Source organism: Somniosus microcephalus, chromosome 14 (genome assembly GCF_052327205.1).
Source record: "Somniosus microcephalus isolate GS21.2 chromosome 14, FLI_Smic_1.0, whole genome shotgun sequence".
NCBI lineage: Eukaryota > Metazoa > Chordata > Chondrichthyes > Squaliformes > Somniosidae > Somniosus > Somniosus microcephalus.
The window spans coordinates 133,957,870-134,070,970 of NC_141000.1; the positions used below are offsets into that span (position 1 = coordinate 133,957,870).

The 113,101-nt window shown below is 50.6% G+C and overlaps 1 protein-coding gene across 2 annotated transcripts; it reads left to right on the forward strand.

The window, feature by feature from the left end:
* Window positions 1-4,438: 4,438 nt before the first annotated feature.
* Window positions 4,439-100,747, forward strand: pde9aa (phosphodiesterase 9aa). 2 transcript variants are annotated; one of them, XM_086007339.1, is made up of 18 exons: window positions 4,439-4,633; window positions 15,239-15,309; window positions 28,781-28,858; window positions 31,545-31,588; window positions 31,947-32,001; window positions 32,091-32,161; window positions 54,997-55,081; window positions 57,171-57,225; window positions 59,321-59,395; window positions 60,211-60,297; window positions 62,998-63,102; window positions 63,866-63,948; window positions 74,047-74,203; window positions 80,259-80,372; window positions 95,776-95,880; window positions 96,286-96,414; window positions 98,333-98,428; window positions 98,803-100,747. In XM_086007339.1, the coding sequence occupies exons 1-18, from the start codon at window positions 4,565-4,567 to the stop codon at window positions 98,848-98,850; spliced, it is 1,527 nt and encodes a 508-aa protein (XP_085863465.1). In that variant the 5' UTR covers window positions 4,439-4,564; the 3' UTR covers window positions 98,851-100,747. The 2 variants fall into 2 exon arrangements, with proteins under 2 accessions (XP_085863465.1, XP_085863466.1); XM_086007340.1 differs by lacking the exon at window positions 4,439-4,633 and adding an exon at window positions 10,738-10,752.
* The last annotated feature ends 12,354 nt before the right edge of the window (window positions 100,748-113,101 follow it).

Sequence of the window (113,101 nt, forward strand, 5' to 3'; positions counted from 1 at the left end):
CCATTTTTGGAGCACAACTTCCTCGAGAGCTACAAAGAGTTCTGAGCTGCACACTGAGAGCCATTTGACCACTGAGCCAGCGCAGGCAGACGATCTTCAGCCTTCTGACCATCACCTTGCTGTTGGTGAGCCTTGACAACGGGGAACCTTCCTGTGGGCACTTATTATGGGGGCTGCATTGGAGGGGAACGTCCTGCTGCTGAATCATCTGGAAAGGGCACCGAAACGCTGGGAGAGGGGGGTGGGCATGGCCAGATGGAGGAAGGCTAACAGACGTCGCCACAGCAGACCTTACGCTGGCAGGGTTTTCCGACAGCAGTTTTCCTACATGAACATGCCGGAGGAGCAGTGTGTCAGAAGGCTGCGATTTAGAAAGGAGGTGGTGACTGAGCTGTGCCAGCTGCTTCAGCCAGATCTGCAGCCTCAGATAAGGTGCAGGACATCTCTGTCGGTGGCTGAGAAGATGCCTGCTGGCCTGAACTTCTACGCGAGCGGCTCTTCTCAGGCTGCGCGTCAGAGGCTGATCAGAAGTAGCTCTAGGCCCCTCACGGAATGCTTGCTGCCATTCCAAGAACAGGAATGGAACCGGTCTGATACCCCCAAGCCTGTGAAGGGCAAGATGCATGTAAATAGCAGGCATAGCCATTGTAAATGAAGAAAGTGTTTCATTACACAAAATGTGGTTACTTCAAACATGAGAAAGCTATGGCAACAGAAAGCAAAACTAATACACTGACACATACCTGCCTCTCACACCTGGGAGACTGTCCAAAACATAAATCACATTCCGACCATCTTCCTTGGCCTTGATTCCACTGCGCCAACCAAAGCATCCAATGCCCCATCAGTGAGGCATTCCACCCTCTGCCTCACCCTTTACATGTCTTGCTAGGCTGGTGCGCCACAGGTAGGCTCCCACCGCTTTGAAGGCCTACAAGGCAGTGAGTGTGTCTGGTGATGCCAATTGACCTGCCCCTTTAAGAGCTGGCCGGCGCCAGTGTGTCTCAGGGAAAGTGATTATTGACAACACCTTCGCTGCGCCCCGCCGCCGCGAAATTGGGTTGCGCCGACGGGTTAGCGCCTTAAGAGTAGCGTGCAGTGCCTGACTTAGCGCCGCAATCACCTTTAGGGGCACGGCAACCCAATATCGCGCTAGGTGGCGCTAAATTGCACCTGGCGCTAAACTTTGCACATCGCCAGGACTAGCGCCCCAAACGTGGCTATACCGAATTTCTAGGCCTTTGTTTCTTTGAGATCAGGGAGCAGGAGCGCTTGGACAGGAACCATCAGCTTCTTATTGTTTGACCACTTCAGTGAGTAAAGGAGATCCACGGTGACACAGGTATTGCTGGATGTAAAAAGACCGAGGTCCCTCTAGTTCGCCTTCCACCATCCTGGTAGTTGCACCATACTACGATAATGGAGTGTTGACCAATCACAGTGATCAGTCTCTATCAATGAGTCTACAACAGACCCAGACACGAGGCGAGGAAAACCCCCAGTAGTGGAGAGCTTTGGGCACCATAGGTCAAAGTCACCTGTTCCTCCCGAGCCCGTTACGCTCACCACACGTCCTGTTAACAATTACTCAGATACTGGATCCCAAAATGTTATATACTGAAAGAAATCTATCTAATTTGCGTTTGAATGAATCAATACTAACTGCTCCCATGGTCTCCCTCGGGAGCCTGTTCCATGGATTGACCACTCGCTCACTGAAATATTGTTTCCACAGATTCGTTTTGAATTCCCCTCCTTCAGGCCGTGTGCTCTGGTTCTACTGGTCTGGACACGGTGAAACAGCTCGTCATGGTCGACATTATCCAGAACCTTTAGAATCCTAAAAACAGCAATCATCACCTCGCAACCTTCTCTTCCAGTGAGAACACGCCTAATTTACATAATCGCTCATAATTCAATCCCTCCATCCCCTCAATCATGCTGGTTTCTCTCTTCTGTATCCTTTCAAAAGCTGCAATATCCTTTCCATACTGTGGTGACCACTGTACACAGTATTCTCAGTGTGGTCACCAATGATTTATAAAGTTTCCCTCACTATTTCGGCTCAATATTGACCTTTTAATACTCAACGCCATCCAGGACAGAGCAGATCATTTGATTGGTGCCCTTACCACCAAACCCACGTCTACCCCTCCACCCCTGACGCACTGTGGCTGCCGTATGTACGATCGACAGGATGCCCTGCAGAACCTCACCAGGGAGCCATGGTCACATTCCCATGGCCTTATGCCGTGAGGCAAAGTCAGTGATCCTGCTGGGAAGGGTAATGGAAACTCCCAGTTATGCAATGATTGTTGAGAGTGCGAGTCTCCTGCAGCCGGCAGAACTGTATATAATTCTGGTACTTGTTCCATATTTCGATAAGCCCCCTCCAGAGATTGTTGGACATTGTGTGGAGCTGACAGCTGGTGTGAAGGACAGCATGTGCTGGTGACATCCCCTTGAAATGCAAATAGAAACATAAAGAACAAAATTAAATGAATATGAAACTGGGCATGACTTTGACTGGGCATACTGGTTTTGACTCTTAGGGGATGGGGAAACAATTACAGGGCTATGGGGAAAGAGCAGGGGAGTGGGACTAATTGGAGAACTCTTTCAAAGAGCCGGCACAGACACGATGGGCCAAATGGCCTCCTGTGATGTATCATTCTATGATTCTGTAACTTTTACCTCGGGGACCTCTGTGACTGGTAGGTCAAAAGCCTCCTCTCACTCCTGGCCCAAGGACTGTTTTTGCAGGAGAGGTTAGCACATAAGCCCAGGGGTGCAACAGTATCGGGGCCCTTGGAAAATGAGGCAACTTCAAGTAAGTGTACGCATTGTGATATTAATGTACCATGTAAGTATTTGACGGGCCTATTTCTTCAAGCATTTTACTACACATTTGTGTCTTAATGGACTGGGAGGAGCTGCTACTACTACTTCTTTCGTAGCAAAGCAAATCAAATATCAATATCTAACTCGAATATCCAGGCCGAAGCTTCCGGTGTAACAGCGAGGATATCTTGTAGGCTGCCTGCGAATTTCCTCTGAGGGGCAGTGCTCAATGATGTGCTCCAGGGTCTGAGAGGAGAGCTGAGGGGGGGCAGTGGAACGGTGTGGAGGGAAAAGGGAGTGCAGGGGGGTGCGGAGAGAAGGGGTGGGGGGGGAGGAGCCACGAATGTTCTTGCTGCCCTGGGAGTGTTTGATGGGGACAGTATAGAGGGAGCTTTACTCTGTATCTAACCCGTGCTGTACCTGCCCTGGGAGTGTTTGATGGGACAGTGTAGAGGGACCTTTACTCTGTATCTAACCCGTGCTGTACCTGCCCTGGGAGTGTTTGATGGGGCAGTGTTGAGGGGGCTTTACTCTGTATCTAACCTGTGCTGTACCTGCCCTGGGAGTGTTTGATGGGGACAGTATAGAGGGTGCTTTACTCTGTATCTAACCTGTGCTGTACCTGCCCTGGGAGTGTTTGATGGGACAGTGTAGAGGGAGCTTTACTCTGTATCTAATCTGTGCTGTACCTGCCCTGGGAGTGTTTGATGGGGCAGTGTAGAAGGAGCTTTACTCTGTATCTAACCCCGTGCTGTACCTGCCCTGGGAGTGTTTGATGGGGACAGTATAGAGGGTGCTTTACTCTGTATCTAACCTGTGCTGTACCTGCCCTGGGAGTGTTTGATGGGACAGTGTAGAGGGAGCTTTACTCTGTATCTAATCTGTGCTGTACCTGCCCTGGGAGTGTTTGATGGGACAGTGTAGAGGGAGCTTTACTCTATCTAACCCGTGCTGTACCTGCCCTGGGAGTGTTTGATGGGACAGTGTAGAAGGAGCTTTACTCTGTATCTAACCCGTGCTGTACCTGCCCTGGGAGTGTTTGATGGGACAGTGTAGAGGGAGCTTTACTCTGTATCTAACCCCGTGCTGTACCTGCCCTGGGAGTGTTTGATGGGACAGTGTAGAGGGAGCTTTACCTTGTTTCAAACCCGTGCTGTAAAGGTTTGACTAGTTTCCTGTTTTATTTGTTAATCGCTTTTTCGTAATTTGTCTTTTGACAGCAGTGTTTTGTTGCTGCCGAACTTTATAATAAAAATTAATTGTGTTGCTGTGACTCCACTGTTTAATTCAGGGGCTGTTACAAGTGCCGGGTCTTGGGGTAACTCCACTGTCTCCAACTGCCCGACAGGTTCTGTTGAAAATGCCTCTCCAGTTGTGGTAATTGGAGAATTTAATTGCAGAGGCTTCCGCCTCGCCTGTGTGTTGCTATAGAGATCCTGAGTGCTTGGAGACTCGAGGAGAGCGGAATACTGAGCAAAACAATTGGGCAGACTGGGAGCTGTGAGTGAGGGGGAAGAGGGAAGCGGAATGGGAGGGTGAGACAGTGAGTGGAGCTTGCAGCCAGCCAGTGGGTGGCTGGGTGGGTGGGAGTGGTGTGTTAAGGTAGACAGGGTGTGTGCAGCTCGGGGTAAGTGGTGGTCTGTGGAGGAGCTCGAGATTCTCCATCGCCTGTGATTATCGCCCTTCAGCTCTGTGTTTCTTTCATCAGCTCAGCTGCAGTGCAATGGGATCCGCTTCGTCCAGTTACCAACCCAAAGCCATCTACCTGGACATCGAGGGCCGCACACAGAAGGTACGCTCACTGGTCACACAGTTACTGCCCACTTAACGTAGAAACGGTTAATCCTTGGGGTTCAAATCACTTTTAACAAGAAGGGCATTAGTTCCTCGTTTATAGAAAATGGGAGATGCAAACCCAGTCCGATTATTCCAAATTAATGGATGGCTGGGACGTTAAATGTTATGTTTTGTTGCATAGGGTTTCAGGGCTCTGTACTGGATCAGCGCAATGTGATACTGCGCCCCACGGTAACCTGGAGGGGCCAAGTTTCCAACCCCAGTCTGTGTTGAGTTTGTAGATCTGAGCCAGGTCAGCAGTCGGGGTCTACAAGTGGCCTCAGTGACCCCGGGGTTAGAGAGAGAGGGGAAATCAGCCAGGGTTCCTGCTCCTGATCACTGTCCAGTTACCCCGGGGTTAGAGAGCGAGGGGAAATCAGCCAGGGTTCCTGCTCCTGATCACTGTCTAGTAACCCCGGGGTTAGAGAGAGGGGAAATCAGCCAGGGTTCCTGCTCCTGATCACTGCCCAGTGACCCCTGGGTTAGAGAGAGGGGAAATCGGCCAGGGTCTCTGCTCCTGATCACTGTCCAGTGACCCCTGGGTTAGAGAGCGAGGGGAAATCAGCCAGGGTTCCTGCTCCTGATCACTGTCCAGTTACCCCGGGTTAGAAAGAGGGGGAATCAGCCAGGGTTCCTGCTCCTGATCACTGTCCAGTGACCCCTGGGTTAGAGAGAGGGGCAATCAGCCAGGGTTCCTGCTCCTGATCACTGCCCAGTGACCCCTGGGTTAGAGAGAGGGGGAATCAGCCAGGGTTCCTGCTCCTGATCACTGCCCAGTGACCCCTGGGTTAGAGAGAGGGGCAATCAGCCAGGGTTCCTGCTCCTGATCACTGTCCAGTTACCCCGGGTTAGAGAGATGGGAAATCAGCCAGGGTTCCTGCTCCTGATCACTGTCCAGTTACCCCGGGTTAGAGAGAGGGGAAATCAGCCAGGGTTCCTGCTCCTGATCACTGCCCAGTGACCCTGGGGTTAGAGAGAGGGGGAATCAGCCAGGGTTCCTGCTCCTGATCACTGCCCAGTGACCCTGGGGTTAGAGAGAGGGGGAATCAGCCAGGGTTCCTGCTCCTGATCACTGTCCAGTGACCCTGGGGTTAGAGAGAGGGGGAATCAGCCAGGGTTCCTGCTCCTGATCACTGTCCAGTGACCCCTGGGTTAGAGAGAGGGGGAATCAGCCAGGGTTCCTGCTCCTGATCACTGTCCAGTGACCCCGGGGTTAGAGAGAGGGGGAATCAGCCAGGGTTCCTGCTCCTGATCACTGTCCAGTGACCCCTGGGTTAGAGAGAGGGGGAATCAGCCAGGGTTCCTGCTCCTGATCACTGCCCAGTGACCCCTGGGTTAGAGAGAGGGGCAATCAGCCAGGGTTCCTGCTCCTGATCACTGTCCAGTTACCCCGGGTTAGAGAGATGGGAAATCAGCCAGGGTTCCTGCTCCTGATCACTGTCCAGTTACCCCGGGTTAGAGAGAGGGGAAATCAGCCAGGGTTCCTGCTCCTGATCACTGTCCAGTGACCCTGGGGTTAGAGAGAGGGGGAATCAGCCAGGGTTCCTGCTCCTGATCACTGCCCAGTGACCCCTGGGTTAGAGAGAGGGGGAATCAGCCAGGGTTCCTGCTCCTGATCACTGTCCAGTGACCCCTGGGTTAGAGAGAGGGGGAATCAGCCAGGGTTCCTGCTCCTGATCACTGCCCAGTGACCCCTGGGTTAGAGAGAGGGGAAATCAGCCAGGGTTCCTGCTCCTGATCACTGTCCAGTGACCCCTGGGTTAGAGAGAGGGGGAATCAGCCAGGGTTCCTGCTCCTGATCACTGTCCAGTGATCCCTGGGGTTAGAGAGAGGGGGAATCAGCCAGGGTTCCTGCTCCTGATCACTGTCCAGTGACCCCTGGGTTAGAGAGAGGGGGAATCAGCCAGGGTTCCTGCTCCTGATCACTGTCCAGTGACCCCTGGGTTAGAGAGAGGGGGAATCAGCCAGGGTTCCTGCTCCTGATCACTGTCCAGTGACCCCTGGGTTAGAGAGAGGGGGAATCAGCCAGGGTTCCTGCTCCTGATCACTGTCCAGTGACACTGGGGTTAGAGAGAGGGGGAATCAGCCAGGGTTCCTGCTCCTGATCACTGTCCAGTGACTCCGCTGGAACATGTGTGATTGGTGACTTCGGCTGGGAAAGGTACTGGGCTGGGCAGTGATTCCGCCACAGTTGAATACCTTGTTGACACTCACAGAAGGAATGGGTCTTGGGGCAAAATTCTAGAGAATGGCTGGTGCTGATTGATCTCTGCACCCCAGCAACAGTCAGCTCCTTCAGGACAGCAGGAGAGTCATTGGTTAAAGAAAAACTTGAGGCTTCCTTGGAAGGAGTGTGAAGTTTGTGACCCTTACGGGACTGGCTGCTGGAGCTCAGCTGGTGAGAGTCAGTCACAGACCCCTGGGCTGGCCCTTCGTGTCTGCTTCAGTGCAGGAGATGAATTTCTCTAATTGTAAAAACAACAGCTGAATTTATACCGTGCCTGTAATATAGCCAACCTCCCAAGGCTGCCATCAGTACAGGGAGCCATTCTCAAACAGAAGTGGAAGGAGGATTGGTGCAGGTGGCTGCAGATGCTGTTGGAGATTATAAGGAATATATTGAAGTTGGGAAGAAATGTTGTATGGTGGAGGGATTAGTCATAGTCATAACGGCACAGAAGGAGGCCATTCGGCCCATCGTGTCTGTGCCGGCTCTCTGTAGAGCAATCCAGTCAGTCCCATTCCCCCGCTCTATCCCTGCAGCCCTGCAGGTTTATTTCCCTCAAGTGCCTATCCAGTCTCCCCTTGAAAACATTGAGTGTGTCCGCTTCCACCACTTCCATCGGCAGCGAGTTCCAGGCCCTCACCACTTGCGGCATAAAAAAGTTTTTCCTCACGTCCCCCCCTGATTCTCTTGCCCAAAACTTTAAATCTACTAGTGGGAACAGCCTTTCCCCGTCTAGCCTATCCAAACCCGTCATAATCTTGTACACCTCTATCAAATCACCCCTCAACCTCCTTTGCTCTAAAGAAAACAAATCCAGCTTCTCCAACCTGTCCTTGTAGCTAAGATCCCCCAACCCTGGAACCATTCTGGTAAATCTCCTCTGCACCCTCTCAAGGGCCTTCACATCCTTCCTAAAGTGTGGTGACCAGAACCGGACGCAATACTCCAGTTGTGGCCTAACCAGTGCTTTATAAGGGTTCAGCTTTTGTACTCAATACCTTTATTTATGAAGCCCACTCTCTCAGTATGTCCTGCCACCTTCAGGGACCTATGCACATTAACTCCCAGGTCTCTCTGTCCCTGCACACTCTTTGAAACTGTGCCATTAAGTGTGTATTGCCTCTCCCTGTTCCTTCTGCCAAAATGCATCACCTCGGGTAATTAGTACCAGAGGGTTGGGGATAACATGGATAAAAACTCTACCCTACGGTTTGGAAGAAGGAGCGTGAGCCGGGAAGTTGGGGAGAATCGAGGCCGTGGGTAGATTTGAGGACAGTGAGCTGGAGGAAGCAGAGCCAATGGGAGTTGGCAAGGATTAGGCGATAGGGGAGCAGGATCTTGTGTGGAATAGGATGTCGGTGGTGGAGCTCTGAGTGAGCTGCTGTTTTTTATGTGGAGTGGAGTTTGAGTAGTTAGAAAAGTCACCTGGTCCGGTTGGGATGCATCTTAAGTTGCTGAGGGAAGTAAGGGTGGGGATGACTGAAGCTCTGACCACAATCTTCCAATCCTCCTTAGATATGGGAGTGGTGCCAGAGGACTGGAGGATTGCAAATGTTACACCCCTGTTCAAAAAAGGGGAGAGGGATAAACCCGGCAACTACAGGCCGATCAGCCGAATGTCAGTGGTGGGGAAACTTTGAGACAATAATCTGGGAGAAAATTAATTGACACTTGGAAAAATATGGGCTAATAACTGAAATCCAGCACAGATTTGTTAAAGGGAAATCGTGTGTGACTAACTTGCTTGAGTTCTTTGATGAGCGGAGAGGGTTGATGAGGATAGTGCGGTTCATGTTGTGTATCTGGACTTTCAAAAGGTGTTTGATAAAGTACCAGATAATAGACTTGTTAGCAAAACTGAAGCCCATGGGATTAAAGGAGCAGCATGGATATAACATTGGGTAAAGGACAGAAAGCAGAGAGCAGTGGTGAATGGTTGTTTTTCAGACTGGAGCGAGGTGTACAGTGGTGTTCCCCAGGGGTCGGTGTTGGGACCACTGCTCTTTTTGAGATATATATTAATGGCCTGAACTTGGGTATACAGGGCACTGAGGAGGATAGTAACAGACTTTAGGAGAACATAGACAGACTGGTGAAATGGGCAGACACATGGCAGATAAAATTACATAGGATTACATAGGATATACAGCACAGAAACAGGCCATTCAGCCCAACCAGTCCATGCCGGTCTTTATGCTCCACTCGAGCCTCCTCCTGTCTTTCCACATCAAATCGATGGGATCGGTGCTAGGACTCCAGCTATTCACAATATATATTAATGATCTAGATGAGGGAACTAGATGTAATATCTCCAAGTTTGCAGACGACACAAAGCTGGGTGGGCGTGTGTGCTGTGAGGAGGATACAGAGAAACTCCAGGTTTGGACAGGTTGGGTGATTGGGCAGATGCATGGCAGATGCAGTATAATGTGGATAAATGCGAAGTTATCCACTTTGGTGGCAAAAAACAGGAAAGCAGATTATTATCTGAACGGCAATAGATTGGGAGAAGGGGAAGTGTAACGAGACCTGGGTGTCCTTGTGCACCAGTTGCTGAAGGTAAGTGCAGCAGGCGGTTAAGAAGGCAAATGGTATGTTGGCCTTCATAGCGAGAGGGTTCGAGTACAGGAGCAAGGATGTCTTGCTACAGTTGTACAGGGCCTTGGTGAGACCACACCTTGAGTATTGTGTGCAGTTTTGGTTGCCTTATCTGAGGAAGGATGTTCTTGCCATGGAGGGAGTGCAGCGAAGATTCACCAGACTGATACCTGGGATGGCAGGAATGACGTATGAGGAGAGATTGGGTCGATTAGGCTTATATTCGCTAGAGTTTAGAAAAATGAGAGGGGATCTGATTGAAACTTATAAAATTCTAACAGGATTAGACAGACTAGATGCAGGAAGGATGTTCCCGATGGTCGGGGGAGTCCAGAACCAGGGGTCACAGTCTAAGGAGAAGGGGTAAGCCATTTAGGACAGAGATGAGGAGGAATTTCTTCACCCAGAGAGTGGTGAACCTGTGGAATTCTTTACCACAGAAGGCAGTTGAGGCCAATTCATTAAATATATTCAAGAAGGAGTTAGATATATTTCTGAAGGCTAAAGGGATCAAGAGATATGGGGAGAAAGCAGGGACAGGGTACTGAGTTTGGATGATCAGCCATGATCTCATTAAATGGCAGAGCAGGCTCGAGGGGCCGAATGGCCTACTCCTGCTCCTATCTTCTATGTTTCTATGTAATCTATCAGCATAACCCTCTATTCCTTTCTCCCTCATATGCTTGTCCAGCCTCCCCTTAAATACATCTATACTATTCGCCTCAACCACTCCCTGTGGTAGCGAGTTCCACATTCTCACCACTCTCTGGGTAAAGAAGTTTCTTCTGAATTCCCTATTAGATTTCTTGGTGACTATCTTATATTGATGGCCTCTAGTTATGCTCTTCCCCACAAGTGGAAACATTCTCTCTCTATCCACTCTATCAGGTCACCCCGCAGCCTTTTTTTCAAGAGAAAAGAGACCCAACCTGTTCATCCTTTCCTGGTAGGTATACGCTTGCATTTCTGGTATCCTTGTAAATCTTCTCTGCACTCTCTCCAGTGCCTCTATATCCTTTTTATAATATGGCGACTAGAACTGTACGCAGTACTCCAAGTGTGGTCTAACCAAGGTTCGATACAGGTTTAGCATAACTTCCCTACTTTTCAATTCTATACCTCTAGAAATAAACCCTAGTGCTTGGTTTGCATTTTTTATGGCCTTGCTAACCCATGTCGCAACTTTTAGTGATTTGTGTATTTGTACTCAGAAATTCCTCTAGCCCACCCAGACTCGCAGCTTCCAGGTGGTAAGTGACCTCCCTATTCTTCCTACCAAACTGTGTCGACACAGGCAGGATGGGCCGATTGCCTCCTTCTGTGCTGTATCATTCTATGATTCAATCCTAAGCATTAAATGGTCCAATAGTGAACCATATGTATCTGTGTCGAACTTAATTTGCCAATTATTTGCCCATTCTGCAAGTTTATTAATGTCCTCCTGTAATTTGTTGCAGTCCTCCTCAGTATTGACTATCCCCCCAATTGGTGTCATCCGCAAATTTAGAAATTGTGGATTTGATTCCAAAGTCTAAATCGTTAATGTAAATTGTGAACAGCAGAGAAGTGTGAAGTGTTACATTTTGATAGGAAGAATGAGGAGAGGCAATATAAACTAAATGGTACAATTGTAAAGTGGGTGCAGGAACAAAGATTTGCTAGGGATGAGGGACTTCAATTATGTGGAGAGATTGGAGAAGCTGGGATTGTTCTCTTTAGAGCAGAGAAGCATAAGAGGAGATTTCATAGAGGTGTTCAAAATCACGAAGGGTTTTGATAGAGTAACTAGGGAGAAACTGTTTCCAGTGGCAGGAGGGTCAGTAACCAGAGGACACAGATTGAAGGGAATTGGCAAAAGAAGCAGATGGGAGATGAGGAGAAATGTTTTTACGCAGCGAGTTGTTAGGATCTGGAATGCGCTGCCTGAAAGGGTGGAGGAAGCAGATTCAATAGATTCAAAAGCCAACACAGGCACGATGGGCCGATTGCCTCCTTCTGTGCTGTATCATTCTATGATTCAATCCTAAGCATTAAATGGTCCAATAGTGAACCATCTGGTGTAGCAGGCAGTTTAGCTGAAAGATATCTAGACACCTTTAATTGTTTTCTAACACAGTACGTCAGAGATGAGACTCGGGGTGTTGAAATTCTTGATGTAGCTTTTAGCTTTGATGCTAGTGTGGTGTCGGAGCTCTGTGTGGGATCCTGGGGAACAGTAATCACTGCACTCCCCCTCCCCTCAATCCTCCTCCCTCTCCTCCATCCTCCTCCCTTTCCCCTCCCCCTTCCCCCTCCCTCTCCCCTACCCCCTCCCTCCTGTAATGATATCAGCAAATAGTGATGGTATTTGCCTGTTTGATTATGATGCCTTACCAGCATATTTGCCTGTTTGATTATTTATGCCTGACCAGCAGAGAGCATGTGAGAGAGGCAGTTTAGTTTAGTTTTAGTTTAGTTTTAGATGGATCTCTAACATGGTGCCTCCTGTAATGCTGTTAACTGAGTTGAACAAACTTTAGATTAAAAGACATTCTCTTTCATAAATGTCTCGTCATTGAACCCACAAAGAAATCAATACACGGTGTCAGAAGTGATTGAAAGAGATGAAGAGGAAAAATCTGAAGTTAAATCAGCTCTCCACATATTAGCAAGCCAAAAGAGAACATCATTACTTACCATTGGAGAATAGCTAACGAAGTGAAAAAATGGTAGGATTACACCCACCGGCGAAGCTTCAGTTGACAGGTAATGTGGCTGAAAATTGGAGGAGATTCAAACAACGTTTGGAGTTGTATTTAGCGGCAATCGGATCTGACGAGAAAAGTGATAAAATGAAAGCGTCAGTGTTCTTACATGTCGTGGGTGATGAAGCGCTGGAGGTGTATAATAACTTCACATTCGCTGCTGATGGAGACAAAATGAAGCTGGATAAAATAATGGAACAGTTTGAGGCCTACTGCATACCTAAACGTAACGTGACGTTTGAGAGGCACAGATTTTTCACGTGTACAGAAAATGGGAGAGACTATTGATCAGTATGTGACTGAGCTGAGAAACAGAAGCAAAACGTGTGAATTTGGGGGACTGACAGACTCGCTGATAAAAGACAGACTGGTGTGTGGTATTCCAGATAATGGTCTAAGGGAAAGACTGCTAAGAGAGCAAAATCTAGACCTGGGAAAAGCCATAGCACTGTGTAGGGCTACAGAGACTGTGAAGTCACAGGCAAAAGAGCTGTTCAGTGACAGTAGCTGCAACGTGGATGCAGTGAGAAAGAACGGACACAAACCGTTTAACAAAAAGAGCGCCAATGTGAAAAAAGAGGCGTGGCCAGCGAACAAAAATGAAAGGGGCAATCGAAAGTCATGTAGTCGATGCGGTACACAGCATACAGCAAAAAAGTGTCCAGCATATGGTAAAACATGCAATAGTTGCAACAAAAACAACCATTATGCCCGTTGCTGTAAGAACCAAGCGCAACAAAGCAAGGTCCATACAGTAGATGAAAGTAAGATAGAGGAGTTCTATGTGGATGTTGTGTCTGAAAACAAAAAAGAAAAAAGAGACTGGATGTTGACACTAAAAGTGAATGACATACACATTCCATTTAAATTGGATACTGGAGCACAAGTTAATGTGATATCAGAGACTGATTTTAAGAAAATTAGACCCAGACCAAAGATACATGGAGCAAAAGTGAAAGTGACAGGATACTCAGGTACTGATATACCAGTGAAAGGAAAATGCATTGTCAAAGTAACACACAAGGACAGAGAGCACACGCTAGCATTAATCGTGGTGCCAAAGGATGTGCAAGCCATACTAGGTTTAATAGCCTGTGAGAGACTGAACCTGGTAAAGAGAGTCCTCGTTGTGGAAAGCGAAGGAGAGACAGTCTATGATGAACTCATGAAAGAGTACAACGACCTATTTCAGGGTCTAGGCTGCCTTCCAGGAGAACACACGATCAGAGTAGATAAAAGTATGCCAACGGTCATACATTCATGCAGAAAAGTTCCGTTTGCTCTTCAAAAGCAACTGAAGGCAGAGTTGGACAGGATGGAAAGCCTGAACGTGATTCAGAAGATAGATGAGCCAACTGAGTGGGTGAGTTCCCTCGTCGTTGTGGACAAAAAGAATGGAAAGCTCAGAATTTGCCTGGATCCAAGAGATCTAAACAGAGCAATAAAGAGAGAGCACTTTAAGCTTCCTACACGTGAGGAAATCATGTCACAGTTTGCAAATGCAAAGTATTTCAGCAAGTTAGATGCATCATCAGGATTTTGGCAGATGAAACTGGACGAGGCAAGTTCAAGACTGATAAGGTCTGTCTGACCTATTCGTATGTCAAGGGAAGGGCTATCTTGTAGTCACAGACTATTACTCCCTGTATCCAGAGGTGTGTAGACTGTACACCACCACTGCAGATGCTGTGATAAGATGTATGAAAGCCATATTCTCCAGACATGGCGTGGCAAGCGAGGTCTTCACAGACAACGGACCCCAGTTTTACAATGCAAGTTTCCGACACTTTGCCAAAGAGTGGGACTTTGTCCACACAACGTCAAGTCCTCACTTTCCACAGTCCAATGGACTAGTGGAAAAATCGGTCCAGACAGTGAAAAGACTGATGTACAAGGCAAAAGACAGTGGAACTGACTTCTACCAGAGCATGCTTGTATACCGCACAACGCCGCTCGAGTGTGGTATGTCACCAGCCCAACTCCTTATGGGACGTCTGCTAAGGTCAAACCTACCCATCCCGGAGAACCTCCTGAAAACAAGAGAGGGGGAGAAAGTGAGGAAGTTCAAAGAACAACAGAAATAAAAGCAAAAGTACTACTATGACAGAGGAACACAAAACCTACCTGAACTCCACACTGGTGACCAAGTAAGGTTCAAAGACAAAACAAACATATGGACTCAGAAGGGAACTGTCCTGAGTGAAGTTCAACCAAGATCATACACCATTCAGACAGATGAGGGTGCTGTTAAGAAAGGGAGATGTAATGATATCAGCAAATAGTGATGGTATTTGCCTGTTTGATTATGATGCCTTACCAGCATATTTGCCTGTTTGATTATTTATGCCTGACCAGCAGAGGGCATGTGAGAGAGGCAGTTTAGTTTAGTTTTAGTTTCATTTTAGATGGATCTCTAACATGGTGTCTCCTGTAATGCTGTTAACTGAGTTGAACAAACTTTAGATTAAAAGACATTCTCTTTCATAAATGTCTCGTCATTGAACCCACAAAGAAATCAATACACCTCCCTCTCCCCTACCCCCTCCCTCCCTCTCCCCAACCCCCTCCCTCCCTCTCCCCTACCCCCTCCCTCCCTCTCCCCTACCCCCTCCCTCTCCCCTACCCCCTCCCTCCCTCTCCCCTACCCCCTCCCTCTCCCCTTCCATCTCCCTCCCCCTCCCCTTCCATCTCCCTCCCCTTCCATCTCCCTCCCCCTCCCCTTCCATCTCCCTCCCCCTCCCCTTCCATCTCCCTCCCCTCCCTCTCCTCCATCCCCCTCTCTCTCCTCCATTCCCCTCCCTCTCTCCTCGCCCCCCCTCTCCCCTCCCCCCTCCCCTACCCTACCATCTCCCTCCCCCTCCACTCCTCCTCCCGCTCTGCCTCCTCCACTGAGGGAGGAGGATGATGATGATTTAGGACGAATAGTATTGTTCTTCATTGAGCAGTCTGGGATTAATGCTGTCTTTACCATCTCTCGTTCTGTTTTACACAGGTGATTTTCAGCAGGTTCTGCAGCCCAAGTGACATCAGGGAGCTGTTGTGCAGCACTGCCGGTCTGGCTCGGTGAGGCCTCTCTCTCTCCTACTTAATCCAAGAGTAAATATACCCACAGACCTATAGAAACTGAGTACAAAATAACACATCAATTCTTTTCATTAATTCTCTCAAATTCAAGCTCCCTCTACACTGTCCCATCAAACACTCCAAGGGCAGGTACAACACGGGTTAGATACAGAGTAAAGCTCCCTCTACACTGTCCCATCAAACACTCCCAGGGCAGGTACAGCATGGGTTAGATACAGAGTAAAGCTCCCTCTACACTGTCCCATCAAACACTCCCGGGGCAGGTACAGCACGGGTTAGATACAGAGTAAAGCTCCCTCTACACTCTCCCACCAAACACTCCCAGGGCAGGTACAGCATGGGTTAGATACAGAGTAAAGCTCCCTCTACACTGTCCCATCAAACACTCCCAGGGCAGGTACAGCACAGGTTAGAGACAGAGTAAAGCTCCCTCTACACTGTCCCATCAAACACTCCCAGGGCAGGTACAGCATAGGTTAGAGACAGAGTAAAGCTCCCTCTACACTGTCCCATCAAACACTCCCGGGGCAGGTACAGCACAGGTGTTGTGTCTCCTTGTGTTCTTATACTATAAATAATACAGACACTTTTAGCTCATTTTAGTTACTGCTTTTACTAGCTGTATTCTTGCCTTGTTTCTGTGCTGCCGCATGGTGCGGAGTGATACAAGATGTCCGACGCTGCACTGTGCACTGCCCGTGCACAGTGTGCCACATAGCAATATAACTACACCATACCAAAGTAGTTCCATTTAACGATGTGATACTATAACAATGTAACGTCCCTCTTTCTCAAAAAACTAAAACATGAAATTTAACAATTTAAATGAACAAATATTATATCTAAACTATTATTATCAACTACAAAGAATCGTGAGTTGTTTTTTATTCGCGATATCGCTCAGGTGGTTGGATGTTGTCCCTCCATCTTGTGGATTTGGTGGTGACCATTCCTCTCTGCGGTGTTTTGGTGTGTTCCGCTCTCGTTGTTGTTGCTGTCGCCTTTGGAGTTGGAGTGTGCATGCTCATGGTTGTTTGATTTGTAGCGCTTGTTTCTGGTGTACTGCTTGTGGTAGCTGGTGTTGTCAATGTGGCTGATGTTGTCTGCTGCTTATCCAGTTCAGGTGAAGGTCTGATGTGGAGTCTGTTCCGTCTGTATTGGTTACCAGGTTCAGTCTCTACGAAGTAGGATCTTTGCCGTAATTCCTCTCAGTGTTCCCAGTCCCTGTTGGAACACCTCTTTAGCATCGTCCAATATTCTGGACAATCGTTTAGGTTTGACATCTTTTTTACCGGAATCTACCGTTAGTGCTTTTAAGGAATGCCAGTCCATATTTATTCTCCTGATCCACTCCCGTCCCAGTAGTGGTGGACCTCCCTCAGGTAGCACATATAAGTCCATTCCTCGGCTTTCTTTGCCCTTGTGGACCACCTTTACCTTTATCTTTCCGATGGGGTATACTCTTTGCCCCGTGTATGTTTTCAATACAATCTCCGTATCCCGCAGGGGAATATGTGGGAATAACCTTTTGTAATCTTGCTTATTCATGACCGTCAATGCCGATCCAGTGTCCAATTCCATCTTCACTTGGACTCCTGCTATCTGAAGTGTGACCCAGATAGTTTGGAGGTCTGCTTCATTACCCACATTGTGTACTCTTAGACAACCCAGTTCCTTACTGCTGGAGTCTGAATCTGACTTCTGTTCATCCGAACTGTTCTCTGTCACCTTGTGTACCTTTTTGCACTTGTCCTGCGGTGACTTTTTGTTGCTGGTCTTCTTTCCTGACCGGCATACTTTAGCTATGTGACCAAGCCTGCCACATTTTCTGCATTCCTGATTTTTGAACCAGCACTGGTTCTGATCGTGCGTTGTCTTTCCACAATGATAACACTTTACTGCACCCAAGGCCATTTGATTGGTGCTGAGTTCCGATGACCTTAGTTGCATTTCCGCAGTGCCTCTCGCTGCGGCTTCATGCGATGCTGCAATAGTGACAGCTTTATCAAGCGTAAGATCATTCTCCTCTAGCAGTCGCTTTTGTGTTCCTTCTTTTAACAATCCACACACAAATTTATCTCTCAGCGCATCTGCTAGTCCTGTTCCAAACTGACAGTACTTTGATAGCTTACGCAGTTCAATTAAGAATTCAGCGTTGCTTTCTTCTTTCAGCTGCGTTCTTCTGTAAAATTTAAATCGTTCCACTATCAGCAGCGGCGTGGGGTTTAAATGATTTTTCAGGACAGTAACAATATTCGCGAAAGTCTGATCCGCCGCTTTATCTGGTGATACAAGGTGCTTCAATAGGCCGTACGTCTTCGCACCCATTGAGTTTAATAAGGTTAGTGCTTTCTTATCATCTGGTACCTCATTTGCTTTACAATAAACTTCCATGCGTTCTACATACGTGGCCCAATCTTCGACATCGCTATCAAAAGCATTGATGTTACCATGTTTAGGCACCCTTGCAAGTTTCTTTAAATTTTCTTTTTCCCAAAATGGCGGCTTCCCGCGCTTGTCTTCTTCCCCCGCCTACTAAAATGGCGGCTTCCTGCGCTTGGCGGTATTTCCCGCGCTCGTCTTCTTCCCCCGCCGACTACAATGGCGGCTTCCCGCGTTTGCCTTCTTCCCCCGTTGGCTGCAATGGCGATTGCCGTGCTGCTGCCGTTCTCGCCTCCCCAGCGGTTCTCAATTCCCCGACGCTGCTTTTTTTTTGCTCCCCCGCGGTTCCCGTGGGCATTCACGCTTCCCCTGCTGTTGCGCCTCTCAGCCCCGCTTGCAGGCCGGTCCTTTACACCGGCTGCGGTTGAGTTCTCCGCGGTTCTCGTGGCCTTAACGCTGCCCCAGTCGCTGCGCCTCTCGGCCCCGATTGCAGCCCGGCCCTTTTCACCGGCCGCGGTCGAGTTCTCCGCCCTTTTTCCTCCGTTTTCCCTCCCCTACTCCACAGCCAACGCGGCCGACTTTCTGCTCGTGTCGCTGATCGGCTTACCCACCACCGTGGTAGAAGGGATGATCACTGCCTGTCGCTGATGGAGGGCTTCGTGGTCAGAATTTTTCTTTTTAACCCGGGTTCTCGATGCCTCCCCTGCGATGTGGTGCTCAGCAGGATGATGAGGGCGGATGCCTCTTCTCAACGCCCGTTCTGAGGACGAAGCTGCCTTGGATGTAAAACTGCCGCAGGGTAAGATCAGACTCGTCGCCACTGTTGAGTCTGTGTGTCCCAGTTATGCTTATTATAAATCACTGGACACAGACAACAAGAATAACTTTAACAGGTCTTTACTATTCGGAGGTCAGGGCTGAACTGCCCAGCAAGTCACTACACAACGTTTATATACCGGTGTGGTCACCACCGGTATTACAGTATACAGCAGCCAAGAGAAAGTAGTACATCTCTTAAGGTAGTTCTCTTAAGGTGGAACAGGTTACATACACCACAGCTACGAGCTAATCGCCACAAATGCGAGTTTTTCCAGAAGCAGATCTCGTATTGTGGCCACGTTATTGATGAAGAGGGGTTACATAAGTCCCCTGAAAAGATTGAGGCAGTAGTCAAGGCTCCAGCACCGGAAAATGTGTCACAACTGAGGTCGTTCCTCGGGCTGGTGAACTACTACCATAAGTTCTTACCAAATTTGTCTACAGTATTACACCCACTGAACACCCTACTGCAGACGGGGGTACCATGGAAGTGGAATGAAGAATGTAAACGAGCTTTCCAGAAGTGCAAAGAATTGATCACATCAAAAGAGGTGTTGGCCCATTTCAACCCAGCACTACCAATTCGGTTGGCGTGTGATGCATCACCCTATGGTATTGGAGCGATGCTGTTGCACAAATTCCCAGACGGGTTGGAGAGGCCAGTAGCCTTTGCGTCTCGGTCACTAACCTCAGCCGAGCGCAACTACGCCCAGATTGACAGGGAGGCCCTCAGCCTAGTATGGAGAGTAAAAAAGTTCAACCACTATCTGCACGGGCAGAAGTTCACCTTGCTGACTGACCACCAACCACTTGTCTCCATCTTTAATCCAAAGAAGGGCGTTCCGGTGATGACTGCGGAACGGCTACAAAGATGGTCCCTTTTTCTAGGGGCGAACCAATATGAAATAGAGTATAAGGGCACGAAACAGCATGGAAACGCTGATGGGCTATCATGCCTGCCACTGCCTACTGCGGAGGAAGCACCAGCAGTGGACCCTGTCGAAATATTTTATTCGTCGATAATTGAACGCTTGCCAGTAACTAACGCGGATATAGAGAAGGAGACCCGAAATGATCTGACACTGTCTCGGGTATATGATTTGACGGTGAAGGGATGGCCAACACATGGCGACTCACTGTTGCCAGCATTCTCATCCAGAAGAGAACAGCTGTCAGTATGCCAGGGGACAGTGATGTGTGGATCCCGAGTGGTAATTCCACCCAAGTTAAGGGAGATAGTGCTCAATGAGCTTCACAAAGGCCATCTGGGAGGGGTGAAAATGAAAAGCCTTGCTAGGGCTTATGTGTGGTGGCCGGGAATCGATCAACAAATCGAGGACCTAACAAAGAGCTGCTCAGGATGCCAGAAGATCCAAAATGCACCACCACATGCCCCTCTACACCCATGGGAGTGGCCCTCCTCTCCATGGCAATGGGTGCATAATGATTTATCCAGCCACAAATGGATTGGCTGAGAGGTTCGTACAAACCTTTAAAAAAGGCAGTAAGGGCCATGTGCGATGACGACATTCCACTGCAGCATAAGGTGGACAATTTCCTGTTAGCCTACAGAAATGCGACACATGCAGTTACCAACCAGACCCCGGCCATGATGTCCTTTAACCGAAGGTTGAGATCTCGTCTGGATTTGCTCAGACCAAATTTGCGAAGAAATGTTGAGAATAAGCAATTCCAGCACATCAATGAGAAGCCGACGAGGAGCTTCAATGTAGGACAACCAGTCTTGGCCCGCGACTACCGAACAGAGAAATGGCAACCCGGAACGATATGCACACGGCAGGGGCCACTAATGTACCCACTGGATGTCGGGGAGAACATTGTGAGACGCCATGTCGACCAGATCCTAGCGTCACAGGAATGAGTCAACCCCATGTCTAGCGTACCTGGTGATGAACCCGACATACCGGTAGCATCTACCCCAGAAACAGTAGCATCGGAAACTGATGAACTAACCGATGACAGGGGGCCAGAATCGCCTCCGCACCAAGAACAAGACACTCAGGAAAGGCGCTATCCAGAAAGGATCAGGAAGCCGCCCCAAAGACTGAATCTATAAATGGACTATTTCAGTTACTGTGCATATTAAAAGTGTTAACTGTTATTTGAATGTTATGGTACTGTTAATCTAAAAGGGGAGGAATTGTAGTGTATGTACCTTTAAGAGAGAACTACTTTTACAGCTCCTGTATACTGTAGTACTGGCAGTGACCACACCTGTATATAGCCCCTGAGCAGGCATCTGTACTGTTAGTTTTTAGACTACCCTCATCCAGTAAACACCTGTTGATTGTTGATCTGCAGTCTCCGTCTATTTATTGAAGAACACCATACCTTAAGATTCACGGATTTAATAGGTTCCATTGTCACAGATTACCTTTTCCGGGTTTCCTTGTTCAGCAAACAAGCTCTTTGCAATCCTGGTGGTAGTTGTGGCTCTCAAGTCTTTCATCCTTCTCACAAAAGGAAACTTGGAATAGTAATCTGCCACTATGAGATACCATTCTTGATTGCACATGAAGAGATCTGCCCCAACAGTGTGCCATGGTCTTGACGGTATTTCACTAGGTATCATCTCTTTCTGTTGTGCATTTCTGTATTTCTGGCATATACCACATGCAGAGACCATCTGTTCAATATTTTTGTACATGCCTATCCAGTATACAGCTGATCTGGCTCTCAGCTTGCATTTCTCCATTCCCATGTGGCCTTCATGTATGAGATGGAGAAGTTGTGTCTGCATCGTCTTTGGCACGATGATCCTCGATCCAGCAAGGAGAATACCGTCTTCTACTGCAATATCGTCTTTAATCGTCCAGTATTGACGAATTGTCGCCTGTACCTGCTGGATTCTCTCCGGCCACCCCTGTATTACTTGTTGTGTGAGTAGTTGCAACTCCTCATCTTTGCTAGTCTCATCTCTGATTTGACTGAGCTTTGTAGGGGTAACATTCACTAGGTGGTGGATTTTTATGTTCTTATGTTCTTTACTGTTAGGCCCTCCACCTCGTGTTTCTCATATGGTGACAATTGAGACAACGCATCTGCTAGCACCATTTCCTTTCCTGGCTTATATTTAAGCGTGAAGTCATAGCTTTGGATCCTTAGAAGTAGTCTTTGCAGTCTTGCAGGCGCTTTGCACAGATTCTTCTTATAGATCTGTTCTAGTGGACGATGGTCACTCTCTGTTGTAAATCGCCTGCCATGTAGGTATGTATGGAATTTCTCACATCCGTACACTACTGCTAATAGTTCTCTTTCTATGTTGGCGTATCTCGTCTCGGCTGACGTCAAGGCCTTTGATGCGAAAGCTATCGGCTTTCCTTCCTGCACCAGAGCTGCCCCTAGTCCTCTGGTAGAAGCGTCTACTTGCAGAGTGACTGGTTTTCTTCTGTCATAATATGACAGACTTGTTTCTTTGCACAACAGTTCTTTAAGTTGTTTGAAATTCCTTTCGTGTGATTCAGACCACTGGTATTCGGCGTCTTCTTTCAATAGCTCTCTGAGATTTGTTGTATGTTCCGACATGTGTGGGATGAAAGAACTCATGTATTGGACCAAGCCAAGGTAACTCCTCAGCTCTTTCTTGTCTTTGGGTGGTTTCATTTCAGCAATCGCCGCAATCTTCTCTGGATTTGGCCTGACTCCCTCTGGTGTATAAATCATACCGAAGAATTGGCATTCCTTGACTTTAACTATGCACTTATCTGCATTTAACTTGATGCCAGCCTTCCTGGTACTCTCCATGGCCTCATGTAGGTGCATGTCATGGTCTCTCTCATCTGCTCCATAGATCTGAATATCATCAGCTATTCCTATAGCTCCTTCACAGCCTCTGTATGCCTCGTCTATTTTCTGTTGAAAGATATCTTGACTGACTTTTAGCCCGAATGGTAGCCGCAGGAATTTGTAATGCCCAAATGGTGTGTTGAATGTTGTCAGTGTTTTTGATTCCTCGTCCAACTTCACGTTCCAATATCCATTTCTGGCATCTAGTTTTGAGAAAACCTTGGCTCCTGCCAGTGATGGTGTAATCTCCTCTAGCTTTGGGGTGGGATAGTGGTCCCTCCTTATCGCCTGGTTTAGATCTTTGGGGTCCAAACATATTCTGAGACACCCGTTTGGCTTTTCTCGTACCACAATTGAGTTTACCCAGTCTGTGGGTTCAGTGACCTTTACGATCACTCCCTTTTCTTCCATCTCCTTTAGCTCTCTTTCAAGCTTTGTCTTCAGCTCGATGGGTACTTTTTGTGGAGCATGGATAACGGGCTTTACCTCTGGATCGATGGTGATGTGGTATTGGAAATCTCCGAAACATCCCACTGTATCATCGAAACATTCCGGATACATGTCTATCAAGTCTTTTTTACTCTTGATTTGTGGGCGGTTCTCCAGTGGGGTGTTGCTGTCTATCTTCAGTGGCGTTTCCGTCAGCTCGTGATGCACTGAGATCAATCTCAACTTCTCGCAGCTGTTTAATCCCAGGATCGCTGGCCCCTCAGTGTCGGTGACATAGAACATGCAGTTGATGTCCTTTCTTTTATGTGTCCCTTTGATAAAGGTTATTCCGAGTTGTTTAATCTCACTCCCCCCGTATGCTGTCAGCGTGACATTACTTGCCTTTAAACAACCATTTTTCGAGTAGCCATCTTCTCTCAGGTTTTCGGGAAAGATCTGCTGGTACAGTCTCAATGGGAGAATGTTGCTCTGAGCCCCTGTGTCCAGCTTCAACTTTAAGTTGATGGTTTTGGGCCGCTGCCGCATGGTGCGGAGTGACACAAGATGTCCGACGCTGCACTGTGCACTGCCCGTGCACAGTGTGCCACATAGCAATATAACTACACCATACCAAAGTAGTTCCATTTAATGATGTGACACTATAACAATGTAACAACAGGTTAGAGACAGATTATAACTCCCAGAGACAGTAGATATACTGTTATCGGAGACAGCAATGCACTGAAAAGCTTCACTTGATGTGTGTGTAGGAGTTTGGGGGTCAGTGGGTGTTGTGTCCGTGTATAATAAGACACAGACTGCGGAGAGCGGTACAACAGGTGTTTACTCAACGTGGCTCACAGTGGAACTGATCTGTACAGATTACTACTCAGGGCTATATACAGGTGTGGTCACTGCCGGTACTGCAGTATACAGGAGCTGTAAAAGATAGTTCCCCACTTAAAGGTATATACATTACAATTCCTCCCCTTTTAGATTAACAGTACCATAACACTCATTTAACAATTAAATATCAAACTAATTACAATTAACACGCAACATTAGCTGAAAATAGTCTATATATATTCAGTCTTTGGGGAGGCTTCCTGATCCTTTCTGGATAGCGCCTTTCCCGAGTGTCTTGCTCTTGGTGCGGAGGCGATTCTGGCCCCCTGTCGTCGGTTGGTTCATCAGCTTCCGATGCTACTGTTTCTGGGGTAGATGCGACCTGTACGTCGGGTTCATCACCAGGTACGTATGGGCGAGGCATGGGGTTGACTTGTTCCTGTGACTCTAGGATCTGGTAAGCATGGCGTCTCACGATGCTCTCCCCAACGTCCACTGTGTACATTAGTGGGCCCTGCCGTGTGCATATCGTTCCTGGCTGCCATTTTTCTGTTCGGCAGTCGCGGGCCAAGACTGGTTGCCCTACATTGAAGCTCCTTGTTGGCTTCTCATGGATGTGCTGGAATTGCTTACTCTCAACATCTCTTCGTACGTTTGGTCTGAGCAAATCCAGGCGAGATCTTAACCTTCGGTTAAAGAACATCATGGCTGGGGCCTGGTTGGTGACTGCATGTGTCGCATTCCGGTAGGCGAACAGGAAATTGTCCACCTTGTGCTGCAGCGGAATGTTATCATTGTACATAGCCTTTATTGCCTTCTTAAAGGTTTGTACGAACCTCTCAGCCAATCCATTTGTGGCTGGATGATACGGGGCGGATGTGTAATGCCTTACCCCATTCTTTTTCAAGAACCTCTGGAACTCTTCGGACACAAACTGTGGTCCGTTGTCGGAGCAAATCTGTTCTGGCAAGCCATTCCTGGCAAAAATGGTCCGTAGGACTGCAATAGTTTTCACCATGGTGGTGGAGGACATTTTTATGACCTCAGGCCATTTCGAGTGCGCATCCACGGCTATTAAAAACATTGAGTCCATGAATGGACCAGCAAAATCAATATGCACCCGCTGCCATGGAGATGAGGGCCACTCCCATGGGTGTAGAGGGGCCTGTGGTGGTGCATTTTGGACTTTCTGGCATCCTGAGCAACTCTTGGTCAGGTCCTCGATTTGTTTATCGATTCCCGGCCACCACACATAAGCCCTGGCTAGGCTTTTCATTTTTACCCCTCCCAGATGACCCTCATGAAGCTCATTGAGCACTCTATCCCTTAACTTGGGTGGAATTACCACTCGGGATCCACACATCAAGGTCCCCTGGCACACTGACAGCTGTTCTCTCCTTGTCGAGAATGCTGGCAACAATGAGTCGCCATGTGCTGGCCATCCCTTCACCGTCAAATCATATACCCGAGACAATGTCGGGTCATTTCGGGTTTCCTTTTCGATACAAGCGTTAGTTACCGGTAGGTATTCAACTATAGCCGAATGGAATATTTCGACAGGATCCACTGCTGGTGCTTCCTCCGCAGTAGGCAGTGGCAGGCGTGATAGCCCATCAGCATTTCCATGCTGTTTCGTGCCCTTATATTCAATCTCATAGTGGTGCGCCACTAGAAAAAGTGACCATCTTTGTAGTCGTTGCGCAGTCATCACCGGAACGCCCTTCTTCAGATTAAAAATGGAGACAAGAGGCTGGTGATCCGTCAGCAAGGTGAATTTCTGCCCGTGCAGATAGTGATTGAACTTTTTCACTCCCCACACTAGGCTGAGGGCCTCCCTGTCAATCTGGGCGTAGTTACGCTCGGCTGAGGTTAGTGATCGTGACGCAAAGGCTATTGGCCTCTCTGAGCTGTCCGAGAATTTGTGCGACAGCACCGCTCCTATGCCGTAGGGTGACGCATCACATGCCAACCGAATTGGTAATGCTGGGTTGTAATGGGCCAATACCTCTTTCGATGTGATTAGTGTTTTGCTCTTCTGGAAAGCTTGTCTACTTTCGTCACTCCACTTCCATGGCACCCCAGTTTGCAGTAGGGTGTTCAGTGGGTGTAGTATTGTAGACAAATTTGGCAAGAACTTATGGTAGTAGTTTACCAGCCCGAGGAACGACCTCAGTTGTGACACATTTTCCGGTGCTGGAGCCTTGACTACTGCCTCAATCTTCTCTGGGGACTTATGTAACCCCTCTTTATCGATAACGTGGCCACAATACGAGATCTGTTTTCTAAAAAACTTGCATTTTGGGCGGTTAGCTCAGAGCCCATATTCCTGCAATCTAGTGAGCACCTGCTCCAGGTTGGCAAGGTGATCATTGTCATTTTCGCCCGTGACCAGGATGTCATCCAAATAACACTGGGTCCCTGGGATCCCTTGCAGGACTTGTTCCATTGCCCTCTGCCAAATAGCCAGAGCTGATGCTACCCCGAATACCAGCCGGTTGTATTGGTAGAGACCTTTATGGGTGTTGATTGTGAGGTATTTTTTTGATGCTTCTTCTACTTCCATTTGCAGATACGCCTGGGCCAGATCAATCTTAGTGAAGCATTTCCCTCCAGATAGCGAGGCGAAAATATCTTCAATCCGCGGAAGTAGATATTGTACAGTGTGAAGGATCGGGTTCACTGTTACCTTAAAGTCCCCACAGATGCGAACCTTCCTTGGTTCCCCAGGCGTGCTGCTCAACGACATTTTCATCACAGGGACGATGGGTGTAGCCCACTCGCTCCAGTCTACCTTGGACAGTACACCTGAAACATTCCAGACTCTCCAGCTCTGCTTTGACGGCTGGGCGGATCGCATAAGGTACCGGTCTGGCCTTAAAAAATTTTGGCCTTGCGTTTTCTTCAATTTTAATCATCGCTGTCATGCCTTTTAGTGTTCCGAGTCCTTGCTGGAACACTTCTTTCGCGTCAGTTAGGATCTTTGACAGTCGCCCAGGTGTGACGTCGTCATCCTTTTTGTCAGCCACAGTCAGTGCCTGTATGGAATGCCAATCCAGTTGTATTTTCCGGATCCATTCACGTCCCAGTAATGGTGGTCCTCCATCTTGTAACACATACAGGTCTAGTTTTGGTGTTTCCTTACCGTTATATATAACGGTCACCCTTATTTTTCCTTTGGGGTAGACTTTTTGGCCCGTGTACGTCTTCAAAATAATTTTTGTGTCTCTCAAGGGTATGTGTGAGAATAGCCGCTCGTAGTCCCATCGGTTTATGACTGTTAGGGCTGATCCTGTGTCCAATTCCATCTTTACCTGGACTCCTGCTATCTTGAAAGTGACCCAAATGGTGCGGTGATCCTCCGTTGTGATCACATTATGTAGTTTCAGACAACTCAGTTCCCTGTTTTCGGAGTCGTTATCATTCTTTTGTTCGTCTGAACTATTCTCCGTCATCTTATGTACCTTCTTGTACTTTTCGTTGGTAGGTTTCTTATTGCTGGTTTTCTTTCCCGACCTGCAGACTCGTGCTATGTGTTCTACTTTTCCACACTGTCTGCACACTTTGTCTTTGAACCAGCAATCATTCTGGTCATGTGTTGTTCTGCCGCAGCGATAGCACTTCTCTGTAACATATGACATTTCGTTTGTGCCATATTCTTGCGGTCTCTGTTGTATCTCTGCAGCGCCCCGTGCTGCTGCTTCATATGATACCGCAATGCTGAAAGCCTTTTCCAGCGTAAGGTCCTTTTCAGATAAAAGCCGTTTCTGGGTTCCTTCACTTTGAAGCCCACACACAAACTTGTCCCTTAAGGTATCTGCCAGTCCCGCTCCAAACTGGCAGTGTTTCGATAGTTTGCGCAGTTCTGTTAAATAGTCAGCATTGCTTTCATCCTTATGCTGGTTCCGTTTGTGAAACTTGAATCTTTCTGCTATCTGCAGCGGTGTGGGGTTTAAATGTTCCTTTAGTATCGTTACTATGTCTTCAAAACTCTTTTCCATTGGCTTCGTTGGGGTTACTAGATTTTGTAATAAACCATACGTCTTTGCACCCATTAAATTTAACAATACCGACGCTTTCTTGCCATCTGACACCTCATTTGCCTTGCAGTACACCTCTATTCGTTCGACATATGTAGTCCAATCTTCGACTTCATTGTCAAATGCGGTGATACTGCCACTCTTCGGCATTTTGGGTGTGGTTTAAAATGGCGTCTCCCAATGGCTTAAAATGGCGTCTCTCGCGCTTTCCTTCCTCCCCCGCTGCTGCCAACGCCACTCCCGGCAGTTCTCGTGGCAATGGCGGCGCCCTGTAGGTCTCGCGCGCTTCTCCTGCGCTGCTGCCAACGCCGCTCTCGGCAGTCCTCGTGGCAATGGCGGCGCCTCGCGGGTTTCTGCGCATCTCTCTCTCCCTCTCTCCAATGCTGCTCGGCCCCTGAACACCGGCTGCGCCCTGTGCGCTCTGCCCTCTCTCTCTCTCTCCCCCGTTGACGCTGCTCGGCCCTTTGCTGTGCCACTCGGTCGGGCTCTAGCCCGCCGCTGTCCAGGAAGGGTCTGCGCACTACCTGTTGCCAGCCCGTTTCGCTGGACCACCTCGACTGGAAAGCCAAGCCTGGCTCTCGACAGCCTCCCCCGCATTTCTCGAGCCTCTGCTGGATGACTGGGCGGTTGCCCGTGGTCGACACCCGAGTCTCTGGCCTTGACCTCCACTGATCTCCAGGAACGAATCCCCGGGAGGTGATGCAGAGTTGCAGGTAGGTTCGAACTTGCCTCGTCGTCAATGTTGTGTCCGTGTATAATAAGTCACAGACTGCGGAGAACGGTACAACAGGTGTTTACTCAACGTGGCTCACAGTGGAACTGATCTGTACAGATTACTACTCAGGGCTATATACAGGTGTGGTCACTGCCGGTACTGCAGTATACATGAGCTGTAAAAGATAGTTCCCCACTTAAAGGTATATACATTACAGTGGGGAATGTTTTGGTGAGTGGGATTGCTTTGTGTTGCTAACTGAGATCTTCAAATTGATTGCCATTGCCCGGTGGGCAAGGAGACCTCACATCATCAGCCCATTCCTCAGTTCAGTAGCTCACCGATCCGAAGAATGAGCTATTAAATCGCCCATTTGTCAAACCTCATTAGTCTGACTGGTCTACATCTGTTTCAGGAGCTCGGCTATCTCTCTGCTGGACCCAGACAGTGCGATAATCTCCATTGATCCGACCATGCCTACAAACACAGAAAGGTACCTTCACCATTCCAGCTTCCCCCCTTCAGTAACTAGCTACCAGGCATTAAGTAATCTCTCTGAAGTATTATTAAACAGCCCACACTCAGTCAATGAGAAGTTATCGCTTGCACCTCCTCGTAACATGTTAATGTGTCTGCGTTCTCCCCATTCTACATAAGAACATAAGGCATAGGAGCAGGAGTCGGTCATTCGGCCCCTCGAGCCTGCTCCGCCATTCAATAAGATCATGGCTGATCTGATCTTGGCCTCAACTCCACTTCCCTGCCCGCTCCCCATAACCCTCGACTCCCTTACCTTTCAAAAATGTGTCAATCTCCACCTTAAATATATTCAATTACCCAGCCTCCATATCTCTCTGGGGAAGAGAATTTCAAAGATTCACAACCCTCAGAGAAGAAATTACTCCTCATTTCTGATTTAAAAGGGTGCCCCCTTATTCTGAAATTATCCCCCCTAGTTCTAGATTCCCCCACGAGGAGAAACATCCTCTCTGCATCTACCCTGTCAAATCCCTTCAGAATCTTATATGTTTCAATAAGATCCCCTCTCATTCTTCTAAACTCCAATGAGTATAGGCCCAACCAGCTCAACCTTTCTTTATAAGACAACCCCTTCATCTCCAGAATCTACCTCGTGAACCTTCTCTGAACTGCCTCCAATACAAGTATATCCCTCCTTAAATAAGGAGACCAAAACTGTACGCAGTACTCCGGGTGTGGACTCACCAACACCCTCTACAGTTGTAGCAAGACTTCCCTACTTTTATACTCCATTCCCTTTGCAATAAAGGCCAACATTCCATTTGCTTTCCTAATTACTTGCTCTACCTGCATGCTAACTTTTTGTGATTCATGTACAAGGACCCCCAGAACCCTCTGTACCTCAGCATTTTGTAATCTCGCCCCATTTAAATAATAATTTGCTTTTTTATTTTTCCTACCAAAGTGAATAACCTCGCATTTTCTCACATTAAACTCCATCTGCCAGATATTTGCCCACTCACTTAGCCTGTCTATATCCCTTTGGAGATTCTTTGCGTCCTCCGCACAATTTGCCTTCCCACCTATCTTTGTATCATCAGCAAATTTGGCTACATTGCACTCGGTCCCTTCATCCAAGTCATTAATATAGATTGTAAATAGTTGAGGCCCCAGCACTGATCCCTGCGGCACCCCACTAGTTACAGTTTGCCAACCTGAAAATCACCCATTTATCCCGACTCTCTGTTTTCTGTCAGTTAGCCAATCCTCTATCCAATCTAATATATTACCCCCAACCCCGTGAGCTCTTACCTTGTGTTGTAAGTTTTTATGTGGCACCTTATTGAATGCCTTCTGGAAATCCAAATACACGACATCTACTGGTTCCCCTTTATCCACCCTGCTCGTTACATCCTCAGAGAACTCCAGCAAATTTGTCAAACATGATTTCCCTTTCATAAAACCACGCTGACTCTGCTTGACTATATTATGATTTTCTAAATGTCCTGCCACCACTTCCTTTATGATGGTCTCCAGCATTTCCCCAATGACAGATGTTAGGCTAACTGGTCAATAGTTGCCTGCTTTCTGTCTCCCTCCTTTCTTAAATAGGGGCGTTACATTTGCGGTTTCCCAATCCGCTGGGACCGCTCCAGTATCCAGGGAAATTTGGTAGATTACAACCAATGCATCCACTATCTCTGCAGCCATCTCTTTTAAGATTCTAGGATGCAGACCATCGGGTCCAGGGGACTTGTCCACCTTTAGTCCCATTAGTTTACCGAGTACTTTCTCTCTAGTGATAGTGATTGTTTTAAGTTCCCCCCCCCACCCCAATAGCCCCTTGATTATCCATTATTGGGATGCTTTTAGTGTCTTCTACCGTGAAGACTGATACTAAATATTTGTTCAAAGTCGCCACTATTTCCCTGTTTCCCATTATTAATTCCCCAGACTCATCCTCTAGGGGACCAACGTTTACTTTAGCTACTCACTTCCTTTTTATATACCTGTAGAAGCTCTTACTGTCTGTTTTTTATATTTCTTGCTAGCTTACTCTCATAAGCTATCTTCTCTCGCTTTATCATTTTTCTATTCGTCCTTTGCTGGTTTTTAAAAATTTCCCAATCCTCTGGCCATCCACTAATCTTCGCAACATTGTATGCTTTTGTTTTCAATTTGATACCATCCTTTACTTCCTTAGTTCATCCTTCTCTTAGAGTTTTTCCTTCTCACTGGAATATATCTTTGCTGAGAGTTATGAAATATCTCCTTAAATGTTTGCCACTGCTTTTCTACAGTCTTACCCTATAATATATTTTCCCAGTCCACTTTAACCAAGTCTGCCTTCATACCTTTGTAATTACCTTTGTTTAAGTTCAGGACACTAGTTTGAGACTTAGCTTTCTCACCCTCAAACTGAATTTAAATTCTACCATGCTATGATCACTCTTCCCAAGAGGATCCTTCACTTCGAGATCATTATTTAATTCAGCCTCGTTACACATTACCAGATCTATAATAGTCTTCTCCCTGGTTGGTTCTACAACATATTGTTCCAAGAAACCATTCCACATACACTCTAAGAACTCTTCCTCAAGTCTACCTTTGCCAATTTGCTTTGTCCAATCAATATGAAGATTAAAATCTCCCATGATTATAGTCGTTCTGAGCCGCCTCTTTCTCTCTCTTTATTCCAGATCTCCTTATCGGGTCATTGCTCTCACTGGTGCACAGTTATCAGGTAAGTTGTTCCCCACTGTAGTGAGCAAAGCTCTCCACACGTCAAGGGTGTAAGCAATGGTTATTCTCCAATTGTTGCTTTGTATTTTGGTGTGAGCGAGTGTTACTCGGTATCTGGGCAGGAGGAGAGAGTTTGGGGTTGGGAGGAGGGGGGAAAGTGGATCAGGGGGTCAGTGGGGAGGGGGTCAGGTCGGCGGTTAAGGGAGGGGTTAAGGTGATCGGGGCAGCGGTCCTCATACTTTGAATGGACGGTGGGGAAGCGATGCTTTGGGAAGGCCTGAGGTTTGAGATTAATTCACTCCAGGGTTGGTCGACCTGACACGGTGTAAACTATCTCCACTTTAACCTTCGTGTTTCAGAGAAAGATGAAGTTTTCCAGAATGTTCTAGCACAAGTTGCAGAGCAATTTTCCAGGTAATTCCCCTATTATTACACATTTCCGACCACATTCCATTTAACTCGATCTCGTCACTGAGCCACTGAATCTCTTCTCTCTTATTCAGGGCCTTCAAAATAACTGAACTGAAAATTGAGGTTACAAACCGCCTGGCCATGCTGGAAAAGAAAGTGGAACGTACGTATGCATTAGAGAGCAGAGCGCGGGGGGCACGGAGAGAGCAGGCAGCACATGGCTCTGTATTAGAGAGCAGAGCGCAGGGGGCACGGAGAGAGCAGGAAGCACATGGCTCTGTATTAGAGAGCAGAGCGCGGGGGGCGGAGAGAGCAGGCAGCACATTGCTCTGTATTAGAGAGCAGAGTGCGGGGGCACGGAGAGAGCAGGCAGCACATGGCTCTGTATTAGAGAGCAGAGCGTGGGGGCACGGAGAGAGCAGGCAGCACATGGCTCTGTATTAGAGAACAGAATGTGGGGGGCGCGGAGAGAGCAGGCAGCACATGGCTCTGTATTAGAGAGCAGAGCACGGGGGGCACGGAGAGAGCAGGCAGCAGATGGCTCTGTATTAGAGAGCAGAGCGCAGGGGCACGGAGAGAGCAGGCAGCACAAGGCTCTGTATTAGAGAGCAGAGTGCGGGGGCGGAGAGAGGAGGCAGCACATTGCTCTGTATTAGAGAGCAGAGTGCGGGGGGGGCAGAGAGAGCAGGCAGCACACGGCTCTGTATTAGAGAGCAGAGTGCGGGGGCGGAGAGAGCAGGCAGCACATGGCTCTGTATTAGAGAGCAGAGCGCGGGGGGCGCGGAGAGAGCAGGCAGCACATTGCTCTGTATTAGAGAGCAGAGCGTGGGGGGCACGGAGAGAGCAGGCAGCACATGGCTCTGTATTAGAGAGCAGAGCGCGGGGGGGCACGGAGAGAGCAGGCAGCACATGGCTCTGTATTAGAGAGCAGAGCGCGGGGGGCACGGAGAGAGCAGGCAGCACATTGCTCTGTATTAGAGAGCGCGGGGGGCACGGAGAGAGCAGGCAGCACATTGCTCTGTATTAGAGAGCAGAGCGCGGGGGGCGGAGAGAGCAGGCAGCACATGGCTCTGTATTAGAGAGCAGAGCGCAGGGGAACGGAGAGAGCAGGCAGCACATGGCTCTGTATTAGAGAACAGAACGCAGGGGGGCGGAGAGAGCAGGCAGCACATGGCTCTGTATTAGAGTGCAGAGGGCGGGGGGCACGGAGAGAGCAGGCAGCAGATGGCTCTGTATTAGAGTGCAGAGCGCAGGGGCACGGAGAGAGCAGGCAGCACAAGGCTCTGTATTAGAGAGCAGAGTGCGGGGGCGGAGAGAGGAGGCAGCACATTGCTCTGTATTAGAGAGCAGAGTGCGGGGGGGGCAGAGAGAGCAGGCAGCACACGGCTCTGTATTAGAGAGCAGAGTGTGGGGGCGGAGAGAGCAGGCAGCACATGGCTCTGTATTAGAGAGCAGAGCGCGGGGGGCGCGGAGAGAGCAGGCAGCACATTGCTCTGTATTAGAGAGCAGAGCGTGGGGGGCACGGAGAGAGCAGGCAGCACATGGCTCTGTATTAGAGAGCAGAGCGCGGGGGCACGGAGAGAGCAGGCAGCACATGGCTCTGTATTAGAGAGCAGAGTGCGGGGGGCGGAGAGAGCAGGCAGCACATGGCTCTGTATTAGAGAGCAGAGCGCGGGGGCACAAAGAGAGCAGGCAGCACTTGGCTCTGTATTAGAGAACAGAGCGCGGGGGGCAGAGAGAGCAGGCAGGCATGGCTCTGTATTAGAGAGCAGAGCGCGGGGGGCACGGAGAGAGCAGGCAGCACATGGCTCTGTATTAGAGAGCAGAGCGCGGGGGGCACGGAGAGAGCAGGCAGCACATGGCTCTGTATTAGAGAGCAGAGCGCGGGGGGGCGGAGAGAGCAGGCAGCACATGGCTCTGTATTAGAGAGCAGAGTGCGGGGGGGCGGAGAGAGCAGGCAGCACATGGCTCTGTATTAGAGAGCAGAGCGCGGGGGCACAGAGACAGCAGGCAGCACATGGCTCTGTATTAGAGAGCAGAGCGCGGGGGGCGGAGAGAGCAGGCAGCACATGGCTCTGTATTAGAGAGCGGAGCGTGGGGGCACGGAGAGAGCAGGCAGCACATGGCTCTGTATTAGAGAGCAGAGCGCGGGGGGCACGGAGAGAGCAGGCAGCACAAGGCTCTGTATTAGAGAGCAGAGTGTGGGGCGGAGAGAGGAGGCAGCACATTGCTCTGTATTAGAGAGCAGAGTGCGGGGGGGGGGCAGAGAGAGCAGGCAGCACACGGCTCTGTATTAGAGAGCAGAGTGTGGGGGCGGAGAGAGCAGGCAGCACATGGCTCTGTATTAGAGAGCAGAGCGCGGGGGCGGAGAGAGCAGGCAGCACATGGCTCTGTATTAGAGAGCAGAGTGCGGTGGCGGAGAGAGCAGGCAGCACATGGCTCTGTATTAGAGAGCAGAGCGCGGGGGCACGGAGAGAGCAGGCAGCACATGGCTCTGTATTAGAGAGCAGAGCGCGGGGGGCGGAGAGAGCAGGCAGCACATGGCTCTGTATTAGAGAGCAGAGCGCGGGGGGCACGGAGAGAGCAGGCAGCACATAGCTCTGTATTAGAGAGCAGAGCGTGGGGGGCACCGAGAGAGCAGGCAGCACATTGCTCTGTATTAGAGAGCAGAGCGCGGGGGGTAGAGAGAGCAGGCAGCACATGGCTCTGTATTAGAGAGTGATGTGCCTCAATGAATCCGAGACTCAACGTTAACGGAGCAAAGCAAGGCTTTTATTAACTCAGAAAGTAATACACAGTGGAGAAGTGTCTCTCATCCAGAGATCTGCTGTACTGCCTGTGAGACACGCTGGGGCCTGCTTAAGTAGGGTCCAGGTATGGGCGGAGCCCTACACACAATACAATACAGGTAAGGAAATGAAACTGAAACTAAACTCCCCTGCTTGTCACAGTCACAGGCACAATCAAACACAGAGAATACAGAGTGCCTGATGAATGGCATATTTCATCACAGAGAGCAGAGCGCGGGGGCGGAGAGAGCAGGCAGCACATGGCTCTGTATTAGAGAGCAGAGCGCGGGCACGGAGAGAGCAGGCAGCACATGGCTCTGTATTAGAGAGTGATGTGCCTCAATGAATCCGAGACTCAACGTTAACGGAGTAAAGCAAGGCTTTTATTAACTCAGAAAGTAATACACAGTGGAGAAGTGTCTCTCATCCAGAGATCTGCTGTACTGCCAGTGAGACACGCTGGGGCCTGCTTAAGTAGGGGCCAGGTATGGGTGGAGCCCTACACACAATACAATGCAGGTAAGGAAATGAAACTGAAACTAAACTCCCCTGCTTGTCACAGTCACAGGCACAATCAAACACAGAGAATACAGAGTGCCTGATGAATGACATATTTCATCACAGAGAGCAGAGCGCGGGGGCGGAGAGAGCAGGCAGCACATGGCTCTGTATTAGAGAGCAGAGCGCAGGGGGCGGAGAGAGCAGGCAGCACATGGCTCTGTATTAGAGAGCAGAGCGCGGGGGGCACGGAGAGAGCAGGCAGCACATTGCTCTGTATTAGAGAGCAGAGCGTGTCGGGCACGGAGAGAGCAGGCAGCACATGGCTCTGTATTAGAGAGCAGAGCGCGGGGGGCATGGAGAGAGCAGGCAGCACATGGCTCTGTATTAGAGAGCAGAGCGTGGAGGGCACAGAGAGAGCAGGCAGCACATGGCTCTGTATTAGAGAGCAGAGCGCGGGGGGGCGGAGAGATCAGGCAGCACATGGCTCTGTATTAGAGAGCAGAGCGCGGGGGGCGGAGAGAGCAGGCAGCACAAGGCTCTGTATTAGAGAGCAGAGTGTGGGGGGCACAGAGAGAGCAGGCAGCACATGGCTCTGTATTAGAGAGCAGAGCGTGGGAGGCACGGAGAGAGCAGGCAGCACATGGCTCTGTATTAGAGAGCAGAGCGCGGGGGCGGAGAGAGCAGGCAGCACATGGCTCTGTATTAGAGAGCAAAGCGCGGGGGGCACGGAGAGAGCAGGCAGCACATTGCTCTGTATTAGAGAGCAGAGCGTGTCGGGCACGGAGAGAGCAGGCAGCACATGGCTCTGTATTAGAGAGCAGAGCGCGGGGGGTGGAGAGAGCAGGCAGCACATGGCTCTGTATTAGAGAGCAGAGCGTGGGGGGCACGGAGAGAGCAGGCAGCACATTGCTCTGTATTAGAGAGCAGAGCGCGGGGGGTGGAGAGAGCAGGCAGCACATGGCTCTGTATTAGAGAGCAGAGCGTGGGGGGCACGGAGAGAGCAGGCAGCACATGGCTCTGTATTAGAGAGCAGAGCGCGGGGGCACGGAGAGAGCAGGCAGCACATGGCTCTGTGTTAGAGAGCAGAGCGCGGGGGGCACGGAGAGAGCAGGCAGCACATGGCTCTGTATTAGAGAGCAGAGCGCGGGGGGTGGAGAGAGCAGGCAGCACATGGCTCTGTATTAGAGAGCAGCGCGTGGGGGGCACAGAGAGAGCAGGCAGCACATGGCTCTGTATTAGAGGGCAGAGCGCGGGGGCACGGAGAGCGCAGGCAGCACATGGCTCTGTATTAGAGGGCAGAGCGCGGGGGGGCACGGAGAGAGCAGGCAGCACATGGCTCTGTATTAGAGAGCAGAGCGCGGGGGGCACGGAGAGAGCAGGCAGCACATTGCTCTGTATTAGAGAGCGCGGGGGGCACGGAGAGAGCAGGCAGCACATTGCTCTGTATTAGAGAGCAGAGCGCGGGGGGCGGAGAGAGCAGGCAGCACATGGCTCTGTATTAGAGAGCAGAGCGCGGGGGCACGGAGAGAGCAGGCAGCACATGGCTCTGTATTAGAGAACAGAATGTGGGGGGCGCGGAGAGAGCAGGCAGCACATGGCTCTGTATTAGAGAGCAGAGCACGGGGGGCACGGAGAGAGCAGGCAGCAGATGGCTCTGTATTAGAGAGCAGAGCGCAGGGGCACGGAGAGAGCAGGCAGCACAAGGCTCTGTATTAGAGAGCAGAGTGCGGGGGCGGAGAGAGGAGGCAGCACATTGCTCTGTATTAGAGAGCAGAGTGCGGGGGGGGCAGAGAGAGCAGGCAGCACACGGCTCTGTATTAGAGAGCAGAGTGCGGGGGCGGAGAGAGCAGGCAGCACATGGCTCTGTATTAGAGAGCAGAGCGCGGGGGGCGCGGAGAGAGCAGGCAGCACATTGCTCTGTATTAGAGAGCAGAGCGTGGGGGGCACGGAGAGAGCAGGCAGCACATGGCTCTGTATTAGAGAGCAGAGCGCGGGGGGGCACGGAGAGAGCAGGCAGCACATGGCTCTGTATTAGAGAGCAGAGCGCGGGGGGCACGGAGAGAGCAGGCAGCACATTGCTCTGTATTAGAGAGCGCGGGGGGCACGGAGAGAGCAGGCAGCACATTGCTCTGTATTAGAGAGCAGAGCGCGGGGGGCGGAGAGAGCAGGCAGCACATGGCTCTGTATTAGAGAGCAGAGCGCAGGGGAACGGAGAGAGCAGGCAGCACATGGCTCTGTATTAGAGAACAGAACGCAGGGGGGCGGAGAGAGCAGGCAGCACATGGCTCTGTATTAGAGTGCAGAGGGCGGGGGGCACGGAGAGAGCAGGCAGCAGATGGCTCTGTATTAGAGTGCAGAGCGCAGGGGCACGGAGAGAGCAGGCAGCACAAGGCTCTGTATTAGAGAGCAGAGTGCGGGGGCGGAGAGAGGAGGCAGCACATTGCTCTGTATTAGAGAGCAGAGTGCGGGGGGGGCAGAGAGAGCAGGCAGCACACGGCTCTGTATTAGAGAGCAGAGTGTGGGAGCGGAGAGAGCAGGCAGCACATGGCTCTGTATTAGAGAGCAGAGCGCGGGGGGCGCGGAGAGAGCAGGCAGCACATTGCTCTGTATTAGAGAGCAGAGCGTGGGGGGCACGGAGAGAGCAGGCAGCACATGGCTCTGTATTAGAGAGCAGAGCGCGGGGGCACGGAGAGAGCAGGCAGCACATGGCTCTGTATTAGAGAGCAGAGTGCGGGGGGCGGAGAGAGCAGGCAGCACATGGCTCTGTATTAGAGAGCAGAGCGCGGGGGCACGGAGAGAGCAGGCAGCACTTGGCTCTGTATTAGAGAACAGAGCGCGGGGGGCAGAGAGAGCAGGCAGGCATGGCTCTGTATTAGAGAGCAGAGCGCGGGGGGCACGGAGAGAGCAGGCAGCACATGGCTCTGTATTAGAGAGCAGAGCGCGGGGGGCACGGAGAGAGCAGGCAGCACATGGCTCTGTATTAGAGAGCAGAGCGCGGGGGGGCGGAGAGAGCAGGCAGCACATGGCTCTGTATTAGAGAGCAGAGTGCGGGGGGGCGGAGAGAGCAGGCAGCACATGGCTCTGTATTAGAGAGCAGAGCGCGGGGGCACAGAGACAGCAGGCAGCACATGGCTCTGTATTAGAGAGCAGAGCGCGGGGGGCGGAGAGAGCAGGCAGCACATGGCTCTGTATTAGAGAGCGGAGCGTGGGGGCACGGAGAGAGCAGGCAGCACATGGCTCTGTATTAGAGAGCAGAGCGCGGGGGGCACGGAGAGAGCAGGCAGCACAAGGCTCTGTATTAGAGAGCAGAGTGTGGGGCGGAGAGAGGAGGCAGCACATTGCTCTGTATTAGAGAGCAGAGTGCGGGGGGGGGCAGAGAGAGCAGGCAGCACACGGCTCTGTATTAGAGAGCAGAGTGTGGGGGCGGAGAGAGCAGGCAGCACATGGCTCTGTATTAGAGAGCAGAGCGCGGGGGCGGAGAGAGCAGGCAGCACATGGCTCTGTATTAGAGAGCAGAGTGCGGTGGCGGAGAGAGCAGGCAGCACATGGCTCTGTATTAGAGAGCAGAGCGCGGGGGCACGGAGAGAGCAGGCAGCACATGGCTCTGTATTAGAGAGCAGAGCGCGGGGGGCGGAGAGAGCAGGCAGCACATGGCTCTGTATTAGAGAGCAGAGCGCGGGGGGCACGGAGAGAGCAGGCAGCACATAGCTCTGTATTAGAGAGCAGAGCGTGGGGGGCACCGAGAGAGCAGGCAGCACATTGCTCTGTATTAGAGAGCAGAGCGCGGGGGGTAGAGAGAGCAGGCAGCACATGGCTCTGTATTAGAGAGTGATGTGCCTCAATGAATCCGAGACTCAACGTTAACGGAGCAAAGCAAGGCTTTTATTAACTCAGAAAGTAATACACAGTGGAGAAGTGTCTCTCATCCAGAGATCTGCTGTACTGCCTGTGAGACACGCTGGGGCCTGCTTAAGTAGGGGCCAGGTATGGGCGGAGCCCTACACACAATACAATACAGGTAAGGAAATGAAACTGAAACTAAACTCCCCTGCTTGTCACAGTCACAGGCACAATCAAACACAGAGAATACAGAGTGCCTGATGAATGACATATTTCATCACAGAGAGCAGAGCGCGGGGGCGGAGAGAGCAGGCAGCACATGGCTCTGTATTAGAGAGCAGAGCGCAGGGGGCGGAGAGAGCAGGCAGCACATGGCTCTGTATTAGAGAGCAGAGCGCGGGGGGCACGGAGAGAGCAGGCAGCACATTGCTCTGTATTAGAGAGCAGAGCGTGTCGGGCACGGAGAGAGCAGGCAGCACATGGCTCTGTATTAGAGAGCAGAGCGCGGGGGGCATGGAGAGAGCAGGCAGCACATGGCTCTGTATTAGAGAGCAGAGCGTGGAGGGCACAGAGAGAGCAGGCAGCACATGGCTCTGTATTAGAGAGCAGAGCGCGGGGGGGCGGAGAGATCAGGCAGCACATGGCTCTGTATTAGAGAGCAGAGCGCGGGGGGCGGAGAGAGCAGGCAGCACAAGGCTCTGTATTAGAGAGCAGAGTGTGGGGGGCACAGAGAGAGCAGGCAGCACATGGCTCTGTATTAGAGAGCAGAGCGTGGGAGGCACGGAGAGAGCAGGCAGCACATGGCTCTGTATTAGAGAGCAGAGCGCGGGCACGGAGAGAGCAGGCAGCACATGGCTCTGTATTAGAGAGTGATGTGCCTCAATGAATCCGAGACTCAACGTTAACGGAGTAAAGCAAGGCTTTTATTAACTCAGAAAGTAATACACAGTGGAGAAGTGTCTCTCATCCAGAGATCTGCTGTACTGCCAGTGAGACACGCTGGGGCCTGCTTAAGTAGAGGCCAGGTATGGGCGGAGCCCTACACACAATACAATGCAGGTAAGGAAATGAAACTGAAACTAAACTCCCCTGCTTGTCACAGTCACAGGCACAATCAAACACAGAGAATACAGAGTGCCTGATGAATGACATATTTCATCACAGAGAGCAGAGCGCGGGGGCGGAGAGAGCAGGCAGCACATGGCTCTGCATTAGAGAGCAGAGCGCGGGCACGGAGAGAGCAGGCAGCACATGGCTCTGTATTAGAGAGTGATGTGCCTCAATGAATCCGAGACTCAACGTTAACGGAGCAAAGCAAGGCTTTTATTAACTCAGAAAGTAATACACAGTGGAGAAGTGTCTCTCATCCAGAGATCTGCTGTACTGCCACTGAGACACGCTGGGGCCTGCTTAAGTAGGGGCCAGGTATGGGCGGAGCCCTACACACAATACAATGCAGGTAAGGAAATGAAACTGAAACTAAACTCCCCTGCTTGTCACAGTCACAGGCACAATCAAACACAGAGAATACAGAGTGCCTGATGAATGACATATTTCATCACAGAGAGCAGAGCGCGGGGGCGGAGAGAGCAGGCAGCACATGGCTCTGTATTAGAGAGCAGAGCGCAGGGGGCGGAGAGAGCAGGCAGCACATGGCTCTGTATTAGAGAGCAGAGCGCGGGGGGCACGGAGAGAGCAGGCAGCACATTGCTCTGTATTAGAGAGCAGAGCGTGTCGGGCACGGAGAGAGCAGGCAGCACATGGCTCTGTATTAGAGAGCAGAGCGCGGGGGGCATGGAGAGAGCAGGCAGCACATGGCTCTGTATTAGAGAGCAGAGCGTGGAGGGCACAGAGAGAGCAGGCAGCACATGGCTCTGTATTAGAGAGCAGAGCGCGGGGGGGCGGAGAGATCAGGCAGCACATGGCTCTGTATTAGAGAGCAGAGCGCGGGGGGCGGAGAGAGCAGGCAGCACAAGGCTCTGTATTAGAGAGCAGAGTGTGGGGGGCACAGAGAGAGCAGGCAGCACATGGCTCTGTATTAGAGAGCAGAGCGTGGGAGGCACGGAGAGAGCAGGCAGCACATGGCTCTGTATTAGAGAGCAGAGCGCGGGGGCGGAGAGAGCAGGCAGCACATGGCTCTGTATTAGAGAGCAGAGCGCGGGGGGCACGGAGAGAGCAGGCAGCACATTGCTCTGTATTAGAGAGCAGAGCGTGTCGGGCACGGAGAGAGCAGGCAGCACATGGCTCTGTATTAGAGAGCAGAGCGCGGGGGGCATGGAGAGAGCAGGCAGCACATGGCTCTGTATTAGAGAGCAGAGCGTGGAGGGCACAGAGAGAGCAGGCAGCACATGGCTCTGTATTAGAAAGCAGAGTGCGGGGGGGCGGAGAGATCAGGCAGCACATGGCTCTGTATTAGAGAGCAGAGCGCGGGGGGCGGAGAGAGCAGGCAGCACAAGGCTCTGTATTAGAGAGCAGAGTGTGGGGGGCACAGAGAGAGCAGGCAGCACATGGCTCTGTATTAGAGAGCAGAGCGTGGGAGGCACGGAGAGAGCAGGCAGCACATGGCTCTGTATTAGAGAGCAGAGCGCGGGCACGGAGAGAGCAGGCAGCACATGGCTCTGTATTAGAGAGTGATGTGCCTCAATGAATCCGAGACTCAACGTTAACGGAGCAAAGCAAGGCTTTTATTAACTCAGAAAGTAATACACAGTGGAGAAGTGTCTCTCATCCAGAGATCTGCTGTACTGCCTGTGAGGCACGTTGGGGCCTGCTTAAGTAGGGGCCTGGTATGGGTGGAGCCCTACACACAATACAATACAGGTAAGGAAATGGAAACTGAAACTAAACTCCCCTGCTTGTCACAGTCACAGGCACAATCAAACACAGAGAATACAGAGTGCCTGATGAATGGCATATTTCATCATATTCACCCCTTCTACAGATTTAGTCTGTTCGGGGGTTTGATAGTCCTCTGTGACCGACATAGCTGTTGTGGTGCTGCGGGTGTCGGCTGGGTGTCCCCGGTGGCCTCCTGGGTCTCTGTCGGTGGCGCCGCCAGGGTTGTTGAAGGGGTAGTTGGTGAGGGCACCGTTGGTCGATGTTCTTCCGGGGGTGATGAAAGGATAGTGGGTGGGTAAGAGTTGCTGTGATCGTTGTTGCTGTTGTTGTCGTGGTTGTTGTCGTTACCGGCTGGGGCGACGTCTTTTATGGACACGGTGTCCTCCCTTCCGTCGGCGTGCCGGACATACGCGTATTGGGGGTTGGCGTGGAGTAGGTGCACTGACTCCACGAGAGGGTCCGTCTTCTGGCCCCTCACATGCCTTCGTACAAATACCGGACCTGGGGTGGAGAGCCATGACGGCATGGATACGCCTGAGGTGGATTTCCGGGGAAAGGCAAACATTCGTTCATGAGGCGTGGCATTAGTGGCAGTACACAATAGCGACCGTATCGAATGGAGCACATCTGGGAGGACTTCCTGCCAGTGGGAGATAGGGAGGCCCTTGGTCCTTAGAGCTAGAGTGACTGCTTTCCATACTGTCCCGTTCTCTCGCTCCACCTGGCCGTTACCCTGGGGGTTGTAGCTGGTGGTACAGCTCGTGGCGATCCCCCTGGACAGCATGTACTGGCGTAGCTCTTCACTCATGAAGGACGCCCCCCTATCCGTATGGATGTAGCTCGGCATACCGAACAGGCAGCACGGTGGCATAGTGGTTAGCACTGTTGCCTCACAGCGCCAGGGACCCGGGTTCAAATCCGGCCTCGGGTGACTGTCTGTGTGGAGTTTGCACATTCTCCCCGTGTTTGCGTGGGTTTTCTCCGGGTGCTCCGGTTTCCTCCCACAGTCCAAAGATGTGCGGGTTAGGTTGATTGGCCATGATAAATTGACCCTTAGTGTTAGGGGGATTAAATACGTGGGGTTACGGGGATAGGGTGGGATATGTGTTGGTGTAGGGGTTACGGGGATTGGGTGGGATATGTGTCGGTGCAGGCTCGATGGGCCGAAATGGCCTCTATCTGCACTGTGGGGTTTCTGTGATTCTGTGAACAGGCTGTTGAGGCATTTAATGACCGTGGCGCTGGCCATGTCTGGGCAGGGGAAGGCGAATGGGAAACGGGAGTATTCGTCCACAATGTTCAGGAAGTAAACATTGCGGTCGACTGACGGGAGGGGGCCCTTGAAATCTAAGCTGAGCTGCTCAAAGGGCCGTGTAGCTTTGATTAAGTGGGCTCTATCTGGGTGGTAGAACCGAGGCTTGCACTCAGCGCAAGTGCGGCAGTTCCTGGTCAGAGACCGAACTTCCTCAATCGAGTAGGGTAAGTTGCGGGACTTTATGAAGTGGAACAGCTGTGTGACCCCTGGGTGGCAGAGGTCGTTGTGGAGGGTCTGTAGCCGATCCCCGGTGGCGCTGGCACACATCCCTCGTGAGAGGGCATCGGGGGATTCGTTAAGGGCCCCTGGCCGGTAAATGATGTCATACTCGAAGGTGGAGAGCTCGATCTGCCACCTGAGAATCTTATCATTTTTAATCTTCCCCTTCTGTTTATTATTAAACATAAATGCTACCGACCGCTGGTCGGTAAGTAGGGTGAAGCGTTTGCCAGCTAGGTAGTGGCGCCAGTGGCGCACTGCCTCCACGATGGCTTGGGCCTCCTTTTCCACGGAGGAGTGTCTGATCTCGGGCCCTTGGAGGGTCCTCGAGAAGAAAGCTACGGGCCGCCCCGCCTGGTTGAGGGTGGCCGCCAAGGCAAAGTCAGACGCATCACTTTCCACTTGAAAGGGAGTGTTCTCGTCCACTGCCTGTAGCGTGGCCCGCTCAATATCCCGCTTAATGCTTTTGAAGGCGGCGTGGGCCTCAGCAGAGAGCGGAAAAGAGGATGCTTTCAAGAGGGGGCGGGCTTTGTCGGAGTAGTTGGGGACCCATTGGGCATAATAAGAAAATAACCCCAGGCACCTTTTCAGGGCTTTGGGAGTGTTGGGCAGGGGCAGCTCCCGTAGGGGGCGCAGTCGGTCGGGGTCTGGTCCGATTTCCCCATTCTCCACCACGCTGCCTAGTATGCAGAGGCGCGTGGTGTTGAAAACGCACTTGTCCTCGTTGTAAGTGAGGTTGAGTTTTTGTGCGGTTTTCAGGAACCTCTCGAGGTTCGAGTCGTGATCCTGCTGGTTGTGACCGCAGATGGTGACGTTGTCGAGGTAGGGGAAGGTTGCCTGCAAGTGGTGGTCATCGACCATGCGGTCCATCTCCCTCTGGAAGACCGAGATCCCATTCATCACCCCAAAGGGGACTCTGAGGAATTGGTAGAGGCGTCCGTTCGCCTCGAAGGCGGTGTACGGGCGGTCCTCTGGTCTGATAGGGAGCTGGTGGTACGCTGACTTGAGGTCGATGTTGGAGAACACCCGGTATTGGGCAATTTGGTTCACCATTTCTGATATGCGGGGTAACGGGTAGACGTCTAGTTGGGTATACATGTTGATCGTTTGGCTATAGTCGATCACCATCCGTTTCTTCTCGCTACCCCTCACCACCACCACTTGGGCGCGCCACGGGCTGTTGCTGCGTTCAATAACGCGCTCCCTCAGCAGCCTGTCCACCTCGGTCGCGATAAACCGCCTGTCCTCCCAGCTGTACCTCCTGCTTTTGGTCGCTATTGGCCGGCAGTTGGGAGTAAGGTTCGTGAATAGCGAAGGCAGCTTTACCTTCAGGGTAGCCAGACCGCACACTGTGAGGGGCGGCTGGGACCCACCGTAATTGAACGTGATGCTTTGGTGGTGGCACTGGAAATCCAGGCCCAAGATCACGCTCGCACATAGACTCTTCATGATTAGTCATTTAAAATTATCGTATACAGTTCCGTTAACGGACAATTGTACCGCGCAGTAACCCATAATGGTCGATGTCTGGGTTTTATCAGCCATAGAGATGGTGCCCCGAGCAGGGACCACCGTTAGAGAGAGTTGTTGTGCTAGTTCAGGGTGGATAAAACTCTCCGTGCTTCCACTGTCAATTAAACATTTAACCCCGCACCCGTTTACCTCCATGTCCACCATTGATTTGGATAGCGGGTGCGGTCTGGTCTGGTCCACTGTGACCGATGCCACTGTAGGGCCCTGATCGAGACAAGATGGCGTCCACGCTGTCTGCTCACAAGATGGCGGACCCCACAAGGTTGGGCAAGATGGCGTCCAAGATGGCCGCTCCCACGGCGCACACGCGGCGGTGGCGGGTTTTCCGGCGGGGTTCCCTCTGCACACCTTCCCGAAGTGCCCCTTCTTACCGCACTTAAAGCAGGTGGTGCCTTTCACCGGGCACAGGTTTCTGGTGTGCTTCGGCTGCCCGCAGAAGTAGCAGTTGGGGCCCCGACGCGTCGCGGCTGTCGTAGGGCTTCTGGGGGGAGAGCGGGGCCCCAACGGTGTCGGGCTGCCGGGTGGGGAAGATGCCTTCCAAGATGGCGGCGCCCTTGGTGCACACGTGGCGGCGTGGGCGGCGCAGGCTGAAGAGTAGGCATCCGAGTTTCTCTGGGCCACATCCAGGGATCGCGCTGTGTCCACAGCCTGTTTCAGGTCCAATCCCGTTTTTTCCAGTAGTCTCTGCCGGATGTAAGTGGAGCTGAGGCCTGTGATAAAGGCATCACGAACAAGCTCGTCAGTGTACACTGCGGCTTTTACATCTTGGCACTTGCAGTCTTTGCCAAGCGTTTTCAGGGTGACTAGGAACTCATCCAGCGATTCCCCAGGTCGCTGTGTGCGAGTAGCGAGCAGATGCCTAGCGTACACCTCGTTCGTAGGCTGCTGGTAATGCGCCTTTAGGATGTCGCAGGCGGCCGGGTACGTGTCGGCGTCTTGGATGAGGGGGTAAACCCGGTGGCTTACCCAATTCCGCAGGATTCCGAGTTTCATACTTTCAGCGTCCGTAGCGTCTGTGATGGCTGCGGAATTGTCCAGGAAGAATTCCATACACTTAAACCAGTGTCCGAATTGTGCCGATGCGTCTGAAGCATGCGGGTCCAAATCCAAACGTTCGGGTTTCAAGAGTTGATCCATTGCGTTGAAAACTGAGTTAATAAAATTGATGTGCCTCAATGAATCCGAGACTCAACGTTAATGGAGCAAAGCAAGGCTTTTATTAACTCAGAAAGTAATACACAGTGGAGAAGTGTCTCTCATCCAGAGATCTGCTGTACTGCCTGTGAGACACGCTGGGGCCTGCTTAAGTAGGGGCCAGGTATGGGCGGAGCCCTACACACAATACAATACAGGTAAGGAAATGAAACTGAAACTAAACTCCCCTGCTTGTCACAGTCACAGGCACAATCAAACACAGAGAATACAGAGTGCCTGATGAATGGCATATTTCATCACAGAGAGCAGAGCGCGGGGGCGGAGAGAGCAGGCAGCACATGGCTCTGTATTAGAGAGCAGAGCGCAGGGGGCGGAGAGAGCAGGCAGCACATGGCTCTGTATTAGAGAGCAGAGCACGGGGGGCACGGAGAGAGCAGGCAGCACATTGCTCTGTATTAGAGCGCAGAGCGTGGGGGGCACGGAGAGAGCAGGCAGCACATGGCTCTGTATTAGAGAGCAGAGCGCGGGGGGCACGGAGAGAGCAGGCAGCACATGGCTCTGTATTAGAGAGCAGAGCGTGGAGGGCACGGAGAGAGCAGGCAGCACATGGCTCTGTATTAGAGAGCAGAGCGCGGGGGGGCGGAGAGAGCAGGCAGCACATGGCTCTGTATTAGAGAGCAGAGCGCGGGGGGGCGGAGACAGCAGGCAGCACATGGCTCTGTATTAGAGAGCAGAGCGCGGGGGGCACGGAGAGAGCAGGCAGCACATGGCTCTGTATTAGAGAGCAGAGCGCGGGGGGCACGGAGAGAGCAGGCAGCACATGGCTCTGTATTAGAGAGCAGAGCGTGGGGGGCGGAGAGAGCAGGCAGCACAAGGCTCTGTATTAGAGAGCAGAGCGCGGGGGGCACAGAGAGAGCAGGCAGCACATGGCTCTGTATTAGAGAGCAGAGCGTGGGGGGCACGGAGAGAGCAGGCAGCACATGGCTCTGTATTAGAGAGCAGAGCGCGGGGGCGGAGAGAGCAGGCAGCACATGGCTCTGTATTAGAGAGCAGAGCGTGGGGGGCACGGAGAGAGCAGGCAGCACATGGCTCTGTATTAGAGAGCAGAGCATGGGGGCACGGAGAGAGCAGGCAGCACATGGCTCTGTATTAGAGAGCAGAGCGCGGGGGCACGGAGAGAGCAGGCAGCACATGGCTCTGTATTAGAGAGCAGAGTGCGGGGGGCGGAGAGAGCAGGCAGCACATTGCTCTGTATTAGAGAGCAGAGCGCGGGGGGTGGCGGAGAGAGCAGGCAGCACATGGCTCTCTATTAGAGAGCAGAGCGCGGGGGGGCACGGAGAGAGCAGGGAGCACATGGCTCTGTATTAGAGAGCAGAGCGCGGGGGGGGAGAGAGCAGGCAGCACATTGCTCTGTATTAGAGAGCAGAGCGCGGGGGGTGGCGGAGAGAGCAGGGAGCACATGGCTCTGTATTAGAGAGCAGAGTTTGGGGGGCACGGAGAGAGCAGGCAGCACATTGCTCTGTATTAGATGTTGAGTCTGTGCTTTCAAATGTAGTTATGCTGAATAACTGGACACAGACTACAGAAATACTTAAACAGGTCTTTAGTAACTGAGGGTCAGGGCTGAACTGGAATACACTTTGCTCCACAGGGTTTTATATACCGGTGTGGTCACCACCGGTACTACAATGTACAGGAGCCATCAAAAAGTAGTCCATCACCTTAAGGTATCCTCTTAAGGTGGTACAGGTTACATACACTACAATTCCTCCCCTTTTAGCTTAACAGTGTACACCCCAATTTAAACATTACATGGATAACATATGTACAACTTTCACACAAAACTGTTCAAAGATTCAGTCTCTGGGGAGGCCTCCTGATCCGGGCCGGATAACGCCTTTCAGGGGTCTCTGGTTCTCGTTGCTGGGGTGACTCATCCATTTGATCTCCTATGGATTGAACATCATCATGTACGTTCGAGTCTGAGGTAGATGCTACAGGCTCAATAACTTCTTCAACTGGTGTCTCTGCCGTAGACATGGGGTCGACCCTTGTTCTCGATTCCACAAGTTGGTCAGCATGACGTCGTATTACGTTCTCTCCAACGTCTACCGTGTACATCAAGGGTCCTTGTTGGGCACGAATTGTTCCGGATTGCCATTTATCATTCCTATAGTCCCTGGCCAACACTGGTTGTCCTATTTCGAAACTCCGAGTGGCCTTGTTATTTACGTGCTGTAATTGCTTGTTTTCGACTTCCCTACGCACATTGGGTTTTAACAAATCCAACCGGGACCGCAACCTCCTGTTATAGAACATTATGGCAGGGCTTTGATTGGTCACTGCATGCGTGGCGTTTCGATATGCCATCAGGAAATTGTCCACCTTGTGTTGTAGTGGAATATGGTCTTCGCTCATGGCCTTTATCGCCTTTTTGAACGTTTGTACAAATCTCTCGGCCAACCCATTGGTAGCCGGATGATATGGGGCAGATGTATAGTGTTTCACCCCATTCTTTTTCATGAATTTCTGGAATTCTTCTGACACGAACTGTGGTCCGTTGTCTGAACATATTTGTTCCGGCAACCCATTCCTTGCAAATATGGTTCTTAGAACTGCGATCATCTTTTCAGAGGTAGTGGTCGACATCTTAATCACTTCTGGCCATTTAGAATGTGCGTCTACCGCTATCAAAAACATGGAATCCATGAATGGACCTGCAAAGTCGATATGCACACGTTGCCATGGGGCTGAAGGCCATTCCCACGGATGCAGCGGTGCAATTGGAGGTGCGTTTTGAACTTTTTGGCACCCTGAGCAGCTTTTAGTCAGATCCTCTATTTGTTTGTCGATACCTGGCCACCACACATAAGCCCTAGCAAGGCTTTTCATCTTGACTCCCCCCAGATGACCTTCATGCAGTTCCTTCAGAACTCTCTCCCTTAATTTAGGAGGAATAATCACCCTTGTTCCATACATCAATGTTCCTTGACAGACGGACAGCTGTTCTCGTCTGGCTGAGAATGCTGGTAACAGTGGGTCGCCATGTGCTGGCCATCCCTTCACTGTCAAATCGTAGACCCGAGACAGTGTCGGGTCGTTTCGGGTCTCTCTCTCAATACTCGCATTGGTGACTGGTAAGCATTCGATGATGGTCGAGTGAAATATCTCGACAGGGTCAACTGCCGGTGCCTCTTCCGCTGTAGGTAGTGGCAGGCGCGACAGCCCATCAGCATTACCATATTGCTTTGTACCTTTGAATTCGATATCATATTGATGTGCCCCTAGGAAAAGGGACCATCTCTGAAGCCTCTGCGCCGTCATAACCGGAACACCCTTCTTAGGGTTAAAAATGGAAACCAACGGCTGGTGATCTGTCAGCAGCGTAAACTTTTGGCCTTGCAGGTAATGGTTAAATTTCTTAACTCCCCACACGAGGCTGAGAGCCTCCCTATCTATCTGAGCATAGTTGCGCTCTGCGGAGGTCAATGATCTGGATGCGAACGCGACTGGCCTTTCCAAGCCATTTGGCAACTTATGTGAGAGCACTGCCCCGATACCATATGGAGAAGCATCACAAGCTAAGCGAATAGGCAGCGTTGGGTTAAAGTGAGCCAACACTTCCTTAGAGGTGATCAGTGCCTTGCTTTTTTGAAAAGCCCGCTTACAATCCTCGCTCCACTTCCATGGTACTCCCATTTGCAAAAGAGTGTTCAGTGGGTGTAACACCGTGGATAAATTTGGAAGAAACTTGTGGTAATAGTTAACCAACCCAAGGAACGACCTCAACTGGGATACATTTTCCGGAGCGGGAGCTTTCACAACAGCTTCGATCTTGTCAGGTGACTTATGGAGCCCCTCCTGGTCAATGACATGGCCGCAGTACGAGATTCGCTTTTGAAAGAACTCACATTTCTGGCGATTAACTGAGTCCATATTCTTTCAATCTGGTGAGCACCTGCTCCAAATTCGCGAGGTGCTCCTTATCATCATCTCCTGTAATCAGAATGTCGTCCAGGTAGCATTGTGTGCCTGGAATTCCCTGCAATACCTGCTCCATGGCCCTTTGCCAAATCGCTGGAGCCGATGCCACTCCAAAAACCAGTCTATTATACCGATATAAGCCCTTATGTGTGTTGATCGTGAGATACTGGCGTGACGCTTCATCAACTTCCATCTGTAGGTACGCCTGCGCCAGGTCTATCTTGGTGAAGTGTTTCCCGCCAGACAGCGAAGCGAAGATATCTTCAATCCGCGGAAGCGGATATTGCACCGTGTGAAGAACCGGATTAACAGTGATCTTGAAATCACCACAGATGCGAACCTTCCCAGGTTCCCCCGGCTTGTTGCTCAACGAACGCTTCATGACGGGAACAATGGGTGTGGCCCATTCGCTCCAGTCCACCTTTGACAGTACTCCTGAACGTTCTAGCCCTTCCAGCTCTGCTTCCACAGCAGGTCGTATTGCATAAGGTACCGGTCTGGATTTGAAAAATTTTGGGTTTGCATGTTCTTCAACCTTGATGTTTGCCGTAATTCCTTTCAGTGTTCCCAGTCCCTGTTGGAACACCTCCTTAGCATCATCCAATATTGTGGACAGTCGTTTAGGTTTGACGTCGTCCTCTTTACAGGAATCTACAGTTAGTGCTTGTATGGAATGCCAGTCCACATTTATTCTCCGGATCCATTCCCGTCCCAGTAGTGGCGGACCTCCCTCAGGTAACACATACAAGTCCATTTCCTGACTTTCTTTACCATTGTAGACCACATTTACCTTTATCTTTCCGATGGGGTATACTCGTTGCCCCGTGTATGTTTTCAATACAATCTCCGTATCCCTCAGGGGAATGTGTGAGAATAACCTTTTGTAATCTTGCTTATTCATGACCGTCAATGCCGATCCAGTGTCCAATTCCATCTTCACTTGGACTCCTGCTATCCGAAGCATGACCCAGATAGTTTGGTGGTCTGCTGTGTTACCCACATTATGTATTTTTAGACAACCCAGTTCCTTACTGCTGGAGTCTGAATCCGTCTTCTGTTCATCCGAACTGTTCTCTGTCACCTTGTGTACTTTTTTGTACTTCTCCTGCGGCGACTTTTTGCTGCTGGTCTTCTTTCCTGACCGGCATACTCTCGCTATGTGACCAAGTTTGCCACATTGCCTGCATTCTTTATCTTTGAACCAGCACTGGTTCTGGTCATGCGTTGTCCTTCCGCAACGATAGCACTTTACTGCGCCCAATGCCATTTCATTGGTGCTGAATTCCAATGGCCTTTGCTGCATTTCTGCAGTGCCTCGTGCTGCTGCCTCGTGCGATGCTGCAATGCTGAAAGCTTTGTCCAGCGTAAGATCCTTTTCCTCTAGCAGTCGCTTCTGGGTTCCTTCCCTTAGTAGCCCACACACAAACTTATCTCTCAGTGCGTCTGCTAGTCCTGTACCGAACTGACAGTGCTTTGATAACTTGCGCAGTTCGATTAAGAATTCAGCGTTGCTTTCCTCTTTAAGTTGAATTCTTTTGTAGAATTTAAATCGTTCCGCTATCAGCAGCGGCGTGGGGTTTAAATGCTCTTGCAGGATAGTAACAATATCCGCGAAACTCTTTCCTACCGGTTTATCTGGTGTTACAAGGTTCCTTAATAACCCGTACGTCTTCGCACCCATCGAGTTTAATAGGGTTAGTGCTTTCTTATCCACCGGTACCTCATTCGCTGTACAATAAACTTCAACGCGTTCCACATAAGTGGCCCAATCTTCCACATCGCTATCAAAAGCAGTGATGTTACCCGTTTTTGGCATCCTTGTTGAGTTTCCTTTCCTTCGGATTATGATTATTATTTTATTTTATTTTTCAAAATGGCGGCTTCCCGCGCTTGGCGGCTTTTCCCGCGCTTGTCTTCTTCCCCCGCCGACTAAAAATGGCGATTACTGCGCTGTTGCCGTTCTCGCCTCCCAGCGGTCCCTTATTTTCCCCGACGCTGCTGCTCTTGTTCCCCGCCGCTCCCGCGGTCCTTGTGGACATAAACGCTTTTCTGGCTGCTGCGCGTCTCTGCCCCGATTGCAGTCCGGCCCCTGACACCGGCTGCGGTCGTGTTCTCCGCCCTTTTCGTCGTTTCCCTCCCCTTCTCTTACTGACAACTCAGCCGACTTCCCCCCCGTGCCGCTCGATCGGGCTTACCCGCCGCTGTCGTCGAAGGGATGTTCACTGATGTTAGACTTCGTCGCCAGAAACCAACCCGGGTTCCCGATTGCCTCCCGTGCTATGCAGTGCCCAGCAGGATGTTGAGGGTGGATGTCCTTGTTCGACACCCGTTTCAGAGGCGAAGCTTCCTTTGATGCAACTGCCGCTAGGTAAGATCAGACTCGTCGCCACTGCTGAGTCTGTGTTTCCAAATGTAGTTATGCTGAATAACTGGACACAGACTACAGAAATACTTAAACAGGTCTTTAGTAACTGAGGGTCAGGGCTGAACTGGAATACACTTTGCTCCACAGGGTTTTATATACCGGTGTGGTCACCACCGGTACTACAATGTACAGGAGCCATCAAAAAGTAGTCCATCACCTTAAGGTATCCTCTTAAGGTGGTACAGGTTACATACACTACATTAGAGAGCAGAGCGTGGGGGGCACGGAGAGAGCAGGCAGCACATGACTCTGTATTAGAGAGCAGAGTGTGGGGGGCACGGAGAGAGCAGGCAGCACATGGCTCTGTATTAGAGAGCAGAGCGCGGGGGGCACGGAGCGAGCAGGCAGCACAAGGCTCTGTATTAGAGAGCAGAGCGCGGGGGGCACGGAGAGAGCAGGCAGCACAAGGCTCTGTATTAGAGAGCAGAGCGTGGGGGGCACGGAGAGAGCAGGCAGCACATGGCTCTGTATTGGAGAGCAGAGCGCGGGGGCACGGAGAGAGCAAGCAGCACATGGCTCTGTATTGGAGAGCAGAGCGCGGGGGCACGGAGAGAGCAGGCAGCACATGGCTCTGTATTAGAGAGCAGAGCGCGGGGGCACGGAGAGAGCAGGCAGCACATGGCTCTGTATTAGAGAGCAGAGTGTGGGGGGCACGGAGAGAGCAGGCAGCACATGGCTCTGTATTAGAGAGCAGAGCGCGGGGGGCACGGAGCGAGCAGGCAGCACAAGGCTCTGTATTAGAGAGCAGAGCGCGGGGGGCACGGAGAGAGCAGGCAGCACAAGGCTCTGTATTAGAGAGCAGAGCGTGGGGGGCACGGAGAGAGCAGGCAGCACATGGCTCTGTATTGGAGAGCAGAGCGCGGGGGGCGGAGAGAGCAGGCAGCACATGGCTCTGTATTAGAGAGCAGAGCGCGGGGGCACGGAGAGAGCAGGCAGCACATGGCTCTGTATTGGAGAGCAGAGCGCGGGGGGCGGAGAGAGCAGGCAGCACATGGCTCTGTATTAGAGAGCAGAGCGCGGGGGCACGGAGAGAGCAAGCAGCACATGGCTCTGTATTGGAGAGCAGAGCGCGGGGGCACGGAGAGAGCAGGCAGCACATGGCTCTGTATTAGAGAGCAGAGCGCGGGGGCACGGAGAGAGCAGGCAGCACATGGCTCTGTATTAGAGAGCAGAGCGCGGGGGGCGGAGAGAGCAGGCAGCACATGGCTCTGTATTAGAGAGCAGAGTGTGGGGGTGGAGAGAGCAGGCAGCACATGGCTCTGTATTAGAGAGCACGGGGGCGGAGAGAGCAGGCAGCACATGGCTCTGTAATAGAGAGCGCGGGGGGGCACGGAGAGAGCAGGCAGCACATGGCTCTGTATTAGAGAGCAGAGCGCGAGGGGGCATGGAGAGAGCAGGCAGCACATTGCTCTGTATTAGAGAGCAGAGCGCGGGGGCACGGAGAGAGCAGGCAGCACAAGGCTCTGTATTAGAGAGCACAGAATGTACAGCACAACTGCTCCTGTCCTAACTCGCAACAAGTCCAGTTCACCTATCACCCCTCTGCTTGCTGACCTACATTGGCTTCTAGTCTGGCTCAATTTTAAAATTCTCATCCTTGTTTTCAAATCCCTCCATGGCCTCGCTGCTCCCTTGCTCTGTAATCTCCTCCAGCTCTACAACCCTCCAATTCTGCCCTCATGAGCGTCCCCGATTTCCATCGCTCCACCATTGGTGGCCGAGCCTTCAGCTGCCTGGGCCCTAAGCTCTGGAATTCCCTCCCTAAACCTCTCTGCCTCTCTCTCCTCCTTAAAACGCTCCTTAAAACCTACCTCTTTAACCTATCCTAATATCTCCTATGTGACTCGGTGTCGAATTTTGTTTGGTTACGCTCCTGTGAAGCACCTTGGGAGGTTTTACTGCGTTAAAGGCGCTCCATAAATACAAGTTATTGTTGATTACAGAGAATTACATTAAATCTACAGCATGTAAACCCAGCCATTGGTCTCTGCTCCACACGAGCCTCCTCTCACTCATCACCTCATGCAGCCCTGTTCCCATAACCCTCTATTCTCTTCTCATCTCGCCTCCCTTTAAATGTGTCAGTGCTATCTGCGTCTATGTACCTGCTGTGGTACCGAGCCCCCCCCGCTCCCCACACACGCACAGAGCAGGAAGATCCCAGGCTCCAATCAGGCCTGTGCTGAGTTAGCAGAGCTGTGGTGCTGACACTTGCTGGCCTCAGACATGCAGACTGGTCATTTTGATGAGTTACTGGAGTTACCCGTGGACTTGAACCCCATTGAGAGTCGGCATTTCTGGGAGAGGAGGGGGAGAAGACTGACAGGGCAGGGTGAGAGTTCGCAGTGGGATCTGCCACAGATGTTTTCTCTTGTTCAGTTCTCTCTGTTTATTGGCAGTGGAGGGGCTGAAGGTGGTTGAAATCGAGAAATGTCGGAATGACATTCGAAAGCTGCGCGATGAAATAGCAAAAAGAAATGACAGGTGAGTGGCGGGCAGGAGTTCCTTCTCTGAGGCTGCCCCCTGTCTGACAGTTAGACACCCGCTCAGTACATCTCCCAGCACCGATCCCTGGGACACTCCACTCAGTACATCACTCAGTACATCACCCAGCACCGATCCCTGGGACACTCCACTCAGTACATCACTCAGTACATCACCCAGCACCGATCCCTGGGACACTCCACTCAGTACATCTCCCAGCACCGATCCCTGGGACACTCCACTCAGTACATCACCCAGCACCGTTCCCTGGGACACTCCACTCAGTACATCACTCAGTACATCACCCAGCACCGATCCCTGGGACACTCCACTCAGTACATCACCCAGCACCGATCCCTGGGACACTCCACTCAGTACATCACCCAGCACCGATCCCTGGGACACTCCACTCAGTACATCACCCAGCACCGATCCCTGGGACACTCCACTCAGTACATCACTCCCCCCCACCCACCCCCAGCACCGATCGATCGACCCCGGTTGGGCTGGGATAGAGGACTGGGGGCCGGGGAGTGGGGCCGGGGGCCGGGGAGTGGGGCCAGGTGGGGCCGGGGGCCAGGGAATGGGGCCGGGGGCCGAGGAGTGGGGCCGGGGAATGGGGCCGGGGAGTGGGGCCAGGTGGGGCCGGGGGCCAGGGAATGGGGCCGGGGGCCGAGGAGTGGGGCCGGGGAAGTGGGGCCGGGGGCTGGGGAGTGGGGCTGGGGGCCGGGGAGTGGGACTGGGAGCCGGGGAGTGGGCCGGGGGCCGAGTGGGGCCGGGGAGTGGGTCTGGGGAGTGGGGCCCCGCGGGGGCCGGGGAGTGGGGCTGGGGAATGGGGCCGGGCTGGGGAATGGGGCCGGGCCGGGGAATGGGGCCGGGGGCTGGGGAATGGGGCCGGGGAGTGGAAGTGGGACTGGGGGCCGGGGAGTGGGGCCGGGGGCCGGGGTGTGGGGCCGGGGAGTGGGGCCGGGGGCCGGGAGTGGGACTGGGGGCCGGGGAGTGAGGCCGGGGAGTGCAGCCGGGGAGTGGGGCCGGGGAGTGGGGCCGGGGGCCGGGGAGTGGGGCCGGGGGATGGGGCCGGGAGCCAGGGAGTGGGGCCGGGGGCCAGGGAGTGGGGCCGGGGGCCGGGGAGTGAGGCCGGGGTGTGCAGCCGGGGAGTGGGGCCGGGGGCCGGGGAGTGGGGCCGGGGGCCGGGGAGTGGGGCCGGGGGCTGGGGAATGGGGCCGGGAGTGGGACTGGGGGCCGGGAGCCGGGGAGTGGGGCCGGGAGCCGGGGAATGGGAGTGGGACTGGGGGCCGGGGAGTGGGGCTGGGAGCCGGGGAGTGGGGCCGGGGGCCGGGGAGTGGGGCCGCGGAGTGGGGCCGGGGGCCGGGGAGTGGGGCCGGGGGATGGGGCCGGGAGCCAGGGAGTGGGGCCGGGGAGTGGGGCCGGGGGCCGGGGAGTGGGGCCGGGAGCCGGGGAGTGGGGCCGGGGGAGTGGGAGTGGGGCCGGGGGCCGGGGAGTGGGGCCGGGGAGTGGGAGTGGGGCCGGGGGCCGGGGAGTGGGGCCGGGAGCCGGGGAGTGGGGCCGGGGAGTGGGAGTGGGGCCGGGGGCCGGGGAGTGGGGCCGGGGAGTGGGAGTGGGGCCGGGGGCCGGGGAATGGGGCCGGGAGCCGGGCCGGGGAGTGGGGCCGGGAGCCGGGGAGTGGGGCCGGGGGCCGGGGAGTGGGGCCGGGAGCCGGGGAGTGGGGCCGGGGAGTGGGGCCGGGAGCCGGGGAGTGGGGCCGGGGAGTGGGACTGGGGGCCGGGGAGTGGGGCCGGGGAGTGGGACTGGGGGCCGGGGAGTGGGGCCGGGGAGTGGGACTGGGGGCCGGGGAGTGGGACTGGGGGCCGGGGAGTGGGGGCCGGGGAGTGGGGCCGGGGGCCGGGGAGTGGGGCCGGGGGCCGGGGCCGGGGAGTGGGGCCGGGGGCCGGGGAGTGGAGCCGGGGAGTGGGGCCGGGGAGTGGGACTGGGGGCCGGGGAGCTGGGCCGGGGAGTGGGACTGGGGGCCGGGGCTGGGGCTGTGTTGACGCTGATGTTGTGCTCTCACTAATTCTTGCTGTAAATACAGTTTCCTGGATGTGAAGAAGTTGACTCCGCGCCGTGATGTGCCGTCCTACCCGAAGGTAATGAAACTTCTCACTAATTAGATACAGCTGATAGAACCAGGTAACCAGGTCCCAGCACCGTCTGGCTGACGGTAACCGTGTAACCAGGTCCCAGCCAAAATCCAGGTGTTGACGACTTTATTCCGTTTGCCTCATCCCTCCCAATCTCCGTAACCTCCTTCAGCCCCACTCCTGTCCCCTGAAAGAGAGGAGAGGGAAAGGGGGAGGGAGAGGGAGGATTGGGCAGGAGGGAAGGGGGAGGATAGAAGGGGAGGATTGGAGGGGAGGGGAGCGGACAGGGAGGGGAGGGGCGAGGCTCAGCCTGGCCTCAGTGGAAAGCACTGGCGATGGTGTCTTGCACCGTTTCCCTTCAGGCTGTAGGGAGACGCCAGGGTGAAGGCCACTGATGACCCTGTGCAGCCTGTGTTCCGCTGGGGGATCTGGGAGGCTCTCTGTGGAGCCTGGCAGTCTTGTCTCCAAATATGATGTGGCGATGGAGGGGTGGACTGAAGGATAGCCCCCCCACCCACATCGCTTGGGATTACTCAGAGGGCAGGAAGCGGTCAGATTCCAGGCAGAAGTGGGCTCCAATACCAGACCCTCCTCAGAGAATGGGATTAGTCTGGGTGGGATATTAAAGGGTGCGGGGAGTGAGGGGAGAGTGGGATTAGACTGGGTGGGTTATTAAAGGGTGCGGGGAGGGGGAGAGTGGGATTAGACTGGGTGGGATATTAAAGGGTGCGTGGAGTGAGGGGGAGAGTGGGATTAGACTGGGTGGGATATTAAAGGGTACGGGGAGTGAGGGGGAGAGTGGGATTAGACTGGGTGGGGTATTAAAGGGTACGGGGAGTGAGGGGGAGAGTGGGATTAGACTGGGTGGGGTATTAAAGGGTACGGGGAGTGAGGGGGAGAGTGGGATTAGACTGGGTGGGATACTAAAGGGTGTGGGCAGTGAGGGGGAGAGTGGGATTAGACTGGGTGGGATATTAAAGGGTGCGGGGAGTGAGGGGGAGAGTGGGATTAGACTGGGTGGGATATTAAAGGGTGCGGGGAGTGAGGGGGAGAGTGGGATTAGACTGGGTGGGATATTAAAGGGTGCGGGGAGTGAGGGGGAGAGTGGGATTAGACTGGGTGGGATATTAAAGGGTGCGGGGAGTGAGGGGGAGAGTGGGATTGGACTGGGTGGGATATTAAAGGGTGCGGGGAGTGAGGGGGAGAGTGGGATTAGACTGGGTGGGTTATTAAAGGGTGCGGGGAGTGAGGGGGAGAGTGGGATTAGACTGGGTGGGATATTAAAGGGTGCGGGGAGTGAGGGGGAGAGTGGGATTAGACTGGGTGGGATATTAAAGGGTGCGGGGAGTGAGGGGGAGAGTGGGATTGGACTGGGTGGGATATTAAAGGGTGCGGGGAGTGAGGGGAGAGTGAGATTAGACTGGGTGGGATACTAAAGGGTGTGGGGAGTGAGGGGGAGAGTGGGATTAGACTGGGTGGGATATTAAAGGGTGCGGGGAGTGAGGGGGAGAGTGGGATTAGACTAGGTGGGGTATTAAAGGGTACGGGGAGTGAGGGGGAGAGTGGGATTAGACTGGGTGGGATATTAAAGGGTGCGGGGAGTGAGGGGGAGAGTGGGATTGGACTGGGTGGGATATTAAAGGGTGCGGGGAGTGAGGGGGAGAGTGGGATTAGACTGGGTGGGTTATTAAAGGGTGCGGGGAGTGAGGGGGAGAGTGGGATTAGACTGGGTGGGATATTAAAGGGTGCGGGGAGTGAGGGGGAGAGTGGGATTAGACTGGGTGGGGTATTAAAAGGTACGGGGAGTGAGGGGGAGAGTGGGATTAGACTGGGTGGGATATTAAAGGGTGCGGGGAGTGAGGGGGAGAGTGGGATTAGACTGGGTGGGATACTAAAGGGTGTGGGGAGTGAGGGGGAGAGTGGGATTAGACTGGGTGGGATATTAAAGGGTGCGGGGAGTGGGATTAGACTGGGTGGGATATTAAAGGTGTGGCATGTATCTGTGCTGGAAGGTTTTAGAGGCTGCAGTTGATATAAAGACTGTGGTGGTGATTGTTGGTCGAAATCTCTGTGAATAAACGCGCACCTGTTTTATTTACAGTACATGCTCTCTGCCGAGACCATCGAGACGCTCAGGAAACCGACATTCGATGCCTGGCAGTGGGAAGCCAATGAGGTGCGTGCAGCTCCCCTCCACCCCGTCACCCGCTCCCCTCCATCCCATCACCCCATCCCCCCTCCCCTCCACCCGTTTCCCCCCCCTCCGCCCCGTCACCCCCCTCCGCCCCGTCACCCCCTCCCCTCCACCGTCACCCGCTCCCCTCCGTCCCGTCACCCGCTTCCCTCCGCCCGTCACCCCCCTCCACTCCGTCCCGTCACCCCCCTCCACTCCGTCCCGTCACCCCCCTCCACTCCGTCCCCCACCGCCCCGTCCCCTCCGTCGTCCCCCCCGCCCCGTCCCCCCCCTCCCCTCCACCCCGTCACCCCCTCCCCTCCACCCCGTCACCCCCTCATCTCCACCCCGTCACCCCCTCCCCTCCGCCCCATCACCCCCTTATCTCCACCCCGTCACCCCCCTCCACTCCGTCCCATCACCCCCCTCCACTCCGTCCCATCACCCCCCTCCTGTGAATATACTGAAACAATCCATTTGAACAGTCAATTTCTTTAAGACAAAATTTGTGCAAAGTCTGGATCAAATATGACCAACAGTCCCTTGTGTATCCGACAGACACCCCACGATGAACCCAGTTGGGATTCTTCCATTTGTAGGAATGTTTGACAGAAGCTACTACAAGTAAATTACTGTACACTGGAATCACACAGAATCCGCACGCGTGTACATCTGTTGTGCAAACAGGGCAGTGCTTATCATCACTGGTGCAGGCCTGGCCGCACTCAGGTATCATTGCCTGTTGCTGGAGGTGGTACACTGTTCGTGTCTCTGTTACAACGGGAGCCACAGACTGACACTCTTTCTCTGATCTCCAGATGCTCAGCTGTTTGGAGCACATGTACCACAGCCTGGGGCTGATCAAAGATTTCAACATCAACCCCATCACTCTGAAGAAGTGGCTGGTAAGGATACACCGGCTGTCTCAGAATGCTGCTGGGGGGAGAGGAGAGAGAGAGTGGGGCAGGGGGAGAGTGAGAAAGAGAGGAGAAGAGAGGAGTAAGGGTGAAATGGAAATTGGAGTTGAAGAGGGGAGAAAAAGAGCGAGAGACAGAGACTGCAAATATTGTGTACTGAGGGAGCGCCGCACTTTCGGAGGGGCAGTACTGAGGGAGCGCCGCACTGTCGAAGGGGCAGTACGGAGGGAGTGCTGCACTGTCAGAGGGGCAGTACTGAGGGAGTGCTGCACTGTCGGAGGGCCAGCACTGAGTGAGCGCTGCACTGTCGGAGGATCAGTACTGAGGGAGCGCCACAATGTCGGAGGGGCAGTACTGAGGGTGCGCCACACTGTCGGAGGAGCAGTACTGAGGGAGTGCTGCACTGTCGGAGGGGCAGTACTGAGGGAGCGCCGCACTGTCGGAGGGGCAGTACTGAGGGAGCGCCGCACTGTCAGAGGGTCAGTACTGAGGGATCGCCGCACTGGTGGAGGGGCAGTACTGAGGGAGCGCCGCACTGAGGGAGCGCCGCACTGTCGGAGGGGCAGTACTGAGGGAGCGCCGCACTGTCGGAGGGGCAGTACTGAGTGAGTGCTGTACTGTCGGAGGGGCAGTACTGAGGGAGCGCCGCACTGTCGGAGAGGCAGTACTGAGGGAGCGCCGCACTGTCGGAGGGGCAGTACTGAGTGAGTGCCGTACTGTCGGAGGGGCAGTACTGAGGGAGCGCCGCACTGTCGGAGGGGCAGTACTGAGGGAGCGCCGCACTGTTGGAGAGGCAGTACTGAGGGAGCGCCGCACTGTCGGAGGGGCAGTACTGAGTGAGTGCTGCACTGTCAGAGGGGCAGTACTGAGGGAGCGCCGCACTGTTGGAGGATCAGTACTGAGGGAGCGCCGCATTGTCGGAGGGGCAGTACTGAGGGAGCGCCGCACTGTCGGAGGGGCAGTACTGAGGGAGCGCCGCACTGTCGGAGAGGCAGTACTGAGGGAGCGCCGCACTGTCGGAGGGGCAGTACTGAGTGAGTGCTGCACTGGTGGAGGGGCAGTACTGAGGGAGCGCCGCACTGTCGGAGGGGCAGTACTGAGTGAGTGCTGTACTGTCGGAGGGGCAGTACTGAGGGAGCGCCGCACTGTCGGAGGGGCAGTACTGAGGGAGTGCTGCACTGTTGGAGGGTCAGTACTGAGGGAGCGCTGCACTGTCGGAGGGTCAGTACTGAGGGAGCGCCGCACTGTCAGAGGGTCAGTACTGAGGGATCGCCGCACTGGTGGAGGGGCAGTACTGAGGGAGCGCCGCACTGAGGGAGCGCCGCACTGTCGGAGGGGCAGTACTGAGGGAGCGTCGCACTGTCGGAGGGGCAGTACTGAGTAAGTGCTGTACTGTCGGAGGGGCAGTACTGAGGGAGCGCCGCACTGTCGGAGAGGCAGTACTGAGGGAGCGCCGCACTGTCGGAGGGGCAGTACTGAGTGAGTGCCGTACTGTCGGAGGGGCAGTACTGAGGGAGCGCCGCACTGTCGGAGGGGCAGTACTGAGGGAGCGCTGCACTGTTGGAGAGGCAGTACTGAGGGAGCGCCGCACTGTCGGAGGGGCAGTACTGAGTGAGTGCTGCACTGTCAGAGGGGCAGTACTGAGGGAGCGCCGCACTGTTGGAGGATCAGTACTGAGGGAGCGCCGCATTGTCGGAGGGGCAGTACTGAGGGAGCGCCGCACTGTCGGAGGGGCAGTACTGAGGGAGCGCCGCACTGTCGGAGAGGCAGTACTGAGGGAGCGCCGCACTGTCGGAGGGGCAGTACTGAGTGAGTGCTGCACTGGTGGAGGGGCAGTACTGAGGGAGCGCCGCACTGTCGGAGGGGCAGTACTGAGTGAGTGCTGTACTGTCGGAGGGGCAGTACTGAGGGAGCGCCGCACTGTCGGAGGGGCAGTACTGAGGGAGTGCTGCACTGTTGGAGGGTCAGTACTGAGGGAGCGCTGCACTGTCGGAGGGTCAGTACTGAGGGAGCGCCGCACTGTCAGAGGGGCAGTACTGAGGGAGCGCCGCACTGTCAGAGGGGCAGTACTGAGGGACCGCCGCAATGTCGGAGGGGCAGTACTGAGGGTGCGCCACACTGTCGGAGGAGCAGTACTGATGGAGCGCCGCACTGTCAGAGGGGCAGTACTGAGGGAGTGCCGCACTGTCGGAGGGGCAGTACTGAGGGAGCGCCGCACTGTCGGAGGGGCAGTACTGAGGGAGCGCCGCACTGTCGGAGGGGCAGTACTGAGGGAGCGCCGCACTGTCGGAGGGGCAGTACTGAGGGAGCGCCGCACTGTTGGAGGGGCAGTACTGAGGGAGTGCCGCACTGTCGGAGGGGCAGTACTGAGGGAGCGCCGCACTGTCGGAGGGGCAGTACTGAGGGAGCGCCGCACTGTCGGAGGGGCAGTACTGAGGGAGCGCCGCACTGTCGGAGGGGCAGTACTGAGGGAGCGCCGCACTGTCGGAGGGGCAGTACTGAGGGAGCGCCGCACTGTCGGAGGGGCAGTACTGAGGGAGCGCCGCACTGTCGGAGGGGCAGTACTGAGGGAGCGCCGCACTGTCGGAGGGGCAGTACTGAGGGAGCGCCGCACTGTCAGAGAGGTACGGGAGCTAGGACACTCCCTGTGATTCTGGTTTAACCTGGTTGTCATTTTCATTTTCAAAGCTTTGCATTCATGACAATTACCGGAACAATCCATTCCACAACTTCCGGCACTGCTTCTGTGTGACCCAGATGATGTACAGCATGATCTGCCTGTGCAATCTGCAGGTCAGTGCCAATCCCGCACGGGGAGGGTAGCGCGGATCAGGCAATGTTTCAGGGTGGGTGGGAGAACAGCATTACCCTGTGGATCAGGCTCCACGGTCAATCACTGGCCCAGAGCGAGCAGCACAGTGAGAGCAAGAAGGAGAGGGGAGGTCAGCGGGGACACACACTGCGGGGTCAGACGGTGTGGGGTGAGGTCAGCGGGGTCACACGGTGAGGGGGAGGTCAGCGGGGTCACACGGTGGGGAGGTCAGCGGGGTCACACAGTGAGGGGGAGGTCAGCGGGGTCACACGGTGAGGGGGAGGTCAGCGGGGTCACACGGTGGGGAGGTCAGCGGGGTCACACAGTGAGGGGGAGGTCAGCGGGGTCACACGGTGAGGGTGTGGTCAGCGGGGTCACATGGGGGGTGAGGTCAGCGGGGTCACGCGGTGAGGGGGAGGTCAGCGGGGTCACACAGTGAGGGGGAGGTCAGCGGGGTCACACGGTGAGGGTGTGGTCAGCGGGGTCACATGGGGGGTGAGGTCAGCGGGGTCACGCGGTGAGGGGGAGATCAGCGGGGTCACACGGTGAGGGGGAGGTCAGCGGGGTCACATGGTGAGGGGGAGGTCAGTGGAGTCACATGGTGTGGGGAGCGGTCAGCAGGGTCATGTTGGGGGAAGATCAGAGGGGGGGTCACAGTGGGAGGGGAGGTCAGAGGGGTCACACGGTGGGGGGTAGGTCAGAGCGACCGTTTTCCTGATCTGACCGAGTGACACTCTGTTCCAGGAGAAGTTCGCACAAGTCGATATCCTGATCCTGATGAGCGCTGCCGTCTGTCACGACCTGGACCACCCAGGCTACAACAACACGTGAGTCCCCTCCCCCCCCCCCCGCCGTCCCGACCCAACCCATGTTCTCTCTCCGGTTAAACCTGTCTGTGCTCTTTCTTACCCCCCCCTTCCCCCGAGACACTGGTTCTCACTGTGGCTTTGTCTCACAGGCCCCGACTGCCCTCTGCTTCCTCACCAAAGTGTCAGCCCAGAAAAGCTCTTCAGTCAGTGGAACCCAACCCTGACCTCACCTGAGGCCCGCACCTTCCTGCAGCAGTGGGTCACTGGGCAGTGATCAGGAGCAGGAACCCGGGCTGGTTTCCCCTGTCTCTCTAACCCAGGGACCACGGGGCAGTGATCAGGAGCAGGAACCCTGACTCTGGGCCCCCTCCTTAGGCCGAGGCACTGTGGCTAATTGAAGCCTGGGTTGAGATCGGCCCAGTGACTCTCGGGCAGACACAAGTTCCAGTATTAGCTGACGGTGCGCTCGCCATCTTGGACACACTCCACTCACCACATTGTTAAAACTTGACAGAGAGAAGTTTCTGTCTCCAGAGTTCAATAATTCTGCGGTATCTGAGTATGGAACCCACAGCCTTTCCAGAGCAGTCCTGGTGTAACCCCAACGGGAACCCAAACCAGGCCAGCCATTACCTGGACTGCGAATTCCCTTTGGCCCTTGTTGAGGCGGAGCATCTGCCGGAGGTGGTGGGACTGGGGGCAAATACCCGACTCCAGGAGTTCTCATGTCCCCGGCCTGGGAAACACTACTTGAGAGAACGAAGTTGGGGGGGTCCAGCTTTGGGTCATTGAGTGGGGATCAGGAGCAGGAACATTGGCTAATTTCCCGCCCCCCCCCCCCTCGCCTGTCGAAGGCCTCCTTACAAACAGGGCAATGGGCAGCTCCTTTGGGGTGGGCAGACACCCCCACTGGCCACCGACACACACCCCCTCCCAAAGTGGGCCGATTGACCAGAATTCCTGGCCTCCTGGGACAGCCGGATGCTGATGTAGTCCCAGTGGTGAGGGTGCGTGCTGGGGGTATGTAAACTAAGGGACCCCCCTCCACACCAACCACTCTGACACTGCTGACAGCGGAGGTCCTGAGCGCTCTTGGCCCAGTGTAAGAACATAAGAAATAGGAGCAGGAATAGGCCACTTGACCCCTCGAGCCTGCTCCGCCATTCAATAAGATCATGGCTGATCTAGGGCTCAAAGCCACTTCCCTGCCCGCTCCCCATAACCCTTCACTCCCTTATCTTGTAAAAATCTGTCTATCTCCACCTTAAATGTATTTAATGACCCAGCCTCCACAGCTCTCTGGGGCAGAGAATTCCACAGATTTACGACCCTCTGAGAGAAGAAGTTCCTCCTCATCTCAGTCCTAAAAGGGTGACCCTTTATTCTGAGACTGTGCCCCCACGTTCTAGATTTCCCCACGAGGGGAAACATCCTCTCTGCATCTACCTTGTCGAGCCCCCTCAGTATCTTATGTTTCAATGAGATCACTTCTCATTCTTCTAAATTCCAATGAGTATAGGCTCAACCTGCTCAGCCTTTCCTCATAAATCAACCCACTCATCTCTGGAATTAACCTAGTGAACCTTCTCTGAACTGCCTCCAATGCAAGTATATCCTTCCTTAAATAAGGAGACCAAAACTGTACGCAGTACTCCAGGTGTGGTCTCACCAATACCCTGTACAGTTGTAACAGGACTTCCCTGCTTTTATACTCCATCCCCCTTGAAATAAAGGCCAACATTCCAATTGCCTTTTTGATTACTTGCTGTACCTGCATGCTAACTTTTTGTGTTTCATGCGCAAGGACCCCCAGGTCCCTCTGAACTGTAGCATTTTGTAATCTCTCTCCATTTAAATAATAGTTTGCTTTTTTATTTTTCCTGCCAAAGTGGATAACCTCGCACTTTCCCACTTATACTCCATCTGCCAAATGTTTGCCCACTCACCTAGCCTGTCTATATCCCTTTGCAGATTCTTTGAGTCCACTGCACAACTTGCTTTCCCACCCATCTTTGTATCATCCACAAACTTGGTTACATTACACTCGATCCCTTCATCCAAGTCATTAATGTAGATTGTAAATATCCTTCTATTCCTTTCTTTGCAATTCTCTACGCCACAGGACTGTGGATGCTCAGTCACTGAGTATATTCAGGACAGAGATCGATAGAGATTTTTGGACCCTAGGGGAATCAAGGGATACGGGGATAGGGCAGGAAAATGGAGTTAAGGTCGATGATCAGCCATGAACATACTGAATGGCAGAGCAGGCCCGAGAGGCAGTATGGCCGACTCCTGCTCCTATTTCTTATGTTCTTTTGTCCTTGTGGCACCCCACTAGTTACCATTTGCCAACCAGAAAATGACCCATTAATTCCAAGTCTCTGTTTTCTGTTAGTTAGCCAATTCTCTATCCATGCTAATATATTACCCCCAATTCCGTGAGCTCTTATCTTATGCAGTAACCTTTTATGTGACACCTTATCGAATGCCTTCTGGAAATCCAAATACATCACATCCACTGGCTCACCCTTGTCCACTCTGCTTGTTACATCCTCAAAGAACTCCAGCAAATTTGTTAAACATGATTTCCCTTTCCTGAAACCATGCTGTCTCTGTTTGACTGCAGTATGTTTTTCTAAATGCCCTGCTACTGCTTCCTTAATGAAGGACTCCAGCATTTTCCCAATGACAGATGTTAGGCTAACTGGTCTATAGTTTCCTGCTTTCTGTCTCCTTCCTTTCTTAAATAGGGGTGTTACATTAGCGGTTTTCCAATCTGCTGGGACCTCTCCAGAGTCCAAGGAATTTTGGTATATTGCAACCAATGCATCCACTATCTCTGCAGCCACTTTTAAGACCCTGGGATGCAGGCCATCTGGTCCAGGGGACTTGTCATCTTTTAGTCCCATTATTTTACCAAGTACTATTTCCTTAGTGATGGTGATTGTCTTTAGTTCCCCCCTCCCTGTGGCCCCTTAATTATCCATTATTGGGATGATGTTAGTGTCTTCTACAGTGAAGACAGATGCAAAATATTGGTTCAGAATCTCTGCCATTTCCCCGTTCCCCATTATTAATTCCCCAGTCTCATCCTCTAAGGGACCAACATTTACTTTAGCTACCCTCTTCCTTTTTATATACCTGCAGAAGCGCTTACTATCTGTTTTAATGTTTCTTGCCAACTTACTCTCATAATTCATCTTCTCTCTCTTTATTATTTTTTAGTCATCCTTTGCTGGTTTTTAAAAATTTCCCAATCCTCTGGTCTCCCACCAATCTTGGCAACATTGTATGCCTTCATTTTCAATTTGATACCATCCTTTACTTCCTTAGTTAGCCATGGATGGTGCTCCCTTCTCTTAAAATCTTTCTTTCTCACTGGAATATATTTTTGTTGAGAGTTATGAAATATCTCCTTAAATGTCCGCCACTGCATTTCAACTGTCTTACCCTTTAATTTATTTTTCCAGCCCACTTTAGCCAGTTCTGCCCTCATGCCATTATAATTGCCTTTGTTTAAGATCAGGACACTGGTTTGAGATACAACTTTCTCGCCCTCCAACTGAATTTGAAATTCAACCATGCTATGATCACTCTTTCCTAGAGGATCCTTTACTATGAGATCATTTATTAATTCTGTCTCATTACACAGTACCAGATCCAAGATAGCCTGCTCCCTGGTTGGTTCCATTACATACTGTTCTAGGAAAACATCCCGGATGCACTCTATGAACGCCTCCTCCAGGCTACTATGACCAATTTGATTTGTCCCATCAATATGGAGATTAAAATCACCCATGATTATTACCGTACCTTTTTTACAGGCCTCCATTATTTGTTGATTTATACTCTGTCCAACAGCATTGCTACTATTCGGGGGCCTGTAGACTATGCCCACCAAAGACTTTGTCCCCTTATTATTTTTTATCTCCACCCAAACCGATTCTACATCTTGATCTTCTGAGCCAATCTCACTTCTCACCACTGCACTGATCCCATCCTTTACCAACAAAGCCACCCCACCTCCCTTTCCTTTCTGTCTATCCTTCCGAATTGTCAAATACCCCGGAATATTCAGTTCCCAGCCCTGGTCACCTTGCAACCACGTCCCTGTAATGGCGATCAGATCATACCCATTTGTATCTATTTGTGCCGTCAACTCATCTATCTTGTTACAAATGCTGCATGCGTTCACATATAGAGCTTTTAACTTTGTCTTTTTACCATTTCTCCTTGTTATTGGCCTTTTTTTTCTGTTACACTCTTATTTTTAAACATTCTGTCCCTTCCTGTCACACTCTGGTTATTATTTCCCCCATCTCTAGCCTGCTCTATTGCTTTCTCATTGACTTTTTATTTTCCTGCTCACCTGGATCCCCCGCCCCCCAATATTTAGTTAAAAGCCCTCTCTACATAGAAACATAGAAGATAGGAGCAGGAGTAGGCCATTCAGCCCCTCGAGCCTGCTCCGCCATTCAATGCGATCATAGCTGATCATCCAAATTCAGTACCCGGTCCCTGCTATCTCCCCATACCCCTTGATCCCTTTAGCCTTGAGAAATATATCCAACTCCTTCTTGAATATATTTAATGAATTAGCCTCTACTGCCTTCTGTGGTAGAGAATTCCACAGGTTCACCACTCTCTGGGTGAAGAAATTCCACCTAATTTCTGTCCTAAATGGCTTACCCCTTATCCTTAGACTGTGACCCCTGGTTCTGGACTCCCCGACCATCGGGAACATTCTTCCTGCATCTAGTCTGTCTAGTCCTGTCAGAATGTTATAAGTTTCAATGAGATCCCCTCTCATTCTTCTAAACTCCAGCGAGTACAAGCTCAATCGACCCAATCTCTCCTGATACGTCATTCCTGCCATCCCAGGTATCAGCCTGGTGAATCTTCGCTGAACTCCTTCCATGGCAAGAACATCCTTCCTCAGATAAGGCGACCAAAACTGCACACAATACTCAAGATGTGGTCTCACCAAGGCCCTGTACAACTGCAGCAAGACATCCTTGTTCCTGTACTCAAACCCTCTCGCTACGAAGGCCAACATGCCATTTGCCTTCTTAACCGCCTGCTGCACCTGCATGCTTACCTTCAGCGACTGGTGCACACGGACACCCAAGTCTCGTTGCACTTCCCCTTCTCCCAATCGATTGCCATTCAGATAATAATCTGCCTTCCTGTTTTTGCCACCAAAGTGGATAACCTCACATTTATCCATGTTATATTGCATCTGCCATGCTTCTGCCCAATCACCCAACCTGTCCAAATCATCCTGTTCAACCTCCGTCGTCTCCAGTCCAGATCCAAGGTCATCCCATCCTCTGTCGTTGAATTACAGTATGCAGACGATGCTTGCGTCTGCGCTCACTTGGAGGTCGAACTCCAAACCATCGTAAACACCTTCACCGAAGCATACGAGAGCATGCTCCTTACACTAAACATCCGTAAGACAAAGGTCCTCTACCAACCTGCCCCCGCCACACAGTGCTGCCCCCCGATTATCAAAATCCACGACAAGGCCTTAGACAACGTGGACCACTTTCCATACCTCGGGAGCCTACTGTCAACAAGGGCAGACGTCGACGACGAAGTCCAACACCGCCTTCAGTGTGCCAGTGCAGCCTTCGGTCGCCTGAGGAAGAGAGTGTTTGAAGACCAGGACCTCAAACCCGGCACTAAGCTCATGGTCTACAGGGCAGCAGTGATACCCGCCCTGCTGTATGTCTCAGAGACATGGACCATGTACAGTAGCACTTGAGAGGTACCACCAACGCTGCCTCCGCAAGATCCTGCAAATCCATTGGCAGGATAGGTGCACCAACGTCAGTGTTCTTGCTCAGGCCAACATCCCCAGCATCGAAGCTCTGACCACGCTCAATCAGCTCCGATGGACGGGTCACTTTGTCTGCATTCCCGATACGAGACTCCCAAAACAAGCGCTCTACTCGGAGCTCCGGCACAGCAAGAGAGCCCCAGGTGGGCAGAGGAAACATTTCAAGGACACCCTCAAAGCCTCCTTGAAAAAGTGTAACATCCCCACCGACACCTGGGAATATCTGGCCCAAGACCGCACAAAGTGGAGGAGAAGCATCCGGGAGGGCGCCGAACACCTCGAGTCTCTTTGCCGGGAGCAAGCGGAAGCCAAGCGCAGGCAGCGCAAGGAGCGCACGTCAACCCAAGCACCCCACCCACCCGCCCCTTCAACCACCATCTGCCCCACCTGTGACAGAGACTGTAGGTCCCGCATTGGACTCATCAGTCACCTGAGAACTCATTTTTAATGTGGAAGCAAGTCATCCTCGGTTCCGAGGGACTGCCTAAGAAGAAGAAGAAGTTTCTCGGCATCCTCCTCACAGCACACACGCCCATCCAGCTTTGTGTCGTCTGCAAATTTGGAGATATTACATCTAGTTCCCTTGTCTAGATCATTAATATATATTGTGAATAGCTGGTGTCCAAGGACCGATCCCTGCGGTACCCCACTAGTCACTGCCTGCCACTCGGAAAAAGACCCGTTTATTCCAACTCTTTGCTTCCTGTCTGCCAACCAGTTCCCTATCCAAGTCAGTACCTTGCCCCCAATCCCATGTGCCTTAACTTTACATGCTAATCTCTTATGCGGGACCTTATCGAAAGCCTTCTGAAAGTCCAAATACACCACATCCACTGGTTCTCCCTTATCTATTTTACTAGTTACATCCTCAAAAAATTCCAGTACATTAGTCAAGCATGATTTACCCTTTGTAGATCCATGTTGATTTTGTCCGATCCTGTCACTGTTTTCCAAGTGCTCTGCTATTACATCTTTTATGATGGACTCTAGCATTTTCCCCACTACCGATGCCAGGCTTACCGGTCTGTAATACCCCGTTTGCTCTCTACCACCTTTTTTGAATAGTGGGGTAACATTAGCTACCCTCCAATCCATGGGTACTGTTCCAGATTCCATCGAATTTTGGAAGATGATCAACAATGCATCTACTATTTCTAGGGCCACTTCCTTAAGTGCCCTAGGATGTAGATTATCAGGCCCTGGGGATTTATCTTCCTTCAATCCCATCAATTTCCTTAACACCATTTCCCTACAAATACTGATTTCTTTCAGTTCCTCCCTTTCATCAGACGCTATGTTCCCCGACATCTCTGGGAGGTTATTTGTGTCCTCCTTTGTGAAGACAGAACCAAAATATGTATTTACAGGAAACTTTGAGATATCCGGCACCGATGGGACCGAGCTGCTGCCGTCCCATCAAAACTGCCGGACAAACCAGCGCTAATGTTAAAACATACGGAGCTTTTGAGCTCTGTATCTAGCAACAAACCCTGTTGCTTAGCAACAGCTTCTAAACAGTCGGCCGTAGCTTGCAAGCGTCTCTGTAGCTAAGCAACAGCTTTAGCTAGACCTTGCAGAGCCTGAGTGGTGAAAAAAAAGCAACGAAAAGAAAAAAACTTACTGAACCGACTCCTGAATTTTGCCAGTGGATCGAGCATTCCGGACAGTTAACCTCCGGATAAACCAAAGTTTCCTGTAATTGGTCTGTCATTTCTCTGTTCCCCATTATAAATTCCCATGATTCTGACTGCAAGTGACCTACGCTTGACTTCACCAATCTTTTTCTCTTCACATATCTATAAAAGCTTTTACAGTCAGTTTTTATGTTCCCTGCAAGCTTACTCTCATATTCTATTTTCCCCTTCTTAATTATTCCCTTTGTCCTCCTTTGTTGAATCCTAAACTGCTCCCAATCCTCAGGTTTACTGCTTTTTCTGGCCAATTTATATGTCCTCTCCTTGGATCTTATGCTATCCCTAATTTCCCTGGTTAGCCACGGTTGAGTCACCTTTTTTGTTTTATTTTTATGCCAAACTGGGATGAACAAATTCTGTAGTTCATCCATGCGGTCTTTGAATGTTTGCCATTGCCTATCCACCGTCAACCCTTTGAGTGACATTCCCCAATCAATCCTACCCAACTCGCGCCTCAGACCATCGTAGTTTCCTTTATTTAAATTTAGGACCCTAGTCTCTGAGTCAACAACTTCATTCTCCATCTTAATGAAGAATTCTATCATATTATGATCGCTCCGACCCAAGGGGCCTCGTACAACAAGATTGTTAATTAATCCTTTCTTGTTACATAATACCCAGTCTAAGATGGCCTGATCTCTGGTTGGTTCCTCGACATATTGGTCCAGGAAACCATCCCGTAAACACTCCAGGAATTCCTCCTCCACAATATTGTTACTAATTTGGTTAGCCCAATTTATATGTAGATTAAAGTCACCCATGATGACTGCTGTGCCCTTATTGCACGCTTCTCTAATTTCCCTTTTAATGCCATCCCCAACCTCCGCATTACTGTTTGGAGGTCTATATACCACTCCCACTAACGTTTTCTGCCCCTTGGTATTTCTCAGTTCTACCCATACAGATTCCACATCATCAGAGCTAATATCCTTCCTTACAATTGTGTTAATCCCTTCTTTAACCAGCAATGCTACCCCACCTCCATTTCCTTTTTGCCTATCTTTCCTGAATATTGAATAACCCTGGATATTGAGTTCCCAGCCTTGGCCACCCTGGAGCCATGTTTCCGTAATCCCAATCAAATCATAATCATTTAACTCTATTTGCGCAGCTAATTCATCCACCTTATTATGAATGCGCCTCGCATTAAGACACAAAGCCTTCAGGCTTGTTTTTTTAATGCTCTTAGACCTATTAGAATTATTATTTACTGTGGTCATGTTTGATTTAAACTTGAGTTCTCTGACTGCCACTTTTGTTTTTCTCCTTCCTATCTTTTTCTTTTATCTCTAGTTATTCGATTTGCCAGGATTCTAGCCCCAGCATGGTTCAAGTGAAGCCTGTCCAAACGGAACAGCTCCCTCTTACCCCAGTACTGGTGCCAGTGCCCCACAAATCAAAACCCATTTCTCCCACACCAGTGTTTGAGCCACTCGTTCATTTCACAGAATCACAGAATCCCCACAGTGCAGATAGAGGCCATTTCGGCCCATCGAGCCTGCACCGACACATATCCCACCCTATCCCCGTAACCCCACGTATTTAATCCCCTAACACTAAGGGTCAATTTATCATAGCCAAATCAACCTAACCTGCACATCTTTGGACTGTGGGAGGAAACCGGAGCACCCGGAGGAAACCCACGCAGACACAGGGAGAATGTGCAAACTCCACACAGACAGTCGCCCGAGGCCAGATTTGAACCCGGGTCCCTGGCGCTGTGAGGCAACAGTGCTAACCACTATGCCACCGTGCCCCTCTGATCTTATTTACCCTATGCAAATTCAGCAATTTGGCAGCATTGATACCCAGCCCTGGCCTTTCTCTCAAGGGCTGGAATGCAAAGAGGTGGAAGTGATGCTACAGTTGTACCGAGCTCGGGTTAGACCCCACCTGGACACTGCGTTCAGTTCTGGGTCCCACACCTCAGGAAGGACAATTCGGCCTCGGAGGGGGGTAGCGCAGATTCAATGATCCCGGGGCTGAAAGTGTTAAATTACGAGGACAGGTTGCACAGACTGGGCTTGTATTCCCTCGAGTATAGAAGATTAAGGGGTGATCTAATCCAAGTGTTTAAGATGATTAAAGGAGTTGATTGGGTAGATAGAGACAAACTATTTCCTCTGGTGGGGGAGTTCAGAACAAGGGGGCAGAACCTTAAAATTAGAGCCCGGCCATTCAGGGGTGATGTCAGGAAGCACTTCTTCACACAAAGGGCAGTAGAAATCTGGAACTCTCTCCCCCAAAAAGGCTGTTGAGGCTGGAGGTCAACTGAAAATTTCAAAACTGAGATTGATAGATTTTTGTTGGGTAAGGGTATTGAGGGTTACAGAATCTAGGCGGGTAAATGGAGTTAAGATACAGATCAATCATGATCTAATTTACTGGTGGAATAGACTCGAGGGGCTGAATGGCCTCCTCCGAGTTTCTTGAAGCCTCTGATGTGGCGAGTCCAGGAATGATTACGTGTCAGTTCGGATGAGTCTGGGTCAGTCCGGGTGGTCAGTGACGGGCGAGGGAACTAACGCAGTCACCGGGAGCGCCATTACTGCTTCTTGCACTTCTCTTTTGACACAGCTACCAAATAAACGCTCACACTGAGCTCGCAGTCCGATACAATGACATCTCTCCACTAGAAAACCATCACTGCGCCATCGCATTCCACATCTACTCACAGCCAGAGTGCAACATCTTCGGCAACATGGACCCAGAGATCTTCAAACAGATTCGCCAGGTGAGAACCACAGGGAAGGGCAGGGCCAGGTTAAAGAGAAAGAGAGAGAGAGAGGGAAATCAGATCGGGTTCCTGATCACTGTCCAGTGACCCCTGGGTTAGAGAGAGAGGGGAAATCAGCCAGGGTTCCTGTTCCTGATCACTGTCCAGTATCACTGCTTTCGACAACGAGGTAGAAGACTGGACCATGTATGTGGAAAGAATTGAAGTGTACTGCAAGGCAAATGAGGTGGCCGATGGAAAGAAGGCGTTGGTATTATTAAATTTGATTCCTGGGTTAGAGAGAGGGGAAATCAGCCAGGGTTCCTGTTCCTGATCACTGTCCAGTGACCCCCTGGGTTAGAGAGAGGGGTGAAATCAGCCAGGGTTCCTGCTCCTGATCACTGTCCAGTGACCCCTGGGTTAGAGAGAGGGGAAATCAGCCAGTGTTCCTGCTCCTGATCACTGCCCAGTGACCCCTGGGTTAGAGAGAGGGGAAATTGTTGTGTATGTACCTTTAAGAGAAGAACTGATTCTATACTGCAGTACCGGCAGTGACCACCCCTGTATATAAAGCCATAGCAGGCATCTGTACGTCAGTCTTAAGTTACCCTCTGTTCAGTAAATATCTGTTTTATTGTTCTCCTGCAGTCCGTGTATTATTAAGGCGCGGACACTACAGTGGTGACGAGCAGGTTCGAACTCACCTGCAGTACTGCATCACCTCACGGGGGTCTTTCCCTGAGAAGAAGCTTTTGGAGGTCGAAGTCAGAACAACAGGCGTCGACCGCGGGCAACCGCCCAAGGATCCATCGGAGTTCGGAGAGTTGCAGGAGAGGCTGTGGAGAGCTGGGCTTGGCTCCCCAGTCAAGGTGTTCCAACAAATTGTGCTGGTAGCAGGTAGTGCGCTGACCCTTCCGGACTGCGGCGGGCTCGAGCTCGATCGAGCGGCTCTGCAAAGGGGCCGCGCAGCGTCGTCAGGAGGAAAAGAGAGAGAGGGTGGAGCGCACAGGGTGCGGTCGGTGCTCAAGAACCGGGCAGCGTAGCGAAAATAAAACGAGAAGGAAATGTGAGACGCGCCGAAGCCGCGGGTCGCCGCCATTACCCTGCAGAACGCTAGGAGCAGCGTGGCAGCAAGGGGAAGAAGGAAAAGCGCAGGAGGCGCCATTTTATTCCATTGGGGAAGAAGGAAAAGCGCGGGTGGCGCCATTTTAATCCATTGGTGAAGAAGAAAAAGCGCGGGAGGCGCCATTTTAAATCACCCAAGATGCCGAAAAGTGGCAGTATCACTGCTTTCGACAACGAGGTAGAAGACTGGACCATGTATGTGGAAAGAATTGAAGTGTACTGCAAGGCAAATGAGGTGGCCGATGGAAAGAAGGCGTTGGTATTATTAAATTTGATGGGCGCGAGAACGTACGGCCTATTGCGGAATTTAATTACCCCAGCTAAACCAATGGAGAAAAGTTTTGAAGAGATTGTTAATACCTTACAGGAACACCTAAACCCTACACCGCTGCTGATAGCAGAATGATTCAAGTTCCATAAAAGAAACCAGCACAAAGATGAGAGCAATGCTGACTATCTTACGGAACTATGCAAGTTATCGAAGCACTGCCAGTTCGGAGCAGGACTGGCAGACACCTTACGGAATAAGTTTGTCTGCGGGCTCCAGAGTGAAGGAACCCAGAAACGACTACTTTCGGAAAAGGACCTGACGTTAGAACAGGCTTTCAGCGTGGCAGTATCCTACGAAGCAGCAGCACGGGGAGCTGCGGAAATACAACAGAAACCACAAGAATACAGCGCTAACGAAATGGCGTATGGAGCAGAAAAGTGCTATCGCTGCGGCAGAACAACCCATGATCAGAAGGACTGCTGGTTTAAGGACAAAGTATGCAGGCAATGTGTGAAAATGGGACACATAGCAAGAGTCTGCAGGTCGGGAAAGAAAACCAACACTACAAGAACTACTAAGGAAAAGTACAAGAAAGTAAAGAAGTTGACAGTAGTTCAGAAGATCAGGAGAGTGATAAGGACTCCGGGAGCAGGAGACTAAGTTGTCTAAAGTTACACAACGTGATCGCAAAGGAGGATCACCGAACCATTTGGGTCACCCTCATGATAGCAGGGTCCCCAGTAAAGATGGAATTGGACACAGGATCAGCCCTAACTGTCATGAATCGACGAGACTATGAGCGGCTATTCCCATACATACCCTTGAAGGACACGTCCATTGTATTGAAGACATACACGGGGCAAAAGGTCTACCCCAGAGGAAAAATAAGGGTGCCAGTTGAATACAACGGCAAGGAAACACAGAAACTGTATCTATATATACTACCAGATGGAGGACCACCATTATTGGGATGTGAATGGATCCGAAAAATACAATTGGATTGGCATTCCATTCAGGCGCTAACTGTGACTGATAAAAAGGATGATGACGTCACACCTGGACGACCGTCAAAGATTCTAACTGATGCGAAAGAGGTGTTCCAACAAGGACTTGGGACTCTAAAAGGAGTAGCGGCAACGATAAAAATCGAAGATAACGCAAACCCAACATTTTTTAAGGCCAGACCGGTACCTTACGCGATCCGCCCAGCCGTTGAAGCAGAGCTGGAGAGTCTGGAGCGTTTGGGTGTGCTGTCCAAGGTGGACTGGAGCGAGTGGGCCACACCCATCGTTCCTGTAATGAAGAAATCATTGAGCAGCACGCCTGGGGAACCGAAGAAGGTTCGCATCTGTGGGGACTTCAAGGTAACTGTGAACCCAGTCCTGCACACAGTACAATGTCCACTTCCACGGATAGAAGATATTTTCGCCTCACTATCTGGAGGGAAACGCTTTACAAAGATTGATCTGGCCCAAGCGTATCTACAAATGGAGGTGGAAGAAGCATCTAGGAAATACCTCACGATAAACGCTCACAAAGGCCTTTACCAGTACAATTGATTGGTATTCGGGGTAGCATCAGCCCCGGCTATTTGGCAGAGGGCGATGGAACAAGTCCTGCAAGGGATCCCGGGGACCCAGTGTTATTTGGACGACACCCTGGTTACGGGCGAAAATGACAGTGAACACCTTGCCAACCTGGAGCAGGTGCTCACGAGATTACAGGAATATAGGCTACGAGCCAACCGCCCCAAATGCGAGTTCTTCAGGAGACAAATCTCGTATTGTGGCCACATGATTGATGAGGAAGGGTTGCATAAGTCGCCGGACAAGATTGAGGCTGTAGTCAAGGCTCCAGCACCGGAAAATGTGTCGCAACTGAGGTCGTTCCTCAGGTTGGTGAACTACTACCATAAGTTCTTGCCGAATTTATCTACAATTCTGCACCCACTGAACGCCCTACTGCAAACTGGAGTAACATGGAAATGGAGTGATGAGTGTAAGCGTGCCTTTCAGAAATGTAAATGCCTAATCACTTCAAAAGGAGTATTGGCACACTACAATCCAACACTACCGATTCGGTTAGCATGTGATGTGTCTCCCTACGGCATCGGAGCGGTGCTGTCACACAAATTCCTTGACGGTTCAGAGAGGCCAATAGCCTTTGCGTCACACTCGTTAACCTCAGCCGAGCGTAACTACGCCCAGATTGACAGGGAGGCCCTCAGCCTGGTGTGGGGGGGTGAAGAAGTTCAATCACTATCTGCACGGGCAGAAATTCACCCTACTGACTGATCATCAGCCCCCGGTCTCCATTTTTAACCCAAAGAAGGGCGTTCCGGTGATGACGGCGCAACGGCTGCAAAGATGGTCACTCTTTCTAGGGGCACATCAGTACGACATAGAGTACAAGGGTACGAAACAGCATGGAAACGCTGATGGGCTGTCGCGCCTACCGTTGCCTACGGTAGAGGAAGCACCTGCAGTGGACCCTGTTGAGATATTCCATGCGACCATAGTCGAATGTCTACCTGTTACAAACTCAAGTGTAGAGAAGGAAACCCAAAATGACCCGACACTCTCTCGGGTCTATGATTTGACGGTGAAGGGATGGCCAGCACATGGCGACTCACTGTTGCCAGCATTCTCGCCAAGGAAAGAACAGCTGTCAGTGTGCTGGGGGACCTTGATGTGTGGATCCCGAGTGGTAATTCCACCCAAGTTGAGAGATAGAGTGCTCAATGAGCTTCATGAGGGTCATCTGGGAGGGGTAAAAATGAAGAGCCTAGCCAGGGCGTTTGTGTGGTGGCCGGGAATTGATCAAGAAATCGAGGATATGACCAAGAGATGCACAGGATGCCAGAAGGTCCAAAATGCTCCACCACAGGCCCCGCTACATCCATGGGAGTGGCCCTCATCTCCATGGCAACGCGTACACATTGATTTTGCTGGTCCATTTATGGACTCAATGTTCCTAATCGCTGTGGACGCCCATTCAAAATGGCCAGAGGTCATCAAAATGTCCTCCACCACCACGGAGAAAACTATTGCAGTCCTACGGACCATCTTCGCCAGGAATGGCTTGCCAGAACAGATTTGCTCCGACAATGGGCCACAGTTTGTGTCCGAGGATTTCCGGAGGTTTCTGAGGAATAATGGGGTGAAACATTACACATCTGCCCCATATCATCCAGCCACAAATGGATTGGCTGAGAGGTTTGTTCAGACCTTTAAAAAGGCCATAAAGGCAATGTATAATGACGACATACCACTACAACACAAGGTGGATAATTTCTTGTTTGCTTACCGGAATGCGGCACATGCAGTCACCAACCAAGCTCCAGCCGTAATGTTCTTCAACCGAAGGCTAAGATGTCGCCTGGATTTGCTCAAACCAAACATAAGACGAGATGTTGAGGATAAGCAATTCCAGCACATAAATGAGAAGCCAACCAGGAGCTTCAAGATAGGGCAACCAGTCTTGGCCCGCGACTACCGAACAGAAAAATGGCAGCCTGGAACGATATGCACACAGCAGGGACCACTAATGTACACAGTGGACGTTGGAGAGAGCATCGTGAGACGCCATGCTGACCAGATTCTAGAGTCACAGGAACAAGCCAAACCCATACCACGAGCAGGTGCACCTGGTAATCAACCCGAAGTACAGATTGCGTCTACCTCAGAAGCAGTGGTATTGGAAGCTGACGAACCAACCAATGACAATGAGCCAGAATCAACTCCGCCGCAAGAACAGGATACTCGAGAAAGGCGCTATCCAGTCAGGATCAGGAAGCCTCCTCAAAGACTGAACTTATAAATGATTATTTCAGTTGATGTATATAGTACAGAGAAAATTGTAATTGTAATTAGTTATTATTTCGTTGTTAAATGAATGTTATGTACTGTTTATCTAAAAGGGGAGGAATTGTTGTGTATGTACCTTTAAGAGAAGAACTGATTCTATACTACAGTACCGGCAGTGACCACCCCTGTATATAAAGCCATAGCAGGCTTCTGTACGTCAGTCTTAAGTTACCCTCTGTTCAGTAAATATCTGTTTTATTGTTCTCCTGCAGTCCGTGTATTATTAAGGCGCGGACACTACAGAAATCAGCCAGGGTTCCTGCTCCTGATCACTGCCCAGTGACCTCTGGGTTAGAGAGGGGGAATCAGCCAGTGTTCCTGCTCCTGATCACTGTCCAGTGACCCCTGGTTAGAGAGAGGGGAAATCAGCCAGGGTTCCTGTTCCTGATCACTGTCCAGTGACCCCTGGTTAGAGAGAGGGGTGAAATCAGCCAGGGTTCCTGCTCCTGATCACTGCCCAGTGACCCCTGGGTTAGAGAGAGGGGTAATCAGCCAGGGTTCCTGCTCCTGATCACTGCCCAGTGACCCCTGGGTTAGAGAGAGGTGAAATCAGCCAGGGTTCCTGCTCCTGATCACTGTCCAGTGACCCCTGGGTTAGAGAGAGGTGAAATCAGCCAGGGTTCCTGCTCCTGATCACTGTCCAGCATGAAGAACGACCATGTGAGTGATGCAGCAGACAGGAGTCAGGGAGTATATGGGGCTGTTCCCCAGACAGGAGTCGGCACTATCAGAAGTGGGGGGAAGAGAACGGACGGTTGTCCCTTGCCTGGGGCTCGGACTGACTGAGCTTTTGTCTGTCTGTCTGTTCCAGGGGATCATCAATCTGATCCTGGCGACTGACATGGCGCGACACGGAGAGATTCTCGACTCCTTCAAACAGAAAGTTGACAACTTCGATTTCACCAACGAGGAAGATGTGACCTGTGTACGTATCAACGGGAGGCGGTTAAATAGCATAAAGCACACAGGATCCTTGGCTTTGCTAATAGAGGCATAGAGTACAAGGATCAGTGCTTGGGCCTCAGCTATTCACAATCTACAGCAATGATTTGGATGAGGGGACCAAATGTATTGGGCCAGATATTCTGATCCCTATGGGTGGGTACGTGCTGTGTACCCACCCGTAGAGAAATCGGAAATGCCGGTTTCAGGCATGCACTGCGCATGCGCTGGAAACTGGCATTTCTGATCTGTGAAGAAAGCTCTTGACAGATCCTCCGCTGCCCGGGAGCAGGGCCTCTGCGGGCGGAGAGTTCCGCTTTTTGGAGACCCTCCGCCCACAGAAAACCCTTACAATTCTTGCGCCTGGTAAAAGCATAAGGCCTGCTTTTACCAGGATAAGAGTTGAAAAAAGTTTTTAATACATTTTCCACTGATTTATCATTTAAAAACACTTTAAAAATGATAAGTTTATTTTTAGCCCCGTAAAAAACTTTAATTATTTTTTTCAAATATTTAAAGCTTTGTTTAAAATAGTTAATTTATTTGTACTTTCAAGTCATTTAAAAAATGTGATTTTTAAAAAATTTATTTGAAGTTTTACTATGCTTTGGGCGTGATCTCCGTTCATATATTTGACAGGTCTTCCTGTCAAATGTATGAAGGCAGATTCCCTTCTCTGATTGGCTCCCCATGGCCCACGTGATCCCAGGGATGCTGCGAACTACCTGCGCCTCTGGGATACGTGGGCCCTGCGCACCGGCAGTTTGAAGAGGCCCAGCACCAGAACTGTGCGCCTCCCGGGAGCCCTCGGGTAAGGGCGCAGATTTTTCCAGATCGCAGTCCTCCGCCCGCGGGAGGCCTGCGATCGGAATATCCGGGCCAATATATCCAAGTTTTCTGATGATACAAAGCTGGGTGGGAATGTAAGTTGTGAGGAGGATGCAAGGAGGCTTCAAGGGGATATAGACAGGCGAAGTGAGTGGGCAAGAACATGGCAAATGGAATATAATGTGGAGAAATGTGAAGTTATCCACTTTGGTAGGAAAAATAGAAAAGCAGAGTATTTTTTAAACAGTGAGAGATTGGAAAATGTTGCTGTTCAGAGGCACCTGGGTGTCCTTGTACACGAATCACTGAAAGTTAACATGCAGGTACAACAAGCAATTAGGAAAACAAATGGTATGTTGCCCTTTATTACAAGAGGATTTGAGTATAAGAGTAAAGACTGCAATTATATAGGGCCCTGGTGAGACCACACCTTGAGAATTGTGTACAGTTTTGGTCTCCTTACCTAAGGAAGGATATACTTGCCATAGAGGGAGTGCAACGAAGGTTCACCAGACTGGTTCCTGGGATGGGGGCGATTGTCCTATGAGGAGAGATTGAGTAGACTAGGCCTATATTCATAGAAACATAGAAACATAGAAGATAGGAGCAGGAGTAGGCCATTCGGCCCCTTGAGCCTGCACCGCCATTCAATGCGATCATGGCTGATCATCCAAGTTCAGTGCCCAGTCCCTGCTTTCTCCCCATACTCCTTGATCCCTTTAGCCTTAAGAAATATATCCAACTCCTTGAATATATTTAATGTATTGGCCTCTACTGCCTTCTGTGGTAGAGAATTCCACAGGTTCACCACTCTCTGGGTGAAGAAATTCCTCCTCATTTCTGTCCTAAAAGGCCTACCTCTTATCCTGAGACTGTGACCCCTGGCTCTGGACTCTCCGACCATCGGGAACATCCTCCCTGCATCTAGTCTGTCCAGTCCTGTCAGAATTTTATAAGTTTCAATGAGATTCCCCTCTCATTCTTCTAAACTCCAGCGAGAACAAGCCCAATTGACCCAATCTCTCCTTATATGTCATTCCTGCCATCCCAGGTATCAGCCTGGTGAATCTTCGCTGAACTCCTTCCATGGCAAGAACATCCTTCCTCAGATAAGGCGAACACAACTGCACACAATACTCAAGATGTGGTCTCACCAAGGCCCTGTACAACTGCAGCAAGACATCCTTGTTCCTGTACTTAAAACCCTCTCGCTATGAAGGCCAACGTACCACTTGCCTTCTTAACCGCCTGCTGCACCTGCATGCTTACCTTCAGCGACTGGTGCACAAGGACACCCAGGTCTCGTTGCACTTCCCCTTCTCCCAATCTATTGCCATTCAGATAATAATCTGCCTTCCTGTTTTTGCCACCAAAGTGGATAACCTCACATTTATCCACATTATATTACATCTGCCATGCTCCTGCCCAATCACCCAACCTGTCCAAATCATCCTGTAGTTTCTCGGCATCCTCCTCACAGCACACACGCCCGCCTAGCTTTGTGTCGTCTGCAAATTTGGAGATATTACATCTAGTTCCCTTGTCTAGATCATTAATATATATTGTGAATAGCTGGGGTCCAAGGACCGATCCCTGCGGTACTCCACTAGTCACTGCCTGCCACTCGGAAAAAGACCCATTTATTCCAACTCTTTGCTTTCTATCTGTCAACCAGTTCTCTATCCAAGTCAATACCTTGCCCCCAATCCCATGTGCCTTAATGTTACACGCTAATCTCTTATGTGGGACCTTATCGAAAGCCTTCTGAAAGTCCAAATACACCACATCCACTGGTTCTCCCTTATCTATTTTACTAGTTACATCCTCAAAAAATTCCAGTAGATTAGTCAAGCACGATTTACCTTTTGTAAATCCATGTTGACTTTGTCCAATCCTGTCACTGTTTTCCAAGTGCTCTGCTATTACATCTTTTATAATGGACTCTAGCATTTTCCCCACTACCGATGTCAGGATACCGGTCTGTAATTCCCCGTTTTCTCTCTACCACCTTTTTTGAATAGTGGGGTAACATTAGCTACCCTCCAATCCATGGGTACTGTTCCAGATTCCATCGAATGTTGGAAGATGATCAGCAATGCATCTACTATTTCTAGGGCCACTTCCTTAAGTACCCTAGGATGTAGATTATCAGGCCCTGGGGATTTATCGCCCTTCAATCCCATCAATTTCCTTAACACCATTTCCCTACAAATACTGATTTCTTTCAGTTCCTCCCTTTCATCAGACCCTATGTTCCCTGACATGCCTGGGAGGTTATTTGTGTCCTCCTTTGTGAAGACAGAACCAAAATATGTATTTAATTGGTCTGCCATTTCTTTGTTCCCCATTATAAATTCCCCTGATTCTGACTGCAAGGGACCTATGCTTGACTTCACCAATCTTTTTCTCTTCACATATCTATAAAAGCTTTTACAGTCAGTTTTTATGTTCCCTGCAAGCTTACTCTCATATTCTATTTTCCCCCTCTTAATTAATCCCTTTGTCCTCCTTTGTTGAATCCTAAACTGCTCCCAATCCTCTGGTTTACTGCTTTTTCTGGCCAATTTATATGTCCTCTCCTTGGATCTTATACTATCCCTAATTTCCCTCGTTAGCCACGGTTGAGTCACCTTTTTTGTTTTATTTTTATGCCAAACTGGGATGAACAAATTCTGTAGTTCATCCATGTGGCCTTTGAATGTTTGCCATTGCCTATCCACCGTTAACCCTTTGAGTGACATTCCCCAATCAATCCTACCCAACTCGCACCTCAGACCATCGTAGTTTCCTTTATTTAAATTCAGGACCCTAGTCTCTGAGTGAACTACTTCATTTTCCATCTTAGTGAAGAATTCGATCATATTATGATCGCTCCAACCCAAGGGGCCTCGTACAACAAGATTGTTAATTAATCGCTTCTCGTTACATAAAACCCAGTCTAAAATGGCCTGATCTCTGGTTGGTTCCTCGACATATTGGTCCAGGAAACCATCCTGTAAACACTCCAGGAATTCCTCCTCCACAGTATTGTTACTAATTTGGTTAGCCCAATTTATATGTAGATTAAAGTCACCCATGATGACTGCTGTGCCCTTATTGCACACTTCTCTCATTTCCCTTTTAATGCCATCCCCAACCTCCGCATTACTGTTTGGGGGTCTATATACCACTCCAACTAATGTTTTCTGCCCCTTGGTATTTCTCAGTTCTACCCATACAGATTCCACATCATCAGAGCTAATATCCTTCCTTACAATTGTGTTAATCCCTTCTTTAACCAGCAATGCTACCCCACCTCCCTTTCCTTTTTGCCTATCTTTCCTGAATATTGAATACCCCTGGATGTTGAGTTCCCAGCCTTGGCCACCCTGGAGCCATGTTTCCGTAATCTCACTCAAATCATATTCGTTTACCTGTATTTGCGCAGCTAATTCATCCACCTTATTACGAATGCTCCTCGCATTAAGACACAAAGCCTTCAGGCTTGTTTTTTTAACGCTCTTAGACCTATTAGAATTATTATTTACTGTGGCCATGTTTGATTTAAACCGTTGATTTCTCTGACTGCCACTTTTGTTTTTCTCCTTCCTATCTTTTGCTTTTATCCTTGTTTCCCTCTCCTCTGTCTCCCTACTCAGGTTCCCAAACCCCTGCCATTTTAGTTTAAACCCTCCCCCAGAGCACTAGCAAACACTCCCCCTAGGACATCGGTCCCGGCCCTGCCCAGGTGCAAACCGTCCGGTTTGAACTGGTCCCACCTCCCCCAGAACCGGTTCCAATGTCCCAGGAATTTGAATCCCTCCCCCTTGCACCATTCCTCTAGCCACGTATTCATCTGAAATATCCTTCTATTTCTACTCTGACTATCACTTGGCACTGGTAGCAATCCTGAGATTGCTACCTTTGAGGTCCTATTTTTTAATTTATCTCCTAACTCCCTATATTCAGCTTTTAGGACCTCATCCCGTTTTTTACCGATATCGTTGGTACCTATATGCACCACGACAACTGGCTGTTCACCCTCCCCTTCCAAGATGTTCTGCAGACACTCTGAGACATCCTTGACCCTTGCACCAGGGAGGCAACACACCATCCTGGAGTCTTGTTTGCGGCCACAGAAACGCCTATCTATTCCCCTTACAATAGAATCCCCTATTACTATAGCTCTACCACTCTTTTTCCTCCCATCCTGTGCAGCAGAGCCACCCCTGGTGCCAGGAAGTTGGCTGCTGCTGCCTTCCTCTGATAAGCCACCCCCCCCAACAGCACTCAAAGTGGTGTCTCTGTTTGAGAGGGGGATGTCCACAGGGGACCCCTGCACTACCTGCCTGTGCCTAGTACTCTATCTGTTGGTCACCCATTCCCTTTCTGCCTGTCCAACTTTTGCCTGCGGTGTGACCAACTGATCAAACGTGATATCCACGACGTCCTCCGCCTCGCGAATGGTCCAGTATGTATCCACTCGCAGCTCCAGCACCGCAATGCGGTCTGCCAGTAGCTGCAGCTGGACGCACTTCCTGCACACATGGTTGTCAGGGACACAGGAAGTGTCCCTGAGTTTCCACATAGTGCAGGAGGAGCATACCACAGCACCGGGCTGTCCTGCCATGACTTACCCTTTAATTAATTGCAATTAAATTAAATCAAATCAATCCCACCAATTACACTACAGTTAAATGGTATATTTAAGGGCCCTGGTTTACAAACAGTCCCCGCTACACCACAGAGAGCTCAGAAATTATAAACCACAGAGTTAAAGTTTAAAAAAGAGAGAAATACTCAACAACCAATCACTTACCTGCTTTCTGGTGACGTCACACTGTGATTACTTTTTACTTCTCTCCTTCCCTCTGAGTTCGGAGATTAGTAAACTTACCTGGTCTCTGGGGCCTCTTTAAATACTCGCTCCGCCGTGTAGGCGGAGCCACTGAGCCCACCCCCCATGTAGGCGGAGTCACAACCCGCCCTCGTGTAGGCGGAATCACTGAGCCCGCCCCCCCCCGGTGTAGGCGGAGTCACTGAGCCCGCCCCCCATGTAGGCGAAGTCACTGAGCCCTCCCCCCGTGTAGGCGGAGCCACTGAGCCCACCCCGTGTAGGCGGAGCCACTGACCCCTCCCCCCGTGTAGGCGGAGCCACTGAGCCCACCCCCATGTAGGCGGAGTCACTGAGCTCACCCCCGTGTAGGCGGAGTCACTGAGCCCACCCCCCATGTAGGCGGAGTCACTGAGCCCGCCCCCGTGTAGGCGGAGTCACTGAGCCCGCCCCCCGTGTAGGCGGAGTCACTGAGACCTCCCCCCGTGTAGGCGGAGTCACTGAGCCCGCCCCCCGTGTAGGCGGAGTCACTGAGCCCGCCCCCCCGTGTAGGCGGAGTCACTGAGCCTGCCCCCCCATGTAGGTGGAGTCACTGAGCCCCCCCATGTAGGCGGAGTCACTGAGCCCGTCCCCCGTGTAGGCGGAGTCACTGAGCCCGCCCCCCGTGCAGGCGGAGTCACTGAGCCCGCCCCCCGTGTAGGTGGAGTCACTGAGCCCGCCCCCCGTGTAGGCGGAGTCACTGAGCCCGCCCCCCATGTAGGTGGAGTCACTGAGACCTCCCCCCGTGTAGGCGGAGTCACTGAACCCGCCCCCCCGGTGTAGGCGGAGTCACTGAACCCGACCCCCGTGTAGGCGGAGTCAATGAGCCCGCCCCCCCATGTAGGCGGAGTCACTGAGCCCGCCCCCCCCGTGTAGGCGGAGTCACTGTGCCCGCCCCCCGTGTAGGCGAAGTCACTGAGCCCGCCCCCGTGTAGGCGGAGTCACTGAGCATGCCCCCCGTGTAGGCGGAGTCACTGAGCCCGCCCCCCGTGTAGGCGGAGTCACTGAGCCCGCCCCCCGTGTAGGCGGAGTCACTGAGCCCGCCCCCCATAAGAACATAAGAACATAAGAAATAGGAGCAGGAGTAGGCCAATTGGCCCCTCGAGCCTGCTCCGCCATTCAATTAGATCATGGCTGATCTGATCCTAACCGCCAATCCACTATCACAGAACCATCTCCTGAATCTAACAGAATTAGACACACGAAACAGGAGCAGGCTCAGGCTACACGGCCCCTGGGCCCGCTCCGCTACCCACAGGGCCATGACCGATCCGAACCTAGACTCATGTCCAAATTCCTGCCCGCTCCCCGTAACCCTTAATTCCCTTTTCTTCTAGGAAACTGTCTATTTCTGTTTTAAATTTATGTAATGATGTAGCTTCGACAGCTTTTTGGGGCAGCATATTCCATGGACCTACCACCCTCTGAGTGAAGTAGTTCCTCCTCATCTCAGTTTTGAAAGAGCAGCCCCTTATTCTAAGACTATGCCCCCTAGTTCTAGTTTCACCCATCATCTGGAACATCCTCCCTGCATCCACCCGATCCAACCCCTTCACAATCTTATATGTTTCAATAAGATCGCCTCTCATTCTTCTGAACTCCAATGAGTAGAGTCCCAATCTACTCAACCTCTCCTCATATGTCCATCCCCTCATCCCCGGGATTAACCGAGTGAACCTTCTTTGTACTGACTCGAGAGCAAGTATGTCTTTTCTTAAGTATGGACACCAAAACTGTATGCAGTATTCCAGGTGCGGTCTCACCAATACCTTGTACAACTGAAGCAATACCTCCCTATTTTTATATTCTATCCCCCTAGCAATGAAAGCCAACATTCCATTGGCCTTCTTAATCATTTGCTGCACCTGCATACTAACCTTTTGAGTTTCGTGCACCAGGACCCCCAGATCCCTTTGTACTTCAGTACTTTCCAGTTTCTTGCCATTAAGATAATAACTTGCTCTACGATTTTTCCTGCCGAAGTGCATAACCTCACACTTTCCAGTATTGTATTCCATCTGCCAAATCTCTGCCCACTTACTTAGCCTGTCCATGTCCCCTTGCAGGTTTTTTATGTCCTCCTCACTCACTACTTTCCCTCCATCTTAGTATCATCTGCAAACTTTGATATGTTACACTCGGTCCCCTCCTCCAAATCGTTAATATAGATTGTAAAGAGTTGGGGACCCAGCACTGACCCCTGCGGAACACCACTGGTTACTGATTGCCAGTCTGAGAATGAACCATTTATCCCAACTCTCTGCCTTCTGTTAGATAGCCAATCCTCTATCCATGCCAGAATATTACCCCCAATCCTGTGATTTTTTACCTTAAGCAATAATCTTTTGTGTGGCACCTTGTCAAATGCCTTTTGGAAGTCTAAATACACTACGTCCACTGGTTCACCTTTATCCACCCTATATGTTACTTCCTCAAAGAACTCCAGCAAATTTGTCAAACATGACTTCCCCTTCATAAAACCATGCTGACTTTGTCTTATTAAATTATGATTATCCAAATGTCCTGTTACTGTCTCCTTAATAATGGACTCCAAAATTTTACCTACCACAGATGTTAGGCTAACCGGTCTATAGTTTCCAGCCTTCTGTCTACTGCCCTTTTTAAATAAGGGTGTTACATTAGCAGTTTTCCAGTCTGCCGGGACCTTTGCTGAGTCCAGGGAGTTTTGGAAGATTATTACCAATGCATCCACAATCCCTACCGCCACTTCCCTCAAGTCCCTAGGATGTAAGCCATCAGGTCCAGGTGATTTATCCGCCTTGAGTCCCATTATTTTACCGAGTACCACTTCCTTAGTGATTTTGATCGTGTTTATCTCCTCCCCCCCTATAGCCCCCTGCTTGTCCAGTGTTGGGATATTCTTGGTGTCCTCTACTGTAAAGGCTGATACAAAATATTCATTCAGTGTTTTTGCCATCTCCATATTTCCCACCATTAATTTCCCGGTCTCATCCTCTAAGGGACCGACATTTACTTTAGCCACCCTTTTTCTTTTTATATAACTATAAAAACTCTTACTATCTGTTTTTATATTTTTTGCTAATTTACTTTCATAATCTATCTTCCCTTTCTTAATCAATCTTTTTGTTATTTTTTGCTGTCTTTTAAAGTTTTCCCAATCCTCTATCCTCCCACTAGATTTGGCTACCTTATATGCCCTTGTTTTTAGTCAAATACTGTCCTTAATTTCTTTACTTAGCCACGGATGGCTGTCTTTTCTTTTACACCCTTTTTTTCTCAGTGGAATATACTTTTTTTGGAAGTTGTAAAATAACTCCTTAAATGTACACCACTGATCATGTATCGTCTTACCCTTTAATCTATTTTCCCAATCCACTCTACTCAATTCCGCTCTCATACCTTCATAGTCTCCTTTATTCAAGCTTAGCGCGCTTGTTTGAGATACAACCTCCTCACCCTCTAATTGAATATGGAATTCAACCATGTTATGGTCACTCATTCCAAGGGGATCCTTTACAAGGACATTTTTAATTAATCCTGTCTCGTTACACAGGACCAGATCTAAGGTTGCTTGCCCCCTGGTCGGTTCAGTTACATACTGCTCAAGAAACCCATCCCTAATACACTCAATGAACTCATCCTCAAGGCAGCCCTGCCCAATTTGATTTGTCCAATTAATATGATAGTTAAAATCCCCCATAATTATAGATGTTCCCTTATTACAAGCCTCAACTATTTCCTGATTGATACTCCGTCCAACCGAGTTGCGACTGTTCGGAGGCCTATAGACTACGCCCACTAGTGTTTTTTTCCCCTTATTATTCCTTATCTCCACCCAAACTGTTTCATTATCCTGATCTTTTGACCCAATATCATTTCTCTGTATTACAGTGATTCCTTCCTTTATTAACATAGCCACCCCACCTCCCCTTCCTTCCTGCCTGTCCTTCCTGATTGTTAAATAATCTGGTATGTTTAATTCCCAGGCATTGTCACCCTGCAGCCATGTTTCTGTAATGGCCACAAGATCATACCCATATGTAGCTATTTGTGCCATTAACTTGTCTATTTTGTTACGAATGCTACGTGCATTCAGATAGAGAACTTTCAAATGTGTTTTGTGACACTTAGTTCCTGCTTTTGCCCTTTTTATTACTTTACCTTTTACTCCATACCTTCTGCCCCTTCCTGCCACGCTCTAGTTTTTAATTTCCCCACTGCTACCTAAGTCTATGACCTTCTCTGTTGTCATTTTTATTATTTGTTCTCTAGGAACCTCCCCCCCACTAGTTAGTTTAAAGCCCTCTCTACAGCCCTAGTTATATGATCCGCCAGGACTCTAGTCCCAGCACTGGCCAAGTGAAGCCCGTCCCAACGGAACAGCTCCCTCCTGCCCCAGTACTGGTGCCAGTGTCCCAGGAAGCAAAACCCATTTCTCCCACACCAGTCTTTGAGCCACGCATTTAACTCTCTTATTTTATTTGTCCTAGCCAAATTCGCTCGTGGCTCAGGTAATAATCCAGAGATTATTACCCTTGAGGTTCTGTTTTTTAATTTGGCCCCTAGCTGCTCATACTCCTTTAACAGAACCGGCTTCCTAGTCCTATCTATGTCGTTTGTACCAACATGGACCACGACGACTGGATCCACCCCCTCCCACTGCAAGTTTCTTTCCAGCCCAGAGGAGATGTCCTTAACCCTGGCACCGGGTAGGCAACACAGCCTACGGGACTCTCGCTCTTGGCTGCAGAGAACTCTATCTATCCCTCTAATAATACTATCCCCTACCACTACAACATTTCTATTTACTCCCCCTCTTGAATGGCCCCCCGCTCCACGGTGCTGTGGCCAGGTTGCTCATCCTCCCTGCAGTCCCTGCTCCCGTCCACACAGGGAGTAAGAACCTCGAACCTGTTGGACAAGAGCAAGGGCTGCGGCTCCTCCAACACTACCTCCTGGATCCCCGTACCTGCCTCACTCGTAGTCACACCGTCCTGACCCTGGCCATGGGCTACAGCTGAATTAGTTAACTTCGTAGGTGTGACCACCTCCTGATACACAGAGTCCAGGTACTTCTGCCCCTCCCTGATGTGTCGCAGTGTCTGAAGCTCAGACTCCAGGTCATCAACACTGAGCTGGAGATCCTGTAGCAGCAGACACTTGTCACAGATGTAATCACCGTTAGCCTCAATGGGGTCTACCGGCTCCCACATCTCGCAACAGTAACACATCACCTGCTCCATTCTATGTAATTAATTAAATTTTTTATTGTTAGTTATGGACACCCTCTGCCCGATTATAGATGCTAGTATCCCCTTTAATTAATTGGATTTAAATTAAATCAATCCCTCTAATTACACCAGTTAAATGGTTTACCAACTGTCTCCACTACAGCACAGAGACCCTAGAAAAAAAACGCAGAATTTAAGCTTGTAATGAAAAGAAGAAAGAAATACTCACCAACCAATCCAACCAATCACTTACCTGCTTCCTGGTGACGTCACTCTTGGATTATTTTTTACCTCTCTCCTCTGCTGTTGAGTTGGTCCGCCTCGCCTCGCCTCACTGCTCACTCCCAGGTCCGATGCTGTATTCGGGCCTCGGGTCGCTGCCGGTTATAAGCTCCGCCTCGCCTCACTGCTCACTCCCAGGTCCGATGTAGGCGGAGTCACTGAGCCCGCCCCCCCCGTGTAGGCGGAGTCACTGAGCCTGCCCCCCCGTGTAGGCGGAGTCACTGAGCCCCCCCCCGTGTAGGCAGAGTCACTGAGCCCACCCGGTGTATGCGGAGTCACTGAGCCCTCCCCCCATGTAGGCGGAGTCACAGAGCCCGCCCCCCGTGTAGGCGGAGTCACTGAGCCCGCCCCCCGTGTAGGCGGAGTCACTGAGCCCTCCCCCCGTGTAGGCGGAGTCACTGAGCCCGCCCCCGTGTAGGCGGAGTCACTGAGCCCACCCCCCCGTGTAGGTGGAGTCACTGAGCCCCCCCCGTGTAGGCGGAGTCAGTGAGCCCGCCCCCCGTGTAGGTGTAGTCACTGAGCCCAACCCCGTGTAGGCGGAGTCACTGAGCCCCCGCCGTGTAGGCGGAGTCACTGAGCCCACCCCCCCCGTGTAGGCGGAGTCACTGAGCCCGCCCCCGTGTAGGCGGAGTCACTGAGCCCGCCCCCGTGTAGGCGGAGTCACTGAGCCCCCGCCGTGTAGGCGGAGTCACTGAGCCCACCCCCCCGTGTAGGCGGAGTCACTGAGCCCGCCCCCGTGTAGGCGGAGTCACTGAGCCCGCCCCCGTGTAGGCGGAGTCACTGAGCCCGCCCCCCCGTGTAGGCGGAGTCACTGAGCCCGCCCCCCGTGTAGGCGGAGTCACTGAGCCCCCCCCCGTGTAGGCGGAGTCACTGAGCCCGCCCCCCGTGTAGGCGGAGTCACTGAGCCCGCCCCCCCGTGTAGGCGGAGTCACTGAGCCCGCCCCCCGTGTAGGCGGAGTCACTGAGCCCGCCCCCCGTGTAGGCGGAGTCACTGAGCCCGCCCCCCGTGTAGGCGGAGTCACTGAGCCCGCCCCCCGTGTAGGCGGAGTCACTGAGCCCTCCCCCCGTGTAGGCGGAGTCACTGAGCCCTCCCCCCATGTAGGCGGAGTCACTGAGCCCGCCCCCGTGTAGGCGGAGTCACTGAGCCCACCCCCCGTGTAGGCGGAGTCACTGAGCCCGCCCCCCATGTAGGCGGAGTCACTGAGCCCGCCCCCCCATGTAGGCGGAGTCACTGAGCCCACCCCCCGGTGTAGGTGGAGTCACTGAGCCCGCCCCCCATGTAGGCGGAGTCACTGAGCCCTCCCCCCGTGTAGGCGGAGTCACTGAGCCCGCCCCCCGTGTAGGCGGAGTCACTGAGCCCGCCCCCCGTGTAGGCGGAGTCACTGAGCCCTCCCCCGTGTAGGCGGAGTTACTGAGCCCGCCCCCCGTGTAGGCGGATTCACTGAGCCCTCCCCCCGTGTAGGCGGAGTCACTGAGCCCACCCCCCCATGTAGGCGGAGTCACTGAGCCCGCCCCCGTGTAGGCGGAGTCACTGAGCCCGCCCCCCTGTGTAGGCAGAGTCACTGAGCCCGCCCCCCGTGTAGGCGGAGTCACTGAGCCCGCCCCCGTGTAGGCGGAGTCACTGAGCGCCCCCCCCGTGTAGGCGGAGTCACTGAGCCCACCCCCCGTGTAGGCGGAGTCAGTGAGCCCGCCCACCCCCCCGTGTAGGCGGAGTCAGTGAGCCCGCCCCCCCGTGTAGGCGGAGTCACTGAGCCCGCCCCCCATGTAGGTGGAGTCACTGAGCCCACCCCCCATGTAGGCGGAGTCACTGAGCCCGCCCCGTGTAGGCGGAGTCACTGAGCCCGCCCCCTGTGTAGGCGGAGTCACTGAGCCCTCCCCCCGTGTAGGCGGAGTCACTGAGCCTGCCCCCATGTAGGCGGAGTCACTGAGCCCCCCCCGTGTAGGCGGAGTCAATGAGCCCACCCCCCGTGTAGGCGGAGTCACTGAGCCCACCCCCCCGTGTAGGCAGAGTCACTGAGCCCGCCCCCCCATGTAGGCGGAGTCACTGAGCCCTCCCCCCGTGTAGGCGGAGTCACTGAGCCCGCCCCCCATGTAGGCGGAGTCAGTGAGCCCGCCCCCCGTGTAGGCGGAGTCACTGAGCCTGCCTCCCCGTGTAGGCGGAGTCACTGAGCGCCCCCCCATGTAGGCGGAGTCACTGAGCCTGCCCCCCATGTAGGCGGAGTCACTGAGCCCACCCCCCATGTAGGCGGAGTCACTGAGCCCGCCCCCCCGTGTAGGCGGAGTCACTGAGCCCACCCCCCCGTGTAGGCGGAGTCACTGAGCCCGCCCCCCCGTGTAGGCGGCGTCACTGAGCCCCCCCCTTGTAGGCGGAGTCACTGAGCCCGCCCCCCATGTAGGCGGAGTCACTGAGCCCGCCCCCCGTGTAGGCGGAGTCACTGAGCCCACCCCCCGTGTAGGCGGAGTCACTGAGCCCGCCCCCCATGTAGGCGGAGTCACTGAGCCCGCCCCCCCGTGTAGGCGGAGTCACTGAGCCCGCCCCCCATGTAGGCGGAGTCACTGAGCCCGCCCCCCGTGTAGGCGGAGTCACTGAGCCTGTGTGAACTCTCATAGCATAGCAAAATACTGCGGATGCTGGAAATCCGAAATAACAACAGAAAACGCTGGAAAAACTCAGCAGGCCAGGCAGCATCTGTGGAGAGAGAAACAGAGTTAACGTTTCAGGTCAATGACCCTTCGTCAGAATTGGAAACCAACAGGAAAAGGAATAGATTTTAAAGCAAGTTAGGGGCTGGGAAAAGGGGGAGTGGATGACAGAACAAAAGGGAAGGTCAGTGATGGGATAGAAAGCAGGAGAGATTAAGAGACATTGAGAGATATTCAAGGCGAGAGGAGGTGGTAATGGGACAGGTTAAGGAACAAAGGATGGCTCTAGATGAGGTGTGAATTGCGCTGGCAGAATGAAGGGCAGCTGCCATGTGGGAGGGAAGAAAAAATATATATATATATGTAATAACAACAGAAAATGCTGGAAAAACTCAGCAAGTCAGGCAACATCCGTGGAGAGAAATTTGAGTTGACGTTTCGGGTTTGACCCTTCTTCAAAACTGGAGAGAAAAGGAACTAGATCGAAGGCAGGGCTGCGATCGGACAAAAGAATTAAAGAACCAAAAGAAGTAAAAGAGATTAGAAGCTAGACGAGATGGTAATAGGCTGTGATTAGGTGTAAAGTGTACTGGCAGGGCAAAAGATAGCTGCCAGGTGTGAGAGAGAAACAAAAGGAAAGGGGGGGGGGGGGAAAGGAAAGGAGTGGAAAAATATAAGTGAAAATGAAATAGGGGCCGAGGTTATGATCTGAAATTGTTGAACTCGATATTGAGGCCGGAAGGCTGCAGACTGCCTAATCGGAAGATGAGGTGCTGTTCCTCGAGTTTACGTTGAGCTTCCGTGGAACAGTACAAGAGGCCAAGGACGGTGAGGTCCGAGTGGGAATGGAGCGGTGAATTGAAATGACAGGCGACCGGAAGCTCGGGGTCACCCTTACGGACTGAACGGAGGTGTTCCGCAAAGCGGTCACCCAATCTGCGTTTGGTCTCCCCAATGTAGAGGAGACCGCATCGTGAGCAGCGAATACAGTATACTAGATTGCGAGAAGTACAAGTAAATCGCTGTTTCACCTGGAAGGGGTGTTTGGGGCCCTGGACAGTGGGGAGGGGGGAGGTATAGGGGCAGGTGTTACATCTCCTCCGCTTGCACGGGAAGGTGCCAGGCGAAGGGGAAGGGCTGTTTGGGGTGATAGAGGAGTGGACTAGGGTGTCTCGGAGAGAGCGGTCCGATCGCAGCCCTGCCTTCGATCTAGTTCCTTTTCTCTCCAGTTTTGAAGAAGGGTCAAACCCGAAACGTCAACTCAAATTTCTCTCCACGGATGTTGCCTGACTTGCTGAGTTTTTCCAGCATTTTCTGTTGTTATTTCGGATTTCCAACATCTGCAGTATTTTGCTATCGTATATATATATATGTGATAGGGGCCGAGGTTATGATCTGAAATTGTTGAACTCTATGTTGAGCCCAGAGGGCTGTAAAGTGCCTGATCGGAAGATGAGGTGCTGTTCCTCGAGCTTACGCTGAGCTTCCGTGGAACAATGCAAGAGGCCGCAGACAGTGAGGTCTGAGTGGGAATGGGGCGTTGAACTCTTCCTGCTCTGTCTCTGCAGCTGAAGATGGTTTTGATAAAATGCTGCGACATCTCGAACGAGGTGAGACCGATGGAGGTGGCAGAACCCTGGGTGGACTGTTTACTTCAAGAATACTTCATGCAGGTAAAGACCCCGAACCCACGCACCCCCCCGCCCCGCACCCCCACCTCCTACCCCCCGCCCCGCACCCCCCACCTCCTACCCCCCGCCCCGCACCCCCCACCTCCTACCCCCCGCCCCGCACCCCCCACCTCCTACCCCCCGCCCCGCACCCCCCACCTCATGCCCCGCACCTCCTACCCCCCGCCCCGCACTCCCACCCCCGACCCCCCGCCCCGCACCCCCACCTCCTACCACCCGCCCCGCACCCCCCACCTCATACCCCCCGTCCCGTACCCACCTCCTACCCCCGCCCCGTACCCCCCACCTCCTACCCCCCACCCCCTGCCCCGCACCCCCTGCCCTGCACCCCCCACCCCGCCCCGTATCCCCTGCCCCGTATGCCAGTCCTTTGGTTTATTGTTTCAGAGTGACCGGGAGAAGTCGGAGGGTCTGCCAGTCGCCCCGTTCATGGACCGAGACAAGGTGACAAAAGCCACGGCTCAGATCGGATTCATCAAGTTTGTCCTCATCCCCATGTTCGAGTCGGTGATGAAAGTGAGTGACAGAAGTGGTGAAATGCTCTGGTTCGTGTACACACTCACACTTACTTACACACTCACACTTACACACTTACACAGATAATACACACGCGGCGCTGAATTCTTGATGCCATGATTACGCTATGGGTAATGAGCAAGCCCACGATCCCGTGTGGACTTTCACCGTCGGACACCCAGGTTGAACAGTGCAGCCCTGAATTGACGATTTGTGCTCCCCATTGGTGACACGCCATCAATCAATTTCCTTCTCTTTTTCTTTTCTGAATTATGCAAAGAGAGAGCATGAAAAAATATTGGCAAGTAAAATCAAGGAAAACCCAAAGATGTTTTATAAATACATTAAGAGCGAGAGGATAACTAAAGAAAGAGTAGGGTCTATTAGGGACCATAAAGGTAACCTGTGTGTGGAGGCGGAAGACGTTGGTATGGTTCTTAATGAATACTTTGCCTCTGTCTTCACAAAAGAGAGGAACGTGCAGACATTGTAGTTAAGGAGGAGGAGTGTGAAATATTAGATGAGATAAACATAGTGAGAGAGGAAGTATTAAGGGGCTTAGCAGCTTTGAAAGTGGATAAATCCCCAGGCCCGGATGAAATGTATCCCAGGCTGTTAAGAGAAGCAAAAGAGGAAACAGCAGAGGCTCTGACCATCATTTTCCAATCCTCTCTGGCTACAGGTGTGGTACTGGAGGACTGCTAACGTGGTACCATTGTTTAAAAAGGGAGAAAGGGATAGACCGAGTAATTACAGGCCAGTCAGCCTAAGCTCGGTGGTGGGAAAATTATTGGAAAAAATTCTGAGGGACAGGATAAATCTTCATTTAGAAAGGCACAGATTAATCAAGGACAGTCAGCATGGATTTGTTAAGAGGCGGTCATGTCTGACTAACTTGATAGCATTTTTTGAGGAGGTAACAAGGAGGGTCGATGAGGGTAGTGCGTTTGATGTAGTCTATATGGATTTTAGCAAGGCTTTTGATAAGGTCCCACATGGCAGACTGGCCATGAAGTTAAAAGCCCATGGGATCCAAGGGAAAGTGACAAGTTGGATCCAAAATTGGCTCAGAGGCAGGAAGCAAAGGGTACTAGGTCCCTTACTTTTTGTGGTATATATCAATGATCTAGACTTGAATGTAGGGGGTATGATTAAGAAGTTTGCAGATGATGCAAAATTGGCCGTGTGGTTGATAGTGAGGAAGAAAGCTGTAGACTGCAGGAAGATATCAATGGACTGGTCAGGTGGGCAGAACAGTGGCAAATGAAATTCAATCTGGAGAAGTGTGAGGTAATGCATTTGGGGAGATCTCACAAAGCAAGGGAATACACAATAAATGGTAGGACACTGAAGTGTAGAGCAACAGAGGAACCTTGGAGTGCATGTCCAAAGATCCCTGAAGGTAGCAGGACAGGTGGATAAGGCGGTTAAGAAGGCATACGGAATACTTGCCTTTATTAGCCGAGGCATAGAATGTAAGAGCAGGGAGGTTATACTTGAACTGTATAAAACACTAGTTAGGCTGCAGCTAGAGTACTGCGTGCAGTTCTGGTCACCACATTACAGGAAGGATGTGATTACACTAGAGAGGGTACAGAGGAGATTTACGAGGATGTTGCCGGGACTTGAAAATTTTAGCTTTGCGGAAAGATTGGATAGGCTGGGGTTGTTTTCTTTGGAACAGAGAAGGCTGAGGGGAGATTTAATTGAGGTGTATAAAATTATGAGGGGCCTAGAGTGGATAGGAAGGACCTATTTCCCCTAGCAGAGAGGTCAATAACCAGGGGGCATAGATTTAAAGTAATTGGTCGGAAGTTTAGAGGGGATTTGAAGAGAATTTTTTCACCCAGAGGGTGGTGGGGGTCTGGAACTCACTGCCTGTAAATGTAAATGTTGATAATCCGCTCTCTGTGCTCAGCTCTTTCCTCAGATTGAAGAAACGATGGTGCAGCCGCTGCGAGATTCGCACGACAGATATGAGGAGTTAAAGCAAATCGATGACGCTATGAATGAGGTAACACACGTGTAGAAAAGAAAGACTTGCATTTCTATAGTGCCTTTTACCTCAGTGCTGTACAGCCAATTAAGTACTTTTGAAGTATAGTCACTGCTGTAATGTAGGAAAACTGTACACACTCACCTGACACACAGGTATCCTGTTGTTGCCCAGGTCCGAGGATTACCCGGGTCACTGCACTGTCAGGGCTATTGAGTTTTACCCATTTTATGTGCCATGTTTTTTAGATTCACGTTTCTCAGTAATCTGAAGATTGTCTTGTGTTGAACTGACTGACTGTGCAGCATCCCCTGATCAGCCAATGATGGGCTGCCACAGTCCCGCTCAATCCCGTGGGATTTTACACCTCTTGAATTTTTTTAAATTTCTAGGTACAAAAGAAGAACGAATCTTTAACCCTTGGCAGCAAAAATAAGTGAAATTGTGTTTGAGGTGAGCAGGTGAACTCTGGGAATCTGGGACCATTTAACCACTGCTCGGGGATTTCAGCGACAGAATGTTCTAGTTCATTCTACCACTGCGGTTTGACAGTTCAGGTACAGGAGGGCTTCCTGAGGGTAATTAATTGTCAAACCTACTGTGATCAACCCCAGACGGGCAGAATCGGTTTGAGAGGAGTGGGAAGTGTTGCGGTTCAGGTGACCTTTCCCTCTGTTTATGTTTTGTGGGGCTCATCGCTCCTGGAATGAGCTTGCGGGGTCCGTCCATTGTGTTGTCTATAAAGCGCAGGACATTCTGTAAATTCACAGAGAAGAATCTTTCTTCATTAAAGGATTCGATGTGGAGGAAGGCGGCCTCTTAGTCCGCAGCCATTTTGCTGTAAGTTGCTGCTCTGAATGTATCAAGTGACCTGCGGGAACCCCGGCGGGGGAATGGAGCGTTTCCCCAGCAATGAGTCTGGCGGCCGTGCGAGGAGCCGTGTGACGGTAGTGAACTGTCACTTCCCCTGATGCTGCTCCTCATTATTCTGCTATTTTTCTACACGTGATATCAAAGTTACTGAATGTTTACGATTTTTGGAACCTTTGCTGGTGACGTTCGATGTGGATCCTGAATAAGGAGGTCGCAGTGCCGAGAATGGCTAACGGAGCAAAGACAATCGACCGATCCTCATTTATTTGTTGTTATTGTTGGTCTCTCACAGCTTCCCATCGGAACATTTTACTTTTGACATGGTTTGTTTTGTAAGATTTCTGGTGTCTGTGTTTAACATTTACATTTCTTACATTTATTTATGTTTATATTTTTTTAAAAAGCATTTTGGCTTCTCACCAGATTTCAGGGCCTCTCACTGGGCCTCAGAGCCTATTTCAGGGCCTCTCACTGGGCCTGTTTCTGGGCCTTTACTCACTGAGCCTGTTTTCAGGCCTCTCTGGGTACCACGGCCTATTTCTGTGCCACAGGGCCTGTTTCTGGCCCTTTACTCACTGGGCCTGTTTTCGGGCCTCTCTGGGCCCCAGGGCCTGTTTCTGGGTCTCTCATCATGCTCCAGGGCCTGTACTCATACTGTAAAGCTCCTGGCTATAACACAGATCAATCAGTTGCAGGAAAGGCTGTGAAAATGGAAATATATTTTATATAGAACATAAACATAAGAAATAGGAGCAGGAGTAGGCCAATTGGCCCCTCGAGCCTGCTCCGCCATTCAATAAGATCATGGCTGATCTGATCCTAACCGCCAATCCACTATGACAGGACAATCTCCTGAATCTAACAGCATTAGACACACGAAAACAGGAGCAGGATCAGGCTACACGGCCCCTGGGCCCGCTCCGCTACCCACAGGGCCATGACCTATCCGAACCTAGACTCATGTCCAAATTCCTGCCCGCTCCCCGTAACCCTTAATTCCCTTTTCTACTAGGAAACTGTCTATTTCTGTTTTAAATTTATGTAATGATGTAGCTTCGACAGCTTTTTGGGGCAGCATATTCCATGGACCTACCACCCTCTGAGTGAAGTAGTTCCTCCTCATCTCAGTTTTGAAAGAGCAGCCCCTTATTCTAAGACTATGCCCCCTAGTTCTAGTTTCACCCATCATCTGGAACATCCTCCCTGCATCCACCCGATCCAACCCCTTCATAATCTTATATGTTTCAATAAGATCGCCTCTCATTCTTCTGAACTCCAATGAGTAGAGTCCCAATCTACTCAACCTCTCCTCATATGTCCATCCCCTCATCCCCGGGATTAATCGAGTGAACCTTCTTTGTACTGACTCGAGAGCAAGTATGTCCTTTCTTAAGTATGGACACCAAAACTGTATGCAGTATTCCAGGTGCGGTCTCACCAATACCTTGTACAACTGAAGCAATACCTCCCTATTTTTATATTCTATCCCCCTAGCAATGAAAGCCAACATTCCATTGGCCTTCTTAATCACTTGCTGCACCTGCATACTAACCTTTTGAGTTTCGTGCACCAGGACCCCCAGATCCCTTTGTACTTCAGTACTTTCAAGTTTCTTGCCATTAAGATAATAACTTGCTCTACGATTTTTCCTGCCAAAGTGCATAACCTCACACTTTCCAGTATTGTATTCCATCTGCCAAATCTCTGCCCACTTACTTAGCCTGTCTATGTCCCCTTGCAGGTTTTTTATGTCCTCCTCACTCACTACTTTCCCTCCCATCTTAGTATCATCTGCAAACTTTGACGTGTTACACTCGGTCCCCTCCTCCAAATCGTTAATATAGATTGTAAAGAGTTGGGGACCCAGCACTGACCCCTGCGGAACACCACTGGTTACTGATTGCCAGTCTGAATATGAACCATTTATCCCAACTCTCTGCCTTCTGTTAGATAGCCAATCCTCTATCCATGCCAGAATATTACCCCCAATCCCGTGATTTTTTATCTTAAGCAATAATCTTTTGTGTGGCACCTTGTCAAATGCCTTTTGGAAGTCTAAATACACTACGTCCACTGGTTCACCTTTATCCACCCTATATGTTACTTCCTCAAAGAACTCCAGCAAATTTGTCAAACATGACTTCCCCTTCATAAAACCATGCTGACTTTGTCTTATTAAATTATGATTATCCAAATGTCCTGTTACTGTCTCCTTAATAATGGACTCCAAAATTTTACCTACCACAGATGTTAGGCTAACCGGTCTATAGTTTCCAGCCTTCTGTCTACTGCCCTTTTTAAATAAGGGTGTTACATTAGCAGTTTTCCAGTCTGCCGGGACCTTTGCTGAGTCCAGGGAGTTTTGGAAGATTATTACCAATGCATCCACAATCCCTACCGCCACTTCCCTCAAAACCCTGGGATGTAAGCCATCAGGTCCAGGTGATTTATCCGCCTTGAGTCCCATTATTTTACCAAGTACTACTTCCTTAGTGATTTTAATCGTATTTAGCTCCTCCCCCCCTATAGCCCCCTGCTTGTCAAGTGTTGGGATATTCTTGGTGTCCTCTACTGTAAAGACTGATGTAAAATATTCATTCAGTGTTTTTGCCATCTCCATATTTCCCACCATTAATTTCCCGGTCTCATCCTCTAAGGAACCAACATTTACTTTAGCCACCCTTTTTCTTTTTATATAACTATAAAAACTCTTACTATCTGTCTTTATATTTTTTGCTAATTTACTTTCATAATGTATCTTCCCTTTCTTTATTAAGTTTATTAAGTTTGTCTCGATTGTTGATCAAATGATTTAAACTTTAATTGATGCTGAAATGAAGATTCTAACTTTAGTAACAGCTAAATTTCATTTGTTCAGCTTTTAAATTATTTTATATATTATCATTTAAAAAAAATTATTTTTTAAATTGCTTACAATGATTTCTCTCTATATTTTGTTGTCTACTAAATAATATAAGAATTGTCAACACCCATCCCTCGAATACCATAACCCAGGTGATAATTAGCCTTTCAAAACTCAACCATTTGTTATTTATTAATTTATTTTTATGTGGGGGGGAAAATACATCAAATTAAGAGGAGGAAAGACACTCTGTATCTCTCTCTTTCCCTGAGCCTGATGGCTTTTAATAACTAAAATGTTTATATTTTCTAAATGTCGACAAAACCAAGATGCTAATCAGGTGATAATTAGAGGTTTTCTGTTTGCTTTCAAAATTCAACTTATTTGATTTTTTTTAAATCCTGTCTATCAGCTTAATACACATTCTAAAAATTATAATATATTTAGAATTGAAACACCAGTTAAAGTGAGAACAGGTGTCAGGCTCACTCGCTCTCTCTCTCTCTCTCACACAAACACACTCTCTCATTCTCACACACACTCAAATTCCAGTGCTGACCCCACCACAAGGATGTCCCTTCATTTAAATAAGACAGGCAGCTGTTGCACCACATCTGCTCACTCACTAGAGGTCACCTGATAGAGAAACTTTTTTCGCTGGTGGGGAGTCTAGGACAAGGAGACATAACCTTAAAATCAGAGCCAGGCCATTGAGAGAAGTTCAGAAACACTTCTTCACGCAAAGAGTGGTAGAAGTGTGGAACTCTCCCACAAAAAGCAGTAGCTGCGAGTTCGCTTAATCATTTTAAATCTGAGATCGATAGATTTTTGCTAACCAAGGGTATTAAGGGATATGGAGCCAAAATACAGATCTCACTGAATGGTGAAACAGGCTCGAGGGGCTGAATGGCCTCCTCCTGTTCCTAGGATACTGAGATGCAGTGTGTTGGTACTAGAGGGATGCTGGGGTCTCCCACAAAGAAAGTGGGACTACCTCCTCAGTCCCCTTTTTAATGGGGCCATTCCTTTTTGTGTGATGGGATGGGGGTCCAGGCAGTAACCCAGGTGGACAAATTTATGCCTTCCTGTGGTCGTATCTGTCCGGCCAGACCGACTCCCAGATTGGAGCCCCCGCCCCCAGCTCAGGTCCTGACCTAATTTGTGACCTTTGCGCCAGTTATGACAGTTATGATGGAAGGGCTATGCACTTTGGACCTCAAGACAGCTTTAAATCTAGTTGATAAATTGAATTGTTATCGTGAAATACGTATTTTTTTTGTTTTAAAAAAAAAAAAAATTGTTTCAAACATTATTTTGGACATTAGAAATTTCAATTACTGAAAATAAATTTGTGGCTGAAATTTGTTTCAGAAAGGATTTTGAGGGATTTGATTGATTTATCAACAAACCCTCAGGCAACTGTTTACATGGAGAAATGTCATATAAGTGTAACAACAGAAAGTAAGGGTTGAGGACAGGAAATGCACATCTGTAAGATGTTTGATAATGCAGCAGTTGTCCTGTGGCGCTGATCAGTGAATCAGAGGTTCATAAGAACTAGAGTATCGCCAAGCCTCATTATCGCAGACATTAATTTATCAACAATAGCAGCGTCCTGAGATCTGTCATAATCAGGCCTCAAGCTCTAACAGTATTTTAAAAGGGTCTTTGGGTCTGGGAAGGGGTTATAGGAATATAGCAGAAAATCCTGGGATCACTGAGAGCCTGCTGCATCCAGTGCGCTCGGCCGTTTCTTGATATCACGTGGAGTGAATCAAATTGGCTGAAGACTGGCTTCTGTGATGGTGAGGACCTCAGGAAGAGACTGAGATGGATCATCCACTCAGCACTTCTGGCTGAAGATGGTCACGAGCACTTCAGCCTTGTCTTGCCCATGTGCTGGGCTCTGCCATCATTGAGGATGGGGTGGTTCATGGAGCCTCCTCCTCCCATTCATTGCCTAATAGTCCACCATTAATTGTGACTGGATGTGGCAGGACTGCAGAGCTTTGATCTGATCTGTTGGTTGTGGGATCTCTTAGCTCTACCTATAGCATGCTGCTTCCATGTCATTGAAACATATAAAATTCTATGGGGGATTGACAGGGGAGATGCTGAGAGGCTGTTCCCCTGGTGGGAGAGTCTCGAACTAGGGGGCATAGTCTCAGGTTAAGGGGTCGACCATTTATGACTGAGATGAGGAGAAATTTCTTCACTCAGAGGGTGGTGCATCTTTGGAATTCTTTACCCAGAGGGCTGTGGATGCTCAGTCGATGAGCATATTCAAGACAGAGCGATAGATTTTTGGGCACTAAGGGAAATCAAGGTATTAATTAAGAGGGGGAAAATAGAATGAGAGTAAGCTTGCCGGGAACATAAAAACTGACTGTAAAAGCTTCTATAGATATGTGAAGAGAAAAAGATTGGTGAAGTCAAGCGTAGGTCCCTTGCAGTCAGAATCAGGGGAATTTATAATGGGGAACAAAGAAATGGCAGACCAATTAAATACATACTTTGGTTCTATCTTCACAAAGGAGGACACAAATAACCTCCCAGAGATGTCGGGGAACATAGGGTCTAATGAGAGGGAGGAACTAAATGAAATCAGTATTTGTAGGGAAATGGTGTTAGGGAAATTGACTGGATTGAAGGCCGATAAATCCCCAGGGCCTGATAATCTACATCCTAGGGTACTTAAGGAAGTGGGCCTAGAAATAGTAGATGCATTGCTGGCCATCTTCCAAAATTCTATACATTCTGGAACAGTTCCCATGGATTGGAGGGTAGCTAATGTAACCCCACTATTTAAAAAAGGTGGGAGAGAGAAAACGGGGAATTATAGACCGGTAAGCCTGACATCGGTAGTGGGGAAAATGCTAGAGTCCATTATAAAAGATGTAATAGCAGAGCACTTGGAAAACAGTGACAGGATCGGACAAAGTCAACATGGATTTACAAAAGGTAAATCATGCTTGACTAATCTACTGGAATTTTTTGAGGATGTAACTGGTAGAATAGATAAGGGAGAACCAGTGGATGTGGTGTATTTGGACTTTCAGTGAGCCTGACACCTGTCTCAGCTTCCACAGCTCTCTGGGGTAGCAAATTCCATAGATTTACTACCCTCTGAGTGAAGAAGTTTCTCCTCATCTCAGTTTTGAAACGGCAGCCCCTTATTCTAAGATTATGCCCCCTAGTTCTAGTCTCACCCATCAGTGGAAACATCCTCCCCGCATCCACCCGATCAAGCCCCCTCACAATCTTATATGTTTCGATAAGATCGCCTCTCATTCTTCTGAATTCAAATGAGGCCCAACCTACTCAACCCCCTCATCTCCGGAATCAACCGAGTGAACCTTCTCTGAACTGCCTCGAGAGCAAGTATATCTTTTCTTAAATATGGAAACCAAAACTACGCAGTATTCCAGATGTGGCCTCACCAGTACCCTGTATAACTGCAGCAAGACTTCCCTGCTTTTATACTCCATCCCCCTTGCAATAAAAGCCAAGATTCCATTGGCCTTCCTGATCACCTGCTGTACCTGCATACTAACCTTCTGTGTTTCGTGCACCAGGACCCCCAGTACTGTAGCAGTTTGCAGTTTCTCTCCGTTTAGATAATAACTTGCTCTTTGATTTTTTCTGCCAAAGTGCATAACCTCACACTTTCCAACATTATATTCCATCTGCCAAATTTCTGCCCACTCACTTAGCCTGTCTATGTCCTTTTGCAGGTTTTTTATGTCCTCCTCACTCACTGCTTTCCCTCCCATCTTTGTATCGTCGGCAAACTTGGATATGTTGCACTCGGTCCCTTCCTCCAAATCGTTAATATAGATTGTAAAGAGTTGGGGTCCCAGCACTGACCCCTGCGGAACACCACTAGTTACTGATTGCCAACCCGAGAATGAACCATTTATCCCAACTGTTTTCTATTAGATAGCCAATCTTCCACCCATGCCAGTATATTACCCCCAATCCTGTGATTTTTTATCTTGTGCAGTAATCTTTTGTGTGGCACCTTGTCAAATGCCTTTTGGAAGTCCAAATACACCACATCCACTGGTTCCCCTTTATCCACCCTGTTTGTTATGTCCTCAAAGAATTCGAGCAAATTTGTCAAACATGACTTCCCCTTCATAAAACTATGCTGACTCTTGTCTGATTAAATTATGCTTATCCAAATGTCCTGTTACTGCTTCCTTAATAATGGACTCCTACATTTTACCAACCACAGATGTTAGGCTAACTGGTCTATAGTTTCCAGCCTTTTGTCTACCTCCCTTTTTAAATAAGGGCGTTACATTAGCAGTTTTCCAATCTGCTGGGACCTTTCCTGAATCCAGGGAGTTTTGGAAAATTACCACCAATGCATCCGCAATCCCTACCGCTACTTCTCTCAAGACCCTAGGATGTAAGCCATCAGGTCCAGGGGATTTATCCGCCTTTAGTCCCATTATCTTACCGAGTAGCTCCTCCCCCCTTATAGCCCCCTGTTTGTCCAGTATTGGGATATTTTTAGTGTCCTCTACTGTAAAGACTGATACAAAATATTTGTTCAGTGTTTTTGCCATTTCCATGTTCCCCACCACTAATTTCCCGGTCTCGTCCTCTAAGGGACCAACATTCACTTTAGCCACCCTTTTTTTTTTATATAATTGCAGAAACTCTTGCTATCTGTTTTTATATTTTTTGCTAGTTTACTTTCATAATCTAGCTTCCCTTTCTTAATTAATCTTAATGTGTCTGTCCTCTGGTTCTCAACCCTTCCACCAATGGGAACAGTTTCTCTCTATTTTGTCTAGACTCATCACGATTTTGAACACCTCTGTTCCAAGGACAACAACCCCAGTTTTTCCAGTCTATCCACGTAACTGAAGTCCCTCATCCCTGGAACCATTCTTGTAAATCTTTTCTGCACCCTCTCTAAGGCCTTCACATCCTTCCTAAAGTGCGGTGCTCAGAATTGGACACAATACTCCAGTTGTGGCCGAACCAGTGTTTTATAAAGGTTCATCATAACTTTCTTGCTTTTGTACTCTATGCCTTTATTTGTAAAGCCCAGGATCCCGTATGCTTTTTGAACCGCTTTCTCAACCTTCAATGATTTGTGCATATACTCCCAGGTCTCTGTTCCTGTACCCCCTTTAGGATTGTACCCTTTAGTTTATATTGCCTCTCCTCGCTCTTCCTATCAAAATATATCACTTTGCACTTTTCTGCGTTAAACTTCATCTGCCATGAGTCCACCCATTCCACCAGCCTGTCTATGTCCTCTTGAAGTCTATCCCTAACCTCCTCACTGTTCACTATAATTCCAAGTACTTGCAGTACTGTGCATAGTTCTGGTCTCCAAATTATAAAAAAGATATAGAGGCATTAGAGAAGGTGCAAAAATAATTTACAAGGATGATACCAGAACTGAGAGGTTATAACTATCAGGCGTGGGTGGAGGATTGGCTCTCTAACAGAAAGCAGAGAGTTGGGATAAATGGTTCATTCTCAGACTGGCAATCAGTAACTAGTGGTGTTCCGCAGGGGTCAGTGCTGGGTCCCCAACTCCTTACAATCTATATTAGCTATTTGGAGGAGGGGACCGAGTGTAACATATCAAAGTTTGCAGATGATACAAAGATGGGAGGGAAAGTAGTGAGTGAGGAGGACATAAAAAACCTGCAAAGTGACATAGACAGGCTAAGTAAGTGGGCAGAGATTTGGCAGATGGAATACAATACTGGAAAGTGTGAGGTTATGCACTTTGGCAGGAAAAATCATAGAGCAAGTTATTATCTTAATGGCAAGAAACTGGAAAGTACTGTAGTACAAAGGGATCTGGGGTTCCTGGTGCACGAAACTCAAAAAGTTAGTATGCAAGTGCAGCAAGTGATCAAGAAGGCCAATGGAATGTTGGCTTTTATTGCTAGGGGGATAGAATATAAAAACAGGGAGGTATTGCTGCAGTTATACAAGGTATTGGTGAGACCGCACCTGGAATACTGCATACAGTTTTGGTGTCCATACTTAAGAAGACATACTTGCTCTCGAGTCAGTACAAAGGTTCACTCGGTTAATCCCGGGGATGAGGGGGTGGTCATAGGAGAGGTTGAGTAGATTGAGACTCTACTCATTGGAGTTCAGAAGAATGAGAGGCGATCTTATTGAAACATATAAGATTGTGAAGGGGCTTGATCGGGTGGATGCGGGGAGGATGTTCCCAATGTAGGGTGAAACTAGAACTAGGGGGCATAATCTTAAAATAAGGGGCTGCTCTTTCAAAACTGAGATGAGGAGAAACTTCTTCACTCAGAGGGTGGTAGGTTTGTGGAATTTGCTGCCCCAGAAAGCTGTGGAAGCTACATCATTAAATAAATTTAAAACAGAAATAGATAGTTTCCTAGAAGTAAAGGGAATTAAGGGTTACGGGGAGCGGGCAGGAAATTGGACATGAGTCTAGGTTCGGAATGGTCATGGCCCTGTGGGTAGTGGAGCGGGCCCAGGGGCTGTGTAGCCTGGTTCTGCTCCTACTTCTTGTGTTCTAATTCGGTGTTAGATTTCAGGAGATGGTTTTATTCCTGTTCCTGGCTGGGGTGGAGATCGCCTTTACAGAAGGTAAGTACTGTAGAAAATATAGGGACAGAGTGATCTCCTGGAAGAGTTTCGATCGCCTAGATGGGTCGGAGAGGAATTTCCCAGATTTTTTCTCCCAAATTGGCCATTGGGTTTTTTATCTGGTTTTTCGCCTCTCCAGGGAGATCACATGGGTTCGGGTGGATGCAGAGTGATAGAAGATTTGAGGTTAGGATCAGATCAGCCATGATCTTATTGAATGGTGGAGCAGGCTCGAGGGGCCGATTGGCCGACTCCTGCTCCTATTTCTTATGAAAGGTTGAACAGGCTGGGGCTCTTTTCTCTAGAGAGGAAAAGGCTGAGGGGTGACCTGATCGAGGTCTTTAAAATTATGAAGGGGTTCGATAGGGTAGACGTAGAGAAAATGTTTCCACTTGTGGGGGAGACCAGAACTAGGGGCCATAAATATAAGATAGTCACTAATAAATCCAAAAGGGAATTCAGAAGAAACTTCTTTACCCAGAGTGGTGAGAATGTGGAACTCGCTCCCACAGGGAGTGGTTGAGGTGAATAATATCGATGTATTTAAGGGGAAGCTAGACAAGCACATGGGGGAAGAAAGGGAGAGCTTATGCTGATGGGGTTACATAGGATAAACAGCACAGAAACAGGCCATTCAGCCCAACCAGTTTATGCTCCACTCGAGCCTCCTCCTGTCTTTCTTCTAACTCTATCAGCATAACCCTCTATTCCCTTCTCTCTCGTATGCTTGTTTAGCCTCCCCTTAAATGCATCTGTACTATTTGCTTCAACCACTCCCTGTGGTAGCGAGTTCCACATTCTCACCATTTTCTCGGTAAAGAAGTTTCTTCTGAATTCCCTATTGGATTTCTTGGTGACTATCCTATATTGATGGCCTCCTAGTTTTGCTCTTCCCCACAAGTGGAAACGTTTTCTCTGTATCCACTCTATCAAAACATTTCATAATTTTAAAGACCTCTAATAGGTCACCCCTCAGCCTTCTCTTTTGAGGAGAAAAGAGACCCAGCCTGTTTACCCTTTCCTGATATGTATACCCTCGCATTTCTGGTATAATCCTTGTAAATCTTCTCTGCACCCTCTCCAGTTCCTCTATATCCTTTTTATAATAGTGACCAGAATTGCACACACTACTCCAAGTGTGGTGTAAGCAAGGTTCGATACAAGTTTAGCATAACTTCAATTCTAGCCCTCTAGAAATAAACACTTTTATGGCCTTGTTAACCTGTGTCGATACTTTGTGATTTGTACTCCGAGATCCCTTTGTTCCTCTACCCCATTTGGATTCTTCTTTTCCAAGTAATAAGTGACCTCCCTATTCTTCCTACCAAAATGTAATATCTCACATTTATCTGTGTTGAATTTTATTTGCCCATTCTGCAAGTTTATTATTGTTCGCCTGTAATTTGTTGCAGTCCTCCTCAGTATTGACTATCACCCCCAATTTGGTGTCATCGGCAAATTTAGAAATTGTGTTTTTGATTCCAAAGTCTAAATCGTTAATATAAATTGCAGTGGTCCCAGCACTGATCCTTGTGGAACACCACTACCCACCTTCTGTCACTGTGAATAGCTACCCTTTACCCCTACTCTCTGCTTTCTGTTTTGAAGCCAGCCAGCAATCCATTCTACTACTTGTCCCCTGACTCCGCATTCTCTGACCTTATTCATTGGTCTATTATCTGGTACTTTATCAAAGGCCTTTTGAAAATCTAGACAAATTACATCTACTGCATTACCATTGTCTACTGTTACCTCTTCAAAAAATTTAATTAGGTTGGTCAGGCAAGTCTTTCCCTTTTGAAATCCATGCTATTACTATATTTTTGGTTTCTAAATGTTCTTCCATTTTCCCCTTTAGTAGGGATTCCTGATTTTTCTGTAGCCATGTCTCAGTAACACAGCGATTTACTTGTACTTCCTGCAATTTAATATACTGTAATTCGCTGCTCACGATGCGGTCTCCTCTACATTGGGGAGACCAAACGTAGATTGGGTGACCGCTTTGCGGAACACCTCCGTTCAGTCCGTAAGGGGGACCCCGAGCTCCCGGTCGCCTGTCACTTTAATTCACCGCCCCATTCCCACTCAGACCTCACCGTCCTCGGCCTCTTGCATTGTTCCACGGAAGCTCAGCGTAAGCTTGAGGAACAGCACCTCATCTTTCGATCAGGCACTTTACAGCTCTCTGGACTCAACATCGAGTTCAACAATTTCAGATCATAACCTCGGCCCCGATCACATATATATATATTTTTTTTTTTTTCCCCCACACTTTTTTGTTTGGCCTTTTTTCTTCCCTCCCACATGGCAGCTGTCCTTCATCCTGCCAGCGCAATTCACACCTCATCTAGAGCCAGCCTTTATTCCTTAACCTGTCCCATTACCACCTCCTCTCGCCTTGAATATCTCTCCTGCTTTCTATCCTATCACGGACCTTCCCTTTTGTTCTTTCAACCCCTCCCCCTTTTCCCAGCCCCTAACTTGCTTCACAATCTATTCCTTTTCCCACTTTTTTCCAGTTCTGACGAAAGGTCTTCGACCTGAAACGTTAACTCTGTTTCTCTCTCCACGGATGCTGCCTGGCCTGCGGAGTTTTTCCAGCATTTTGTGTTATTTCTCAATAATCGCTACTATGTCTGGTTCCTTGCAATGTATTACTGCCTCCAAGATTCATTAGTGTGTACATTGCTGTACAGACAGATCAACTCATTTTTAATAGCAGTTCCTCTCTTTATTTTTAACCATCTTTTTAGACTCCTGTTCTATAACTCTATTTATTCCCTGGCCATCAATGTCCTCCCTTACTTTATTCTTTTCTATGCTCTCTTTTCCTGTTTTGTTTATATTTAGTCTGGTTTCAATTCTTGTAGATCCTTCCCCCCCTCTTTCTAGTTTAAAGCCTTTGTCACCCTTTCCGCTACAACCCGGGTCCCATCCGAGTTCAGGTAGAGCCTGTCCCAGTACTGGTGCCAATGTCCTATGAAAAGGAATCCCTCCTTCCCACACTAGCCACGTGTTAATTCTCCTGATCTGACTGTTTCTATGCCAATTTGCACGTGGCTTGGGCAATAATCCAGAGATTATTACCCTCGAGGTCCTGCTTTTTAATTTAGTTCCTAACTCCTGATACTCCCTCAGCAGGACCTCCTCCCTGTTCCTACTTAAGTCGTTTGTTCTGACATGGACCACAACAACTGGATTTACCCCCTCCCTTTCTAAATTCCTCTCCAGTCGCCACGAGATATCCCTTACCTTGGCAGCAGGTAAGCAACACATTCTTCGGGATTCTCGTTCTTGGCTGCTGAGGATGCTACCTATCCCCCTAATTATAGAATCCCCTATCACTACCATATTTCTGTTCTGCTCTCCCCACCCCCCAGACAGCCTTCTGAGCCACGGTGCCTTGGTCTGCATTGTGGCTGTCCTCCCCGCAGTCCTTCTCCTTGTCCTCACAGGTAGCGAGTATATTGTACCTATTCGACAGGACCAGTGTCTGCGGGACTTCCTTCTCAACCTCCGAAGTCCCCGCTACCCGTCTCCCTAACAGTCACACCCTCGCTTTCCTCTGGGGTGTGACTGTATTCTGGATAAAACTATCCAGAAATTCCTCCCCCTCCCTTAAGTTTCGGAGTGTCTCTAACTCGCTTTCCAGCTCAATGACTCTGAGCCGGAGTGACTGAAGGCAGAGACATTTCCTGCAGATGTGGGAATCTGGGACAGTCTCGCTGTCCACGAACTCCCAGTCCCGGCACACAGCCTGCCCTGCCAGCTCTAGACTTTATTTATTTGCTTATTTAATCAGTTGAAGTTTTTAATCAAACAATTATTTATAGTTATTAGTTCATCTAGTTAAGTTAATATTTAATAATGCAATAGTTATAGTTCCACAGCTCTTAGTTTTTTCTCTTTAAACTAATACTCACCACCAATCACCTACCTGCTGTCCTGTGACGTCACTTTTTTAAAAATCGCCGCTCAGGTCCGCAAGTGTCCCACTCTTTAGATTAGATAAAGTAGGGTGGGAGGAGGCTCGTGTGGAGCATAAACACCAGTATGGACTGAATGGCCTGTTTCTGTGCTGTAAATAGTATGGAATACAGTTTTCCCACAGGCGCTATTGGATCAGCCACCCGTTATATTCAAATCCCTCCATGGCCTTGCCCCCCCCCTCCTATCTCTGCGCTCTAATTCTGGCCTCTTGAGCATCCCTGATTTTAATCGCTCCACCAATTGCGGCCGTGCCTTCAGCTACCAAGGCCCTGAGCTCTGGAATTCCCCCTCTCCTCCTTTAAACGCTCCTTAAAACCTACCTCATTGACCTTCACCTGTCCTAAATCGCCTCGTGG

Coding starts and splice junctions, on each gene's coding strand:
- pde9aa (XM_086007339.1), top strand. CDS start 4,565: ATGGGATCCGCTTCGTCCAGTTACCAACCCAAAGCCATCTACCTGGAC. Junction 63,103..63,865: donor TCTGCCTGTGCAATCTGCAG/GTCAGTGCCAAT, acceptor ACTCTGTTCCAG/GAGAAGTTCGCACAAGTCGA. Junction 63,949..74,046: donor CACCCAGGCTACAACAACAC/GTGAGTCCCCTC, acceptor CTTTTGACACAG/CTACCAAATAAACGCTCACA.